General features: G+C 46.4%; 1 protein-coding gene across 7 annotated transcripts; it reads left to right on the top strand.

Annotated features, from left to right (window-relative positions):
* The first annotated feature begins 30,183 nt into the window (after positions 1-30,183).
* SLC16A5 (solute carrier family 16 member 5) lies at positions 30,184-139,425 on the top strand. Of its 7 annotated transcripts, none has more exons than XM_073663151.1 (6): positions 30,184-30,384; positions 46,495-46,682; positions 49,034-49,250; positions 129,586-129,729; positions 132,029-132,841; positions 133,534-139,425. In XM_073663151.1, exons 3-6 carry the CDS (start codon positions 49,064-49,066, stop codon positions 133,755-133,757), a joined length of 1,368 nt encoding a protein of 455 aa, XP_073519252.1. In that variant the 5' UTR covers positions 30,184-30,384; positions 46,495-46,682; positions 49,034-49,063; the 3' UTR covers positions 133,758-139,425. The 7 variants fall into 7 exon arrangements, 6 of the variants coding, with proteins under 6 accessions (XP_073519252.1, XP_073519248.1, XP_073519247.1 ...); XR_012270524.1 differs by lacking the exons at positions 30,184-30,384; positions 46,495-46,682 and adding an exon at positions 45,963-46,093 and having other exon boundaries at positions 133,534-135,860; positions 136,016-139,425; XM_073663148.1 differs by lacking the exon at positions 30,184-30,384 and adding an exon at positions 46,029-46,093.
* The last annotated feature ends 4,754 nt before the right edge of the window (positions 139,426-144,179 follow it).

Below are 144,179 nucleotides of genomic sequence, written 5' to 3'. Positions count from 1 at the left end.
GCGAAGCCCAGGAACCGCTGAATGGCCTTCAACCCCTCCGGTCGGGGCCATTTCTCGATGGCAGACAGTTTCTCTGGATCCATTCGAAGGCCGGTCTGAGAAATAATGTAGCCCAAAAACGGAAGCGAGGTCTGCTCAAAGAGGCACTTCTCATATTTAGCGAAGAGGTGATTCTGCCTGAGCTTGAACAGGACCTGACGAACGTCTCTCCGGTGAGTCTGGAGATCCGGAGAGAAGACCAAGATGTCGTCCAGGTACACCACTACGCAGGAGTAGAGAAGGTCCCGGAAGATGTCATTGACCAACTCTTGAAAGACGGCAGGAGCTTTACAGAGACCAAAGGGCATTACCAGATATTCATAGTGGCCGTCCCGGGTGTTGAATGCAGTCTTCCATTCATCCCCTTGACGGATACGGACCAGGTTGTACGCCCCACGGAGGTCCAGTTTGGTGAAGATTCTAGCCCCCCTCAGACGATCAAATAATTCTGGAATGAGCGGAAGGGGGTACTTATTCTTCACCGTGATCTGGTTAAGGCCTCTATAGTCTATACAGGGACGGAGAGAGCCGTCCTTCTTTTTTACGAAAAAGAAGCCTGCTCCCGCCGGGGAGGTAGATTTCCGGATGAATCCTCTGGCCAAATTCTCCTCAATATATTCGGACATCGACCGGGTCTCAGCAGCGGACAATGGGTAAATACGCCCACGGGGAGGCGTAGTACCGGGTAACAGGTCGATGGGACAGTTGTATGGTCTATGAGGGGGTAATGTCTCTGCCTCCTTTTTATTAAAGACATCAGCAAATGACCAATAGGGAATCGGAAGTCCAGGTAGATTAGTTGGGGAAGGAGAAGGACGGGCGGGATGAACAGGAACCAAACAAGTCTTATGACAGTCCTGTCCCCAGCGAAGGACTTCTCCGGTCTGCCAGTCAAGCACGGGTGCATGTCTCTGGAGCCAAGGTAGACCTAGTAAGAGGGCGTGAGAGAGTCCAGGCAGAACATGAAAAGAGATGCTGTCAGAATGCAGCATTCCCACCTGCAGAGTTACGGATTCGGTGATGAGTTGGATGGGACGTGGTAAGAGGCCCCCATCCACAGCAGCGACAGATAATGGTATAGCCAGAGGTTTGGTGGGAATGCGGTATTTTTCTACCAGGGCCTGTGAAATAAGATTCCCGGCCGCTCCAGAGTCAAGTTGGGCTAGTTCGAAATAGCGATTCTCCCCGCAGATAATTGAGACTGACAGCAGCAGAGATGGAGAGGATTTATTCTTGTCTAGGTCGACCTCTCTGAGCGAACCTAGACACAGGCGTTTCCCGACCTCTCCGGGCAGGTACGGATCCGGTGCTCCTTACTGCCACAGTAGAAGCAGCTTCCCTCGGCACGGCGTAAGTACTGACGGGTTTTGACCATCTTGGTCTGGTCGACCTGCATAGGCTCAGGAGAGTGTACCTGGGGAGAGACGGAGGGAGTGTCGGGTTTCTGAAGAGTAGGAGCTAGACGTGGAAACCTCCTCTCACGGGTGACCTCTTTGGCACGCTCCTGGAACCGTAGGTCAATCCGGGTGGCAAGAGTTATTAGGTCATCGAGAGTGGTAGGAATGTCCCGACCGGCAAGTTCATCTTTAATACGGCCGGACAGACCCTCCCAGAAGACGGATACCAGAGCGTCGTTATCCCAGGCCAGCTCCGAGGCAAGGGTACGGAACCGTATGGCATATTGGCCCACGGTGAGATTTCCCTGACGGAGGCATAGCAGAGATGATGCGGATGAGGTCTTCTGTCCGGGTTCGTCGAAGACTTTCCGGAAAGCCGTGAGAAAGGCAGGCAAGTCGGACACCAGGGGGTCTCCTCTCTCCCATAGAGGATTTAGCCAGGCCAGGGCCTCCCCGGTGAGATGGGACATGATGAAGGCAATTTTGGCCCGGTCGGAGTTAAACTGGTGGGACAATAGTTCAAAGTGCAGGGTGCACTGGTTTATGAAGCCCCTAGCTTGAGCGGGGTCGCCTCCGAAGTGTGGAGGTGTAGAAAGCCGGGGTCCGGGGCAGGATGCCATGGTATTGGTGGGCAGCGGCGCTGCCGGGCTGCGAGTCATGACACTAGCGGTGGTTGCTGGTGGAGCAGTCAGAGTGTCCAGGAAAGAGTTGACATTCCGCAGATGACTCAGGATGGACTCCTGTTGGGACCTCTGACGGGACAGTTCATGACATAGGTCCGAAAGCGAGGGAGCTTGGGTGCCACCGGGTTCCATGGCCCGAGCAAACTGTAACGAGTCTGGGAGGCGGAACCTCTGAGCTACTATACAAGGGGGCGGTCCTTGTAAGGGAGCGGGTGGCGACCAGGGAAGACGGGCAGGCAGTCACAGCAGGTGACCGGGACAGTCTCTGAGTGAACGGGCTGGAGGTCACGGCAAGTGACCGGGGCAGTCTCTGGATGAACGGGCAGGAGGTCACGGCAAGTGACCGGGGCAGTCTCTGAATGAACGGGCAGGAGGTCACGGCAAGTGACCGGGGCAGTCTCTGGGTAAAGGGTAGGTACGACCTGTGGCGGCTGATGGTAGACGTGAGCTCCCAGGTGAGCAGGCGAGAGTCTCTGGATAAACGGGTGGTCACAGCATGTGACGGCGGAGCCTCCAGGAAGACCAACAGACAGGCGGCAGATGAGCGCTCCCAGGAGAGCGGGCAGAAGTCACTGGACAGGCGGGTGGTCACAGCACGTGACGGCAGAGCCTCCAGGTAGGCTAGCAGACAGGCAGCAGATGAGCGCCACCAGGTGAGCGGGCAGGAGTCACTGGACAGGCAGGTGGTCACTGCACGTGACGGCGGAGCCTCCAGGTAGGCTAGCAGGCAGGTAGCAGATGTGCGCTCCCAGGTGAGCGAGCAAGCTGGTCCATAGACAGACTGACAGGAGTTGGAAGGCAGACCGTCGGACCTCAGGCAAGCAGGCAGGTAGCTGATGTGCGCTCCCAGGTGAGCGGGCAAGCTGGTCCTTAGACAGACTGACAGGAGTTGTAAGGCAGACCGTCGGACCTCAGGCTAGCAGGCAGGTAGCAGAATATCAGGCAGGAATAAGACAGCAAGCTGGCGGGAATCTGGCAGGTATCTGGCAGGTAACTGGCAACGGGACCTGAGGGCTGAAGCAGAGTAGTGAACAGTGCAACAACATTGCTCGGGCACCTCCATTTTGGAGGAGGTGCCTTATATATGGTGAAGTCCTCCGGCCATTGGCCGGGAACTCCTTAGGACGGCGCGCGCGGCCCCTTTAAGAGGGAGGGAGCGCGCGCGCGCCCTAAGCACAGTGGCCGGGAAGGAGCGCGCGCTGCCAGCAGAGCGGGAGGAGGACGCCGGGCTCGGAGCAGAGGGGTGAGGGGAACAGCGTCCCTGCCTAGCAGAGGGCAGGGACGCCGGCGCTACACAGAGGCATTTAATGGCAATCCCCCCCCCCCCACACAATGCTATTGCAGAGAGCCATTGAGTTGCCATGGTAGCCTGGGACCTGCTAAAGGCCTGTGTGACTGCTATCTTAGTCCTCCTGTGAAGTTCATAGAAAAACTGCAAATACACTGTATACTACAATACTTTGGTATTGCAGTATATGGTATAAACGATTAAACTATTGCAGGTTCAAGTCTCCTAAGGAAAGTAAATAAACTACCGTATTAGCCGGCGTATAAGATGACTGGGCGTATAAGACGACCCTCCAACATTTCTACTCAGAATATAGCATTTGTTATATACTCACCCCCTCCCATATAATGCCCCATACAGGATGTCACCCCCCATATTATGCCCCATGCAGGCTGTTACCCCCCCATATAATGCCCCATGCAGGCTGTTCCCCCCCCCCCCTTATAATGCCCCATGCAGGATGTCACCCCCCATATTACGCCCCATTTTCCATACATTAAAAAAAAAAGCCAATACTCACCTCACTCCTCCTCACCTGCTGCCGCTGCTCAGGTCCGGACTCCAGCGTCGCCGGCGTCTTCCAGCTCTGCGCCGCCTGTGATGGCTCAGGGGAGGGAGCGGTGGAAAGACGTCACTGCACCCTCTGACCTGAGACGTCACAGGGAGCACACAGCAGGAAGACAGCGGATCTGCGGAGACACGGGGAGAGAAGCAAGCGGGGGGAGAAGGGCGGGCGCTGACACCGCTCTCCTCCCCCCATAGCCTGGCGGGGTGCCTGACCGCAAGTGGGGCCCCCCCCCCCGCCTGCTCAGGGCCCCGGCATCTACCCAGCGCATCCCAACTGAAGAGCACCCGGCGTATAAGACGACCCCCCCCCACTTGGAGACATGTTTTTCAGGGCAAAAAAGTCGTCTTATACACCGGCAAATACGGTATTTAAAAAATAACAACAAAAAAAAAAGTTTAAAAATAGAAGAAAAAAATAAAAATACATAGAAAATTAAGTCACCTCCTCTTCCCAGTTCAAAATTTAAAAATAAACATATTTGTATCATTGTGTTCTTAAAAATGTAATCTATCAAAATATAAAATAATTTAAAACTCTATAAAGACAACAATTTTTAGAAACTCTAAAAAAGACAACAATTTTTAGAAACTCTAAAAAAGACAATAAAAAGTGATTAAAATATTGCATGTATCCTAAAACAGTATCAATAAAAAGTACAACTTGCCATGCAAAAAAGAGATCTCACATAGCTTCAGGACGGTAACATAAAAAAGTTATGGGTAATAGAAAATGGCAACATAAACAACTTTTTTTTCAAGGTTCTGTACTTTTTTAATCACTAAAATATATAAAAAACCTTATGTTTGATATCGCCTTAATTGTACTGACATGGAGAATCACATTGTCATGACATTTTTACCTTAAAATAAACCTTATAAAAACAAATCCTAAAATAGAAATGGCGGAATTGTGTTTCTTTCACCATTCCACCCCAATTGGAATTACAGGTGCTTCTCACAAAATTAGAATATCACCAAAAAGTTAATTTATTTTAGTTCTTCAATTCAGAAAGTGAAACTCATATATTATATAGAGTCATTACAAACAGAGTGATCTATTTCAAGTGTTTATTTCTGTTAACCACTTTACGATGTGGTAGGTAATAGTATGCACCATGTCGTAACCCCAGCTTCAGCGTGGGCTCCGGTGCTGAGCCTGCACTGAACCGGGCACATGTCAGCTGATTTATACAGCTGACATGTGCCCGCAACAGCTGCGGGTGGAATCGCGATCCACCCGCGACTATTAACTAGTTAAATGCCGCTGTCAATCTCTGACAGCGGCATTTAAAAGCGCCGCGCCGGAAGCGCATCACTTACCCGTCCATCGGTGACCCCGTCACGTGATCGCGGGTCACCATTGGATTGGCATGACAACCCGGGGTCAGCAGCAGACCCCTGTGGTTGTCATATGCAGATTGCTATTAGCGCTGCCCAGTGGTTGGCGCTCATAGCAAGTGAGCAAATCTGCTACATACAGGTGATCTGCTCATCGCTTGTGTGTAGCAGAGGGGATCAGGTAACTGCAGCTCCTAGTCTCCTATGGAGACTATTGAAGCAAGCAGAAACTGTAAAATAAATGTTTTTAAAAATATAAAAAAAATATAAAAGTTTAAATCACCCCCCTTTTGCCCCATTCAAAATAAAACAATAAAAAAAAACACACACATACACATATTTGGTATCGCCGCGTTCAGAAATGCCCGATCTATCAATATAAAAAAAGAATTAATCCAATCGGTAAACGGCATAACGAGAAAAAAATTCTAAACGCCAGAATTACTTTTTTTTGGTCGCCGCAACATTGCAATAAAATGCAATAACGGGCGATCAATAAAAATGTCAGCTCGGTGAGCAAAAAATAAGCCCTCACCCGGCCCCAGATCACGAAAAATGGAGATGCTAACCTTTTCACCATTTAAATAAAAAAGAACCTGTACATGTTTGGTGTCTACAAACTCGTAATGACCTTGAGAATAATAATGGAAGGTCGGTTTTAGCATTCAGTGCACGTGGTAAAAAACAAAACAAAAAACAACTGTGAAATTGCACTTTTTTTGCAATTTCACCGCACTTGGAATTTTTTTCCCATTTTAAGTACACGATATGGTAAAACCAGTGATGTCTTTCAAAAGTACAACTCGTCCCGCAAAAAATAAGCCCTCACATGGCCATTTTGACCTAAAAATAAAAAAGTTATGGCTCTGGGAACAAGGGGAGCAAAAAACGAAAACGCAAAATGCTCCGGCGATTAAGGGGTTAATTTTGATGATTATGGCTAACAGCCGATGAAAACACAAAAGTCATTATCTCAGTAAATTAGAATAATTTAAAAAAAAACACCTGCAAAGGCTTCCGAAGCATTTAAAAGGACCCTTAGTCTGTTTCAGTAGGCTCCACAATCATGGGGAAGACTGCTGACTTGACAGATGTCCAGGAGGCAGTCATTGACACACTCCACAAGGAGTTTCAAAGTTGCCATTTGAAATTACTTTAGTTTTGTGCCATGTCTGTGATCTGCTTTTTTTCAACAACATTAAACAACTGAATGAACATCCTCCGAGACTGGTGATTGCATAATTTTTGCCAGGGGTTGTATAACTGCATTCCAAAATCAGCCATTTCTTGTGAACGTGGAAAACATTGTCCTCCATTTAAAATGGGCAAGGTGCGTGTCAAGGGACGGGAAAGTGGACGTAATGGTGATGGTGCATGCAGAGGCAGAGGACGTGGCCGTGGGCAAGCTGACATTGTGACACAACAAACACCCTCATCTTGTCGCTCAACCTTCCAGTCCCAATTACTAGGGGACTGCAGAACACCACTATTGAACAAAGAGCAGTGTCAAAAGGTTGTTGGTTGGATAGCAGATAATGCTTCCAGTCACTATGCCACCACCACCACCTTGTCTTCCACACAGTCAAGTCTCAGTAGCCGTGAGTCTGGACCGCATATTCCTCAGCCTGATCTTACTTCCCCCCACCATGCCGAGTGCCCGAAGACAACTGATCCCACACTTGGACACTCAGAAGAGCTGTTCACTTTTCCATTTGTAGATTCGGGCCTCTCACCCGGCCAACTTCAAGCGAGTCAAGAGAAGCATGCATGCAGCGATGCCCAAATATTGGAGCAGCCACGGTCACATGAAGGCGACGGTAGGAAAGTGCAATTACTGTCGCAAGAGGTGGATGATGATGATGTTGAGACACAATTGCCAGAAAGTCAGGTGGAGGACCATTGTGCGGAAGTGGAAGACGAGGTAGTGGATGCTATAGTAACTGACCCAATCTGGCAGGGGGACATACAGAGAGATGACAGAAGCACACGGGGAGGGAGGCATAGCATCACAACAGACAGGAAGAAGCAGTGTGGTGGCCGCAGATACAAGGCGGGAAAGCATTCCTTGTAATGCCAACACGACGGAAGTTGCCAGTACAACTGTTAGGTCTTCCCGAGTCTGGTTATTTTTTAAAGACTCTGCAGATAACCCCAAAAAGACCATTTGCACAACCTGCCAGGCCAGCATCATCAGGGGTAGCAAAACTCGCAGCCTGACCACCACCAGCATAACCAGGCACATGGCAGCACAGCACCCGACTTTGTGGGCCGAACCCCAAGGTCCAGCAACAGTGTCTGCGGGTGACACCACTGCTTGTTCCGCTGTTGCGCATGCATGACAATCCCCTGTCCATGTAGCATGCCAAGATGCCTCCCGCCCTGCACCTGTTGTTGAGCACTCTCAACTAGCACCATCAGCAACACGTACACGTCCTTGTCCCAGTGTAGCGTTCAGTTGTCCCTACCCCAGTCCTTGGAACGCAAGCGCAAATACGCAGCCAACGCACCATAGACAACACTACTAAATTCACACATTTGGCGAATGCTTGTGCTCGAAATGTTGCATTTTAGGCTTGTAGAGACGGAAGCTTTCCACAACCTGATGGCAGCAGCCGTCCCTCGGTACTCGATCACTAGCCGCCACTATTTCTTCCGGTGTGCCATCCCCGCAGTACACAAGCACATGTCCCACAACATTAAACGTGCCCTCAACAACGCAGTTACTGGGAAAGTCCACCTAACCACGGACACATGGACAAGTGCTTGTGGGCAGGGATGGTACATCTCGCTGACACAGTGGGTTAATATAGTGGAAGCCGGGACCCAGTCGGACCTTGGGATGGAACACGTCCTCCCGATGCCAAGGATTGCGCTCCCTGGGTCAATCAGGGTTGCCCCCTCAGTCTACAGCTCCTGCACCGCCTCCTCTTCAGCCTCCATCTCCGAAATGACCACATCAGTCGCAAGCTGGAAGCAGTGCAGCACTGCCTCGGCCAAGGGGCAACAGGCTGTGCTGAAGCTAATATGCTTAGGTGACAAACCGTACAACGCTGAAGAGTTGTGGACAGCTCTGAAAGAGCAGGCAGGCAGATCTGTGGCTGACACCGCTGACCCTACAGCCAGGCATGGTCATGTGTGACAATGGCCGGAACCTGGTGGCGAATCTGAGGCGAGGCGAGCTCACACACGTACCATGCCTGGCCCATGTGCTTAACCTTGTGGTTCAGCGGTTTCTCAAAACCTACCCAGATCTGCCAGATCTGCTTGTCAAAGTACAACGCCTATGTGCCCATTTTAGAAAGTCAGCTACAGCTTCGGCCGCCCTTGTCGTGCTTCAGCAGCATTTGCAGCTTCCAGCTCATTGACTGATCTGCGATGTCCCCACGCATTGGAACTCTACATTGCCGATGTTGGGAAGGATTTGTGAGCAGTTGTTGACTACCAGCATCAACAAGGCCATCAGTATTCAGGTCAGACTCCACACATTAAACCTCAGGAGTGGACATGAATGTCAAACATATGTACCATCCTCCAAAACTTTGAGGACTCCACCAAAATGGTGAGTGGCGATGACGCCATAATTAGCGTCACCATCCCGCTTCTCTGTCTTCTGAAACGTTCTCTGCTCACAATTAAAGAGGATGCATTGCAGGCGGAGAACAATGAGATGGAGCAAGGAACCATACAGGGTGATTCCACACAGCCCAGCCTCATCACAATGAGGAGGAAGAACAGGAGCTAGTACTATCTGCACAACTGTCATACCTTCTGTTCAGCGTGGATGGCATGAGGACAGGGAGGAGGAGGATGAGGAGGAGAGTATGGTCAGTCGTCCTCTTGGTGAGGACACGGAAGTCTTGCCTCTTTGCTGTCTGGCACACTGAGTTTATGTTATGCTGCCTTTCCCGTGACCCGTATGTTGTCCAAATTTTGGATGACAGTCATTGTTAGTTGGTGACACTTCTAGACCCACGCTACAAGAAGAACTTTCTGTCTCTTATTCCCACACAGGACAGGCCTAATAAAATGGGGCAGTACGAGAGGGCCCTTGTTGCGGAATTATTAAAAAAATTCCCATCTGAAAACGCTGGCGGCAGAGGTCACAGTTCATTGGACAACCAAGGAGTACAGGCGAGAGAGACCCAAATGCAATCCAGCATAGGCAGAGGAACACTGTCAAAGTTCTGGGACATTTTTTCTCAGACCCTCCCATCGCGCAAGCCCTGATGCGCAGGGTACTCTCCCAAGGAGGGAAAAGTTGCGAAAGATGCCGACCGTACCAACGTCCTCCGTGATTCCTCTGTGCCTTATAATTATTGGGTATCCAAGCTGGACACGTGGCATGAATTGGCTCTCTACGCCTTGGAGGCCCAGGCCGGCCCTGCCGCTAGCGTTTTGTCACAGCAGGTTTTTAGTGCCGCTGGTGGAATTATAACCGATAGGCGCATCCGCCTGTCAACTGAAAATGCTGACAGGCTGACTCTTATAAAAATGAACAAGGGCTGGATTGGGCCAGACTTCTCAACACCAACGAATGATAACAGCGTAACAAACTCAAATCCAGTGTCTTTTTTGGGAGGTCTATTCCCATGCACCTCTTCACACCTACACATGGATATACGATTCCTGATTTTGTCTATTTGCTCTTGTCCTCCTCCTTCTCCTCATCCTCCATCACCATATCATTCACCACCATATCTACCATATCACCTCCTCTACATGTCTTGCAAGGAGCATTGGAGTTCCTCCAAATTTTTGGCAGCTTTTGCATTCACTGCATAGGCAAACACTATGGGAGACCCACTTCCTAATAATGGGAGCATTGTTTTTAGGAGGCTCTCCGACCTCTACGTCTCTTGCAAGGGGCATTGGAGTTCCTCCAAATTTTTGGCAGCTGTTGCTTCACTGATTAGGCAAACAGTATGGGAGACCCACTTCCTAATAACGGGAACATTGTTTTCAGGAGGCCCTCCAACCTCTACGTCTCTTGCAAGGGGCATTGGTGTTCCTCCAAATTTTTGGCAGCTGTTGCTTCACTGCATAGGCAAACAGTATGGGAGACCCACTTCCTAATAATGGGAACATTGTTTGCAGTAGGCCCTTCGACCTTTACGTCTCTTGCAAGGGGCATTGGAGTTCCTCCAAATTTTTGGCAGCCGATCCAGTCACTGCATAGGCAAAAAGTATGGGAGACCCTCTCCTTTCTAATGGGAATATGTTGTTACTGAGGCCCACCTCTATGTGTCTTTAAATTGTTAGTGGGGTTTTTCCTAAATTTTGGCAGCCGTTGGACTCACTGCATTCCCTATAGCTGAATAGCAGACCCTCTCCTTTCTAATGGGAACATGTCGTTACTGTGGTCCAGCTCTATGTGTCTTTAAATTGTTAGTAGGGTTTTTCCTAAATTTTGGCAGCCGTTGGACTCATTGCATACTCTATAATTGAATAGCAGACCCTCTCCTTTCTAATGGGAACATATGTGTGAGAACATTAATGCATGGATAGTGCTCCATCTCTCTTGCGGATGAGAAAGACAGAGCTTTTAATTTCACATGAGTCCTGCTTTTATTAGGACACAACTGTCTAAGAGGAACAGGAAGTTCACATGGTTGTACCCGCAGCAGAGGGCTGGGTCACTTGACTTTAGCAAAACAAAAAAAAAAATCAGACAGTCATGAGTCAGGTCATTAACAGCAGCAAGAAAATGGTTAAAGATTTCTAGAAGATGATGTGCATGATGAAAAATGTAAGTTTTAGAGGAGAAATTCAGCACTGGATTACTGGTATACTTCAGGCTGAAGAAGTGAGGTGTAGCACTGTAGCTATAGGCAGATAAGAAGGTAATCTTTCTTCATGCAAGCAGTAATATATAGATAATGGTCAACAGAAAGTCACAGACCTGAGCAAGAATCAGTGAGGCTATGTTCACACAGTTATTGTGTATCTACATACAGAACATACATCAGGAAATGCTTTCAATCTAAATGTATATTTTCCTCCACAAGGGGTTCCTATCTTCAGTTTCTAAGAAATATAAAGTAACCTACTGAAATGAACTTGACCAAAGAGCACATAAGAATTTTATTAGTCCGTAAAAAAAGATAAGGATTTACTGGTGAGATTGTACACTACATTATATGCAAAATAAAGACTTGTTTATACCACAACTAAGCCAAAATTATGTGCATTTAAAGGGTACTTGTCAAAGTTAGTCAGTTTTTGTTCTTATTTTTTCCCATTTTTTCCCTGAGTATATCAGCTTTTTTTATAGATCCAGAGACATAGGGGGCAATTCATCAAAACTTTTTAGACAGATTTCTGGCAAAAAAAAGCTTTGAAAAGTCTGAAATTTTTAGCACAACTTGAGACCCAGGCCTGACTGTTTAAACACTTGTCTGTACAAAGCTGCCTATTGAGGCCTGCTGGCACATAGAGTAGTGAAATACTAGAGTGAGGGAGCATCCTGATTGGGTACACCTTGTCGTGGTAAGATAGTTTTTACAATTGATTTTTTGATCAAAATAGTGTCAACAAGTAATCTAAATTATTTACTCGTACTATTACTGTTTACTTATTTACTTACTGCAGAGTATTTGCTCATTTTGTTTTATCCTAGGTTACCTATCATTACTATTGGAGTTGAAGAGTTTGTAGCTGCTGTATTCACTCACTGAGTGTTTCAGTAAGCCACATCAGTAATTCTGGACAACAGAATAAAGTTCTGGACTACAAACAGTGGAAAACTCAGGCTAGTTGAATACAGATTAGGGCCTAGTTTGTTCCCATTACAGGTAAAGCAGTAAACAGTATTTCAGTCAGTGTGTATGCAGCAGTTGTCAATTACATTCACTATAAAAAAAATATTAAGAATTACTATATGGGGGACAGAATACATAACTGTAGCAAAAAGTTATACAAATTGACTCCTTAAAGCAAATCTGTCACCAAGTTTTTGCTCCACTATCTGAAAGCAGCATGAGAAAGGGGCAGAGACCTTATTCCAGTGATGTGTCACTTATTGGGCTGCTTACTGCAGTTTTGATAAAAATCACAGTTTTATCTGCTGCAGATCTACCAGTTCTCTGAATGCTGAGCTCTGTATAACCCCGCCCACACCACTGATTGGCAGTGATTTTAGTGCTTTCATCAAAACTACAGCAAGCAGCCCAGTAAGCGACACATCGCTGGAAAAAGGTCTCGGTCTCTATATTATACTGCCCTCAGATTAAGTGGCAAAAACCTGGTGACAGATTCCCTAGATAGCTATGTAAATTATGCCTAAGAAACTTTTCCAAAACTTGGAAAAGGACAGATTACCCTCGCATCACAAAAAACCCATAAAGGGGCAGTTTATTGGTGTAAATCAACTTTTCCTACAAACGGAAATGTGTTAAAAAAAAGCAGATGGATCTTCACAGTTGCTCTTTGTACGGGTCATTTATTGTTGCTTGAACCCCCACGTCATATTCATTAGTGTGACTTAAAGTATTCAGACATACGTAAATATGCTTAGTCATGGAGCGTGAGATGAAACCTTTAATATTTATACTTCGTATGCCAAGTTTTTGGGTTGTTTTTCTTTTCAAATAATAAATTCTAGATAAATCCATGCTGTCAAGCCTGAAATGAAATGTTAATGTCTGCCCTTTTAGACTTACAGGGTTTAAGGTCACAAGCATTTTCAATACCGGTCAGCAGAAAACTTGTTTTGCTGACAGCTACATTTCCGAACACCACATCCACATGTACATTTTTTTTCAGCTGAACATTCAGTATACCCAGGGCCGCCATCAGTGCATTACTGCCCTTACTGCTGTATGGGGCCCATTGACCAGAAGCAAAGAGCAGGGGTCCGGGCCGGTCTGGAGCCACCCTCTTGTGCTACAGCTCACCAGGCCCCGGGGTATCGTGTTCATGTGTCGGGGCCCCGCCGGCAGCGTACATCTCCTCAGTGCAGGGACCCCTAGGAGTGCTCACAACCTTCAAAACTGAACAGCCGTGCATCTCCAAAGGAGTCCCTCCTCCCCTTCAGTGACGCGCTGGTGAAGGCACGTATGCGTTGACTCATCATGTACGTGCCTGCATAGAGCGCCAGGATGCCAGTACAGCTGCAGGGATCACATGAGAGGTAAGTATGAAAAGTTTATTTTTTTAAATAGAATTAATTAAATGTTCTTGGGGGAGAGCACATGATGAATTGGGAGTGGAGGGTGGGAAGAGCACATGGAGAATTGGGAGTGGAGTGTGGGAAGAGCACATGGAGAATTTGGAGTGGAAGGTGAGAAGAGCCCATGGAAAATTGGGAGCGGAGGGTGGGAAAAGGACATGGAGAATTGAGAGCAGAGGGTGGGAAGAGCACATGTAAAATTGGGAGCGGAGAGTGGGAAGAGCACATGTAAAATTGGGAGCGGAGAGTGGGAAGAGCACATGGAGAATTGGGAGTTGAGGCTGGGAAGAGCACATGGAAAATTGGGAGATGGGGGTGGGAAGAGCAAATGGAGAATTGGGAGTGGAGGGTGGGGAGAGTACATGGAGAATTGGGAGTGGAGGGTGGGGAGAGCACATGGAAAATTGAGAGTGGGGGTGGGAATAGCACATGGTGAATTGGGAGTGGGGGGGCACATGGAGAATTGGGAGTGGAGGGTGGGGAGAGCACATAGTGAATTGGGAGATGGGGGTGGGAAGAGCAAATGGTGAATTGGGAGATGGGGGTGGGGAGAGGAAATGGTGAATTGAGAGTGGGGGGTGGGGAGAACAAATGGTGAATTGGGAGTGGGGGGGTGGAGAGAGCAAATTATGTATTGGGAGTTGGGGGAGAGCAAATGATGAATTGGGAGTAGGGGAAAGTAAATGATGATGAATAGAGGGTGGGGGTGGGGAGAGCACGGACATGACATAATGAATTGGGGCGGAGGGTGCATGTAAATATAATGAATCGGGGGAGCAGGAGGTACAGAGTAGTGGGCGTTGAGGATACAGGAGTGTGACTGGTAATGAATTGGGGGAAAGAGTACAGGTTCAAATTTATATATTTATTAGGTGGGGAAGTGGCCATTTACAGTTAGCAGGGGGCGCAGGGGTGGATTACAATTTACATTTGGAATGGTGGGTTGCATAATAACTAATTATATATTAATGGTGGGTTCACGTCTGTATTCAGCTGTGTAGTGTAGAAGTTGGGGAATGTGCTCTAGATAACTGTGTGTTATTTTATGCAGAGATGATTCCTGGCTGAAAGAAGTGATGGCGGTCTGTGCTGGATGAAGGACTTCACCTAGAGACGTCCCCGGTGAGTCAGTGTGTTATCTGTACACTGACACTATACACTATATACTATGTACAGAGCTCCTGTGTACAATGTCACTAGTGATCACTGTATTACCTGTACACTGACACTATATACAGAGCTCCTGTGCATAATGTCACTGGTGATCATTGTATTACCTGTACACTTACACTATACACTGTATACCATGTACAGAGCTCCCGAGTATTATGGCACTTATGGTAATATTAGTATTGTGTTTTTTTTATTAATGATCAGTATTGTTGTATTCAGTCACTGCATGGTGGTAATATGTGGTCCAGTCATAGTGTGGCGATATTTGTCCCTTGTATGTGGTATTATTTGGTAACTATGTGGTCCGGCCATGGTGTGGTGGTATTTGTCCCTTGTATGTGGTATTATTCCGTGACAATGTGGTGGTAATATGTGGTCTGGTCATGGTGTGGCGGTTTTTGTCCCTTGTATGTGGTATTATTCGGTCACTATGTGGTGGTATGTGGTCTGGTGGTGTTGCGGTATTTGTTCCTTGTATGTGGTATTATTCGGTCACTATTTGGTTGTAATATGTGATCTGGTCATGGTGTGGAGGTATTTGTCCCTTGTAGGTGGTATTATTCAATCACTATGTGGTGGTAATATGTGGTCCAGTAATGGTGTGGGGGTATTTGTCCCTTGTATTTGGTATTATTCGGTGACAATGTGGTGGTAATATGTGGTCCGGTCATGGTGTGGCAGTTTTTGTCCCTTGTATGTGGTATTATTCAGTCACTATGTAGTGGTATGTGGTCTGGTCATGGTGTGGCGGTATTTGTTCCTTGTACAGTACAGACCAAAAGTTTGGACACACTTTCTCATTTAAAGATTTTTCTGTATTTTCATGACTATAAAAATTGTACATTCACACTGAAGGCATCAAAACTATGAATTAACACATGTGGAATTATATACTTAACAAAAAAGTGTGAAACAACTTGTAGTATCGGCGTCTCTGCCCCTGACAGGCAGAGACGCCGTCCCTCTTACCGCCGCGCTTCCCGCCCCAGCGTCCCACGGCGCTCCTGCTGCTGCAGCCGGTGCGCGCCGTCCTAAGGAGTCCCCGGCCAATGGCCGGAGGACCTCTCATATATTAGAGGCACCTCCTCCAAAATGGAGGTGCCCGTGCAAGCTTGTAGCTTTATGTCCTAAACTCTGCTTCAGCCCTCAGGTCCCGCTGCTAGTCTGACTACCAGTCCAGTCCGCCAGCCTGACTACCAGTCCAGTCTGCCAGCCTGACTACCAGTCCAGTCCGCCAGTCTGTCTACCAGTCCAGTCCGCCAGTCTGTCTACCAGTCCAGTCCGCCAGTCTGTCTACCAGTCCAGTCCGCCAGTCTGTCTACCAGTCCAGTCCGCCACCCTGACTACCCGTCCAGTCCGCCAGCCTAACTACCTGTCTCCGCCAGCCAAGTGTACTCTCCAGCCCGACGGTCTGCCTACGTTCCTAACCCGCCAGTCTGTCTATGGGCCTGGCTTGCCTGCCTACCCGGAGAACGTACAAGTTACCTGCCGTGCCTATCTGTCAGCCTACCTGGAGGTTCCTGCCAGTTACCTGCCGTGCCTATCTGTCAGTCTACCTGGAGGCTCCTGCCAGTTACCTTCCGTGCCTACCTGTCAGCCTACCTGGAGGCTCCTGCCAGTTACCTGCCGTGCCTACCTGTCAGCCTACCTGGAGGCTCCTGCCAGTTACCTGCCGTGCCTACCTGTCAGCCTACCTGGAGGCTCCTGCCAGTTACCTGCCGTGCCTATCTGTCAGCCTACCTGGAGGCTCCTGCCAGTTACCCGTGGGAGTCACCTGCTCTCATACAAGGACAGGCCAAGAGTAGCACCTGGTCCCTCTGCTCGGTCCTTCCCTGGTTCACGGAGTCGATTGAGCCGCCGTACGACCTTGGTCAGTCCGAGGTGATACCTAGTTACGCCCCTCTGGTCCCTCCTTGCACTGCAGCACAGAGGTTCCACCACCCGGATCCGTAACACAACTGAAAATATGTCTTATATTCTAGGTCCTTCCAAGTAGCCACCTTTTGCTTTGATGACTGCTTTGCACACTCTTGGCATTCTCTTGATGAGCTTCAAGAGGTAGTCACCGGAAATGGTTTTCACTTCACAGGTGTGCCCTGTCAGGTTTAATAAGTGGGATTTCTTGCCTTATAAATGGGGTTGGGACCATCAGTTGTGTTGTGCAGAAGTCTGGTGGATACACAGCTGATAGTCCTACTGAATAGACTGTTAGAATTTGTATTATGGCAAGAAAAAAGCAGCTAAGTAAAGAAAAACGAGTGGCCATCATTACTTTAAGAAATGAAGGTCAGTCAGTGCGAAAAATTGGGAAAACTTTGAAAGTGTCCCCAAGTGCAGTTGCAAAAACCATCAAGCACTACAAAGAAACTGGATCACATGAGGACCACCCCAGGAAAGGAAGACCAAGAGTCACCTCTGCTTCTGAGGATAAGTCTATCCGAGTCACCAGCCTCAGAAATCGCAGGTTAACAGCAGCTCAGATTAGAGACCAGGTCAATGCCACACAGAGTTCTAGCAGCAGACACATCTCTTCAACAACTGTTAAGAGGAGACTTTGTGCAGCAGGCCTTCATGGTAAAATAGCTGCTAGGAAACCACTGCTAAGGACTGGCAACAAGCAGAAGAGACTTGTTTGGGCTAAAGAACACAAGGAATGAACATTAGACCAGTGGAAATCTGTGCTTTGGTCTGATGAGTCCAAATTTGAGATCTTTGGTTCCAATCACCGTGTCTTTGTGCGACGCAGAAAAGGTGAACGGATGGACTCTACATGCTTGGTTCCCACCGTGAAGCATGGAGGTGGAGGTGTGATGGTGTGGGGGTGCTTTGCTGGTGACACTGTTGGGGATTTATTCAAAATTGAAGGCATACTGAACCAGCATGGCTACCACAGCATCTTGCAGAGGCATGCTATTCCATCCGGTTTGCGTTTAGTTGGACCATCATTTATTTTTCAACAGGACAATGACCCCAAACACACCTCCAGGCTGTGTAAGGGCTATTTGACAAAGAAGGAGAGTGATGGGGTGCTACGCCAGATGACCTGGCCTCCACAGTCACCAGACCTGAACCCAATCGAGAAGGTTGGGGTGAGCTGGACCGCAGAGTGAAGGCAAAAGGGCCAACAAGTGCTAAGTATCTTTGGGAACTCCTTCAAGATTGTTGGAAGACCATTTCCGGTGACTACCTCTTGAAGCTCATCAAGAGAATGCCAAGAGTGTGCAAAGCAGTCATCAAAGCAAAAGGTGGCTACTTTGAAGAACCTAGAATATAAGACATATTTTCAGTTGTTTCACACTTTTTTTGTGTTAATTCATAGTTTTGATGCCTTCAGTGTGAATGTACAATTTTCATAGTCAGGAAAATACAGAAAAATCTTTAAATGAGAAAGTGTGTCCAAACTTTTGGTCTGTACTGTACAAGGAACAAATACCGCCACACCATGACCAGACCACATACCACTACATAGTGACTGAATAATACCACATACAAGGGACAAAAACCGCCACACCATGACCGGACCACATATTACCACCACATTGTCACCGAATAATACCAAATACAAGGGACATTTGTATTTGTCCCTTGTATGTGGTATTATTCGGTCACTATGTGGTGGTAATATGTGATCCGGCCATGGTGTGACGGTATTTGTCTCTTGTATGTGGTATTATTCTGTCACTATGTGGTGGTAGTATATGGTCTGGTCATGGTGTGACGGTATTTGTCCCTTGTATGTGGTATTATTGGTCATTTTAAAATATGTATGTGACACATTCCTTTAAAGTAAACTAAATACAAATAAACCTAAAAAGAGTATTGGATATTTTAAGAAATGCTTAATAGGTTAGAGTAGAGTAGGGCCTGGCCAGAAGAGTCTACCTTGTCGTGGTGGCAGCTTAAAAAATCTTTTGGGAAAACAAAAGCTGCTGGCTGTGTATGTGATACGGTGTTCGATGGGAACTGGTAATGTGTGATTGGTGAGGACATGGTGCAAAAGTGGAGTTTTTCCAAGAGTGGGCGGTAGGACTGTGGAAGGTTCGAGGGGTGGAAGTGGAGCTGGGGTAGAGGCGGAGCTGGGATGGAGCCTGGGCGGAGTCTCAAGGGGGCCCAAAAATTTTGCCAGTATGGGGGCCTGAAATTTCTGGTGGCAGCCCTGCATACCAGAGCAAAGTCGAGTGGCCCGGACAATTTAGGAAGGTCTATATTGTTTACTCATTGTTTATATCCTAGGCGTCATCTGTTGTTGGCCACAGTAAGAATGTGCACCTACACATTGAACTTATACCCAGGGCCGGGACAAAGTATTTTAGTGCCCTAGGCAGATGAAGACAATGGTGCCACCCCCCACCCAAAAGCAAAGGGATGGGTCAGAGACTAAAGTAACAGGACCCCTAATGCACCTCCCCCTCTGATGTGTTAGGTAACAAGCTCTGATTACCACTTCAACTAGAATTGTTACAGTTTTCACGAAAAAAAATTCATCAAAGATGAAAAAAAAAGTGTTGTATTTTAGGGATGTGACTTAACAGGAAGTGCAATTTCAAAGTTAGATACAGAATCAATCATTTTCAGCTGACCATTTACACAATAAAGGGGAAAAATAGCGATATTCATCCCTGACGTCCTATATTTTAAATGTAGAACCCAAGGTTAATTACTAAAAAGCAACTATAAAACTATAAAATAAATAAATCTCTAATCGGGGCTGTTAAGTTTCAATTAAGGTGTCCAGTATTTGGCAGATATCTTAATGGAAAATAAACAAACTCCCATTATAAATGTTTTTTGTGTCTATCATGCGACAAATACAGTTTTCACAAAACTGATGGTGGTTCTGGTGATGTAATCATGTACAGGTGGTGGTTCTGGTGATGTATGGTGGTTCTGGTGATGTATTCCTATTCTGGTGACAAACTCATGTAGTGATGGTTGTTCTGGTGCTGTATTCATGTACTGATGATGATTCTGGTGATATATCCATCACCAACACCATCATCAGTACATGAATATGAAGCCAAAGTCCTCATGAGTACATAATTAGAGAACCAGAGCCATCGATAGTGCATGAATATGGCACCAGAAACATCATCAGTAAATAAATACGTCACACATGAATTTGTCACTGGAACCTCCATCTGTACATGAATACGTCACCAGAACCACCATCAGTACATGAAAACGTCACCGGAACCACCATAAATATATGAATACGCCACCAGAACCACCATTAGTACATGAATGCATCACTAGATCCACCATCAGTACATGAATACAGTGGCATGGAAAAGCTTGGGCACCCCTGGTCAAAATTACTGTTATTGTAAACAGATAAGCAAGTTAAAGATGAAATGATCTCTAAAAGGGCTAAAGTTAAAGATGACACATACAATACTATTTTTAAGTATATTTTTCTTTAAGGGTGTATGTGTCACATACATTTTTAAAAATGACCAAAAATACCACGTACAAGGGACAAATACTGCCACAACATTACCAGACCACATATTACCACCGCATAGTGACCGAATAATACCACATACAAGGAATACCGCCACTTCATAACCAGACCACATATTATGACCACATAGTGACCGAATAGTACCACATACAAGGAACAAATACCGCCACTCCATGGCCTGACCACATATTACCATGACCTAGTGACAGTCTATTACAATACTGATCATTAATTAAAAAAAACACAATACTAATATTACCATAAGTGCCATTATACACAGGAGCTCTGCACATAATATACAGTGTATAGTGTAAGTGTACAGGTAATAGAGTGATCACCAGTGACATTATACACAGGAGCTCTGTATATAGTGTCAGTGTACAGGTAATACAATGATCACTAGTGACATTATACACAGGATCCCTGTGTATATTATGTAGTGTATGGTGTCAGTGTACAGGTAAACACTGACTCACCGGTGACGTCTCTAGTGGAAGTACTTCATCTTAGCTTTTCTTGTTCATCCAGCACAGACCACCACCACTTCTTCCAGCCAGGACTCGTCGCTGCAGAAAATAACAGTTATCTAGAACAGATGAAGAAAAAAAAAGTGACATAGTGTCGTCCTGCACAGTAACAGGACCCCCTCCCCACTGAAAACAGTATCCTTAAAAATAAAATACATCACTGCAGTAATAGTATCCATAATTAGCCCATACAATAATAATGTCCCACATCCTGCTCCCATATGTACTCCATTCTGGACCCCATGTGACTTAATCATGCCCGCATGTCTCTCCGCTCTCCCCTCATGTCCCTCCACTCTCTCCTCATGTCCCTCCGCTCTCTCATGTCTCTCTGCTCTCCTCTCATGTCTCAGCTCTCCCCTCGTGACTCAGCTCTCCCCTCGTGTTTCAGCTCTCCCCTCGTGTTTCAGCTCTCCCCTCGTGTCTCAGCTCTCCCCTCATGTGTCTCCGCTCTCCCCTCATGTGTTTCCGCTCTCCCCTCATTTGTCTCATCTCTGCCCCATGTCACATCTCATCTCTGCCCCATGTCATGTCTCATCTCTGCCCCATGCCATGTCTCATCTCTGCCCCATGCCATGTCTCATCTCTGCCCCATGTCATGTCTCATCTCTGCCCCATGTCATGTCTCATCTCTGCCCCCATGTCATGTCTCATCTCTCCCCCCATGTCTCAGCTCTCCCCTCATGTCATGTCTCATCTCTGCCCCCCATGTTTCATCTCTGCCCCCCATGTCTCAAAAAAAAAAAAAAAGAAAGTTCCTCCTTACCTTACTGCCGCTCCAGCGGCGACGTCCCTTCCTTCATTTGAAGCGCAGGCGCCAGCCAGTAACAGGCCGGCACTGATGTCATACGCCAGAGATGTGCGCATGATTTCAGCTGCCAGCCTGTGATTGGCTGGCGGCCAGTAACTATTGCCGTGCGGGAAGACTCACGCACAACAATAGATTTAAAGTGAAACTGCATCCAAGCAAGGACGCAAGTTCAGTTCCCTGGGGCCCATTCAGCAGAGGGGTGGGCCCTCTGCTCACCAGGCCCCATACACAAGTAAGGGCAGTAATGCCCTGATGGTGGCCCATCTGGTATGTAAGTGGGTCTAGAACACAGGTACTACATGTAGGTTTTGCTCATTCTCAAACTTTACAATAATTTCTGATAAACTACATTACTGTAAGCAACTTATTGATGTCTTAAAAGTCTTCAGCTTAAATGTGTGTATGGTTCTGTTTACATTGAATACAGTGTACACACTGGGCATATATGCCAAGAAAATCCTATTCCCTATATGTATAGTCCAGATTTTATTCAACTGTGCTAAATACACACCAATGCCCCGACTGATTAAGCAATTTTGCCAAAATTCTGGTAAAAACTGCTTGTAAAAGTTTAGCAACTTTTGGCATTTTTATTCCAGTCCTGGCCAGCGCCACCTAATTTTTGGGCAAAGCTCTGGCTTGATGACATATGACCAAGCATGCGCAACAAGTCAATCAAAATTTAAGCCACAAAAGTGTAAATTATGACAAAAGCGTATAGCAGCCCCTTTCCCGCAATGGTGCATACCAGTGGAAATATTGCATCAAATTCTTTACAAAGAACCTATCATCAGGATTTTATACTCCAAACTAATAGCATTTATAGTATGTAAAGGTGCTTTAATGCTGATTAAATCTTTACCTTTCTTGTCACCAGGTTTTTGCCACTTAATCTGAGGGCAGCATAATGTAGAGACAGAGACCTTGATTCCAGTGATGTGTCGCTTACTGGGCTGCTTGCTGTAGTTTTGATAAAATCACTGTTTAATCAGTAGGAAATTTTCACTAGAGGACTAGTAAACCTACTGCCAGGTAGTCCTCCATATTCATGAGCTTTGTATAACCCAATCCTCAACACTGATTGGAAGCTTTCTGCCTATGCACAGTGTACATAGATAGCTGCAAATCTGTGGTATGGAAGGGGTTATACAGAGGTCAGCATTCAGCGAACTGGTAGATCTGCAGCAGAGAAAAGTGATTTTTATCAAAACTACAGTAAGCATCCCAGTAAGTGACACTTCGCTGAAATCAGGGTCTCTGCCACTTAATCACGATGCTGTCAAATAGAGTAGCAAAGTCACAGAGTCGCTTTAAGGAATCAATCTGAATAACTTTTTCTAACAGTTATGTTTTCTATCTCCCATATAGTAATTCTTAATACTTATTTTATACTTCATGTAATGGACAACTGCTGCATACACACCGACTGAAAAACTGGGAACTAGGCCCTACTAACCTGAGTTTTCCACTGTTTGTAGTCCAGCACTTTATACTGTAGTCCAGAATTACTGATGCAGTTTACTTAGACACTCATTGAGTGAATTCAGCAGCTCCAAACTCTTCAACTCCATTGTACCGCTCAGCCCAATGGCTTGGATACACTTGTTGGCAACTTATTTTGTATGTTTATTGTTCACAATATATACAGGTCCCGAGTCTACTAGTGCTGCAAGCACCAGTATTGTTTAATGCCCATAAGGTATTTCTGTTCCTATTACAGGGTAATGATATGTAACCTAGGATAAAAAGAAAATGAGCAAATACTCTGCAGTAGCTAAATAAGTAAACGGTAATAGTATATGTAAATGACTTAGGGTACTAAGTTTACACTATTTTGATCAAAAAAGCGTAAAAACCATCCTACCACGACAAGGTGTACCCAATCAGGATGGTCCTTAATGCTAGCATTTAATCTCTCCATATACCAGCAGGCCTCAATAGATAGCTTTCCATGGGCAAGTGTTTAAACAGTCAGGCCTGGGTCCTGCTCAGCCCCCCCCCCATCTATTGAGGCCTGCTGGCACATAGAGAGGTGGAATACTAGAGATAGGACCATCCGGATTGGGTACACCATGTCGCAGTGGGATAGCTTTTATGCTTTTTGATCAAAATCATGCTAACTAAGTAACTTATGTTATTCACATTAATACTATTAATATTTACTGTAGGGTATTTGCTCATTTTGTTTTTACCCTAGGTTATATTAGTTAATGACCACAATGTGTAAGGGCACCTACACATTGCACCTATACCTACATGTGCTCTAGCTCATTTCTTTGGTTTTGATAAGGTAGTGATATGCCATCACAGCAGCCATGCGTTGAAGGCTCCACAGGACTTTTTCTCATGAAAACTGTTGTATTCCAGTATTTATGAATGAATGGAGTGGGAAGGATATCAGATGAAGAAAGCTGGTTTCTTGTTTCTTTCAACAATTGTGGCTCTCTTATAATTATAATATTTAGAATGGTAATGCAAACTTAGACTAAAAAAAAGTATAGGAATGCATTCTCTCTAATTGAGGCAGGACTAACGTTACAATTTGAATTGACAATAATACATAAACAGTAATGCTATATAACAAATATAAATAGTATCAATATAGCAGTAGAGCACACTCATTCATAGTGCTGCCTTACTGTGCTAACATATTAGGGACTTGTATATGATACACACATATCCACACACTGGTTACATGTGCACATTACATGTGTAGCACCCTGAGGATTCGGCTGCTACAGGGGTATTGCACCTCAACCCAGAGGTGTGATATTCCACTCCCGAGTAAGGAAGGAGTGTGGAACTGAGCTCGGTAGGCTGCATGCACTACACACATCCCATTTCCGAGGAGCAGACCGACGGTACTCCCACTTAGAAATGTGCAGGTACGACCGAGTCTGTTCCTGGCTGGAGTGGGAGGGGGGTGGTACATCCCAAGTAGTGTAGGGGCAGATAGGGGGAGCAGCCTGGGTAAAGATAGGAGCTCATTGGGTGCTGGTCACCTGAGCTCACACATAGAGGGTGTATATAAGGTGGGCACCAACTAAGAACAGGGTCAGTTGCAGAGAGGAAGTCAGAGAGCAGAGAAGAAAGACCCAGAGTGAGAGAGGAGAAGAGAGAGAGAGACCCAGAGGGGGAAACAGCAGAAAAGGACTCCAAGATCCCAACTTAAATCCCCGGGTGAAGAGTCGGCACAGGGTACCGGAACCCAAGCTGGTGGGGGGCAAAACACACCCCAGCCAGAGACCGGAGACCGTGGGCAGCGTTTGTCACGGTCACCCACCACATCCACCACGAAGGCATACCACGTGGAGGGCCAGGGAACCCGAGGCCAAGGGTCTCCCAGCAGAAGGCCCGAGGGAGCTGGACCTGGGTGGATCAATAGTGGGGACGGCCAGAGAACGGACAGAAGGAGAGCTCAGGGTCACGCTCCGGACTTATTTGGGGGTTGGCTGGATCCAGAACCTGGTGGACGCAGCACGGCTCGGGAGGTCACTCGAAGCTGGAGTGACCAGAACATCAGCAGTGAGTAAACAACCTAAACTGCATAACCCGACTCTGTCTCTGATTGCCGTCTACACTGCATCACCACAACCCCCATCCTCTGCACCTGATCCCCCTGAGGCTATACCCCACCCGTTGGGGGTTATATCATCAAAGCTGCACCTACACCATCAGCCTCAGCGGACCCTGCTGCAGCGGCGGCCACAGTGACCGCAACACAACGGGTGGCGTAGTCGACATTAAGAACTTAGCAACATCTGTAGGACTGCCACATACAACTCAGTTTGACACCCTGGGCACGGACCGGGTCACAGCCACTCGGAGACTACAACCCCCATCTGATCCGGCTCCGGATATTCCCATAAAGAATATGGCCCAGGGGGCGCGTCAACTTTGGCGTAGTCGGCAGGATTACGTGCCCGCAACACCCGGGTACTGCGTGCCTGAAGGAAAGTGCAAGTTTACCTCAAGAAGAAGTCTCCTGCCGGTTCCGGAGGGTCCCCGCCATCGGACCCCATCACCAGTCGATTCCAGCCGGTTGTCCGCCATTAACAGCGTTTTCCCGCCATCTGCAGAGTTTCCCGCCACTGGGAAGCGATTCCCGCCATTTCCAAAGGTTTCCCGCCTTGGAAGAGCGGACGCCATTATGGGCGTGCCAGAGGGTGGCGAGAGGCCACCTCCCATCGTGGGCCAGGACCGAAAATGGCGCCAAAAGTGGAAACCGCCCCCACCAACAGAGACTGTGATGCTAGAGGTGTCTGTCAGCGTGAAAGAACCGCCCCTGGAGCTGACAGTCACCCAGTGGCCCCGGGACCGCCCTCGAAGGGGGAGGAGACGAAAGAAAAGAACGAAGATGGGTGCCGCCTGGAGCAGTCTGGAGCGAGCGCACCCGGAGGCAGGAAGCCTGGAAAGAAGTAGCAGAGGAGCTCACCCGGAGATGGCGAGAGAGCAGAGCAGCACCGGCCCGCTGGCCAGGAGCCTGCTAGAAGAAGAGCAGAGCAGCACCGACCCGTTGGTCAGGAGCCTGCTAGAAACCACGACCCCACTAGGCCTAGTGGAGGTCCTCGCACAGCTCCCCCAAGACCGGGAGTGTGCACAGACTGCCTTGGAGGGCCTCGCACGGAGGATGGCCCGGGTACAGCGAGAGACATTGGCGGAGTGGAGCCGAGAGATGGCCCAGCAAACCAAGACCCGGAGCACGCCAGCCAAGATGAGGAGACAGACCGCCTCTGAGGACGGCGCGGGAGGACCCAAGGCCGGAGACGGCGCCGAGAAGGGAGCCGAACGCATGGAGGCAGGTAAAGGGGACGTCTATACCCCAAATCAAGACACCGCTTGCCTGCCCCAACTCCCCGTCGCAGAGCCCGAAAGTCCCCCTGCTGTGCCCGAAAACGCCATGTCACCGACGCAGACTAGGCCCCAACCGGAAGCCGCCGCGACCCCTGTGACGTCACACGCACCGACCCCGAGCGTGACCAAGCAGGAAGTAACACCAGCCTGGTCGCAGGGCCTAGAATTCCCGGGCGTCGCATCACCAACAGCGCCCCCTACCTCCGCGGAGCCTCCGGCCTGGCCGCAAGGCCAGGTAGCCCAGGGCGCCGCCGTCCTAACGGTGCCCTTCACCTTCCAGGTGCCCCAGGCCTGGCCGCAAGGCCTGGGCAACCCGGGCGCCACCACCACCGCGCCCGCACCCGTAAAACCAAGGGTGCCGCGTCTGGGAGAGGACTTGTTTGCCCAGCACACGTGGCCGGACGGGCAGCCTTTCATCTGGCCCCAGAGGTATTATGAACTGGAGCACCAGAGGAGAGTTGGGGCCATGTGTGCACCCCTGATTCCGGCTCCGAAGCCCGTGATAAGGATCTCGCCCCCGCTTGAAGAGGCCCAATTTGAGTGGGACCCCACCGGAGAAGACCTAATGGGGTTCACTCAGGAAACCAGGGCAGCTGCAGCGGAGCGTGCTGAGTGTTGCCGACAGCAGCTCGAGGAGTTTGCGAGGGAGCGGAGAGAGAGGCGGGTCCGGGAACAACAGGCCCAAATAAGGAGCGCCGAGCAGAAGAGCCGAACCAGGAGGGACCCCCGTGCAGCGCACAGTCCCCGTACCACCGGGACTGTAATAAAGTTTAACCTGCAGCATGGGTGGGGCTTCATCAGAGACAACAACACCCCCGGCGACGTCTTTGTCACGCGCAGAGACGTGGAGTCCCATCTGCCGGAGGGGCACAGAGGTCGTGACCTTTACATCGGGGACGAGGTCACCTTTACCCGGCACAAGTGTGCCAAAGGACCTTACGCCCTCCATGTGCATCGCCTGACAGAGGAGGAGCTGCGATGTGAGGAGGAAGAGCAAGAGGATCCGGACGGGTCTGAAGCTGAGATCCCCAAAGAAGGAGCAGGAGGAAGACGTTGTTGGGTACAGCGGAGCAGGTGCTGTAAATAGTTACCCGATCGGGGTATAAAGAAACTGTTACTGCAAATATAGTCCCCGTTGGGACCAGCTGAGTGAACTGTTTACCCGTTTACCCTTAATTCCACAGGCTGAGGACTGTGAGCAGCCATTCCCTTTCCCTCCTTAACTGGCCGAGGACTGAGAGCGGCCATACCCTTGTATATAGTTGCGCGTCCTAAAGCGCCCCCTACCGGTTTTATAGGAAAACCAGTTTTCCAGAGAGACTGTCGCACTTTACCCGGTCACACGTTGCACAGTGACCGGAGGAGGAGCCAGAGGCGACGAGAAAGTTTTATATATATAATGTTTTATATATTTTATATGTTTATGAAAAATTTTGTATGTTTTTGGTGTTTTTGTCTTACAGCCCGAGGACGTGCTGTGATTTACCAGGGGGGAATGTAGCACCCTGAGGATTCGGCTGCTACAGGGGTACTGCACCTCAACCCAGAGGTGTGATATTCCACTCCCGAGTAAGGAAGGAGTGTGGAACTGAGCTCGGTAGGCTGCATGCACTACACACATCCCATTTCCGAGGAGCAGACCGACGGTACTCCCACTTAGAAATGTGCAGGTACGACTGAGTCTGTTCCTGGCTGGAGTGGGAGGGGGGTGGTACATCCCAAGTAGTGTAGGGGCAGATAGGGGGAGCAGCCTGGGTAAAGATAGGAGCTCATTGGGTGCTGGTCACCTGAGCTCACACATAGAGGGTGTATATAAGGTGGGCACCAACTAAGAACAGGGTCAGTTGCAGAGAGGAAGTCAGAGAGCAGAGAAGAAAGACCCAGAGTGAGAGAGGAGAAGAGAGAGAGAGACCCAGAGGGGGAAACAGCAGAAAAGGACTCCAAGATCCCAACTTAAATCCCCGGGTGAAGAGTCGGCACAGGGTACCGGAACCCAAGCTGGTGGGGGGCAAAACACACCCCAGCCAGAGACCGGAGACCGTGGGCAGCGTTTGTCACGGTCACCCACCACATCCACCACGAAGGCATACCACGTGGAGGGCCAGGGAACCCGAGGCCAAGGGTCTCCCAGCAGAAGGCCCGAGGGAGCTGGACCTGGGTGGATCAATAGTGGGGACGGCCAGAGAACGGACAGAAGGAGAGCTCAGGGTCACGCTCCGGACTTATTTGGGGGTTGGCTGGATCCAGAACCTGGTGGACGCAGCACGGCTCGGGAGGTCACTCGAAGCTGGAGTGACCAGAACATCAGCAGTGAGTAAACAACCTAAACTGCATAACCCGACTCTGTCTCTGATTGCCGTCTACACTGCATCACCACAACCCCCATCCTCTGCACCTGATCCCCCTGAGGCTATACCCCACCCGTTGGGGGTTATATCATCAAAGCTGCACCTACACCATCAGCCTCAGCGGACCCTGCTGCAGCGGCGGCCACAGTGACCGCAACACAACGGGTGGCGTAGTCGACATTAAGAACTTAGCAACATCTGTAGGACTGCCACATACAACTCAGTTTGACACCCTGGGCACGGACCGGGTCACAGCCACTCGGAGACTACAACCCCCATCTGATCCGGCTCCGGATATTCCCATAAAGAATATGGCCCAGGGGGCGCGTCACATGCACACACACACGCATATATACACACATTAAAAACACACATTGCTGCACACACACATAGGCCACGGCCCCAGTATCAGTATTTGGTCAGTATTCAGTCAGTATTTTGTCTCAGGAGTGGGAGCCAAAACCAGTTGTGGGTGATAAATGCAGAATTGGTGACTTGTTTCTATTATACCTTTTCTCTGATTGTTCCTCATCTGGTTTTGGCTCCCACTCCTGAGAAAAAATACTGACCGAATACTGACCGAATACTGATAGTGGGGCCGTGGCCTAATACTGATTACCACACATTCAATTACGCACATTTCACATACTTTCCTGCATGGCTGTCATATCCTAGCAAGTGTAAAGGGAACTGTGGCAGAGCCTGGTTCCTGCCAAAGTTGTTCTCTCCAGATTTCTTCCCTTTCTTCATTTGTCTGTCCCGAAAGAACAGTTTGAATTAAATTACAACAGCCAGCGATACGCTCTGACGGTTGAAACTTAAAGAAACAGGAGATGGATGAAGTCAGGATCTCCAGATAACCCCTCTCCACATCCCTATCACACTGCACCAGGTGTAAATGCCCAGCTTACCTGTACCTACTCTCACTGCACTCCTGGATTTTTTCTTATCACATATTAATTATATGTCAACCAAAGAAATCAATGGGGGTCTGACAGCAGTGATGCTCTGCAAGGTAAAACAATACTGATATAGAATACTGCACCAATTTTAAAGAATAATGAATATGCACGAATTAAAAATCCTTTCCATCAAAAGTCAATACTCTCAGTCATAACAGAATTGTCAATCATGGGGAAACCTCTCTCTAGTAATAAGATCAGATCACAAAATACAATGCAAAAGCTACAAAGAGCTTATGCAAACATAAGCAAAACAGTTACCTTGCTTCATTTGTGTGAAAAAGGAAATATTTAAGCTATGATATTTGCTTATGATGTACTTTGCTACTTTTTACAGAATAAAATAACATTGTGCCATGTGATGATCAGCATGTTGATCTGGTACCATTCGTCATACGGTTTTGCATGTTCATCCATATCTCTGCGCCTGCTTAGACTGTACTGAATTCCTGCATTTACTGTAAATTGCTTTCCTCTATCCATTCTCGTAGCCCTGCCTATATTCTTTCCCTCCTCCCTAACAAATCTTTCGCTTCCCTCCTTCGATCGCACTTTTCCTCCCTCCTTTTACTTTTTCCCTTCATGTCTCCTCCCTTTTCCTACTTATGCCTTTCTGCTGAATTGTGTTCTGCATCCCACACCTAACTCCTGACCCAGAAGCACCATGAAAAAAGAAATCAACTAAGTGGGTAAAGGGGGCAGGTGAGAAGCTCGGTGGACAAGTCAACACGTGAAAAGTAAAATGAGGCCCTGCAATTTAATAGAAATTGTAAGTTTATATCAGCGTTAAGTCGTCCTCTATAATAATGTACTAATCCTTTCATATGCAACATATCTGCTTTCCTCTTCCTAATACTTTGCACAACCTTGTCTCATGCTATTAGTTTACCGTGCGTAATGTGAGTCAATGTTCCTGCTGACTAAATACACATGCAATTAATGGAAAATATTTAACTAGATAAAGTGCTACTTCCACATCCTTAGCAATCAAATTGTATCATACATTTGCTTCTTGCTTTACTATGATTAAAATATATTTTTCCATATATTATATGTATCTGTGCATCCATGTACCCATAAATCTGTCAATGGGGCATTTTTTGAAACTGGATGTATGAATACTGATTGGGTAAAATACAAAAACGTACACACACTACAGTTAAACTCATGTGTACACTTTTACTAATTGATAATTACTAATTGAAATGTGTCACAATTTTACCCACACCCATAATCAAAGGGGCCATGAAATCTTTGTACACAAATATTAGTGATAAAAATAGTTTTTTCCACTAACAAAGTACATTTTAAAGAGAACCTTGCAGCCGATACTTGCTGCCTGATCCACGGGCAGCATATATTAAGCACTGGCCCGACCGAGCCGGGATGTAGACTAGTCGGACAGGTGGGTCCCCGGCAGCTTCCCCCTGCCCACTACCCTGGAGTCATAGGTCTCTGCCTATAAGCAGACAGGGCAGCGGACATGGAAACGTCGCCAGGGAACCCAACTGTCCGACTAGTCTAAAGCCCGGCTTGGTACCCGGTGGCTATTAAAGTTATTAAAGTATGTATTTCTCTGAAATGCCGCAGCATTTCACAATTAAATATATCTGGCTAGATTCCTGCAGCCACTGTCTAATACCTGCTGCCCATGTATTGGGCAGCAATACATGCTGTCATGTTCACTTTAATCAATAGATCTTAGAAGAAAAATAAGTTCCACAATAGGAGCTGTAAAAAAAAATGTTCCTGTGCTGAGATAATCTTATAAATGTTCCCCTGCTATGTACTGTGTAATGTCTGTGTCTGACTGTAAAGGAAAATGGTCTGATAATACCACAGCTCCTGGGCAGGGAGGAAGCAAAAGACAGGATACAGACAGGACAGCATGGGATCGCTGTGTGCTAAAACATTTCCCAGCCTGTTTTATCACAGGAATGAGTGCTGCAGCATGTATCAGACAGTGGCTGCAGGATTCCAGCCATGTATGTTTAACGCTGAAATGTTGCAGCATTTCAGAGAAAAACATACTTTAACTCCTTACCGACATATCACGTATTGGTACGTCATATGCCGGCTACCTGACTGTGATACGGGCCCGCACTCCGAACCCACATCTTTCCAGGCACATGACTGTTAAAATCACAGATTAAATTAACAGCCATGGGTGAAGTGGATCTCGGCCCTCACAGCTGTTAACCTGTTAAATCCTACTGTCAATCTGTGACAGCAGCATTTAACACGCGCCAGCTGAGGAGTATGTCATTCCACATGTCCATCGGCACACCCGTGACGTGATCGCAGGGCACCGGTGGGTTGGCATGTCAGCTGAGGATCTGCTGAAGTCCTACATGCTTGTCATGACGACCCTCCTGTGAAAGCCAGCGGATAGCTGGCGTTCATAGAAGATCGTGATTTTCTCTATATATAGCAGTGCTAATGCACTGCAATGTACAGTATAAGCGATCAGACCATCGCAGCTTCAAGTCCCCTAAGGGGACTACTAAATACATTAAAAAATGAAAAAAAAGTTTGAAAAAATACAAAAACACAAAAGTTCAAATCACCCCCCTTTTGCCTCATTAAAAAAACAAAACAAAGTAAAAAAAAAAAACACATATTTGGTATCGCTGTGCTTGTAAAAGTCTGATCTATCAAAATATAAAATAAATGAAGCCAATCAGTAAACAGCATAATGAGAAAAAAAATCAAAACACCAGAATTACGTTTATGGGCAGCCGCAACATTGCAATAAAATGCAATAAGAGGTGATCAAAACATTGTATCAACCCGAAAATATTAACAGTAAAAACGTCAGCTCAGGGCGCAAAAACTATGCCCTCACCCAGCCCCAGACCAAAAAACAATTGTGGAATTGTACTTTTTTTGCAATTTCAACGCACTTGGAATTTTTTTCCTCCTTTCCAGTGCATGACATGATAAAAATAAGCCCTCAAATGGTTATGTGGACGGAAAAATCAAAGAGTTATGGTTCTTGAAAAAAGGTGAGGAAAAAATGAAAAAAAACGGAAAATAGCTAGAGTGGCCTGTATTGGATATGCAAGGGCATTAAAAGGAGAGTATGCCTCTGTTCATTATTTTTCATCAATAAGTGGCCAAAAAAAATTCTGTTGAAAAACCACTGTAAGGAATTAAATTGATCTTGTTTGATTTGTTTATTGAAAACAGAAGTAAACTTGGGAATTTTGATAATAAACCTAATGTGCAACTGGTGTTGAATAATTTGCATTGCAACAGTAATGGTCTGGTGATGTTGTTTGTTAGAATTTGTGACAAGTTACTAATTGCTAAGAATCCCATTGTTGTGACCCCCACTGGTCTCAAAACGTTGACCCAGAGTCCCACGTTTGAATGGAGTGGCAGTTGAGCATGCATCCTCTGCAGCTCCATCCAAAGACTATGCTACTGATGGAGATAATCAAGCTCTGAACTCAGCTTGTCAGTCCCACAGACTTTAAGTGGAGCGGAAGAGTGCATGCTTTAGGCTGTGTGCCCACGATGCGTATTTGGTGCGTTTTTTGGTGCGTATTTGCAGCGCGTAAATGCTCCTGAAACGCATTGCATACCTTATCCCATGACTTCCTATGACATTCTGCAAGTTCTGTGCACATGGTCCGTATTTTTTCTGCGCAGATTTTACTCGCAGAAAAAATACGGACATGACCAATTCTTGTGCATTTCTGCATGCGTATTTGCCTATACAATGCATTGGAAAAACGCATGGCAAATATGCATGCAAATACGCGTCAAATACACGTCAAATACGCATGTAAAAATCGCATGCGTTTTTCTGCCAAGGAGATGCAGAAATGCTTAGGAAAATTTCTGCTTCATTTCTGCATTGTGGGCACTAAGCCTTACTGTCCTTCCATTCAATCAGGGGACTTGAGATTAGTGATGAGCGAGCATGCTCGCTAGTGCTCGGTGCTCGCCCAAGCATCTCACTGCTTGAGATGCTCGGCACTCGCTAAGTATTTCCGGGGTTGCTCGGCGTTAGATTGGGTCCCCTCCCTGCATGTTTGGCACTCTTTAGAGCGGCAATCAACATGCAGGGATTGTCTGCCACACATTGTAATGCCGCAGCCATGTTTGTGGTGGTATTACAGTGATTGGCTGGCCGCACAGCGTCATCAGGTCTACATCAGACCTGGCGCCGCCATGCTCGTCAGTCTCCTCCACAATAAGGCAGTGTAGGGAGAAGTGCTGCTGAGCTAGGGAGAGATTTGGTTGTTTATTAGTTAGTGTAGGTATTCTACAAGATTCTCTACATATCCATCTCAACTAACAGTCCTTCTGAGGACTAATCCAGCTGCAGAGATATCAGTGCTTGGCAGGCAGGCAGGATATATAGCAGACGGCAGAGCACATAGCAAGAGGGTCAATTCCAGTTCTGTCTGTTGGTGCTTTTCCAGATATTTGTATTTGTAGAAATAGGCCCAGGTATCAGGGGCCAGGAATAATTTTTTTTTATCTTAATCCTGATTATTTGATGAAAAAGCAATCTAGAGAACACCGTTTTTCTGCGCCATTTGCTTGTTGGCACTGCAGAATACAGCCAGGTCCTTTCCATATTACAGCGCTAAAAATCCAGCTATTTAAAACTGTGGTTTGTCCTTCACACGGATCACATATAATTGCCTGAAAATATTGCCATTTCTGGCCTCCATTAAAATTTTGTTGCAGTGTGTCAGCGAACTTATTGACACGAGGTCGGCGCTGTTAAAAATAGTTACCTACAGGCCAGCTATTTAAAACTGTGGTTTGTCCGTCACACATATCACATATAAGTTCACTCAAAATTCTGCCATTTCTGGCCTCTATTAAAATTTTGTTTCAGTGGGTCAGTGAAGTTATTGACACCAGTTTGCTGTTAAAAATAGTTACCTACAGGTCAGCTATTTAAAACTGTGGTTTGTCCATCACACGGATCACATAAGTTTGCTCCAAATTCAGCCATTTGTAGTGAGCGTGGAAGATATTGTCCTCCATTTAAACTGGGCAAGGCACGTGGCAAGGGACGGGAACTGGACGTGATGGTGATGGTGCATGCAGAGGTCGATGCCTTGGGCAAGCTGAAATTGTGCCACAACAAACACATACATTTTCTCGCTCAACCTTCCTGTCCCAATTAATAGGGGACCACACAACAACGCTATTGAACAGAGATCAGTGTGAAAAGGTTATTGGTTGGATAGCAGATAATGCTTCCAGTCTCTTAGCCACCACCACCACCCCGTCTTCCACACGGTAAAGTCTCAATCTGGACTGCATATTCCTCACCCTGATCCTCCTTCCTCCCACCATGCCAAGTGCCCAGAGACAACTGATCCCACACTTGGACACTCCGAAGAGCTGTTCACTTTTCCATTTATAGATTCGGGCCTCTCGCCTAGTCCACTTGAAGCGGGGCAAGAGGATATAGCATGTAGCGATGCCCAAATATTTGAGCAGCCACGGTCATACGAAGGGGATGGTGGGAAAGTGTCACAAGAGGTGGACGATGATGAGACACATTTGCCAGAAAGTCAGGAGGAGGACCAGGGTGCGGAAGTGGAAGACGAGGTGGTGGATGATATAGTAACTGACCCAACCTGGCAGGAGAACATACAGAGCGAGGACAGCAGCACACAGGGGGAGGGAGGCAGAGCACCCCAACAGGCAGGAAGAAGCAGTTTGGTGGCAGCAGACAGAAGGTGGGCAACCGTTCCCCGTAACACCAACACGACGGCAGTTGCCAGTACAACTGTTAGGTCTTCCCGAGTTTGGTTGTTTTTTAAAGACTCTGCCGATAACCCCAAAAAGGCCATTTGCACCACCTGCCAGGCCAGAATCAGCAGGGGTAGCAAAACTACCAGCCTGACCACCAGCAGCATGATCAGGCACATGGCAGCAAAGTGTGTCACCCAGGGGGATATAGGGGACTCGGTACCCGGGCCTTTTACCTTGCTTAGGATGTCACGGCAGTCGGCTCCCGGGCCCGTACTCTGGGGTCTCTCTTGAAAAAGGGTTTTTTGGTGTACAGTTTGTTTCGTGACGCCACCTGTGGTTTCCGGTAATGGTTACTGGAGCTGCTGCAGACCACCGGGGGTGATGGGATGGCAGCTGGGATGTTTCCGCTCCCCACAGGCGGAGCGAGCCCCCGGGGCAGTGTAGGTGCAGATGGTGGTGATGCTGGGGCTTGTGGTGCAGGAGAGATGGCGCAGCGGAAATAACTGACGAAGGCAGTGGAGTGCAGTCAACCGAGTTTTACTCACAGTTCTGTTCAAGTTCCTCAGGTACACTGTACGGGTGTCAGCCTCCCGCGTCGCACTGCATCTACCAGACAAGGGGTTCAGCACTTTCTCAAGTATATCAGGAGCGCTTGACGGAACCCCGCTTTTGTATATTCCTTTCTAGACCAACTTCCCGCGCTGGGTATTCTCCCTCCTGCCCTGCGCTTACCACACACAGTCCCGATCGGGTGCTCTGAAGTCCCTCTGGGCAACCTGGAGTTCCCGGACCTACTTGATGCCCCTCACTGTGACTAGGGTGAGACTGTGGCAACTGTACCATGGAAGTGCAGAAGCCTCCGGTTTTCCCGCCAAGACCTGGAGTAACACGGCTGGTTCAGGGACCGGTTCCCTTCTTGCGGCCTGATCCCTCTGACACTTGGCAGATTCGGGCGTACGGGTGCTGTCCTGCACTCACCGTACCCCCTGGGATCCCTTATGTTACCGGAGCCTTTCTCCTCTGCTCCCCTCCTGGGCCTCTATTACTAGGCCCCACTCATGGAGCAGAGCGCCTGAAGAGACTTTGCTCCCCTCCTCTTCTTTCACTGAGTCCACCCTGACTCACTGTCCTGCACAGTACTGCACTGCCAACCTAAGATGGCTTCCCTTTATATATAACTCCCATTATAGTGCTCCCTTATTCTACATCCTCCACCCACACCCACTACTGGTTCCCCCTCTCTTTGGTTCCCCCCACTCCAGCCAGGGACAGGGCTCAGCAGAACACAGTGCATCTTGCCCTTCCAGCCGGCCTGGAGCAGTGTAGTGTTGAATGTGGGTGTTGGGGTTCCGGGCAGCACTCCCTCCTTACCTGAGAGAAGGAGACACCACACCTCTGGGTGAGGTGCAGTACCTCTGTGGCGACTGAACCCTCAGGGGCGCCACAAAAGCACCCGACTTTGTGGGCCGAATCCCAGGGTCCAGGAACAGTGTCTGCGGGTGAAACCACGGCTTCTTCGGCTATTGGGCGTGCAAGCCAATCCCCTCTCCATAGTGCATGCGAAGATGCCTCCAGCCCTGCACCTGTCGTTGCACACCATCAGCAAGCACGTCTTGTCCCAGCGCAGCGTTCAGTTGTCCATACCCCAGTCCTTGGAACGCAAGCGCAAATACGCAGCCAACGCCCCACAGGCCACACTACTAAATTCCCACATTTCGCAACTGCTTTCGCTTGAAATGTTTCCTTTTAGGCTTGTGGAAACGGAAGCTTTCCGCAACCTGATGGCGGTGGCCGTCCCTGAGTACTCGGTCCCCAGCCGCCACTATTTCTCCCGGTGTGCCGTCCCTGAATTACACAAGCACGTGTCCCACAACATTAGCCGTGCCCTCAACAATGCAGTTACTGGGAAAGTTCACCTAACCACGGACACATGGACAAGTGCTTGTGGGCAGTGATGGTACATCTTGCTAACGGCACACTGGGTTAGCATAGTGGAAGTCGGGACTCAGTCGGACCTTGGGGCATCGTCCCGACGCTGAGGATTGCGCGCCCTAGGTCAATCAGGGTTGCCCCCACAGTCTACAGCTCCTGCACCTCAGCCTCCTCCTCCTCTTCAGGCTTCATCTCCAAAATGACCAAATCAGTCAAGCTGGAAGCACTGCAGCACTGCCTCAGCCAAGCGGCAATAGGCTGTGCTGAAGCTAATATGCTTAGGTGACAAACCGCACAATGCTGAAGAGTTGTGGACAGCTCTGAAAGAGCAGGCAGGCAGATCTGTGGCTGACACCGCTGATGTGCTTAACCTCGTGGTTCAGCGGTTTCTCAAAACCTACCCGGAGCTGCTGGATCTGCTTGTCAAAGTATGCCGCCTGTGTGCCCATTTTACAAAGTCAGCTACAGCTTCCGCCGCCCTTGCCGTGCTTCAGCAGCATTTGCAGCTTCCGGCTCACCGACTGGTGTGTGATGTCCCCACGCATTGGAACTCTACACTGCAGATGTTGGGAAGGATTTGTGAGCAGAAAAGGTCAGTTGTTGACTACCAGCATCTACAAGGCCTTCGGTATTCGGTTCAGACTCCACACATAAGACCTCAGGAGTGGATATGGATGTCAGACATCTGTACCATCCTCCAAAACTTTGAGGACTCCACCAAGATGGTGAGCGGCAATGACACCGGAATTAGCGTCACCATCCCACTTCTCTGTCTTCTGAAATGCTCTCTGCTCACAATCAAAAAGGATGCATTACAGGCGGAGCACGATGAGATGGAGCAATGAACCATGCAGGGTGATTACACACAGCCCAGCCTCATCTCATCCCAACGTGGATTTGGTGACAATGAAGAAGAGGAGGCAGAATAGGAAGAACAGGAGCTAGTTTCATGCGCTATAGACGGTACTACCTGCACAACTGTCATACCATCTGTTCAGCGTGGATGGCCTGAGGACAGGGAGGAGGAGAGCATGGTCTGTCGTCCTCTTGGTGAGGACACGGAAGTCTTTCCTGTTAGCAGTCTGGCACTCATGGCTGATTATATGTTACGCTGCCTTTCCTGTGACCCTCACGTTCTCAAAATTTTGTGTGACAGTCATTACTGGTTGGTGACACTTCTAGACCCACGCTACAAGGAGAACTTTATATCTCTTATTCCTGAGGCGGAGAAGTCTACAAAAATGTGGCAGTACCAGAGGGCCCTTGTTGCGGAACTATTAAAAAAATTCCCATCTGAAAACGCTGGCGGCAGAGGTCACAGTTCGTTGGACAAGCAAGGAGTACAGGCGAGAGAGACACAAATGCAATCCAGCAGAGGCAGGGGAACACTGTCAAAGTTCTGGGAGAGTTTTCTCAGTCCCTCCTATCGCACAGGCCCTGAGGCATGGGGTACTCTCTGTAGCATCGGCGTCTCTGCCTCCTGCCCGGCAGAGACGCCGTCCCCCTTACTGCCGCGGTCCTGCTCCGGCATCTTCTGGACCCCCTGCAGCTGCTGCTGGGCACGCAGCTTCCCTGGCCCTGTGCTTAGGGCGTGAGCGTGCTCCCTCCCTCTTAAAGGGGCCGCGCGCACCGTCCTTTAAAGTCCCCGGCCAATGGCCGGAGGACTTCCCCTATAAAAGACACCTCCTCCAATATGGAGGTGCCCGTGCAAGGTTGTAGCTTTGTGTTTGATACTCTGCTTCAGCCCTCAGGTCCCGCAGCTAGCCTGACTACAAGTCCAGCCTGCCAGCCTGGCTACAAGTCCAGCCCGCCATCCAGACTACAAGTCCAGCCCGCCAGCCAGACTACAAGTCCAGCCCGCCAGCCAGACTACAAGTCCAGCCCGCCAGCCAGACTACAAGTCCAGCCCGCCAGCCAGACTACAAGTCCAGCCCGCCAGCCAGACTACAAGTCCAGCCCGCCAGCCAGACTACAAGTCCAGTCCGCCATCCGGACTACTAGTTCAGTCCATCTGCTTGTCTACTCTCCAGGCTGACAGTCTGCCTACAGCCAGTCCGCCAGTCTGTCTATGGGCTCCGTCCGCCTGCTTACCTGGAAGCACCTGCCCGTTACCTGCCGTGCCTGCCAGCCCGCTTACCTAGAAGAACCTGCCTGTTACCTGCCGTGCCTACCAGCCAGCCTACCAGGAGGTTCCTGCCTGTTGCCTGCCGTGCCTACCAGCCAGCCTACCTGGAGGCTCCTGCCTGTTACCTGCCATGCCTGCCAGTCCGTCTGCCCGGATCACCCGTCAGCCTGCCTGCCGTGCTCATCTGCTGTACCAGTCAGTCCCTGCCTTCTGACCCGTGGGAGTCACCTGCTCTCATACAAGGTCGGTCCCCAGAGTAGCACCTGGTCCCTCTGCTCGGTCCCTCTCTGGTCACGGAGTCGATTGAGCCGCCCTACGACCTTGGTCGGTCAGAGTTGATACCTAGTTACGCCCCTCTGGTCCCTCCTTGCACCGCGGCACAGAGGTTCCACCACCTGGATCCGTAACAATCTCACAAGGAGTGCAAAGTTTGGGAAGATGCTGAGGGACCGTACCTTGCCAACCGTACCAACGTCCTCCGTGATTCCTCTTTGCCTTATAATTATTGGGCATCCAAGCTGGACACGTGGAATGAACTGGCTCTCTACGCCTTGAAGGTCCTGGCCTGCCCTGCTGCTAGCGTTTTATCAGAGCGGGTTTTTAGTGCCGCTGGTGGAATTATAACTGATAAGCACATCCGCCTGTCAAATGAAAATGCTGACAGGCTGACTCTTATAAAAATGAACAAGGGCTGGATTGGGCCAGACTTCTCAACAACACCCAATGATAGCAGCGTAACATAAACTCAAATACAGTGTCTTTTTTTGGGAGGTGTATACCCATGCACCTTTTCACACCCACACATGGGTATACGCTTCCTGATTTTGGCTATTTGCTCTTGTCCTCCTCCTTCTCCTCATGCTCCACCACCATATCAGCTAGGTGACTGGTCTGTGATGCAACACCCACATAATTTTTTTAAAGGGTGTTTATGATGCCCGTAAAAAATTTTTTGTTATACAGTATGTTCATATATACCCCCCCAGGGGTAAATGTTTGCCAGCCCATACACTTAGTGCATGGGCATTACAAGTATAGGAGACCCGCTCCTGTCTAATGAATGGGAACATTTTTTTATGAGGCCCTCCTCCATGTCTCTTTCAAGGGGCATTGGAGTGCCTCCAAATTTTTAGCAACCCTTGCATTCACTGCATAGGCCAACACTATGGAAGACCAACTTCCTAATAATGGGAACATTGTTTTCAGGAGGCCCTCTGATCTCCTCGTCTCTTCCATGGGGCATTGGAGTGCCTCCAAATTTTTGGCAACCCTTGCATTCACTGCATAGGCAAACAATGGGAGACCTACTTCCTAATAATGGGAACATTGTTTTCAGGAGGCCCTTCTCTAAGTCTCTTTAAAGGGGTATTGGGGTGCGTCCAGATTTTCAGAGGGGTATTGGGGTGCATTAAAATTTTGGGCAGACCTGCCACTCACTGCATACGCAATAACAGTATAGGAGACCCACTCTTTAGTAATGGGAACAACAAAGCATAACCGGCTGATGGCTCTCTTAGAATAGCGAGGGCCAACTGCTGGCCCTTTAAGAATAGTTAAGGCCGCCTGATGGCCCTATAAAAATAGTCTTTGTGACTTTCAGAGTCCCTCCTTCATAAATGAAACAGGATGTGTCTGATCATGTCTCACACACCACATGGTCAGATAAGGTCGTAAAATGTTAAAATGACATTTCCCAGTGAATGCATTTGTCACGGTTGAAAGCAATGCAAAAGTGCAAAAATGCATCAAACACGCTACTTGTGAACATAGCCCAAGGTGTGGAGGAGTATTTTTGGTTATTTATTTTGCCTTATATACAAGTCATTACAGTGGAAAGGATGTTCCTTAACATATTTCCCAGGAAAATCCATTTTGGTTTCGTTTTTGTATGTTTTATTGTGAGTCTGTAAAAGTGGTGTAATACCTCTGACAGCGTTGTTGACAGTAGTGATCTGGGAGTCAGAAATGCTTCCAGGGGTCTTCCCCATGCTGTTCCTATGTTATTTGAGCACTGTTCCCCTCGATTTGGGCAATTTTTAGGCCCTCTGCAGACCGCCGAGTGGAGCTGCCTGAAAAATGCTCGAGTTTCCCATAGACTTACATTGGGCTCGTTGCTCGGGTCAAACACCCGAGCATTCCAATTTGCTCGACCCGAGCATCGAGCACCCGAGCATTTTAGTGCTCGCCCGTCACTACTTGGGACCCCTGCTCTTATGATCTTCAAAGGAAACAGCAATGGGGATAGCTGGTAAGCCATAATATCAGCCCCTTTAGGCTTGCACTGAGCCCATTTTAAAGAAGATAGCCCATAGAGGTTTGTGCTGATTGTTGTAGAATTGTTTGGCTATTTTCTAATACAGAATTTCCCAAGCAGTACATTGGAAGCTTCATGTGGCTTCCCGGTAGTTCGCAGCTACAGATTTTATTGTGCACTAATGACTGCAGGAAGGTCACAATTAGAATTTGCAATTATGATTTACCATATCACCGGCACTTAATCTTTTACAGGATTTTAAAAGGGTTACTTAGCTATTATGTAATATTAACCCCTTAATGACTGGAGTATTTTCTGTTTTTGCGTTTTCGTGTTTTGCTCCCAATTCTTCCCACAGCCATAACTTTTTTATTTTTTGGTCAATATGGCTGTGTGAGGGCTTATTTTTGCGGGACAAGTTGTACTTTTGAATGACATCACTGGTTTTACCATATCGTGCCCTAGAAAACGAGAAAAAAATTCCAAGTGTGGTGAAATTGCAAAAAAAGTGCAATACCACAGTTGTTGTTTTTTTGTTGTTTTTTTTACCACGTTCACCGAATGCTAGAACTGACCAGACATTATTATTCTCCAGGTCATTACGAGTTCGTAGATACCAAACATGTATAAGGTTCTTTTTTATTTAAGTGGTGAAAAATAAATCCAAAGTTTTCAAAAAAAAAATGGCGCCATTTTCCGAGACCCATAGCGTCCCTATTTTTCATGATATGAGGCCGAGTGAAGGCTTATTTTTTGCACGTAGAGCTGACGGTTTTATTGATATCATTTTGGGATAGGTACGATGTTTTGATCGCCCGTTATTGCATTTTATTGCAATATTGTGGCAACAAAAAAAATGTAATTCTGGCGTTTCTAATTTTTTTCTAGTTACGCCGTTTACCGATCGGATTAATTATTTTTTTATATTGATATATCTGGCAATTCTGAACACGGCAATACCAAATATGAGTATGTGTGTGGGGGGGGGGGGGTTACGGTTTTTATTTTGAATGGAGTGAAAGGGGAGTGATTTAAACATTTATTTTTTTGAATTTTTTTATATTTTTAAAAACATTTTTTTACATTTTTTGCATGCTTCAAAAGTCTCCATGGGAGACTTGAAGCTGCAATTATCTGATTGCCTCTGTTACATAGAGGCGATGAGCAGATCGCTTGTGTGTAGCAGATTTGCTCACTTGCTATGAGCACAGACCGCTGGGTGCTCGGTGGCGCTCATAGCAATCTGGTAGTGACAACCACAGGGGTCTCCTGTAGACCCCGGGGTGTCATGCCAGTGGGCGGGGCATTTGACGCGCTTCCCGGAAGGGTGAGTTAAATGCCGCTGTCAGAGATTAACAGCGGCATTTAACTAGTTAACAGCCGGGGGTGGATCGCGACTCCACTCGCGGCTGTTGCGGGCACATGTCAGCTGTATAGATCAGCTGACTTGTGCCCGGAAAGGTGCGGGCTCAGCGCCGGAGCCTGCACCAAACAGGGGGTTATGATGTGTGGCGTATTATTAAGCCTCACGTCAGAAAGGGGTTAAATGGGCTGTAGGCTACAAGCCTGCTGTTACTCTATGTGACTATAGACAAATGAATACTGACATCACGCGCACTGTGTGCTGTGAGAATTCACCAGTACTGGCACAGGGAGCTGGCAGTCATGTGATCGCAAATATGCGATATGCATACTTTCGGCCACATTCCAACTAGTCTTATCCGGCCTTTCTCAATACATTTGTATTGAGCGAGGACGCACTCATCTAGTTGGCACATGACCGCATGTATGCAAATCATATACTTGCAGCCACATGACATCTCGCTCCCGTGCCAGCACCAGAGAATCATGCAGACTTGTAGCCTAAGGCCCTTTAATTTTGTAACACAGAATGCAAAATGTTTTGATTTTTGTTGTGTGGATTTCTATTTGGTCTAATGTTTCTGTTTTGTATAAGTTTTATTTTAAAAGACAACAAATTACAAATTTCTAATTACAAATTAAAGGTCCTACCAAGGACTCATTCAAACGTCCATGACTCACGTACATGTTCTAGGGTTTTTCACGGATAGAACATGTACCCATTATAATCTATGGGACTGTTGACATGTCTGTGTTTTTTTGTTAACCAGTGTTCCCCAAAAAATTAGGGAGACATGTCCGATCTTGTTCTGAATCAAAATGACCCAAAATTACCCAATGGGTCCATAAATATCGCAGACAGCTCACGGATGACATCAGTGTGCATTATGTGTGCTGTGATTATGATTGTAATGTATGCGATTTGAATAATTGTGTTGATCTTATGTCACTTCTATTGAAAGAAATGCAGGAGTCTAGTCAGCATTTGACTGCAAGTATGCAAATCACATACATGTGGTCACGTGACCGCCCACACGGGAAATACATGGGAATTGTGACAGTGTTGCGCGCTGCATTTATTTCAGCCCAATCACCAAGCTGCTGGTCATGGTAGCATGTATAGGCCGCGCAGCCTACACAAAGAAGCACGAGGCTCATAATCGATAGTGAATAAATCGAGATGTTTTGAAAATGTTGTTTCCATTTTTTCATTATTTGTATATCACTGACATGTCTATCGATACTGTGATTTCTATAATTCCATGACTTTTCCTTAATGGTGTTGCAATTCCAATATTGAGGTGTGTATGAACCGCAGATTATTTATCGTCAACAAGGCCCAGTGAATCCATAAGTCGCCCAAACATTATATTAGTTTGTAGATAGATATGTGATTCCATATCTGTTTGAGGTCTGTGTGCTGCAGGACAAATGTGTGATTAATGCAAATATTTGGGGCAAAGTACAAACCTCACAAAACTTTGGTAAAATGTATGTTGCTGTACATTACTTTATAACACCTCCTATGACTTGTCCGACACTCTAAGGCCTCGTTCACACGTTCAGTATTTGTTCAGTATTTTACCTCAGTATGTGTAAACCAAAACCAGGACAGGAACAATCAGAGGAAAAGTATAATAGAAACACGTCACCACTTCTGTATTTATCACCCACTCCTGGTTTTGGCTTATAAATACTGAGGTAAAATACTGACCAAATACTGAACGTGTGCATGTGGTCTAATAATTCAGACACCTGTCTATTAATATCAACTAGAAATGTCCTTCTAATTTAGTAATGTCACTTGTAACAGTATACGGTGTGTCTATGGTACGAGCGGCTATGAGTGTGGTAAACTTGGGTGTGGGGGAGGGTCACTGTCAGACGTTATAAGAATCTGACATCACTGAGACATCCAGTGTCCAATATTTGTGTTCCTTTTCGCTCTTCTCCTTTATATTCCTTAATGGTTCTCCTAAGAGGTTAATTCAAAGAGTGAGATGCGGTTACAACTAGTAAGAAGGTTATGTTATATATATCAATATGATGTGCTTAATGCATAAATCACCTATTAAGAAAAAAATACATTGTGCATAACAGAATTGTTTTCTAGAATGGTTGAGTTATCAGGTATGACATCTTAAAGGGGTATTCACACCTTGTACATGTTTGGCATATACCATACCAACAGATTATGCTATAAATGTATGGTAGGTGCGGATGCCACCGACGGGCTCTGCATTTATCACGTGCACGGGGCACTGATGTGTGCCGCTAATAGTGAACATATGTATGGAAATTCAACTTCTCTCTCCACTCAAAGCAGTGAGTGATGCCCCATTCTCGAGACAGATGTGATGTCGATTGATGGGACCCGCTTATACTATACATGTACAGGATGGTATTACCCCTTTAGGCCATGCCCCTACAATGAGCTATTGGGGAGTTTTGATGTTGCAGATTTTCTGCACCTATTAAGTAAACTTGCATTTTCCATTGCTTTTTTTACATGCGTTTTTCTCACATTTTTGACACACTTTTGCAGTTTTTGTCTCTTGGTTGACGTGCACACATTCAGTATTTGGTCAGTTTTTTACATCAGTATGTGTAAGCCAAAACCAGGAGTGGGTGATAAATCCAGAAGTGGTGACGTGTTTCTATTATACTTTTCTCTGATTGTTCCACTCCTGATTTTAACTTACAAATACTGATGGAAAATACTGACGAAATACTGAATGTGGCCCATGAATCACCAAAAACTCATCTTAAGGTTGTAGCCCTTCGAGTTAATTATGGTTTACTGTCCAGTTGATTGCAGTGGGTGAGAGGTGATGCCCAGGTTGCCCCACCCTATACCCCATACAACTCACTGCATGCCCGTGTACTGTGCAGATGCTGTGTCACGATTACCTGACGCCAGGTGTCCCTCTGATGCAGGTGAAAGGGGAGGGAATGTCAGGCTAGGCACTGCAGGTGTGTCCTGGTGAGGGAGGAGAGCAGCTAGATTACACCTGTCACAGGTAACAGAGAGGAGGAAGGCTGCAGACCTAAAGGTGACCTAGGATGACACGCCAGGTACCAATACTAAAGTAACTGCGCATATAGTGGCTCCAGAAAGGAGAGTTTTTGTGTTGGGCTGAAGGAGCAGATCCACTAGTAAGAACTTTTCTAAGTGGTCATGTGTGGCTTTTGAGAAGCTGTATGAAAGGTAACTGTGATATCTAGGAGGAAGTTAAGAAGGAACAGAAAATCCTATTTCATCTGTGGTTTGTCATGGCTGTGTGTCAGCTGTTAATCTGTACATGGAAACTATCAGTATGTCACATCTTAGGTTTTACGCATGTTCTACTCTGCATGTTTATCTATGTGATGCATTCAGGAGAGGTGGAATATGTCTTTGCGTGAATGGTTTGCTGTATCTGTAGGCACACAAGGATCAGACATTTTGTTAAAACCACCTATCTAACATTATGTAGGTCCTCCACACGCAGCTCACTGGTCGAGGTGTGGCATTCATTGGACCTTTGAAGGCAACCAGCACTTTTTGTTTTGTGCTATGTTAAATCTTCTGTGGGACCGGACCTTTGCACCCCATGCAAATAGCACTTGAGCAGCCATGACGCTGTTGCTAGTCTTCAGATTGCCATTCTTTGGACCGCTTTTGGTAGGTACTCACTATTGCATGCTCAGCTTCTTAGGCCATGTTCCCATAAAGTGTAGATGTGTTTTTATTTTTTTGTATTATTATAAAAACTTTGCTGCATTTAAGAGCAGGACCCCACTATCAGTATTTGGTCAGTATTTTTCTCAGGAGTGGGAGCCAAAACCAGATGAGGAACAATCAGAGAAAAGGTATAATAGAAACAAGTCACCAATTCTGCATTTATCACCCACTCCTGGTTTTGTCTCCAACTCCTGAGAAAAAATACTGACCGAATACTGATAGTGGGGCCGTGGCCTAAGAGTAGTAAGGTGTATGTGATTTCGTGAACTCACACCTATTGTGTATTAGTAATGTAACAGAGCTGGGCATCCCCCCCCCCGCTCATAGACTTCTATGGGGAGCTTGGGGGGGGGGGGGAGCAGTTGTGTTTTTAGTGCAGAATTGCAAAAATTCTGCAGCCAAAAAAGTCATTTAAAATCTGGGTTAAATGAATAAACGAAATCAATAAACAAAGCAGATTGCTATTGTATGTTTTGGTGTGGACACTCGTGGAAAATGCATGTCCGTTTTAAAAATGTCATTATCAAGTGCTGACTCACTTGCTGCCTAACCTCTCACCCTTGACAGGTGCCATTGTAGCAAGATAAATGCTATCTTCTTCACTTGTCGGTGGTTTTAACGTTCTGGCTCATCCCTGTGTGTACATATATATATATTGCTGTGTGAAGTTGTAAGTTATACGTATGTGCTTATTACAAAATATGTATGCGTGTAATAAATATATATATATACAGTATATATGTCTGATGCTTAGTCAATTGAATTGTTTTGAGATTCTATCCCAGGCAGAAGTAGTTTCTTTATTTTTTTTCCTAGGTTTTATGTTTTGTCAGTCGAGATTGATAAATTCTGTCCTGCAGTCAAGTGCTATAAATACAAACTGACATTATTCTAGCACATGATGACCTACAGCGCGGACAGGCACTGCTGCTATATGGATGTGATGTGGCTATGAGTTCCTGTGTTTGTAGACTGTTGTATATGCACCTAGGCTCACATCAGTTCTCTCGGTCCCAGAGATTATTGCCATACAGACAACACTGGAGAACATGGCTTTAAGCCACTATGTTTTAAGGCCACTGATATTAAAGCAAGTTGTACAGGGCCCCTATGAAAACCTGCACCATGATCATAGAGATGAGCTAAAACATCATATACTGTTGTACACGTCTTCAATCTCCCTGAGAAACATAATCCTGTATTAGAACATGGACCACAGTCTTAAGCATATTAGTAGAGATTAATGAATCTATGGAAATACACTCAACTAGAATTTTGCAATGGGAATATTTCCTATTAAATGGATTCAGATTTCCCTTAACATATTTTATATGTTAAAAATCAAATAAATGAATTTCCCTACACAAGAGGCTGAAATACTATCAGAGTAAAGCCTCATTCCGATGTCTGTGATTTTTCACCCATTCAATAAATGGTCCAAGCGTCATCAATGTTTTGTACTTATTTGCGTGACTTTAATCTGTGACTTGGGAGAAAATTGGATATACCTGTGTTTTGTTTGTTTTTTATTTTGGTTTTACTTTTAAAAAATCCAGACGTGACCAGACCCATAGATAATGGGTACATGTTCTATCCGTGAAAAAACGGATGTCTGATTGAGACATGCCTGTGTGTGTTAAAAAAATGGTCCTGGTGTCATCTGTATGTCTGTTTGTACCATCAGTGTCATCACTGTTTTTCACAGATGGCTAAAAGAAATACATTGCAAAGTTTCTCCTATACAGTGCTAAACATGGAGCGCACATAAATGCCATATCTCTTTTGTGTGTTATGGACCTATAGACTTTTATTGACCTTTTTCATCCGTGCTACCAGAAATAAATGGACTTGTCTCTGTGAGTTTTGCACAGAAACATGGTCTGTTAAAAAAAAAAAAAGAAAAACATGGACATGTGAACAGCCGTGTAGATTATAATGGAAAAAAAACAGGCCTTATCCAGACGTCCATATTGCACATGTTCTAACACTAGCAAAGCTCTTACTCACACATTTGCTCATCCTTACCTATCAGCATTCCTCACTTCATGAGGCTCATCTGTCTGGAGTTCTTTTCGTCTATGATAATTTGATTTATATTACTAGTTTTTCTATTACTCTTTGTACAGATACACTACTAATGGACATTACATTGTGCATGCCTAATATCTCTAAATGGCCAAAATTAGCAATTTTAGCCATTATGTTACTAAATATGTGTGTGATTCTGAAAATGGGAACTAAGTGGTTTCACAGCAAGTATGGATTTATACACAACTCCTCTCATTGTGCAGATTACACCATAGGAAGCCACCTGTGTCAAAATGGAGACCCCTGATGGACCATGGGCATGGGGGGTGCTTGTTGCTGCAATGTTAACCCATGGATTGACGCTCGGATTTCCTTCCTCCATTGGAGTGTTTTATACGGACCTCCAGAACTCCTTCCAGGCAACAAACACTGAGATATCCTGGTTCCCATCAATTATGATGGCTGTGCTGCATGCAGGAGGTTTGTATAAAAATAATCTTTCCATGTGTCATAATATTCATAGACTATATTAGCTTTATGTCATGATAATATATCTAGTTCTTATATGAGCAATACCTGTTTATCAGTCATTTAAAGGAGGGTTCTGATTTTAAGTAGTTTGTCCATGGGAATGCTGAAAATACTGCTTGCCCCAGCAGTCCTAAATATGAATTGATCAGGGATACTTTACTAACTTGGCAATTACCCTCTAATATACATTGTTTCAAATCCCATAATTTTCAAGATCTCTCTGGGGTACCTGAATGAAAACTCTTCTGTACATTCAGAGGCTGATACCCTGATCATTTGCTGCTCACGCAAATGAGCCATGTAGCTGTGAGAACAGGACAGGCTTTCAGCCTTTTGAGTGTATCAAACAATGGTGCTTTTCACAGACTGCAAGCTCCAATCTTGAAAATGATAAGCAAATGCAACCAAAATAAAATGAGTATTTTTTTTTTTCTAATTACTGTAGATACTATTTCTGCTTTACTTGCATAAGATAGACCTAGGTTTAGACCAGGGGTCTCAAACTGAGCTGGGTATATGGGCCGCATACGGAAAAAAATTTAATTTGGGGGGCCGCATTCTTTGCATGACAAAGTGACATTTTTAGTGATACCATTTTTTTTCTATACACGTTTTGAACTGGTCCCCATGTTGCAGTATTGCCCCATCCGGGTCCCCATGTTGCAGTATTGCCCCCATCCTGGTCCCCATATTGTAGGAATGTCCCCCATCCAGGTGCCCATAGTGCACATAACAACAGAGGGGAAAAAAAAAAGATTCTTCTCACCTGTCCTCCGTTCCCTCGGCATCCTGCACATGCAGCACCATAGACCCCTTGACAATCGCGGCCCGGTCCAGGAGCAACCGACATAAGCGCTGTAGTGACAGTGACGTCATACGCCGCTGCGCTGGGACGCAGATGTCAGCTGCTAGCCTCTGATAGGCCAGCGGCTGGCATTGGTATTGCTGTGCAGAGAGCCGGTCTCTGCACGGCAATACACTAAACTAAAGCGCCGATGTCGGTAGCTCCTGGACCAGGCCACGATCGGGGTCTATGGTGTCTGCGGGCCGCGTATTTGAGACCCCTGGTTTAGACTGTTATTGTCCCCATGTAAAAAAAAACAAGAAGTTGTCATGAGAATTACATAAGGTCTTGTTATGGTATTCCATTCCTAAACTCAACTAGTAAACATATATAATTACCGTCCTCTACCTTGTGTGAACACCGCAAAAACATTTAAGAGTCTTGTAAAGTTTTCTGTCACTTACAAATGATGGGCGTCATAGGCTTAGTAACATGAGCTAAATGCCTGCACCCATGTCTATGCCTTTCAACAACATGCTATGCACCTAAGAGCAGCTCAAATCTGCAATTATTATTTTTTTTCTTTTCTTTTCATGCCAATTCGGCATGAGAAAACTATACAAGTCTAGGAGTGTGTGTGAAACGTCGGACAGCACTCTGAGGACAAATGACTTCCTCCGTCTTCTCCAGGGAGAGAATGGGAGCACAGTGCACTGACACTCGGCTCAAACTCTGACAGAGTTTGATCTGAGAGTATTTTAGAATCAGCCCTAATATTGCTTGAGAGAATCGACGGCCGTGTGACTCCAGTCTAAGTATACAACTGGGAGGTAAAAATGTTTTATTTAGGCTTCCTTCATAAACACTTTCTTGGCAGTGTTTTTCCACTTTGTTCACACCTGTGTCTTGACATTCTGTTTGTTCTGTTTTACGTACAGATAAACAAATACAATTTATAACATGTATTTTTCTGGACTTTTCAGTGGCTTTTGCTGCATTTTTTTTTTTTTTTAAATGATTGGTCTTATTTAACAAAGACTGATATTGTAACCGCCAATGAAAGGGCGCTTTGAAGCAGGATGCACTGAATTCATTAGATAGAGTATGTCTTTTGTGCCTCACCAGAAATGCTACTCCAGCTAGGGGCTGGAGTAACATTTATGGATTAAAGAACACCACCAATATTGATGAATTTGACGGGTGGACGTTGCTAAGCCCTGTCCACCCCAGCTCCTCCCATTTTTGCCTAGCTGGCTGAAACTGATGTGACAATGCCAAAAGTTGATAAATTTGTGTGCAACTCCATGCTACGCAAGAAAATTTGTGACTTTCGAAGTGTTTTACGCCACTTTCCTTGCGTAAATACTTTGAATCGGGGCTATTCTGTTTTTAATACCTACTTTTTTTTTTTTTTTTTTTATCTTTAGTTTATTTTTTTGCATTCTTTAGTTGGTTAACAAATTCTGTGATTTAATTTAAAGATTCCATTTAGAATAAAATTATTTGTAATGACAAAAATGAAAGTGTCGTATTTTTAACCGAGGAAAAAAACAATGAGGCCAATGAATCAAAATTTTTGCGCAACGCGGAGGGGTAATTCACCGTCAAGTAATAAATTCAGTACCTTAATAATATCAAGAATTCACCATTGATCATTACGTATGCAGGTGTAGAATTAAAATATAACTTTTAATAAAATACAACAGACAAACCACCCAAGTGGAAAACCATATGTAGAAAAAAAAACAAAAAAAACCTATATGTCCCTATTAACCACTCAAACTCGCCCTTGCCTAACAGCGGAGGTTGGCACCCTTATTCCTACGCCAGTGGCGCCCCCGCTCCTCGGCGGCTCTCCCTGCTAGCCCTGTATGGCCCTGTTGCTAGATAGAAAAACAGTCAATATCACATATGCCAAGTGCAGTTGGAGAGAATGCTTATAGATGCAAGAGATGCTTGGGATGTAGATGCAAGCCCTAGTAGATGTATATACAAGTGTCGGCTTACTTGTTGAAGCATTGTCTCTCTGCTACACGTGACGCCATATGTGATGGCCTCTGACTAGCTAAGTGATTTATCTCTAATTAAATTAATTATTATTATTATAATTATCTCTGTTTTTTCTAATATTTACCTGTTACATCTACTCCTGATGAACCTCATGGAGCGGAGAAACGCATTGAGTTATATAACAGGTTATGTGGCTTTGATATTGAAACTGGATTGGAGGTGTTTGACACCCTTGCATTTTCTACTGAATTTTTTGCTATTGTCTATGCAAATTGTCTCCTCACCGTGACCTGCTTAACATGTCGCTCTCCGCAAGGAGAAATGTTACCCTTTAGATACCGGTCTGACGCTTCTCACCTACTCAAACCAGAACTCACACTTTGCACTGACTGGGGGCTGTACTCCGAAACACAGTGTCTGCAAATTGAGATTCTGGTTCTGGCGTATATCCTAAGTCATGTGATAAGGCTCATTAAGAGTCAATATTTTAGGATTGCTCCTTCCTGTATGTGGCACTACAGTTCTGGTCCTCTTCCTCTCTGAAGAGACAATTTGTACCTTTTTTGTAGAAACATATGTTTTGCTGTTTTTTGAGAAATCCATAGTTGAAATTGTATGGTATGAGTTTTAGGTGCATTGGGTGAACTTTCAAAATATGCAAGAGTTTTAAACTTTCTAGTGGATTTTTTTTTTTTTCTTAAGAGCGACTCTTTAGAACAGTAGATGTAGATCAGTTGTAGCCACTTTTGATCAATGGCACAATAATAAGTGCACACATGCATATCAAGATTATGAAATGCATAATATAAATATTGCAAAAACTCAGATATAATGGCAGATGTCATAAAGAACAAATAAAAATTTTATTGAGGCATCTAATGAACTAGGTATATACAGCAAATTTTAACCCTTGTTTAAAATAAAAACAACTTCTCGCCCTACAAGTCGCCTAAAATTTCCACCGAAAGCCAGTCTGGGCAGTAATAATTCCTTGACGTACATATCAAGGAGTTGCCAAAACAAATGTCATAATATCTGAGGACATAATCAAACAACCTATGATTGTCATTAATTGCATCATGATTTGACATTGGGATCCCTAACACATAACAAGAATTAGACTCTGCTCATGGAATACTGTCAACCACGGTTGCCGTGTGACTTAATTTTTTCCTTATTTATGAAGCAAATGTTGCTATCATGAGTAGTGTTGAGCGATACCTTCCGATATCAGGAAATATCGGATCGGATTGGATCGGGCCGATACCCAAAAAGTATCGGATATCGCCGATTCCGATACCGGAAACCAATGCAAGTCAATGGGACACAAATATCGGAATGAAAATAAACCCTTTCTTTCCTTGTAGGTTAATTCTACATGAAGGAAAACAACTAACAATAATGTAGAAAGTATTGGGGGAGGTGGTTGCCCAAATCGATGGGAACAGTGCTCACAGTGAAACATGAAAAGCCGGCAATTCAGCAGCGGCATACACCGGTACCCGACAATTTAGAACAGAAAGAATGGAGCTTCACACATAGATTAGATAAACATGTCCGTCACATATATATATGAAGTACAGTGACAGTGTTGCTTACTGTACTTGTCATTTAGTGTAAAGGATATATTTAAAAAAATATTAGTGTTTTCATGCACCGTCTCTTTAAAAATGCCGGCCGGCAATTCAGCAGCGGTACTTGGCATTTAGTGTTAAAATAAAGGATTTATTAAAAAAAAAACTGGCGTGGGGTTCCCCGTAATTTTAGTCTGTAGCGGAGGTTAAGCAGACGGCTGGGGCAGATGTTTGAAGCCTGGGAAGAGGGTAATACCCACGGAGCTTCCCAGGCTTCTAATATCAGCCCCCAGCTAAATACCTAGCCTTTACTAGCTAATAAAATGGGGGACCCCCCCCCCAAAAAAAAAATGACGTGGGGTCCCCCCTATTTTAATAGCTAGCAAAGGCTAGGCAGACAGCTGGGGGCTGATATTAATAGCCCAGGAAGGGTGCCATGAATATTGGCCCCCTCCCAGGCTAGAAACACCAGCCGTCAGCCACCCCAGAAATGGCGCATCCATGGGATGCGCCAGTTCTGGCACTTAGCTTCGCTCTTCCCACTGCCCTGTAGCGGTGGCAGTGGGGTAATAGGGTTGGGGTTGATGTCAGGTTATAATGCCAGCTGACATCAAGCCCAGGTTAGTAATGGAGAGGCGTCTATAAGACACCCCCGTTACTAACCCCATAGTCAAAGTTAAAAAAAACACAAACACCCAGAATAAAATCCTTTAATTGAAATAAACACACAATTCTTTATTGTTCTAAATTAAACCATACTTACCGTCACGCCCATTCCAGCTGAAGCCAATGATCTCCTGCAATAAAAGAAAAATAATAAAGCAACATCATCCTTACCTTTCGATGGTTCCCAGGACAGCTCCAGCTCTGCTACATCGAGATGACAGGCTGGATCGCAGCCGAAAGCTGCCATCCAGCCTGTCATCCCGCGGACACTGAGAAGCGCAGGCATGATTGCGCTCCTCAGTGTCTGGCTGTGACTGCATCCAGATGAGCCGACAATGAACTCGGCTCACCTCATGCTCGTCACTGACAGCGTGGGAGAATTCTCCTGCGCATGCGGTGAGCGTGAGAGACTCGGCTCATCTGGATGCCGTCACAGCCTAACACTGAGGAGCACAAGCATGCCTGCGCTTCTCAGTGTCTGCGGGATGACAGGCTGGATGGCAGCTTTCGGCTGCCATCCAGCCTGTCATCTCGATGTAGCAGAGCTGGAGCTGTCCTGGGAATCATCGAAAGGTAAGGGTGATGTTGCTTTATTATTTTTCTTTTATTGCACGAGATCGTTGGCTTCAGCTGGAATGGGCGTGATGGTAAGTATGGTTTAATTTAGAACAATAAAGAATTGTGTGTTTATTTCAATTAAAGGACTTTATTCTGGGTGTTGTGTTTTTTTGTAAATACTTTACTAGAAATTCATGGCGGTCATGTATAATATTGGTGTGACCCCATGAATTTCAGGCTTAGGGACAGCTGATAATGCAAAGCTGGCCCTAACCCCTTTATTACCCAGTGAGCCACTGCACCAGGGCCCTGGATGAGCTGGATACAGCGCCAGAAGATGGCGCTTCTATGAACGCAACATTTTCTGGGGTGGCTGCGGACTGCAGTTCGCAGCAGGGGGGGGCCCACAAAGCTTGGGCCACCCTGCGCTGTGGATTCCAGCCCCCAGCTGCTTAGTTGTACCTGGCTGGACACAAAAATAGGGCGAAGCCCCACGTATTTTTTTTTTTTTTTTAAACTTATTTCATGAAATTCATGAAATAATAAAAAAAAAAAAAAATGGCTTCCCTATATTGTTGTGTCCGGCCAGGTACATATAGGCATCTAGGAGTTGGGGGCAGCCCGTTCCTGGATGCTGTACCTGGCTGGCATACAAAAATATGGCAAAGCCCACGTCAACATTTTTGGGAAAAATTAATTAAAAAATAAATAATAATTTAGGGACTGCATCTTTATTAACCCCTCAAGTGTCATTTAGTGTTAAAATAAAGTATTTATTAAAAAAAAAAATTGGCGTGGGATCCCCCATCATTTTAGTCTCTAGCGGAGGTTAAGCAGACAGCTGGGGCAGATGTTTGAAGCCTGGGAAGGGGGTAATACCCACGGAGCTTCCCAGGCTACTAATATCAGCCCCCAGCTGAATACCTAGCCTTTACTAGCTATTAAAATGGGAGACCCCCTAAAAAAATGACGTGGGGTCCCCCCTATTTTAAAGGCTAGCAAAGGCTAGGCAGACAGCTGGGGGCTGATATTAATAGCCCAGGAAGGGTGCCATGAATATTGGCCCCCTCCCAGGCTAGAAACACCAGCCATCAGCCGCCCCAGAAATGGCGCATCCATAGGATGCGCCAATTCTGGCACTTACCCCCTGCCACCGCAGCGTGGAAGAGCGAGGCTAATAGGGTTGGGGTTCATGTCAGTACCAGCTGCCATGAAGCCCAGGTTAGTAATGATGGGCGTCTATAAGACACCCCCATTACTAACCTACAAAGTGTTAAAAAGAAAAAACACACACTACACCCAGAAAAAAAAAAATTATTTGAAATAAAACACACCATTTTATTTAATTCTTAGTTTACTAAAAAAAAATAGTTACCTGTCCACGTTCCTGCGCTGATCTCCCATGCACAGCTGTCACATCTGGAGATGGTGACAGCTGTGCATGGCTGCTGTAAGCTCACGCTGCCGGGAACACGTCCGCTCCCAGCAGCGGGAGCCACTGACTGAGGTCACCGGAGTGCATTCAGTCAGCGCAGCTCCGGAGACCTCCTTTACGGCACTGCTGTACCGTGGGAATTTCTCACGGTACAGCAGGGCCGTAAAGGAGCTGACCGGAGCAGCGCTGCCTGAATTCCGGCAAACCCGCTTATGCAATGACGGGGCTGCTTTACGGCCCCGTCATTCTAGCGGCGGCAGCGGTTCAGAGCGGTCACATTCTATGTGGCTGCTCTAAATTGGAGATCTTCGTGGGACACTCGTGGACTACTACGGAGGGGTAAGGATAAGGTTGTGGTTTATTATTTTATATTTTATTGCAGGAGATCGATGGCTTCAGGGAATTAGGTGTCTAGGTGAGTATAGGTGTAGTTTTTTATTTTTTACTTTATTTTAGGTGGCGATCGGTGGGGACAGGTAATGTATAAACTAATTTATTTTAGGTAACCACTGGTCACCAATGAAATGTATTTAAAATTTATTGGGGACCAAAAACAAAAAAAATATATGGGGGCCTAAAAGAATAAAACATGTGTATAGGGGCAAAAAGAACATATGGGGCAGTTTAAATAGCAGGATCAGGCTGATGGGAACTACTGCTCCCATCGAGCTGATCCTGCTGGCACGAGTGGACGGGGGACAGACATAGGCCGATGGGAGTAGTAGTGTCACATCGGCCAATGTCTGCCTGCACGCACACACCCGCAGACATCGCACAGACACCCGCACACACCAATCATGATGGGTCTGATGGTCTGCGAGGTGTGGCTGACCTGTGTGGCCGTGGGAAAGTTCATGTGACTTCATGCAATGCAGTCAAGCATGAACTCACATGAACCTTCTGAGGGCACCGCTGCAACTTCAAATGAACAGCTGATCAGCATCACCTGATACCTCAGCTGTTCATTTGAAATAACCGGCGGGAAAGCGCAGCACAGAACGGGAAAGCCGGCGGTGAAGTCTTTTCACTGCCGGCTTCCCCGCCCGGGTCCTTCGCTCCCCGCTCCCTGCTGCTGCGCTCCCCGCCCGGCCCTAACTTACGATCGGGATGGGAGGTGGCGAGGGGAGTGGAGGATTGGGGTGGGAGGCTGCGGGGAAGCAGTATGGCGCTGTGTGATTGTTTAAAAGCCAGCGGCTTTTTACCGCCCGCCGACTTTTAAACAATCAGGAGAATTCTCTCACGCTGAGATGGCATTCTGATGACAGGCTGGATCGCAGCTGAGCGCTGCCATCCAGCTTGTCATCCTTCAGAGACACTGCAGAGCGCAGGCATTATAGGAACTTCCGATTCCGGTATTCGATATTGTAAAAGTATCGGAACTCCGATACCGCGAATATCGGCCGATACCCGATATTACAGTATCTGAATGCTCAACACCAATCATGAGACTTCTGACACAGAAACTGATACTTCACTAGTTTTGAACCAGTTTGAGTAGGAAATTGATTCCCATCTTTGGACTCGTACAAATGTCCGTGGATTTCAGTCCAAGCATGGACTGCTAATGCACGCGTAATGCAGGTGCCAGAATGCATCGCACAGAGACACAAGGCAAGGTCAGGGATGGATATAAACACTATGTGTAATATATATAAACACACACACTGCTCAAAAAAATAAAGGGAACACTTAGTAAGCAACACTGACAATCAATTTCACATGCTGTTGTGCAAATGGAATAGACAATAGATGGAAATTATTGGCAATTATCAAGATACCCTCAATAAAGGAGTGGTTCTGCAGGTGGGGACCACAGACCACATCTCAGTACCAATGCTTTCTGGCTGATGTTTTGGTCACTTTGGAATGTTGGTTGATGTTTCACACTCGTGGTAGCATGAGACGGACTCTACAATCCACAGAAGTTGCTCAGTAGTGCAGCTCATCCAGGATGGCACATCAATGCGAGCTGTGGCAAGAAGGTTTGCTGTGTCTGTCAGCTTAGTGTCTAGAGGCTGGAGGCGCTACCAGGAGACAAGCCAGTACACCAGGAGACGTGGAGGGGACCGTAGGAGGGCAACAACCCAGCAGCAGGACCGCTACCTCCTCCTTTGTGCAAGGAGGAACAGGAGGAGCACTGCCAGAGCCCGCAAAATGACCTCCAGCAGGCCACAAATGTGCATGTGTCTGCACAAACAGTTAGAAACCCACTCCATGAGGGTGGTATGAGGGCCTGACGTCCACGGATGGGGGTTGTGCTCACAGCCCAACACCGTGCAGGACGCTTGCCATTTGCCACAGAACACCAGGATTGGCAAAGTCACCACTGGCGCCCTGTGCTCTTCACAGATGAAAGCAGGTTTACACTGAGCACATGTGACAGACGTGACAGATTCTGGAGACGCCGTGGAGAGCGATCTGCTGCCTGCAACATCCTTCAGCATGACCCTTTTGGCAGTGGGTCAGTAATGGTGTGGGGTGGCATTTCTTTGGAGGGCCGCACAGCCCTCCATGTCCTCGCCAGAGGTAGCCTGACTGCCATTATTTTATTTTCAATGTTTTATTTATTGAGAATCAAATACAAAGTAGGGACAAATAGATGATTACTGTTTTGATCAAGAATCTTTGCAGGTGTATAACAAGTAAACATAAAATATAGATATTTATACATTCAAGTGAGTTATTCTTGTTACATAACAATAGGGTAAGTTTGTCATATATAAACTTTAAGAATAAAATATATGATTCCGCAAAGAAGAATTTTTTTTCTTAGATTCATAAACTAGTGTCATAATGTATAACAAATAAACTAGATTGTCTCAGGTGTATATATAGGAACAGAATAAGAAAAGGAGGGAAGGGAGGGTTGAGACAAACTTTGGTATAGGAGAAGGAAAAGGGAAGAAGGGAGTGGGTGAGAGGGGGGGAGGGGTGTTCCAGTATATTCTAAGTCAGATCTTCAAAATATGAATAAAACATTAAATGGTTGAGGACAGAAAATTAGTAGAATTCCTGTAAATCTGCCAAGGATTCCAGACATAATGAAAGGGGTTGAGGTTTTGTATTGAGAGAGCAGCCAGTTCTTCAGTATGGTATAGTTGATCAATTTTGAGGATTAATTGTTTCTTGTTTGCGATATTTGAAGTGCGCGAAAGTAGGGGTATGAGAAGTTTGCCGGCAGTAAACACGAAGGAGGCCAATTTAGACAAGAACTTTTTATTTGGATCAATTGGAAAGTTTAGAAAAATATGTTTAGGGGTTAGGGCTATGTTGGTGTGGAGCAATTTGGATAAGATTTGGGAAACTATTTTCCAAAATTCTTGTAAGATTTGACATGACCACCAAAGGTGGAGGTAGGAGCCCGTATGTTTTTCACATCTCCAGCATATATTTGGAGTGGTAATAAATAGTGTTGAGCGAGCAATAAAATGCTCGGGTGCTCGAAGCTCGGGCCGAGCTCGCCGTGATACTCGGGTGCTCGACCCGAGCAACGAGCCCAAAGTTAGTCTATGGGAGACTCGAGCATTTTTGCGGTGGCACCCCCGGCAGTCTTTTAAAAGCCTAACAAGTGCCCAAAACGATAGTGACAGTGCTCAAATGACATGGGGACAGCATGGGGATCGCCCCAGGAAGCATTTCTGACCCCCAGGTCACTGCTGTCAACAACGTGGTCAGAGGTATTAAGCCACTTTTACGGGCTCACAATAAAACGTTCAAAAACGAAAGTGAAACTTTTTTCCTGTGAAATATGTTAAGGTACATCCTTTCCAGGGAAAAGACTTGTGTATAAGTTAAAATAAATGACCAAAAAACAAAAATACACCTCCACACCTTGGGCTATGTTCACAAGTAGCATTTTTTATGCGTTTTTGCACTTTTGTATTGCTTTCAACCGTGACAAATGCATTCACCGGGAAATGTCATTTTAACATTTTACAACCTTATCTGGCCATGTGCTGTGTGACACATGCATAAAGTGCTGAAAAGACATGGGAACAGCATGGGGAAGACCCCTGGAAGCATCTCTGACACCCAGGTCACTGCCTAAAAGTGTGCCCATCAGAAGTGATCCTTGCAGCATCAGAAGATGCAGACTTGCAACTATCCCCATGCAAGTACTTGTCCCAGGGCAGTGTTCAATTGTACCTCCCCATTCCTTGCAATACAAGCGCAAGTATGCAGCCTGCCACCCACCCACCCCCAGGCTGCAATACCATACTGCTTGCTTGCTTGAACTTGAAATTGGGCCTTTTAGGCATGTGGAGGCGGAATCTGGCCACCACGTCATGGCTGTGTTGGCGGCCTGGAATCCATACTCAGTCCCCAGCCACCCGGCGGCCGGGTGTCCATGCTTGGTCCCCAGCCGCCCCTATTTCTCCTTGGAACATCCCCCCACACACTTTTCTTATCCCGGCCTGCTTTAGGCAGCATTGGACGAGCCCACCAGAGAACCAGACTCCACCGGTGGGCCCTGACTTCTCCATCGGTGGAGTTGAGAGTGCCAAGGTGAGAAGCATGATGATGATGACAGAAGTTAGCATCTGCTATGTTTTCTTTTAATGCAAGTGTAAGTGTGCAGCCTGCCACCCACCCACCCCCAGACAGCAATTTCATACTGCTAGCTTGCACTTGAAATGGGGCCTTTTAGTTTGGAGGAGGCCGAAGCTGGCCACTACCTCATGGCTGCTTCGGCAGCGAGGTATCCATACTCAGTCCCCAGCCGCCCCTATTTGTCCTGGTGTGCCTTTATACATAAGATTAAGCGCGTATACCAAAACATTACCTGTGCCCTCCCCAGTGCATTTAGTGGGAAGGAGAGCCTATTCCGCTGTAGTGTGTGCATGCCAAACCCCTGTTCATGGTACATGCGACGATGCCTCCCACCTTGCACCTGTTGTTGCAGACTTGCAACTATCCCCATTCAAGTCCTTGTCCCAGGGCGGTGTTCAATTGTACCTCTCCCATTCCTTGCAATGCAAGCGCAAGTATGCAGCCTGCCACCCACCCACCCCCAGGCTGCAATACCATACTGCTTGCTTGCTTGCACTTTAAATTGGGCCTTTTAGGCATGTGGAGGCGGAATCTGGCCACCACGCCATGGATGTGTCGGCGGCCTGGTATCCATACTCAGTCCCCAGCCGCCTGGTGGCCGGGTGTCCTCGCTTGCTCCCCAGCCTCCAGGGGGTGGCCGGGTGTCCATACTCAGTCCCCAGCCACCCCTATTTGTCCCTGTAACCTTTCCCACACTTTTCTTAGCCTGGCCTGCTTTAGGGCAGCATTGGCCGAGCCCACCGGACTATCAGACTCCTCCGATGGGCCCTGGCTTCTCCATCAGGGGAGTTGAGAGTGCCAAGGTGAGGAGCATTATGAGGATGATAGAAGTTAGCATCTGCTTTGTTTTGTTGTAATGCAAGCGCATGTATGTAGTAGCGGCTAGGCCTGAGGTGGTCAGCGTTTTGGCACATATCCTACCTCCTCCGAGGATTGCTGGATGTTTTCCTGCTACTATCCAAGTTCTATGACTCCCGTTAAAACAAAGCTTCAGGTGATAAATGATGGATGAGGTAGTGGCAAAGGAGAAAGAGCAGGAGGAACAGGGACCATTCACATCAATATCAGGCTAGTCAACCAGATATGTCTTGTAGGATATGTTTCTGTAACAAAAGGAGCGGTTCGGCTACACAGTTATAGGGCATACAGTGAGTGCAATGCCTACCAAAAATTTCGAGGCACTCCAATGCCCCTTGGAAATGACATGGAGGTCAGAGGGCATTAACTAAACCTTTTTTTTCCATTTATAGAAACTGGGTCTCCTGTGAACTGTTGGCCTAAGCAGTGAATGGAAGGCTTTCCAAAAATTATGAGGAACTGCAATGCCCCTTACAAGAGCTATGTGTGGCACCCCAGGGGTCTGGTCACTACAGTAATAGAGATATTACGTCGGAGAGCAAGTGGGAGGTTTCCTGGTCAGGATCCCTTAAACATGCAACATCCTCCTGCCCCAGTCCTGGGAGGGGAGAATTCTGCCCTTATAAACTAGATCTCGGGTGGGGTTGAGTGAGTCAGAGAACAGAGAACAGTCAGTCAGAGTGAGAGCAAGGGAAAGTAACAGCAAGGAGCTCTGTAGGAGCTAGGAGCTAAAGATGAGGGGCTGGAAGCTGAGCAGAGCTCGCCCTGGCAGAAGACAATAGGAACCGGACACAGGAGTCCGAAGCTGTGAGGACTTATATATCCAGCAGCAGAAACCAGCCGGCAGGGGATTTCAGGTCCTCTGGCCATAGAAGCCTGGAGGCTCAGTCACAAGCAAGGGACCAGCACCGCCGTCGTGGAGCGGAGGCTAACAGAAGGCCCCAAGTCACCAGCCATACGGGTGAGCACTACACGGTACACTCAGGGACGTGTGCTACTTCTACCCGCTTACAGCAAGGTAGCCAGGAAGAGTGCAGACAGACGGGGAGGCCTACAACTCCACCTGGCCAGGGGAACTCCTGCTTGCTCACAGACTGACCAGGCCTCTTATACTAGCCAGTACTCCCGGGAGGGTCTACCTTATAATCATCAGTAAAGACCCTGAACTGCACTGCAAAGACTCTGAGTCGTTCCTGCTGCGCTCGTGCACCATCACCCCCATCATCCACACTCACTGCCCTGAGGCTATACTCCTCCCGTGGGGAGTTATCACATTCTCTGCTGCGCACACAACACCAGCCTCAGCGGTCTGCCTCGCAGCGGTGGTACTCCCTGACCGCAATCCACGGGTGGCGCAGTCGGACAATTAACCTCAAAACCTAAGAAAGACTGCCACTGGTTTGACCAGACTGAGCCACTGGACCGGGTCCCCGCCACGGAGACTACAGACCCCAGAGACCCGGCACCGGGTATCCCACACACGTGTACACACGGCCCAGGGGGCGCGTCACATGCAGTACAGCATATTACAAACATAAGTCCCATTATTGGGGAGTGGGTGTCCCATAGTATTTGCTTATGCCTTGCAAGCAAAAGCTGCCAAAAATAAGGACGGAGGAACTTGCAATGCTGGCACCCTGGTGGTATAGTGGTGGTGGAGGCTGAGGATAAGGAGAAGAAGATAAAACAGCCGAAACGAGGAAGCGTATACCGATGTGTGGGTGTGAAGCGGTGCATGTGAATACACCTCCCGAAATAACACAGTGGATTTGACTTTGTTACTCTGTTGTCATTTGGTGGTGATGAGAAGTCTGGCCCAATCCAGCCCTTGTTCATTTTGATAAGGGTCAGCTTGTCAGCATTGTCAGTTGACAGGCGAGTGCGCTTATCAGTTATAATTCCCCCAGCGGCACTAAAAACACGCTCCGATAACACGCTAGCGGCAGGGCAGGCCAGGACCTCCAAGGTGTACAGAACGAGTTCATTCCAAGTGTCCAGCTTGGATACCCAATAATTAAAAGGCACAGAGGAATCACGGAGGACGCTGGTACGGTCGGCAAGGTACTCCCTCACCATCTTTTGAAACTTTCCACTCCTTGTGAGAGTACCCCGCGCCTCAGGGCCTGTAAGCTGGGTGGGTGTCAGAAAACTGTCCCAGAACGTTGACAGTGTTCCCCTGCCTCTGCTGGATTGGAGTTGCATCTCTCTCGCCTGTACGCCTTGGTTGGGCAACGAACTGTGACCTCTGCCGCTAGCGTGTTCAGATGGGAATTTTTTTAAGAGTTCTGCAGCAAGGGCCTTCTGGTATTGCCCCATTTTTGTAGACCTCTCCACCTCAGGAATAAGAGAGTGAAAGTTCTCCTTGTAGCGGGGGTCTACAAGTGTCACCAACCAGTAATGACTGTCACACAACATTTTGACAACGCAAGGGTCACGGTTAAGGCAGCGTAACAAAGTCAGCCATGCGTGCCAGACTGGTAACGGGCAAGATTTCCATGTCCTCACCAAGATGACGACTGACCATGCTCTCCTCTTCCTCTTCCTCCTCCTCCTCTCCCCTGTCCTCAGGCCACCCACGCTGAACCGACGGTATGACACTTGTACTGGTAGTACCGTCTACAACGCATGATAGCAGCTCCTGTTCTTCCTCCTCCTCCTCCTCCTCCCTCATTGTCCCCCAATGCACGTTGGGATCAGATGAGGCTGGGCTGTGTGTAATCGCCCGCTATGGCTTCTTGATCCATCTCATCATACTCTGGCTGCAATGCCTCCTCTTTAATTCTCTGCAGAGAGCGTTGCAAAAGACAGACAAGTGGGATGCTGACACTAATGATGGTGTCATCGCCACTCACCATCTTGGTGGCCTCCTCAAAGTTTGTCAGGATGGTACATATGTCAGACATCCAGGTCCACTCCTGAGGTCTTATGTGTGGAGTCTGACCTGAATATCGACGGCCTTGTTGCAGCTGGTACTCCACAACTGCTCTCTTCTGCTCACAAATCCTTTGCAACATGTGGAGGGTAGAGTTCCAACATGTGGGGACATCACACACCAGTCGGTGTGAAGGAAGCTGCAAACGCTGCTGCAACACAGCAAGGGCGGCGGAAGCTGTAGCCGACTTGCGAAAATGAGCTGACAGGCGGCGTACTTTCACGAGCAGATTTGGCAACTCGGGGTACGATTTAAGAAACCGCTGAACCACGAGGTTAAGCACATGAGCCAGGCATGGTACGTGTGTGATCTCACCTCGCCTCAGAGCCGCCACCAGGTTACGGCCATTGTCACACACGACCATGCCGGGATGTAGGTTCAGCGGTCTCAGCCACAGATCTGCCTGCTCTTTCACAGCTGTCCACAACTCACAAGCAGTGTGAGGTTTATCACCTAAGCTTATGAGTTTCAGCACAGCCTGTTGCCGCTTGGCGGAGGCAGTACTGCAGTGCTTCCAGCTTGTAACTGATGTGGTGATATCTGAGATGGAGGCTGAACATGAGAAGGAGGAGGAGGAGGAGGATGATGCGCAGGAGCTATACACTGTGGGGACAACTATGACTGACATAGGGCCCTGTGATGAACCTGTAGCCGCCATCTTGGTAATGATAAATCATATCCAGGGATGGCCACACTTCAGCAGCCCCCACCCTTGGGACCTTCTGTTAAAACGTCAACTAGATAGTTTCCCCCCATCCAGGCTCCTGTAAGATAAGAAGCCTACTTAACACTTGAATGCTAGGAGCTTCAAAGACTTCGAGAGGAAACACAGCCAGCAGGGGGGGGTGCTTCGTCTATCTGTACCTGACCATTTGTCCCATAGGACTAGTTTCTTTGTCTGTCACAAGCATGGAGGCATAAGATATAGAAACATGAAAAGTACACGCATGTTGCATGGGATGGGCCAATAAAAAAATATCACGGCGTCCCGGAGCCATTGCGCACACAAGCCTCCGCGGTAGACGTTTGTACGTGCTCTGGAAGCCAAGATATAGCGCGGAGCCATTCCTGAGGACCGTATGGTATCATAATTGATATCAAAAGGTCGGTTACGGCGGCCCGAATCCATGGGAACCCCTGGGGGTATCATGAGACCATCCCAGAAGAAGTTATTGGGTTCCATAGAATTTGGGCTTCTGATCGAAGTTAGACCTGAGGGTGGAGACTGAGCCAGCTGACCTCACCAGCAGTGGGCGGGACGGGGCAGGTAAGATAGCAGGACAGACAAGAGACAAGTCAGTCTTGACCCAAGAGTGGTGTGCTGAACATCTGAGCACCAGCTGAGGCCACCAAGGGGAGGAGCAGTTTGACCATGCGGTGGTAGGCCTCAGCCTGTAACAAAGAACCGTGCCTGCGATCGCAGAATCCTCTCCCTGCGTCACAAGAAAATCAAGAAACCGGTAACTGATATGCTGTGGTGATTCTGTGTGTTGTATTCCATTGTTGTATAGTTTAGCCTGACCTTATACCTGTGTATATTTAGTTGTATATCGTGTATCTAGTGTATTATTATAATCAATTACCTCAAGTAATTGTGGGCCTGCCTTTTATTCTGCATAACGAACGCACGTCCGTGTGAGCTCGGCTCAAGCCAAAAACGCTACCCAGGGTTGGTTCCTGACCCGATATAGGCCCATTCACGGACTGGGCGTATATCTAAAATAGGGACTGGTGGCAGCATACCAACTGGGGATTGGGGAAGGCTGGTAGTGACGGTCGGAGGTTCAGATATATATATTCCTGGCGCGGCCAAGGAAGATATATATACCGCCCTCACTACAGAGGGCCCCGATACCCAGTAGGTTACAGGACAGTCTCCCTGGCGACCGCTTATCCTAGGTGCAGTTCCTTGACTGACCTGAGGCTAAGAGGGCGCTAGCGAGTTGTGCTGTATAGTGACGTTACGGTTTAGTGACGTTGAAGGGATAACACACTACCGTGTTCCCTGCGCTGGTTGCAGCTTCCTGGCACTACTTTCTCTAGGTGCAGTACCTTGACTGACCTGAGAGGTAAGGGGGCGCCAGAGAGCTGCACCCACCGGCCGGCTTTCGTCACATTGGTGGCAGAGCGGTGGGATTGCAGAATAATAGTGTTGTGGGACCCCTACTCCCAGGCACTAAAGACTGCCAGTGGTAACTTCCACTGCTGGAGTCTTAAGGTCAGCCCAACGTTAGACGGTCAGGCTAAAAGTATAACAAGGTGTGTGCAAACTCAGGGTTGCAGCGGTGTCGGTTACCAAGATGGCAGACGGCACCAGGAGCAAGACCCTGCAGGAGGCTAATGCTACGGTCCGTGTGGCAGGAGGGGAGGACATTGTTACTCATGGCGAGGAGGAGTCCAGCCCGGGCACCTCAGGGAGCCAGTCCCCAGTATACGGTCCCGCAGTGGGCTGCCCACCACCTACCCAGCCCAGCCTGTCCAGATCACAAGCCCTTTTACAAGCGGCTATGGCAAGTCTCCAGTCTCATGGCGATGCCGTCTACAAAACCCTCCTGGCAGCATCAGAGAAGGCAGCGGAGGAGGAGCGCGAAGCTGCAGAGCGCCGGGAGGCTGCGGAGCGTGAAGCTGCAGAGCGCCGGGAGGCTGCGGAGCGTGCAGAGCGAGCTGCGGAGCGCCAGCACCAACTGGACCTGGCCCAGCGGGGGCTTCCGCTAGAGCAACCAACCCATCAGGAGACCAAGTCGTCCAAAGTCCGAGCTGAGGACTTCCCTCTACTGGAGAAGGATGGGGACCTGGACTCCTTTCTGGTGGCATTTGAACGGACCTGTCTTCAGCACCATCTGGCCCGGGATCAGTGGGCCAGATACCTGACCCCCCGTTTGAGGGGTAAGTCCCTGGATGCCTTGGGGGACTTACCTGCCGGGGAGGTACAGAACTACGACTGCATCAAGCGGGCCCTGATCCGGCAGTACAACCTCACTCCCGAGTCGTACCGCCAGAAGTTCCGGAGCCTGCTGCGTGGCCCCAAGGACACCTGGACCGATCATATGCGGGCGCTGTTGAGAGCCGCAGAGCACTGGACCTCGGGTCTAGCGCTTACTACCCGCCAGGAGGTCCAGGAACTGTTCGTCACGGAGCAGTTTTTGTGGAACTGCCCAGAGGACCTCCGACAGTTCCTCCGTGACCGAAAACCAACAGGGGCTTCTGCTACAGCCGCCCTGGCAGACGAGTATGCCAATAACAGGGCGCCTGAGCTGAAGAAGTCTGCCAGCAGCACCTGGAGAGGGGGTAAGCCCAGTCATGCCCCTGTTTCCCCGGCCCCTAGAACACAAGGGGTGTATCCCCCTGTTGCCCTCTCCAGGCAAGGACCAGACGTAAGACGTTGTCATCTATGCAACAAACCAGGACACTTTAGGGCTGAGTGTCCCCAGCGCCAAAAGACCCCATCCCAGTCCCAGAGAGCGCCCAATGTTTTGTGTGTGGGAGGGGGTGGTGGTAGGTCCCTGGACAACATCCAACCCGTCACCATAGGCCGTTCTGCGGTCATGGGACTGCGGGACACTGGCGCTGAACGAACACTGGTACGGCCTGAGGTGGTGTCCCCCCAGGACTTGGTACCAGGAAAGACTCTTTCCGTCTCCGGGGTTGGAGGCGTGGAGCCGGCACTTCCCGTTGCCATGGTGTATTTGGACTGGGGTGCCGGAAGGGGGATGCGGGAGGTGGGAGTAACGCCAAATATTCCCGCAAATGTTTTATTAGGGACCGACTTGGGGCGTCTAGTATCGCAGTATGTACCCTCTGAACCCCCAAGTTCGGCCCCCCAAGAGTGTATTGATTTGTCTGCTGCTAATGCCAACCATGTTGTATGTAGTGTGTGTCCTGCTGAGGAGGAGGGAGTGAAACCTGAGGGTAACACCTGCACAGACACAACACAAACAGGGTTAGTGAAAGCAGGTGGGGAGTGTGGGGATGCCCGCAGAGGTGCTCAGCCGGCGTGCCGTGACCTCTTGTCCTCCGGTGAGGGAGGGGGCGGGCAGGATTCTGTAGAGGGAAGCTCAGGGATGGAGAGGGGGGCAGCTACCGGCAGTGTAGGGCTCCCAGGGGTATCCAGGCTGCTGAGTATAGGCCCACTGCAGGGGGAGGAACAGGCCATGGGAGGTGGGGGTGTCCCAAGAGAGGAGCCGCCAGGTAAGACCCCAGGGCAGGAGTTCCCCACATCCGAGATGTCCAAAGGCCTAGGAAGCCTGCCTGATCGGGCGGCTTGGTCAGAAACAGAGGGGAAGCAGGCACTACCCACGGTCACAGCGGTCATAGCCGCTGTCACCAGGAGTGGGAGCGCCGGAGCCCAAGGAGCCTTGCAGAGGTCCGACGGCTTCCCCACTTCTGACCAAGTGTCTGCCGGGTCAGACAGCGGCCAGGTGACATGCCCGGAGGGGCTGACGGAGGATGTGGCAGTTTCGTCGATTCTGGCCACATCAAGTCAGGAATTTCAGGCTGCGTTGGAAGCAGACGACAGCCTGAAAGCTCTCAAGGAACAGGCGGCACAGCCTCCCATGGAGTCAGACTGCGAGCGGGTGGTCTGGGACCAGGGACGGCTGTACCGGGTAACGGTCCAGCAGGGTTCACCGGAGGCGTGGCCCAGGGACCGACAGTTAGTGGTACCCTATCCGTTCAGGGCGGAATTGTTGCGGATCGCACACGAGATTCCGATGGCCGGACACCTAGGGATCGCTAAAACCAAGGCCAGGATAGCTCAGCATTTCTACTGGCCTGGGATGGGAGCCGCGGTGGGTGCCTACTGCCGTTCGTGTGACACCTGTCAGAGGGTGGGGAAGGCGGGGCCGCGCCCCAAAGCCCCACTGGTAACTCTGCCAATCATCGAAGAGCCTTTCTCGAGGGTCGCTGTGGATCTTATTGGACCTCTGTCCACTCCCAGCCACTCCGGGAAATGCTTCATACTCACGGTAGTGGACTATGCCACCCGGTACCCGGAAGCGGTAGCTTTGTCGTCCATTCGGGCCGACAAGGTGGCTACCGCCTTACTGGAGATCTTCTCCAGAGTGGGTTTCCCCCAAGAAATGCTCACCGACCGAGGGACCCAGTTCATGTCGCGGCTGATGGAGTCCCTCTGTAAGCAAATGCAGGTGCAACATCTGGTGGCCAGCCCGTATCACCCACAGACTAATGGCCTGTGTGAGCGGTTCAATGGCACCTTAAAGCAGATGCTTAAGATGTTGGTCGACTCCCACGGGAGAGACTGGGAGCGTTACCTCCCACACCTCCTATTTGCTTACCGGGAGGTTCCGCAGGCCTCAACGGGGTTCTCCCCCTTTGAGCTCCTGTACGGGCGACGGGTACGGGGCCCCCTGGCTCTGGTGAAGGAAGCATGGGAAGGGGATTTGGCCACCCCCGAGGTGTCGGTCATCGAGTATGTCGTGCGCCACCGGGACAGGATGATGGCCTTGGCAAAGCTGGTGCAGGACAATATGGCCCAGGCCCAGGCCGACCAGAAGCGGTGGTACGACCAGAATGCTTGTGAGAGGACCTACCAGGTGGGTCAAAAGGTGTGGGTACTGGTCCCCGTACCACAGAACAAGCTTCAGGCAGCCTGGGAAGGTCCCTACTTCGTGCACCAGAAACTCAATGCCGTCACCTATCTGGTCACCCTGGATCACGCCCGTGGAAGGAGGAAGGCCTTCCACGTGAACATGATGAAGGCTCATCATGAGCGGGAAGCGACTGCCCACCCAGTGTGCAACCTTCCCGAGGAAGGAGAGGTAGAAACCCTCCTGGATCTGCTCACCCAAGCCAAGGCGGGTGGGTCCATCGAGGATGTGGGGGTTGGCCACCAGCTCACAGAGGACCAACGGTCCCAGCTGGGGACCACCCTGCACCCCTTCCGGGGGCTGTTCAGCAGCCTGCCCGGAAGGACTGAGATGGCTGTCCACGACGTGGACACTGGCGATCACCCGCCGATCCGGCGTTCAGCATATCGGGTCTCTTTCGAGGTGCAGGGAAACATGCGCCAAGAGATAGACGAGATGCTGAAGCTGGGGGTGATCCAGGCATCCAGCAGCGCGTGGGCCTCGCCTGTAGTCCTCGTACCAAAGAAGGACCGAACTACACGGTTCTGCGTGGACTACCGGGGGCTCAACGCTGTAACGGCCACCGATGCGTTCCCCATACCACGCATCGATGACCTGCTCGATCGGATGGCCGGGGCTAAGTACCTGACCATCATGGATCTGAGCCGGGGGTACTGGCAGATTCCTCTGACCCCCGCGGCAAGGGAACGCTCTGCCTTTATCACCCCTTTTGGACTGTACGAGTCCACAGTGATGCCATTCGGCATGAAGAATGCCCCTGCCACTTTTCAGCGGATGGTCAATACGCTGCTTGAGGGACTTGAAGGGTACGCGGCTGCGTACTTGGACGATATTGCAGTCTTCAGTCCCACTTGGGAGGATCACCTAGAGCACCTGCGGCAGGTGCTCGGTCGGATCCACCGGGCAGGCTTGACCATCAAGCCGGAAAAGTGCCAGCTGGGCATGAGTGAGGTCCTCTACCTGGGTCACCGGGTAGGCGGGGGGGTTCTGAAGCCAGAACCGGGGAAAGTGGATGCCATCGCATCCTGGCCCACTCCTAGGACCAAAAAGCAGGTGATGTCCTTCTTGGGGACCGCCGGGTACTATAGGAGGTTCGTCCCACACTATAGCATCCTGGCCAAGCCCCTGACGGACCTCACCAAGAAGAAGCTGCCCGTCGCAGTCGACTGGACAGTCGCCTGCGAGACAGCTTTCGGGGCACTCAAGGCCGCCCTAAGTAGCTCCCCTGTACTGCAAGCTGCCGACTTCGACCGGCCGTTTGTGGTACAGACCGACGCCAGTGACTTTGGCCTCGGTGCTGTGCTAAGTCAGGTCAACACGACAGGCCAGGAACATCCTGTCTTGTACCTGAGCAGGAAGCTACTGCCCCGGGAGGTGGCTTACTCCACGGTGGAAAAAGAATGCCTGGCAATTGTATGGGCCCTGCAGCGTCTGCAGCCCTACTTGTACGGGAGCCATTTCACCGTGGAGACGGACCACAACCCCCTCAGCTGGTTACACACGGTCTCTGGGTCGAATGGCAGGTTGCTACGCTGGAGCCTCGCTCTCCAGCAGTACCACTTCTCCATTCGCCACAGAAGAGGCCGTGACCACGGTAACGCTGACGGGTTATCCCGGCAAGGGGAGGGTGCAGAAGGACGCACGGGGGAACACAGGAATGTGCTACCCCCTCGCGCCCTCGTATAGGGGGAGGTGTGATGAACCTGTAGCCGCCATCTTGGTAATGATAAATCATATCCAGGGATGGCCACACTTCAGCAGCCCCCACCCTTGGGACCTTCTGTTAAAACGTCAACTAGATAGTTTCCCCCCATCCAGGCTCCTGTAAGATAAGAAGCCTACTTAACACTTGAATGCTAGGAGCTTCAAAGACTTCGAGAGGAAACACAGCCAGCAGGGGGGGGTGCTTCGTCTATCTGTACCTGACCATTTGTCCCATAGGACTAGTTTCTTTGTCTGTCACAAGCATGGAGGCATAAGATATAGAAACATGAAAAGTACACGCATGTTGCATGGGATGGGCCAATAAAAAAATATCACGGCGTCCCGGAGCCATTGCGCACACAAGCCTCCGCGGTAGACGTTTGTACGTGCTCTGGAAGCCAAGATATAGCGCGGAGCCATTCCTGAGGACCGTATGGTATCATAATTGATATCAAAAGGTCGGTTACGGCGGCCCGAATCCATGGGAACCCCTGGGGGTATCATGAGACCATCCCAGAAGAAGTTATTGGGTTCCATAGAATTTGGGCTTCTGATCGAAGTTAGACCTGAGGGTGGAGACTGAGCCAGCTGACCTCACCAGCAGTGGGCGGGACGGGGCAGGTAAGATAGCAGGACAGACAAGAGACAAGTCAGTCTTGACCCAAGAGTGGTGTGCTGAACATCTGAGCACCAGCTGAGGCCACCAAGGGGAGGAGCAGTTTGACCATGCGGTGGTAGGCCTCAGCCTGTAACAAAGAACCGTGCCTGCGATCGCAGAATCCTCTCCCTGCGTCACAAGAAAATCAAGAAACCGGTAACTGATATGCTGTGGTGATTCTGTGTGTTGTATTCCATTGTTGTATAGTTTAGCCTGACCTTATACCTGTGTATATTTAGTTGTATATCGTGTATCTAGTGTATTATTATAATCAATTACCTCAAGTAATTGTGGGCCTGCCTTTTATTCTGCATAACGAACGCACGTCCGTGTGAGCTCGGCTCAAGCCAAAAACGCTACCCAGGGTTGGTTCCTGACCCGATATAGGCCCATTCACGGACTGGGCGTATATCTAAAATAGGGACTGGTGGCAGCATACCAACTGGGGATTGGGGAAGGCTGGTAGTGACGGTCGGAGGTTCAGATATATATATTCCTGGCGCGGCCAAGGAAGATATATATACCGCCCTCACTACAGAGGGCCCCGATACCCAGTAGGTTACAGGACAGTCTCCCTGGCGACCGCTTATCCTAGGTGCAGTTCCTTGACTGACCTGAGGCTAAGAGGGCGCTAGCGAGTTGTGCTGTATAGTGACGTTACGGTTTAGTGACGTTGAAGGGATAACACACTACCGTGTTCCCTGCGCTGGTTGCAGCTTCCTGGCACTACTTTCTCTAGGTGCAGTACCTTGACTGACCTGAGAGGTAAGGGGGCGCCAGAGAGCTGCACCCACCGGCCGGCTTTCATCACAGGCCCGCAATCCTCGGTGTGGGGAGGACGTGTTCTGTCCCAAGGTCCGACTGGGTCCCGACTTCCACTATGTTTACCCAGTGTGCCGTCAGAGATGTACAGTCCCTGGCCACAAGCACTTGTCCACGTGTCCGTTTTCAGGTGGACTCTCCCAGTAACTGCGTTGTTGAGGGCACGGCAGATGCTTTGGGACACATGCTTGTGTAGTGCGGGGATGGCACACCGGGCAAAATAGTGTTGGCTGGGGACCGAGTACCGAGGGACAGCCACCGCCATAAGATTGCGGAAGGATTCCGTCTCCACCAGCCTAAAAGGCAGCATTTCCAACGCAAGCAGTCGTGAAATGTGCGAATTTAGGACTGTGGCCTGTGGGGCGTTAGCTGCGAATTTCTACTTTCGTTCAAAGGTCTGGGATATGGACAATTGAACGCTGCGGTGGGACGTGGACGTTGATGCTGTTTCTTGAGAAACTGCCATAACAAGTGAAAACTGAGAGGAGGGGGCATCTTTACATGCAGTATGGACAGGGGATTGCCTTGCACACACAACAGGGGGTTCTATTGCATGCACAACAGTGGAAGAAGCAGTGGTGACACCCGCTGACACTGGTCATGGACCCTGGGTTTCGCCCCACAAAGTCGGGTGCTTTGCTGCCATGTGCCTGATCATGCTGGTGGTGGTCAGGCTGGTAGTTTTGTCACCCCTGCTGATGCTGGCATGGCAGGTGGAACATATGGCCTTTTTGGGGTTATCAGCAGAGTCTTTAAAAAATTCCAAACTCTAGAAGACCTACCGCTTGTACTGGCAACGTCCCTCGTGTTGGTGTTACGGGGAACGGTTGCCTGCCTTCTGTCTGCGGCCACCACCCTGCTTCTTCCTGCCTGTTGGGGTACTCTGCCTCCCTCCCCCTGTGTGCTGCTGGCCTCACTCTGCATGTCCTCCTTCCACGTTGGGTCAGTTACTAGATCATCCACCACCTCCTCCTCTTCCACTTGCGCACCACGATCCTCCTCCTCACTTCCTGGCAATTGTGTCTCGTCATCGTCCACCTCTTGTGACAGATTGCCAACGTCGACTTCCTGTGGCCGTGGCTGTTTAAATATTTGGGCATTGCAACATGGGATCTCCTCTTCCACCACTTCAAGCGTATCAGGCGAGGGGCCCAAATATGGAAATAGACCAGTGAACAGCTCTTCAGAGTGTCCAAGTGTGGGATCACTTGCTGTCTGACAACATTCTGCATGGTGGGAGGAAGGAGCATCAGGATGAGGAGGAGTATGCGGTCGAGACTCACGGCTACTAAGAGTTGACCGTGTGGTTGTGGCACATTTTCACCTTGGCCACGGCCCCGTCCTCTGCACGAACCATCACCAGAACGTCCACTTCCACGTCCCTTGCCACACGCCTTGCCCATTGTAAAGGAAGTAAAATAGCTTACACTTGCACTATCAATGGAAAAAGGGTAACAAAAAGTAGATTAGAACCGTGGAAGAGGAAAACAACATTTCTATTTCTCTGGCCTACACCCGACTCTTTTAAACAATCTGAACAATCAGGGAGAAACTATTACGGTTTTTCTTTACGGAAAATATACCAAAACCTGAATAAGGGTATGTGAACACGATGCAGAAATGAAGCAGAACATTTCTGCATCATTTCTGCATCTCCCTGGCAGAAAAAACGCATGCGGATTGTACATGCGTTTTTCCTGCGGAATACATGCGGATTCACATGCGTTTTCGCATGTGGATTGACAAGTGCTTTCCAGGCGATTTTTAGCATCACTTGGAAAGTGCTTGTTTACTAGGTCACACTATATAAATCCATGCAACCGGCATGGATTTATATAGTGTGACCGTATAAGAATGTTTAAAAATAAAAAAATAAAGCTATACTTACCCTCTGATGCCCCGGTGCGTGCTGCCGCGCTTGTTCCTGGCTGCCGGGATATCGCGAGACACTGCGCTGAAGGGCCTGCGGTCACATGACTGTGACGTCACCAAAGGTCCTTCAGTCTTGCACGCGAGCAGAGGGAAGGAGACCGGGGGCCGTCAGGTGAATATATCTTTATTTTTTATTTTATTCTTGTTTTACAGCTTTTTAAATGGTACCGGGTACCATCCGCACATTAGAACGCGCCAATAGCGCAAGTACAAATGCAGTCTTGCTGAATTGGCGCGTTCTAATGCAAGTCAGTGGCGGCGAAAACGCCACGTTTACGCCAAATTAATTTACATGCTGCGGATTTTTGAGCGCAGCGTTTACGCTGCGGAAAAATCCGCATCATGGGCACAGCACATGCGGATTTCAATTGGGGAACATTGCTGCCCTTCTACCATGCGTTTTTAATGCTTTTCCGCGGCGTTTACGCAGCTGCAAAAACGCCGCGGAAACGCATTAAAAACGCATCGTGTGAACTCAGCCTAATAGAGATTTTTTACCATGGGATGGCAAAACCACAGTTATTGTTTACTGGGGTATACCAGACTTTTTTAAATAGATCTAATTGCGGCTAAACAGTGAGCGACACACTCAAACTGTGTTTTTTTAGAAACCAAATGGCCCAAAAGTGGATAATACAGAGGTTTGAACCGTGGAAGTGCAAAACAACACTTCTGTTTCTCTGGCCTACACCTGACTATTTTCAACAGATATATTTGTGTCTGAAAAATCAGAGACACGCTTTTTTTTGGGGGGGGGGGGGGGGTGAGACACCAAAAGGTTAATAAGATGGGTATTTGTACAGTGTGAAGGAGGAAAAAAAAAAAGAGGATTTAGATAACAAAAAAAAGGATTTTTCCTGGCCCCCGGGACCTGGAGCTAAGTCCAGCAATTTCAGCAACAGGAGCAGCACACAGGACTGTAATGCAGCGTTTGCTGGTATAACCACTCCGTCTCCTATACAGACTGCCTGCCTGATATCTGGGATGGATATTAGTCCTGAGAAGGACTGTTTGTTTGATCTGGCAGCCTTTACAGACCCTACACTAACTATTTCGCAGTTTATATCTCTCCCTAAATCAGCAGCGCTGTCCCTACACTGTCTGATCCGGAGCGACTGTGTCCAAGATGGCGGCGCCCGGTTTTAAATACTCGAGGTGACGCTGTGCGGCCAGCCAATTACTGTAATGCCCACAACCAACATGGCTGCGGCATTACAGTGACTGGCTGGCAATCCCTGCATGTCCATTGGCTCTGTAAAGAGCGCCAAACATGCAGGGCAGAGACCCGAGCTCCCGCCCGAGTAACCCGAAAATGCTCGGTGCTCGCCGAACATCCCGAGTAGCGTGATGCTCGGGCGAGTACCGAGCAGTGTCGAGCATGTTCGCTCAACACTAGTCTTCAGTAAAATGGCGCCGGATAGCGCTATGCGCATGCGCCGATCCAACGCCTCACTCCTGCCCCGGTCTCCGGTGAAGAGAGGCGCCGCGGCAACGCTCCTCCCGGTCAGCTAAGTATCTAAGTATGGCGCCGGAGATCGCGGTATGCGTTCAGTGTCTACGCATACTGCGATCTCCGGCTCCATACACTCCTCTTACCTGTAACGGCTGGATGTGTGCTTCTGTCTGGATCCAGACTGCGCATTGCGCATGCGCTGTCTATAAAGGCTTCAGACAGACACGCATCCCCGGTTTTATATATATACACTGCTCAAAAAAATAAAGGGAACACTCATATAACACATCCTAGATCTGAATGAATTAAATATTCTCATTGAATACTTTGTTCTGTATAAAGTTGAATGTGCTGACAACAAAATCACACAAAAATCATCAATGGAAATCAAATTTATTAACCAATGGAGGCCTGGATTTGGAGTCACCCCCAAAATTCAAGAGGAAAAACACACTACAGGCTGATCCAACTTTGATGTAATGTCCTTAAAACAAGTCAAAATGAGGCTCAGTATTGAGTGTGGCCTCCACGTGCCTGCATGACCTCCCTGCAACGCCTGGGCATGCTCTTGATGAGGTTGCGGATGGTCTCCTGTGGGATCTCCTCCCAGACCTGGACTAAAGCATCTGCCAACTCCTGGATAGTCTGTGGTGCAACGTCACGTTGGTGGATGGAGCGAGACATGATGTCCCAGATGTGCGCAATCGGGTTCAGGTCTGGATAAAGGGTGGGCCAGTCCATAGCTTCAATGCCTTCATCTTGCAGGACCTGCTGACACACTCCAGCCACATGAGGTCTGGCATTGTCCTGCATTAGGAGGAACCCAGGGCCAACCGCACCAGCATATGGTCTCACAAGGGGTCTGAGGATCTCATCTCGGTACCTAATGGCAGTCAGGGGCTTTTAAACCCCCTAAAGTATTATAATAAAGGAGAAACCATGGCCCTCGGTTCCTCCGCTACCCGCTGGACGTGATTGTGGTCATCACATCTGCCCGAAGTACCGAAGAAAAGTAACGAAATCGGTGCCAGTGTGGTCTGTGGACTACTTTTCCACCTTCTCCTCGTTCCCGCTTTCCTCCCTTCAACTCCCTCCTCCCCCTCTGATCCCACCAAACATACCATCTGCGGTGCCCGTGGACTGGGAGATCGCGGTGGCTGAGCCGGGTGAGTCCTGGGTGAGTGGCGTGTGCGGCAGCTGCGGATGTGAGGAGGGATACTGCTGCAACCGCGGAGATCTCGCTGCCTTCCTCGCTCCTGCCTCAGGTCCTCCGAACGGCCGGTGACCAGGGAAGCTTCAGGAGAGAGGAAACCGCGAGACAACCGGGACCGGAGGACCCACTGTTAAGGAAAGACTCCGGAGGACCGGTGAGTGTAGAGAGAGCACGCAATGACTGGGCGGAGGGATACTGTCACAGACACAGCGGCCATCTTTTCTCTCCCCACACGCTGCTGAGTGACCTTCGCCACCCGACTGGTCAGCCTGCCATCAGCGGTGCCGTGGTTGGAGAAGCTTTGAGTGGCCCCCGGGATTTGGGAGAGTGTGGGGACAACTGAAGCCGGAGGACCCCGGGTGAGTGGCACGCATACCTGATTCAGACCGACGGAGGGATCCGACCGCTGTTACTCCACCGCTGCGCAACCACTACATCATAGCTTCGTGCCCCTGCTCCGGCACAGACCCGCTGGGAGCCCTATGCCTGAAGGTGCAGGTGTGAGAGGGGACCGCTGGACAGCCGAATCTGTGAGGTACGCTGGCACGTTCAAAACCTGGTGAACCGGTGAGTGAGAAAGCCTATTGTGGTTAGGGATTCAGCAACAAACGCGGTGACCATCATATATCCCCTGCTACACACTTGAACAGCCCTGCACACCTCAGGCCCAGCACTGCATTCTACAGACTTTGCTTTACCCACAGATTAAACTGGGTCTGTTCCAGTGTATTGGACTCTGATCCCCGCTGCTGTCGGGACCTCTCAACACCTTGCTATATCTGTGCAGTCCATCTGGGATAAAAAGAGAAGCCCGCTACTTTTATGATTTTTTTGCTTCATTATAAGTTAGGAGAGAGAGATTCTGACTATTAACATACACTATCCTCCCTCTGCTGCATCCAGAATTAACCCTTCAATACACAGAGACCTCCCATCTCTCCTAAATAGACCAAGGGAGATATCTAGTGGTCATTCCACGATCTTTACAAAAATCTATTTTTCTGAGCGAAACACAAAAACCCCTGCCTTGCAAAGGTAGGGGGAATCTTATCATATGATATCAAACTAAAAGATGTAACAATCCCCCCCTTTTATTATCTACACGTTGGGGAGCGTGGCTGGTGTCATGTTATTATTTTTCTTTTTTCAAAACTAAAATTGAATATTTCATAATGGTCAAAATTGGCAATAAGGCCTCCAGAGCATCCTCTGGGTCAATTACTTCTCTCACTCAAATTGACATGAACAAATACCTCAAAAAACAACAAGCTAAGTCTACTACATCTAAACCTAAGTCCCAGCCACCTTCAAATTTGCATTCTCAATATGACTCTGATTCTGAACCGGAAAGTTACGCAGATGACTGCGGATCTACAAATGATCATCCAGCATCTCACTCCTTCATTAAAAGGATACTTGCTAAATCATTAGAACCTATTGTGAAGGACCTCACCGATATAAAACAAGAAATCACACAAATAGGTCAGAGAGTAGATTCTCTAGAAACTACCCATTCTACTCTAATATAGCAATCTAATGCTTCATTAACCTGCATTCAAAATCAAGAAGGCCAAATTAATCAAATACATTCCATCCTAGAAGATCACAAAAATAGAGAAAGATGAAACAATCTTCGCATAAAAGGCCTACCTGAATCTGTAGCAACTGAAGCAATAACTCCAACACTCATAGAAATATTTCTCAAGATTTTTAATTCTGACAATCCTTCCCAACATTGAAATAGTGAGAGCGCATAGAGCCCTGAGACCCAGACCCAAGCCAGGAGATCCACCACGTGACGTCTTTTGTCGATTCTTGGTCTTTCAAAGATCTATTATTAAAAAGAGCTAGAGAAACAGAAACTCTCATTTCAAGACATGCCGATATCAATTTTTCAAGACTTAGCCTCTTCTACACTCAACAGGAGACGCCTACTGAAACCATTCACCGATGCTCTTCGCCTTAAGCAGTATCAATATCGCTGGCTCTACCCCTTCAGTATTGCAATATCCACTAACGACAAGCGAATCCAAGCTAGGACCTCGACTGAGATCCAAGATGCTTGTAAAGAACTCGGAATCACTCTTGAAAAATACCCGGATCTGGAAGCATCCAACTCTGCATCTTCTACCCACACCTTGGAGTGTCTTCTCGCCTACCAAGTCGCAACGATCCAAACGTAAACTAACAAAGCACTCTTCTATCTCTAGGGACAGCGAAGCCGGCTGAACCAAAGTTCTTCTTGCCAGACTTAATTAGTCCTCAGTCATTATAACTTCTGTTTTGGATTCCTATAATTGGTTGACTGTTCAAACTTATGAACCTTTTACTTATTTAACCATTAATCTAATGCTGAATAGGGTGCAACTTGGTGATGTTTCCCTGCACCCTGGCATTACGAGTCAAAAGACTGTTATACTAATTCTCAGTAATGAACTGCTTCTTTAAGTCCAAGGATTATTCTTTTTTTATTTTCTCTATTTTTCTGCCTCCCTGTTGAGTGAGGCGCAATTGGTGAGATTTTCTTTGCCAATTGACATCTTACGCTAAAAGAACCGCCTTACTTGTTCCTTAAGCTCTGTGTGTTGGCTCCAATTGGAGTCCTCTGCAACCGGTCTGTCCCTGCATCTTTTATGTTACCCTTAACTTTAGTTGCAGCGACAGGCTCGCCTTTACGAGATCATATGTAAATGATCATACACAGAGCTTATTGCACTGACACAATCACACCCCCCTTCCTACTGTTCGTAATACAATACTATATTTTATAGTACTGTTATTTGTATTTACAAATACTTTTTGTACCTGTCTTGTTGATACTGTTCCTACTGTTCTAATGACACTATATCTCTACAGTTTTCCATCTCTCCTATCCCTTTTCCTTCCCAGGTCCATCTCTAATACTTCTAAGGATAAACTTCCACGTTCCAACACCCCCCCCCCTCCCCATGGATTCCAGACAAGGTAATATCAAACTAGCAAACTTTAATTCTCATGCCTCAATTCACCTATACCAAGATCCCAAACTTTAGACAGATTTAGAAAGGAAAACTTCAATATTCTGCTCATACAAGAAACATTTTCAATCAGAGAAACTCCCCACCTTTGAAAAAGCTTATTATAACCAATGGCATCACGCCACCACACCTCCAAAAGAGATCTCGAGGAATAGCTTTTGCCAAGGACACACCCTTTCTTCTGAACAATTCTTTAATCGATTCAGAGGGGAGATTTATTTTTGTGAAAGGCCTTTTGGCTGGCACCCTGGTAACAAATCGGTAATTTATACGCTCCAAATAAAAAACAAATCAAATGGTTTATTTCCAAACTGAATAAATTCTGCTCTTTTATGGAGGGTATTCCAATCATCGGAGGAGACCTTAATATACCCATGGATCCCTCTTTAGATTCTTCCTCAAAAAAATGCCAAGTTTCCTACCGAGATCTAGCCAGAATAAAAAAAATCACTCCATACCCTATCACTTATAGATATTTGGCGATACCTCCACCCTTCTGATTTAGACTATACATACTTTTCTCATTCTCACAATTCCTACCATAGGATTGACTATGTCTTCCTTCCAAGGCTCTTACTACCAAGAGCTTTAAAGGCAGAAATACTTCCATCGGTTCACTCGGACCACTCAATAGTCTGTTTGTTTTTCAATCTCCAAACCCCATTCTATTTATCGCACATGGAGATTAAATGAATCAATCCTGTCTTCAGATTCCAATAAACAACGTATTTAAACTACACTAACCAATTTCTTTGAAATTAACGCAAACCAGAAATAAGTTATCCAATCCTTTGGGAAACATATAAAATCGGTGGTCAGAGGTGAGCTGATTTCCATTTCTTCCTTTCTAAATAAACAGAGAAAAAAAATTTCACAAGACCTTTATGAAGAAATAGCCAAACTAGAACTAGAGCATAAAAGAACTCTTCTACATCAAAGTTTGGAGGCTTTAACAGCCAAACGCCTACGATTAAAAGACCTGCTAAACAAGCAGTCTGCAAAAATGTACCTTAACTGGAAAAATCGCATGTTTGTGCATGGCGATAAGACTTCTAAACTTATGATGTCGTTAATCAAAATCAAGACAAGCTAAAACCTATATCCACTCTTTAAAAACCCCTAATGGCCAAAGTACAACAGACTACAATAAGATTTCCTCAGAATTCTTAAAATATTACTCTAACCTGTACAATCTCCACCCAGACAAACCTCTTCCAAACAGAGAAAAAACGCTCAGACATTCAATCCTTTTTAGCTACACTTAATTTGCCTAAACTATCCCCGGAACAACAGGCATTTCTATCCAAACCATTCGACATTAAAGAAGTCCGCTCCGTTCTGTCAAATAGCTCCAAGGGAAAAGCTCCTGGCCCAGATGGCCTTCATATCTTATACTACAAAACCTTCTCCAAGATCTTAGAACCTCATTTCACAAAAATGTGTAACAAGGTACTCCAGGGTGAACCTTTCCCTCCCCAATCTTTGGAAGCCCATATATCCCTTATTCATAAGGAAGGCAAGGATCCAGAAATCTTGAAAACCTACAAAAAAGCTCCTAAACAATGTCCCGACACCCAAAAAGGGAAGAGGTAGAGAGGTATAACCAATTCACCAAAGTATGTGTGGAGGGCACCGCTCTCTACCAGAAAACAGCCAAAATAACAGCTATTAATGCAAAAATCAATCAAATTTTATTGTACATAATATAATATGCAGTTACATAGGACAATACGTAAATGACTAAAAGTGAGAGGAGGGATGGGGGGGTAAGATAACAAAATACCCAAAAAGAAGAAAAGGAAAAACCCTGAGCCTAGCTGCAGAAGTATCCTAACTGAGATGTATAACCATATATATATGATCATGCCATAGAATATCCATTGAATTCATTATAAGATATATATGTAATGGATATGCTACACTCTATAAACAATGCTGTCAGGAGATAGGCATGATATTCAGAACATACATAAGTAAATGCAGTATACAAAAATATAGAAATGTCCAGTATTACCTTGAGACATTATGGTCACAGAATAAGGAGAGTCTGCAGCAGGGGCAATGAGAGCGCGCCTCGACACGCGTTTCACCTGCGTGGCTTCGTCAGGAGGCGTGGCTAGGGTTGTATAGGAGGGTGTATTTATATGAGTGACATATAAGTCAGGACCAATAGGTAAAGCGCTGGACCGGGCGCCACTCCCACTCCAGCACCGAAGCAATCCCAGAGCTGCCGGGCATAGCGGGGAGGAGAGACTCTTTCCCCCCCCCCCCCCTGTCGTCCAGGCAACCCCGAGGACGCCCACGACGCCGGAGATGCAGTGGGCACCCGAATCAAAGCGCTGAGGAGCGACGGTATGAGTCGGGGTGTTGGATACATAATAGCAGGTACTGAGCGCACCGCATGGCATCCGGCGGGTGGCCGGTCCACCTACAACCACCAGGACGTCCAGATCCCGCTAAACATGAGGCACCGAACACGGCGGGAGAAACAAAAGCTCCTCCCCCCGTCGTCCAGGTGACCATGGACGCTTCCACAACACCCCAGTCGTAATAACAGTTCCCCAGGTGACAGCTGAAGCTGAGCAGCGAGGTGGAGTGTAACAATAGGCAAGAGTAATCCTAAATGAATCGTCTGATGCACTTTTAGTCATTTACGTATTGTCCTATGTAACTGCATATTATATTATGTACAATAAAATTTGATTGATTTTTGCATTAATAGCTGTTATTTTGGCTGTTTTCTGGTAGAGAGCGGTGCCCTCCACACATACTTTGGTGAATTGGTTATACCTCTCTACCTCTTCCCTTTTTGGGTGTCGGGACAAAGGATCCAGAAATCTGTAGCAATTACAGACCGATTTCTCTACTACACGTAGATCTTAAAACTTATGCAAGCATGCTTGCAAAACGCATTGCAGAATTCCTACCTAACTTAATCTCATCGGATCAGGCAGGCTTCATTAAAGGTAGGGAGGGTAAGGACAATGCTTGGCGGATCCTTCACCTGACACAATACTCTATTTACCACAAGCTCCCCTTAGTACTTTTAGGTACTGATGCAGAGAAAGCTTATGACAGAGTGGATTTGAACTTTCTACAAGAAACTCTTAATTGCTTTAATTTCCCTCCATTAGTAACATCAGCCATTCTCCAAATGTATTCTCATCCCCTCAGCCAAAATTAAACTAAATAACTCCCTGACTAAGCCATTTTCTATACATAATGTAACCAGGCAAGGCTGCCCTCTTTCACCATTGTTGTTCATTATGGTAATGGAACCCTTGATCAAATCTATTAATCTCTGTGATGACATAATTGGTGTTAAACTTCAGGGACTACGTCACAAAACCATGGCCTTTGCAAACGATCTCCTAATCACCATGACACAGCCACACAAAGGCATACCAGCCCTTATGCAAATCCTAGAGAGATATGGCTCCCTGTCTAATTTTAAAATAAATTTAACCAAATCTGAGGCTTTAGGCATAAACATACCCATATACACTCTAACTCACCTGAAATCACGATACCCTTTCCGCTGGCCAGACAAATACATTACCTATTTGGGCATTAAGATAAGTGCATCCCAAAAAAAAATCTACAATCTAAATTATAAACCACTTCTCTCATTAATAACAGAACATACCAAAAAATGGAAAGCCCCCTACCTCTCCTGGATGGGCAGAAAAATTTTAAGAAAAAACATCCTCTTACCCAAATTCATCTACCATTTCCTAATGCTACCCATTACGCTTTCAAAAACATTTCTAACTAAAATTAACTCTTCCTTCTTTAACTACATTTGGAATAAACACCGTTCAAGACTTAACTCGCGTACTCTTTCAATGCCTAAAACTTTAGGTGGCATGGGAGCCCCCAACATCCATAGCTACTACTTAGCGGCCGTACTTTCTAGAACTATTGAGTGGATCAGGAACCCAAAAGAGAAACCCTGGCTCTCTGTAGAAGAACACATGTCCCCCATACCTCTACGCTCAGTTATTTTTTCACACTCTACTTTAATACATGAAAACACTTTTCACAACCTCCTCACTCGTACGGTGGTTAAATGTTGGAAATCAGTAGTAGACTTTTTAGCCCCTCCCCTTTCTCCATTAGCTCGAGTATCAGATTTTCTCCCTCTAATCTTTAAAAAATTCACATTACATTGCACAAAAAGGAACTTAGACACCTCTCCCCTTATAGACCAATTATTCAATGAAGGCACCTTTATTTCCTTTCAAGACATGAAGACATTACCTACAATGTCCAATTATACCTACATCAATTACAAGTCTTTAAAGAAGACACTACATCAGATCATGATTAAAGGGGATCTCTCCAGATCACTTACTTCTTATGAAACTATCTGTTCTCAGAAAGGACCTCCGAAGAAAACGCTTTCAACCCTTTACAACATCTTACTCTCGAGACGTCCCACTGAAAAGAGCCTTCATATTAAAATGGGAAAAATATCTTGACTGCTCCTTTACAGAACCTCAAATCAAACACATTTACAAGTCCTCACATGGCCCCTCACAATGCGTTAAAGCCCAAGAAAATTCATACAAAATAATCACCCATTGGTACACCACTCCACTCCAGACCCACAAATGGTTTATTACTAGCATCACGCTACTCGGGATGTTCGGCGAGCACCGAGCATTTCCGGGTTACTCGGGCGGGAGCTCGGGTCTCCGCCCTGCATGTTTGGCGCTCTTTACAGAGCCAATGGACATGCAGGGATTGCCAGCCAGTCACTGTAATGCCGCAGCCATGTTGGTTGTGGGCATTACAGTGATTGGCTGGCCGCACAGCGTCACCTCGAGTATTTAAAACCGGTGGTTATACCAGCAAACGCTGCATTACAGTCCTGTGTGCTGCTCCTGTTGCTGAAATTGCTGGACTTAGCACCAGGTGTCGGGGGCCAGGAAAAATCCTTTTTTTTTTCATCTAAATCCTCCTTTTTTTTTCCTCCTTCACGCTGTACAAATACCCATCTTATTAACCTTTTGGTGTGTCCCCCCCCCCCCCCCCCCCCCCCAAAAAAAAAAAAAAGCGTGTCTCTGATTTTTCAGACACAAATATAACTGTTGAAAATAGTCTGGTGTAGGCTAGAGAAAGCCTTAGTTACTTACCGGTAACGGGATTTTTCGGAGCCCATGACAGCACCACGTGAGAGAGAGGATCCGCCCATCAAGGACAGGAAACCTACAGGTTAAAAAGGGCGGCCCTCTCTTTCCGCCTCAGTTTAGTTAACAGAGCATGAGAGTACCGCCAAGGTTAGTTATAACAAAACATAATCACATTAAGTACATTACTTTTCATCAATTTCCCACAAGGGTGCACAAAAAGAAATCAAATCTACAGGAGTGCACAACACCAGTGAAGGGAGGGAATATACGGGTGCTGTCATGGGCTCCGAAAAATCCCGTTACCGGTAAGTAACTAAGGCTTTATTCGGTCGTCCATGACAGCACTACGTGAGAGAATTACAGAGACGAAGGAAATTAGGGAGGGACCACAGCTTGAAGCACCCTTCTCCCGAAAGTGAGATCTGCAGAGCCACCCAGATCCAATCTATAGTGCCTATAGAAAGTAGAGGGAGAAGACCAAGTGGCAGCCTTACAAATCTCCTCAATGGAAAGCCCTGTCTTCTCCGCCCAGGAGGTTGACACCGCTCTGGTAGAATGCGCCCTCAATCCCTCCGGTATCTCTTTATCCCCTGAGGAGTATGCGAGGGAAATGGCCTCCTTGATCCATCTAGCGATTGTAGCCTTTGAGGCCTTACAACCCTTCCTAGCCCCCTGATAGCAAATAAATAGGGACTTATCCTTTCTAAAGCCATGTGATACTTCTAAGTACCTTAGTACGCACCTCCTAACGTCTAAAGTGTGAAGTCTCTCCTCTTTTTGATTTTTGGGCGGAAAGCAAAAAGTTGGGAGAACTATTTCCTGGGTTCTATGGAATCGAGTGGCCACTTTAGGAAGAAAGGCTGGATCAGGTTTTAATATAATCCTATCGTCCAGAATTTGCGTGAATGGAGGGCATATTGAAAGGGCCTGTAGGTCACTGACTCTCCTGGCTGAAGTTAGGGCTACTAACCGGACCGTCTTTAGGAAAATAATTTTGGGGGAGACTAAATCTAGTGGCTCAAAAGGAGGACTGGTCAAGGCATCTAAGACCTAATTCAAATCCCAGGGAGACATCTTTGCTTTGGTAATGGGTCTACACCTAAAGGAAGCTTTTATAAAACGGCCTATCCAATAGTTATCTGCAATATTGGAAGAAAATAAAGCTCCCAATGCCGACACCTGTACTTTCAAGGTACTGGTAGTGAGACCTAATTCTAAGCCTCGCTGCAGAAATTCCAGAATTTTCCCAATAGGGGGCCCCTCCTCCACCTTAACTTCTGCAAAGGACAGAAACTTCCTCCAGGTCCTGGCATAAATACGGGTGGTAACAGGTTTTCTGCTAGCCAGGAGAGTATTCACTACATTTGCGGGGAATCCTTTGTTGGTCAATAACACCTTCTCAAATTCCACGCCGTCAAATGTAGACTCGGGGTTGGAGGATGGGAAAGTGGCCCTTGAGTGAGGAGGTCCGGAATCTCCGGAAGAACCCAGGGATCTGATATGGACATCTTCCGGAGACAAGGGAACCACGGTCTTTTGGGCCAAAAGGGACATACGAGTATCACTCTGGCCCGGTCTGCCCTGATCTTTTTTATCACCGCTGGGAGCAGGATCATGGGAGGGAAGGCATATGCCAGAGGAAACCTCCAGGGAACCATAAAGGCGTCCACTGTCAGGGGTCCTTCTCTGGGGTCTAAGGAACAAAAATTTTCCACTTTCCGATTGGCTCTTGTTGCGAATAAGTCCACAGTCGGAAGGCCACACATTTCTACGATTCTGGAGAATATTTGTGTATTTAGGGACCACTCTCCTTCTTTTACAGAAGTACGGCTGAGGAAATCCGCTGTGATGTTTTCCTTGCCTTTTAGATGAGTAGCCGAAAGAAAGAGACAGTGATCTTCGGCTTTCAGCAGAAGTGCGTTCGCTACCCTCATCAAGTTTCTTGAGCGGGTTCCCCCTTGGTGGTTTATGTAAGCTACCGTGACTTGATTGTCCGAGAGTACACGGACATGCTGGTCCTGAAAATATATAAGGAACTCGTTGAACGCATGCTGCACCGCCAGAAGCTCCTTAACATTTGATGACAACTGTTGCTCACTGCTTGACCAGGTTCCCTGCACTAATTTCCCTTCAAAGTGAGCTCCCCAACCTGTAGCACTTGCATCAGTGGACAAGACTGCAGTTGGACTACATTCCCAGGGAACCCCTTTAGCAAGATTGTCTTGTCGTAACCACCAACGAAGGGACCATATGGCACGAGGACCTAGCGTAGACTCACGGTCTAGATGCCCCTCTAAAGCTGCGTTATTGTACAACACATCCCACTGAAAGGCTCTTGAATGTAATTGTGACCAACGAACCGCAGGAAAAGTGGAGGTGAAGGTTCCCAATAGTGACATGGCCTTACGGAGTGACATAGAAGGTTTACGTATATATTGTTCTACCAACTCCCGGATTCTATCAATTTTCTCTTCTGGAAGACAACATAGCTGTTTCCTGGAATCTAATATGACCCCCAGATATTGTTGTACCTTGAGTGGAGATAGTCTAGATTTTTCTAAATTTAGAAACCACCCCAAACTCTTTAAGACCGACATGGTCTCCTGCAGGTGGGTCTCGCATTAAACCAACGAATTCCCCACTATCAGGAGATCATCCAGGTAAGGGATAATTAGAATGTCCCTTTCTCTTATATGGGCCATAACTTCCGCCATTACTTTAGTAAAAACCCGTGGGGCTATAGCTAAACCGAAGGGGAGTGCAGTGTATTGGAAGTGTTTAACCACCCCGTCTATTTCAATGGCCAGCCTCAAGTATTTCTGGTAATCACTATGAATTGGGATATGGTAATACGCATCTTTGAGATCGAGCACTACCATATAGCAGTGGGGAAAAAGTAACTTTATTACGGATTTTAAAGACTCCATGTTAAAGGTGTGTATTTTAAGGAAATTATTCAGGGATTTCAGATTTATAATTGTCCTGAAACTTCCATCCGGTTTCGGAATCAAGAAGAGCGGGGAGTAGAAACCAAGACCCTTTTCAGCTTCCGGAACCTCAATCAGGACGTGCTTTCTTATTAGGGTTTGTACTTCCGAAACGAGGGCAGCCTGGCGTTCTGGGGAAGAACTGGAGGGAACAACCATGAACCTTTTGTGAGGCAATGCTTTAAATTGAAATTTAAGACCATACTTAATCAGGCTCAAAATCCAATTACTATCAGAAATCTGTTCCCAAGCTGGGACAAAAAAATGACAATCTCCCTCCCACCTGGGCTGATTGTGTATCCCCTGTCTTCTGCTCATTTTTTGGAGACGGACCAAAGAGTAGACCTCTACCTTTTCGACCTCTTTCATCAGACTTGTCTTGCTCCCTGAAATATCTCTTCCGGAAAAATTTCCTCTTCCGGAACGATCTCTTAAAGGAGGGTAGAGGTACTGATGGAAACCCCTTCTTAGGGTCCCCCGCTTTCTCCAATAAGTCGTCCATGGTCTGACCAAAGAGGTATTCCCCTTCACACGGGATTGTACACAGTCTGGACTTAGTCTGTAAATCCCCTGGCCAGCTTTTAATCCACAAGGCTCGCCGAGCCGCATTTGACAGTGCTGCTGACTTTGCTGCCAACCTCACCGAGTCCACAGATTCATCAGCAAGAAAAGCTGCCGCCCCCTGAACCAGTGGAAGGGAAGAAATAATGTCTTTCCTAGAAGTCACATCCTTCAACTGACTGTCTAGCTGTTCAAGCCACACCATCAGGGCTCTGGACGTACAGGTAGCTCCTACTGTTGGTCTCAGTGCTCCCGCAGCTGTCTCCCATGCCCCTTTCAGGAAAGTATCAGCCCGTCTGTCTAGGGCAGAGGTCCCCAACCGCCGGTCTGCGGACCAGGACCGGGCCGTTGGGGTTTTTCAGCCGGTCCGCGGGGAGAGGGGGCCCCTCCAGCCTCCAGCAGGGCCGCCGTCAGGGCATGACTGCCCTGACTCCAGTATGGGGCCCGGCCGGTAGGAGCCCCCTCGGAGCCCACCTCTTGTGCGTCTCTCTCCTCATGGGGCCCCCGGCCGCATGCTAAGCGCCGGGTCCGGGACATCTTAGCGCTGCGCTGCTGCGGCAGCACCTTCATGATTCCCCTGACTTCCGGTCATGTGACGGCGCCGTCACATGGCCGGAAGTCAGGAGAACCTGGTGTCAGCGATTTGGACGAGCGCCAGGATTCTGCAGGGATCGCATGGGGGTAAGTATAACAAGTTTTATTTTTTTTTAAATACAATTCACTAGGAGTGGGGGGAATGGGAGATCCACATGGGGGGGGAGGGGAGAGATGAGAGATCCACATGGGGGGGAGGGGAGAGATGAGAGATGCACATGGGGGGAGGGGAGAGATGAGAGATGCACATGGGAGGGAGGGGAGAGATGAGAGATGCACGGGGGGTGAGAGATGCATGGGGGGGTGAGAGATGCATGGGGGGGTGAGAGATGCATGGGGGGGATGAGAGATGCACGGGGGGGATGAGAGATGCACGGGGGGGTGAGAGATGCACGGGGGGGTGAGAGATGCACGGGGGGGTGAGAGATGCACGGGGGGGATGAGAGATGCACGGAGGGGATGAGAGATGCACGGAGGGGATGAGAGATGCACGGGGGGTGGATGAGAGCTGCACGGAGGGGGATGAGAGATGCACGGAGGGGGATGAGAGATGCACGGGGGTGAGCTGCACATGGGGGGGTGAGAGATGCACATGGGGGGGGTTATGTTTACATAACTTTGTTGCCTTATGAAGGGCGGGGGGGCCCCCAAAAATTTCTTGCACAGGGGCCCACTACAGTCTGTGTCCGCCCCTGGGATGAAGTAAATGCAGCTGAACAGCAGCTGTCAGGACAGCTGCCCTGTCCTGCTGCAGGGTGTGATGGGGCCTCAGTGATGCGGCTCCTGGCACAGCACATTATGTGGGGCTCCTGGCATAGCTCCTGGCGGGGACCTGGTCTACACTATATGATAAGTATGCACTAAACTCCAAATCCCTCCATTACCCCGCCCCCATATGACAAAAGCCCCGCCCACCCCACCCCCTCCTTGCTGGGCCATGGAAAAATGATCTTGCTTCAAGCCGGTCCCTGGTGCAAAAAAGGTTGGGGACCACTGGTCTAGGGGGTCTCTCAATGCACCCATATCATCGAACGGGAGGGAAGTTCTTTTCGCTGCTTTAGTAACAGCAACATCCAGCTTGGGTGCTTTTAACCAGGAGGAACACATAGCATCCTCAAACGGATATTTCCTTTTAAAGGATGGAGGAACACTACCCTTCTTGTCAGGCTTTCTCCACTCCTTATCATTGAGGTCTTTCACCTTTGAATTTACTGGAAAGACCCTTCTCTTCTTTAGCCCCAGACCACCAAACATAACATCCTCAGCTGACTTCTCTACCCTCGAGTCCACTATCCCCATTGTAGATCGGACGGCTTTTACTAGGGCATCGAACTCCTTCAGGGGGAAGCACTGTCTGTCTGGCTCACTATCAGAGGAAGAGAAGGCGGAGGAGGAAGCGACCGATAGCTCAGAGTCTGAACCCGGCTGGGTTTCTTGAGGAATATGCCCAGACTCTGAACCTTGCAATGCTTTGCCTATTTCTTCCCTTATTAAAGTTCTTAGGCCTAGGGAAAAATCTGGGGTCTCCTCCGATATCATTTTGCTGATACAAAGCTGACACAACCTTTTGCTATATGAATCAGGGAGTGGACAGCTGCATAAGGGCACACTCTCTGTGCTTGGACTTCGAGGAACATTTCTTGCTCTAAAAGAAAGTCATAGATAGAAAGAAGGAGGAACCATTAGTAGAACTTTCACGAAGATTCCACTCACCCCACAGAACCTTCGGTACTGTAGAAGCAGAAGAATCCAGCATGCATAGCGAGGAATCACGCCGCACCGGACCGTCCTTCCTGCTCTTAGTGGTAGCTCTTCTAGTTGTACGACCAGACCCTAGCCGGGAATGACGCTGCGCCACTAGTTGTGAGGGCTCCCCAGAGGGCTGCTCCTGCAGCAGATGTTGTTGCCTAGGTGACAGCTCCTGTGAATCTTCCATAGCTTACAATGTAAGAATGGGCTGGGAAGCACCTCTGTATGTTACCAGACCCTTTTTATACTGGCCATACCGGTACCATGTGTGGGTGTGTGTGTTTCCTTTTTTTTTTTTTTTTTTTTTCTACCCAGGAGGGCGTTACCTGCTCCTTGGTCTTCCTCCCCAGGTCCAGGTGGGATCCAGGTGGGCTACTCGCCGCCAGGTCCTCAATCCCCCGGCGTTCAGCTGCTCGCGCCAAAAAATTCAAACGAGCCCCGCCCCTTCCGGTAACGTCACAGGGCCCGGCGCACCGGAAGTCGCGTCAGAAGGTCGCGCCCGTCACGTGCGCCGCCGGCGCGACCTGGATCTCCTGCAAGCGGTAGCGGGGGGAGGGGGGGGGGAAGCCCGCTAGCGGCCCCACACCTGGCGGACATCTACCTCCCGTGAGGCGATGTCGCGCCTGCCACAACGCTCACGGAGGCGCCCCCATGAGCCCTGCCGTGGCGTCTCCAGAGGACCGGGACGGACCGGCTCCCACCACCTGCTGTGGCCCTCTCTGGGACAGGAGTCCATCTAATGCAGGTAAGCCTGCAAGGTCGCCCATCATGGACAGGAAACCTAAACTGAGGTGGAAAGAGAGGGCCGCCCTTTTTAACCTGTAGGTTTCCTGTCCTTGATGGGCGGATCCTCTCTCTCACGTGGTGCTGTCATGGACGACCGAATAAACAGAAGTGTTGTTTTGCACTTCCACGGTTCAAACCTCTGTATTATCCATTTTGGGCCATTTGTATCTAAAAAAAAAAAAAAAAAAAAAAAAAAAAAAAAAAAGCAGTTTGAGTGTGTCGCTCACTGTTCAGCCGCAAATATCTCTATTTAAAAAAGTGTGGTATACCCCAGTAAACAATAACTGGTTTTCCTCTTCCACGGTTCTAATCTACTCTATTACCCTTTTTCCATTGATAGTGCAAGTGTAAGCTATTTTACTTCCTTTACAATGGGCAAGGCGCGTGGCAAGGGACGTGGAAGTGGACGTTCTGGTGATGGTTCATGCAGAGGACGGGGCCGTGGCCAAGGTGAAAATGTGCCACAACCAACAGCCACATCTTCTCGCTCCCACTTCTTGATCGAATTACTAGGGAAGCACAGAACAACACCAGTATTGAGAACTGATCAGTGTGAACAGGTTATTAATCGGATAGCAGATAATACTTCCTGTTACCTGGGCACCACCACCTCCGGTCTGTCTTCCACACGGTCAACTCTTAGTTGCCGTGAGTCTCGACCGCATACTCCTCCTCACCCTGATGCTCCTTCCTCCCACCATGCCGAGTGTTGTCAGACAGCAAGTGATCCCACACTTGGACACTCTGAAGAGCTGTTCACTGGTCTATTTCCATATTTGGGCCCCTCGCCTGATACGCTTGAAGTGGTGGAAGAGGAGATCCCATGTTGCGATGCCCAAATATTTAAACAGCCACGGCCACAGGAAGTCGACGTTGGCAATCTGTCACAAGAGGTGGACGATGATGAGACACAATTGCCAGGAAGTGAGGAGGAGGATCGTGGTGCGCAAGTGGAAGAGGAGGAGGTGGTGGATGATCTAGTAACTGACCCAACGTGGAAGGAGGACATGCAGAGTGAGGCCAGCAGCACACAGGGGGAGGGAGGCAGAGTACCCCAACAGGCAGGAAGAAGCAGTGTGGTGGCTGCAGACAGAAGGCAGGCAACCGTTCCCCGTAACACCAACACGAGGGACGTTGCCAGTACAAGCGGTAGGTCTTCCAGAGTCTGGAATTTTTTTAAAGACTCTGCTTATAACCCCAAAAAGGCCATATGTTCCACCTGCCATGCCAGCATCAGCAGGGGTGACAAAACTACCAGCCTGACCACCACCAGCATGATCAGGCACATGGCAGCAAAGCACCCGACTTTGTGGGGCGAAACCCAGGGTCCACGACCAGTGTCAGCGGGTGTCACCACTGCTTCTTCCACTGTTGTGCATGCAATAGAACCCCCTGTTGTGTGTGCAAGGCAATCCCCTGTCCATACTGCATGTAAAGATGCCCCCTCCTCTCAGTCTTCACTTGTTATGGCAGTTTCTCAAGAAACAGCATCAACGTCCCACCGCAGCGTTCAATTGTCCATATCCCAGACCTTTGAACGAAAGCAGAAATTCGCAGCTAACACCCCACAGGCCACAGTCCTAAATTCGCACATTTCACGACTGCTTGCGTTGGAAATGCTGCCTTTTAGGCTGGTGGAGACGGAATCCTTCCGCAATCTTATGGCGGTGGCCGTCCCTCGGTACTCGGTCCCCAGCCGACACTATTTTGCCCGGTGTGCCATCCCCGCACTACACAAGCACGTGTCCCAAAGCATCTGCCGTGCCCTCAACAACGCAGTTACTGGGAGAGTCCACCTGACAACGGACACGTGGACAAGTGCTTGTGGCCAGGGACGGTACATCTCTGACGGCACATTGGGTAAACATAGTGGAAGCCGGGACCCAGTCGGACCTTGGGACGGAACACATCCTCCCCACACCGAGGATTGCGGGCCCTATGTCAGTCAGAGTTGCCCCCACAGTGTACAGCTCCTGCGCATCCTCCTCCTCCTCCTCATGTTCAGCCTCCGTCTCAGATATCACCACATCAGTTACAAGCTGGAAGCATTGCAGTACTGCCTCCGCCAAGCGGCAACAGGCTGTGCTGAAACTCATAAGCTTAGGTGATAAACCTCACACTGCTTGTGAGTTGTGGACAGCTGTGAAAGAGCAGGCAGATCTGTGGCTGAGACCGCTGAACCTACATCCCGGCATGGTCGTGTGTGACAATGGCCGTAACCTGGTGGCGGCTCTGAGGCGAGGTGAGATCACACACGTACCATGCCTGGCTCATGTGCTTAACCTCGTGGTTCAGCGGTTTCTTAAATCGTACCCCGAGTTGCCAGATCTGCTCGTCAAAGTACGCCGCCTGTCAGCTCATTTTCGCAAGTCGGCTACAGCTTCCGCCGCCCTTGCTGTGTTGCAGCAGCGTTTGCAGCTTCCGGCACACCGACTGGTGTGTGATGTCCCCACACGTTGGAACTCTACCCTCCACATGTTGCAAAGGATTTGTGAGCAGAAGAGAGCAGTTGTGGAGTACCAGCTGCAACAAGGCCGTCGATATTCAGGTCAGACTCCACACATAAGACCTCAGGAGTGGACCTGGATGTCTGACTTATGTACCATCCTGACAAACTTTGAGGAGGCCACTAAGATGGTGAGTGGCGATGACGCCATCCTTAGTGTCAGCATCCCACTTGTCAGTCTTTTGCAACGCTCTCTGCAGAGAATTAAAGAGGAGGCATTGCAGCCAGAGTATGATTAGTTGGATCAAGATGCCGTAGTGGGCGATTACACACAGCCCAGCCTCATCTCATCCCAATGTGCATTGGGGGACAATGAGGGGGAGGAGGAGGAGGAGGAGCAGGAGGAACAGGAGCTGCTATCATGTGCTGTAGACGGTAGTACCTGTACAATTGTCATACCATCGGTTCAGCGTGGGTGGCCTGAGGACGGGGGAGGAGGAGGAGAAGGAGAGCATGGTCAGTCGTCATCTTGGTGAGGACACGGAAATCTTGCCCGTTACCAGTCTGGCACGCATGGCTGACTTTGTTACGCTGCCTTAACCGTGACCCTCGCGTTGTCAAAATGTTGTGTGACCGTCATTACTGGTTGGTGACACTTTTAGACCCCCGCTACAAGGAGAACTTTCACTCTCTTATTCCTGAGGTGGAGAGATCTACAAAAATGGGGCAGTACCAGAAGGCCCTTGCTGCAGAACTCTTAAAAAAAATTCCTATCTGAACACGCTAGCGGCAGAGGTCACAGTTCGTTGCCCAACCAAGGCGTACAGGCGAGAGAGATGCAACTCCAATCCAGCAGAGGCAGGGGAACACTGTCAACGTTCTGGGACAGTTTTCTGACACCCGCCCAGCTTACAGGCCCTGAGGCGCGGGGTACTCTCACAAGGAGTGGAAAGTTTCAAAAGATGGTGAGGGAGTACCTTGCCGACCGTACCAGCGTCCTCTGTGATTCCTCTGTGCCTTTTAATTATTGGGTATCCAAGCTGGACACTTGGAATGAACTCGCTCTGTACGACTTGGAGGTCCTGGCCTGCCCTGCCGCTAGCGTGTTATCGGAGCGTGTTTTTAGTGCCGCTGGGGGAATTATAACTGATAAGCGCACTCGCCTGTCAACTGACAATGCTGACAAGCTGACCCTTATCAAAATGAACAAGGGCTGGATTGGGCCAGACTTCTCATCACCACCAAATGACAGCAGAGTAACAAAGTCAAATCCACTGTGTTATTTCGGGAGGTGTATTCACATGCACCGCTTCACATCCACACATGGGTATACGCTGTAACGGGTCTGGGAGGTGGAACCTCTGAGCAACTATACAAAGGGGCAGTCCTTGTAAGGAAGCGGGTGGCTCCCAGGGAAGGCGGGCAGGTAGTCACGGCAAGCGACAGGGACAGTCTCTGGGTTGAAGGGCAGGAGGTCACGGCAAGTGACGGGGACAGTCTCTTGACAGGCGGGTGGTCACGGCAAGTGACTGCAGGGTAAGAGTCTCTAGACAGGCAGGTGGTCACGGCAAGTGACAGCAGGATAAGCGTCTCTAGACAGGCAGGTGGTCATGGCAAGTGACGGCTAAGCCTCCAGGTAGGCTAGCAGGCAGGTAGCAGGTGAGCGCTCCCAGGTGAGCGAGTAAGAGTCTCTGGACAGGCAGGTGGTCACAGCTAGTGACGGCTGAGCCTCCAGGTAGGCTAGCAGGCAGGTAGCTGGTGAGAGCTCCCAGGTGAGCGAGTAAGAGTCTCTGGACAGGCAGGTGGTCACAGCAAGTGACGGCTGAGCCTCCAGGTAAGCTAGCAGGCAGGTAGCTGGTGAGCGCTCCCAGGTGAGCGAGTAAGAGTCTCTGGACAGGCAGGTGGTCACAGCAAGTGATGGCTGAGCCTCCAGGTAGGCTAGCAGGCAGGCAGCAGGTGAGCGCTCCCAGGTGAGCGAGTAAGAGTCTCTAGACAAGCAGGCAGGTATCAGGTAGGTATCTGGCAGGTACTTCCTGGTCCGCAGGCGGACTGATCCATAGACAGACTGGCAGGTGCTGGAAGGCAGACTGTCGGACCACAGGGTATCAGGCAGGTATCAGGCAGGAATCTGGCAGGTAACTGGTAACGGGACCTGAGGGCTGAAGCAGAGTTGATAGGCTTTGCAACAACATTGCTCGGGCACCACCATTTTGGAGGTGGTGCCTTATATATGGTGAGATCCTCCGGCCATTGGCCGGGGACTCCTTAGGACGGCGCGTGCGGCCCCTTTAAGAGAGGGGGAGAGCGCGCGCCCTAAGCACAGTGGCCGGGAAGCAGCGCGCGCTGCCAGCAGAGCGGGAGGAAGACGCCGGGCACGGAGCGGAGAGGTGAGGGGAACGGCGTCCCTGCCTAACAGGAGGCAGGGACGCCGACGCTACATACGCTTCCTCATTTCTGCTGTTTTATGTTCTTCTCCTTATCCTCAGCCTCCACCACCACTATACCACCAGGGTGCCAGCATTGCAAGTTCCTCCATCCTTATTTTTGTCAGCTTTTGCTTGGAAGGCATAAGCAAATCCTATGGGAGACCCACTCCGCAATAATGGGACTTATGTTTGTAATATGCTGTACTGCATGGTTCTTGTAATGGGCATTGCAAGTTGCTCCGTCCTAATTTTTGGAAGCTTTTGCTTGGAAGGCATAAGCAAATCCTATGGGAGACCCACTCCCCAATAATGGGACTTATGTTTGTAATATGCTGTACTGCATGGCTCTTGTAAGGGGCATTGCAGTTCCTCATAATTTTTGGAAAGCCTTCCATTCACTGCTTAGGCCAACAGTGCACAGGAGACCCAGTTGCTATAAATGGAAAAAAAGGTTTAGTTAACGCCCTCTGACCTCCATGTCATTTCCAAGGGGCATTGGAGTGCCTCGAAATTTTTGGTAGGCATTGCACTAACTGTATGTCCTATAAATGTGTAGCCGAACCGCTCCTTTTGTTACAGAAACATATCCTACAAGACATATCTGGTTGACTAGCCTGATATTGATGTGAATGGTCCCTGTTCCTCCTGCTCTTTCTCCTTTGCCACTACCTCATCCATCATTTATCACCTGAAGCTTTGTTTTAATGGGAGTCCTAGAACTTGGATAGTAGCAGGAAAACATCCAGCAATCCTCGGAGGAGGTAGGATATGCGCCAAAACGCTGACCACCTCAGGCCTAGCCGCTACTACATACATGCGCTTGCATTACAACAAAACAAAGCAGATGCTAACTTCTATCATCCTCATCATGCTCCTCACCTTGGCACTCTCAACTCCCCTGATGGAGAAGCTAGGGCCCACCGGAGGAGTCTGGTTGTCTGGTGGGCTCGGCCAATGCTGCCCTAAAGCAGGCCAGGCTAAGAAAAGTGTGGGAAAGGTTACCGAGACAAATAGGGGTGGCTGGGGACCGAGTATGGACACCCGGCCACCCCCTGGAGGCTGGGGAGCAAGCGGGGACATCCGGCCACCGGGCGGCTGGGGACTGAGTATGGATACCAGGCCGCCGACGCAGCCATGGCGTGGTGGCCAGATTCCGCCTCCACATGCCTAACAGGCCCAATTTAAAGTGCAAGCAAGCAGTATGGTTTTGCAGCCTGGGGGTGGGTGGGTGGCAGGCTGCATACTTGTGCTTGCATTGCAAAGAATGGGAGAGGTACAATTGAACACTGCCCTGGGACAAGGACTTGAACGGGGATAGTTGCAAGTCTGCAACGACAGGTGCAGGGTGGGAGGCATCTTCGCATGTACCATGAACAGGGGTTTGGCATGCACACACTACAGCGAAATAGGCTCTCCTTCCCACTAAATGCACTGGGGAGGGCACAGGTAATGTTTTGGTATACGCGCTTAATCATATGTATAAGGCACACCAGGACAAATAGGGGCGGCTGGGGACTGAGTATGGATACCTCGCTGCCGAAGCAGCCATGAGGTAGTGGCCAGCTTCGGCCTCCTCCAAACTAAAAGGCCCCATTTCAAGAGCAAGCTAGCAGTATGGCATTGCAGTCTGGGGGTGGGTGGGTGGCAGGCTGCACACTTACACTTGCATTAAAAGAAAACAAAGCAGATGCTAACTTCTGTCATCATCATCATGCTCCTCACCTTGGCACTCTCAACTCCCCTGATGGAGAAGCCAGGGCCCACCGGAGGAGTCTGGTTCTCTGGGGGGCTCGTCCAATGCTGCCCTAAAGCAGGCCGGGCTAAGAAAAGTGTGTGGGGGCATGTTCCAAGGAGAAATAGGGGCGGCTGGGGACCGTGTGTGGACACCCGGCCGCAGGGCAGCTGGGGACCGAGCATGGACACCCGGCCGCCGGGCGCCCGGGGGCTGGGTATGGATTCCAGGCCGCCAACGCAGCCATGACGTGGTGGCCAGATTCCGCCTCCACATGCCTAAAAGGCCCAATTTCAAGTGCAAGCAAGCAGTATAGTATTGCAGCCTGGGGGTGGGTGGGTGGCAGGCTGCATACTTGTGCTTGTATTGCAAGGAATGGGGGAGGTACAATTGAACACTGCCCTGGGACTACAACTTGCACGGGGATAGTTGCAAGTCTGCATCTTCTGATGCGGCAAGGATCAATTATGATGGGCACACTTTTAGACAGTGACCTGGGAGTCAGAGATGCTTCCAGGGGTCTTCCCCATGCTGTTCCCATGTCTTTTCAGCACTTTATGCATGTGTCACACAGCACATGGCCAGATAAGGTTGTAAAATGTTAAAATGACATTTCCCGGTGAATGCATTTGTCACGGTTGAAAGCAATACAAAAGTGCAAAAACGCATAAAAAATGCTACTTGTGAACATAGCCCAAGGTGTGGAGGAGTATTTTTGTTTTTGGTTATTTATTTTACCTTATACACAAGTCTTTACCCTGGAAAAGAAATTCCTTAACATATTTCACAGGAAAAAAGTTTGTTTCGTTTTTGAACGTTTTATTTTGAGCCCGTAAAAGTGGCTTAATACCTCTGACCACGTTGTTGACAGCAGTGACCTAGGGGTCAGAAATGATTCCTGGGGTGATCCCCATGCTGTCCCCATGTCATTTGAGCACTGTCACTATCGTTTTGGGCACTTGTTAGGCTTTTAAAAGACTGCCGGGGGTGCCACCGCAAAAATGCTCGGGTCTCCCATAGACTAACATTGGGCTCGTTGCTCGGGTCGAGCACCCGAGTATCACGGTGAGCTCGGCCCGAGCTTCGAGCACCCGAGCATTTTAGTGCTCGATCAACACTACTGAAGACACATTTGCAGTGTGTCTTCAGCAAAATGGTGCTGGACAGCCCGGTGCTCCGGCGCCGCACTCCTCCCCCGGCCTCCGGCAGAACAGGACACAGCAGCGCTGGAGCACATGGAAGAAAGGTGAGTATAAGTGTTTATTTTTTTTGTATGTGTGTGCAGCATGAAAGGGATGAGGGGGCCACACATACCAGGATTGGGGGGTGAGGGGTACCACGTATACCAAGATTGGGGGGTGAGGGGTACCACGCATACCAAGATTGGGGGTGAGGGGTGCCACGCATACCGGGATTGGGGGTGAGCGGTGCCATGCATACCAGGACAGGAGGGGGGCAGCACATACCAGCATGGGAGACCATATACCAATAAAAATGCATATATATATATATATATATATATATATATATATATATTTTTTTTTTTTTATTGGTATGTGTTCCTAATTATTATGCAAATAATATTTTCTCAGATTTTCCCAAATTACCTATATGAATTGCAGTCATTGTAATTTTCCAGTCAAATAACTATTAGAGTACAATTGAAAGGTTTTTGTACAAACTGCCTATGATAACAGTATATTTTTAAAAAAATAAAAAACTCAAACTGCACTCAAAATGCATGTTCCAAATTATTATGCACAGCAGAGTTTTCAACCTTTTCATTTTAATAAAGAACAAAACAATGGTCATTTTTGAAATTATAAGCATTAGCAGGTTATTACAAACTGAAATCAAACAGTTTTCAACTCATAACTTTATTCTAGGTGATGTTACATTTGCACATAGGACCCCTTGTTCGAAAGGAGCTTCTGAACTCTCTCGTCCATTGAATGTCAGGTTTTGGATGGTTTCTGCTTCAATTGTTTTGCATGAGGACAGAATACCCTCCCAGAGCTGTTGCTTAGATGTGAACTGCCTCCCGCCATCATAGACACTCCTTTTGATGATGCTCCAGAGGTTCTCAATGGGGTTGAGGTCAGGGGAGCTTGGGTGCCACACCATAAGTTTGTCCCCTTTTATGCATGAAAATGATCTTGCTGCGGAATGCACGATTCTTCTTCTTGAACCATGGAAGGAAGTGCTGTTTGAGAAACTCAACATACATTATGGAGTTCATCTTTACCCCTTCAGGGATCCTAAAAGGGCCGACAATCTCTCTCCCCATGATTCCAGCCCAAAACATTACTCCACCTCCTCCTTGTTAGCGCCGTAGCCGTGTTTGCATGGGGTGTCCATCAACCAGCCATCCTCCACTCCATCCATCTGGACCATCGAGATCATTTCATGCATGATGATGCCCCGTCTCATGCTGCACATAACACATCTGCATCTCTGGCTGCTATGGGCATAAAAGGGGACAAACTTATGGTGTGGCACCCATGCTCCCCTGACCTCAACCCCATTGAGAACCTCTGGAGCATCATCAAAAGGAGTGTCTATGATGGCGGGAGGCAGTTCACATCTAAGCAACAACTCTGGGAGGGTATTCTGTCCTCATGCAAAACAATTAAAGCAGAAACCATCCAAAACCTGACAAATTCAATGGACGAGAGAGTTCAGAAGCTCCTTTCGAACAAGGGGTCCTATGTGCAAATGTAACATCACCTAGAATAAAGTTTTGAGTTGAAAACTGTTTGATTTCAGTTTCTAATAACCTGCTAATGCTTATAATTTCAAAAATGACCATTGTTTTGTTCTTTATTAAAATGAAAAGGTTGAAAACTCTGCTGTGCATAATAATTTGGAACATGCATTTTGAGCGCAGTTTGAGTGTTTTATTTTTTTTTAAATATACTGTTATCATAGGCAGTTTGTACAAAAACCTTTCAATTGTACTCTAATAGTTATTTGACTGTAAAATTATAATGACTGCAATTCATATAGGTAATCTGGGAAAACTCTGAGAAAATATTATTTGCATAATAATTAGGAACACAGTGTGTGTATATATGTGTGTGTATGTATGTGTGTATGTGTGTGTGTGTGTATATATATATATATATATATATATATATATATATATATATATATATATATATATATATATATATAATACACACATAATAAATATATATATATATATAATACACACATAATAAATATATATATATATAATACACACATAATAAATATATATATATATATATATAATACACACATAATAAATATATATATATATAATACACACATATAAAATATATATATACACACATATAATATATATATACACACGTAACAGGTGTCAAGGGAATAGTAACAGGGAAACAAACGGTAAGTTGACGTAATAATGCAAAGTCTCTCAAGCTAGTGTGAAGCACCCAATCGTGGGGAGTCACCACGTTAATTCTTTAACTCTGTATATGGTCATAGCGGGGGTCACTGATTATTCCCGCTAGGCCGCAAGTCTTTTCCAGACAAAGTCAATCAAATCAAGTTTAGCTTCTCCCACCCCAACCGGTCCCCTCCCAACCTGAGATCCTACACCCAGCTGCCCCTGGTACCGTAGGGGAACAGTGGAAGTGTCGGCCCTGTTCACTCGTGCAGCTCCTCTGCTTCCGCTGGCGTGACTCTCCTGGCACAGCACTCTCCCAGCTCCTCTCTGCTTGGCCGTTGGAGGCAGTCTCTCAAGCCTTGGGTAGTGGGATCCAGACCTCGTCTGTTGGCGGGTGACGTCAGGTCCTACGAACTCACTCAGCACCGCAAACAGGTCCCAACTCCCCTCAGCAGGCACAGTACTCGAGGTACCCCGTGGGGAATCCGCAGTTCATCCACCGGCATCCGGCTGTTGTGTCGCAAGCCTCCAGCTCAGGCCTGCCACACTGGGCTTCTCAGCACTTCGGGAGTGCGTCTGCAGCTTGGTGCCAAGGCTTGGCACGCTGGACTTTTATATTCAGAAAATCCTTCCTGGAAGTCATCTGACCGGGTCCAGTGTCTTAATCTGCTCCCCCTTCAACTTTCCTAACACATCTTGGTTCCATTTGATTATGTCTGACCAGCAGATGGCAATCTCTCCTCATCTTTGACACATCCTGCAAGAATTCTCCTCAAGGCTTTTTTGCTTCTACTACACACGGACTGACCATGGCTCTCCTGACAGACACAAGTATGACAGCTTCATATATTTCCATGATGCTGTCACGCTTGGGCTCAGAGACCCAGAGCCAATCGGTGCATTGCAGTTCAATATCCGATAGAAATTCACAGACGTCTGATGAGCGCTAACTTTTAGAATATTCTTATAGATACCTTGCAGTTGTATATGAATACTACAATATACAAATATGACAGTTTATTATAGTGAAAAAAAAAAGTTAAAAGTACAGTGATCCCTCACTTATCGTGGGTATTACGTTCTCGACCTCTCCGCGATAAGTGAAAATCCGCAAAGTAGGAATCTTACATTTATTTTAGTATTTTATTTATATTTTAAGGCTCTATAAACCCTTCCCACGTACTTATAAACCGTTCCCAGTACCTTATTAATCGGTCCCAGGATACACCCAACGCAAGACCATGCTCTGGTTGGTCGCCCTCCATCAATCCGCCAATTGTGTGCCATGTACAGTACCGAAAAATCTGCGATAAATAAAATTCTGCGATACAGTGAGGCCGCAATAAGTGAACCGCGATAGAGAGGGACTACTGTAAATATTAATAAATAAAGTTTGTTACCCCAAAAAGTAAAAAAGACTATTTATTAAAAATTAATTTTGAGCTACTAAACTGTAAAAAACAAACTAAAAAATGAAAAAAAGCATTGGAAATACTTACCAAGTTAACAACTTGTTATTGATTCCATCATATACCATCATAACACTTGTTAGCACAACTTGTATGTACTCTGAAACAATGTCTAAGAAATACACAACCTCAGGATCCAAGTGCTTACCGTAAATAGTTATAGTTGACCTACAGTAAGTCAGTCCTTAAGGCTGTGTGCCCACAGTGAGTTTTTGATGAGTTTTTAACGCTGAGTATTTTTTCTGGATCAAAAATGCAGCGTCTTACATCTTCAGCAAAGTGGATGGCATTTATAGCAATCACCTGCCCTCGGTGCTTCTTTGTGAGTTTCTGCAGTGGAAACACAAGAAAAACGCATGTAATCCACTGATAACTGTATCAGTAAGGTTTTGTCAAAGTCAAGTATCAGGAAGTATTAAGCTTTGTTTAAAACGTGACATACCAACAAGAGACAAAAAAACGCAGTGCCAAAAACGCAATGAAAAAAAAACACAAGTAATTAATAGGTGCAGGAAAAAAAGGAGTTTACTTAATAGGTGCAGAAAATTAGCAATATTAAAAGCTAACCAAAAGTTCATTGTGGGAACGTAGCCTAAAGAAGTTTTATACATTTATGGCATGTCCTTGAATGGAGTTGGTCAACAAATTTATGTGAACGATCTGAGAGCAGCTTAAACTATAGTAAGTGCTGTGCAGGGAGCCATCGGTTCTCTGCCTGGCAATAGATTTCAACTTGAGGTACAGTACTTCAAAGGATGCATACCAAGTTGAAAATGGCTTTTGCCCCCTTTTTCACAGGCCTGATCAGTCACACCCCATGTCACCGCCATCTTTACTCCACTGGGGGTGGGGCTGGCTGGACCTCATGAGAAATGAAGACCATCAGAGCTGCAGCAGAGAAAACAATGTTTTACTGAAGCTACATGCAAAACTCCAGTAACTGACCCAGTATTAGAATCAGCACATCTACCTCTATTATCATGGTTCTCTCTAAGCCAGGGTTGGGGAACCTTTTTTTTTTTTTCTGCCGGGGACCATTTGGATATTTATACCATCCTTCAAGGGCTGTACAAAATTATCAACTGGAAAACTGTCCTGCTATATTTGGTGACATATTTAATTAACTCATCCTTAATGTGATGGCTGGAGCTGCTTCTCTTTGATGTGCCTGTGATGTAAGGTGATATGGATGATGATGCTACTCGTAACTTGTTTTCCAGATTTGCATTGGTCTGGAGTGCAGATAAGTTTTGTAAAGAACTTGCAGCAGTAAGTCGTACAGAAATGTATATTACACTGCAGATCTCCTCGCAGAGGGAGATTCACCACTGCTCACATTACATTTATAGAAACTAAACCGTTGGAGATCTGCAGTATACATAACATGGTAGATACGGAGACTGCTATATATACATCAAATAATGGATATGGAGACTGCTGTATAAACATCACAGGAGACATAGGGCTGCAGCATAGGCATCACAGGAGACACTTTGGGGCTGGCACTGGCCAGTCTCACAACATAATCTCTCATTGTACGTACCGCAATGTTCAGTAGTGAACGCTGTATGCACGTACTCGCAGAGTGAGAAGAAATTAAACGGCTGACAGCCATTAAAACACAGCTGCCGGCACAAGTACTGCAGTCCCTGGGGAATCTGCCCAGGTGGGAGAAAAGGTCATCCCTGAGATTCCTCACCCCTGCACTAAGCTTTGCACTTTGGAAATTAAAGAGTTAAAGTTATCACATTCTGCAGACAGGTAAATTTCTAATTGGGCTTGTCCACCTCATTACTAACCTGTTTTTAACTCTCCATATTGCTCAGCTTACATGGAACTCTAACTAATTTATGCTGCCCTATAGTCGGGCAAATGACAAACCAACTCAAAGGGAGTCTGACAAGTATATGGGAAGTCGTTCATTATTGATCCAGAAAAACAACAGATGATTTTTTTTTTCCTATACATGCTATTTGTGTGTCATCCGTATGTCCATTTTCTTACATCTGTATGGCATGTTTTTATACTTCAACAGTTAAAAAAAAAAATACAAGGCCAAATACATGCAATTATTAACATATAAAAACAACAAAACAAAAAAACTGATGCAATACAGATGACCTGTACAGAATTTGTTTTTTTTTGCACACCCATAGACTTGACTGGACGAGTCACATCTGAAATCTGGAAAAGGATAGTGCATGCTATAATTTTTTTTTCTCCTTTCCACATAGACACTTGGCCACAGACAGTCTGTGTGACATAATTTCTAATCTGAACAGCCCAATTCAATGCTATTCAATGGCATTGGTCCATGTACTGTCCTTGTGATATCTGATGTTTACCCGAACAGTGCATATACATAAAATATGCATATGTGAACCTGGCCCAGACAGACATGCCAATGTGACCAGAAAAATATAGAAGAGGCCACAGGTCCAGAGGTTCAGATTCTGACAAGTCACCAATTAGGATGGTCAATTATTGTGTCTCCTGAGAAAACCCCTAAGACCAAGATTAGCTTGGCCGTTAAAGGGTTTGTGGTAAAGCGACTTGCTCGGCTCTCCAGAGGCAGACACAGGACACATGGTTTGGGTTAACTTCCTGCTGATTTATTCTGTGGCATAAACTCCAGCAGTGTCCCATAAAAATAAACAGACCCTCTCGGGGTTAATGGGAGAAACAAAAAGATAAGGTATGGCAGAGTCGAATATTAAGCGAGGCTTGGCCTACTGCAGGTAGCACAGTGAAGTCTTCAGGAACACCAAACACAGCCTGGAAACTTCACTCTCCAGACCACACACTCCAGAGAAACAAAGCTGACTGACCATTTAACCCTGCTCAGCCACACCTTGAGAGTAGGTAGGGGGAATGACTTCCCTCCCATCTCTATGTCATTCCCATAAACCACACCCTTTACAAGAGTAAACCCCACATATAACATGTTGGCAGAAAGTTTATTGTTTTTAGTTCACACAGGCTAGCAACCTGTGTGACACCTACTTCCCCTCATATATTATACCAGTGACTCCATCACAAGTTTAAAAAAGAACAAACGTTTTGTAGCTTTCTTAATCCTGTTGCTAATTAAAGGGTTATTCCCCAAATGGCAAGGCATCCCCTATTTGCGGGATAGGGGAAAACTAGCCGATCACTGGAGGTCTGTTCACTGGGACCCCCAGCAATACCATGAATGGGGTGCTACAGAACCCACTGTCAGGTTTGCTTGGGATCTCAGCGGTTGTACCCACAGTGATCAGCAAGTTATCTATTAATCCCAAGAAAAGGGGATTATTTGCTATTTTGGGAGTAATCCTTTTAATAGGAGGGGTGGCCAGGAGCAAGGCATTTATCTTACCAGACTGACTGAATAAATTTGCTTATGCTATAGCCTGATGGGGCAGGAGTCCTAACCTACTTTATTAATAATCACTTTTGCTGCTAGAGAAACAGTGGAAAGGTTTACCAGAAACAAAGATATTTAAGATAAATGTGTTTTTTCCTATACACAATCTGCGGTAAAGGTTGTTGAAGGACAAACTGTTGAGCAAATACAAAGGAGAAAAACTACATGCACCTTACATAGTAAGACCTTTTAAGAGAGGGACAGAAAGTCAACAGAAGAGAAAGTCCACAAACCTAATCAATCTAAGCATAAACAATGCTATTTAAAACAGAAAAGATTACAAAGTGTTCTCCTGTTATGGCATGTTGCTAGCATATATCATTATCTAATTATTTACCCCAGGTATCAAGGATCCTCATAGTTCCAATAATGGAAGGTATAAAGTATGCTTTGGTGATGTGGCCTCTTAACCAGTTCAAGACTGGTCCATTTACCCCCTTTCCTGACCAGGCAAATTTTTGGATTTTTTTCGTACATGCGGTTTACATTTCTCTTCAGATATAGATATATATATATATATATATATATATATATATATATATATATATATATATATATAGATAGATAGATAGATAGATATATACTGTATATATACTGTATATATAGATATATAAAATTTAAGACCACAAAGGGAGCAGAGGGAAGGTGAGTAGAATTGTTGTTTTTTTTGTTTTGTTTTTGTTTATTTGTGTGTGCAGCGTGATGGAGGCCATACATACCAGGATGGGGGACCATGTATACCAGGATGAGGATTGGTTTGGGGGGGGCATGTATACCAGGAAGGGGGGAGCCATGAATACCTGGATGGGGATTATGTATATCAGGATGGGGGACAAATATACACCGTGATGGGGGATATTAGACCGCATTGGGGGACATTACCCCATTATCTTCCTCCTCTAAACCCTAGGTGTGTCTTATGGTCTGGTGCGTCTTTCAGTCCATCGCGAACTGCCGGCATGCGAGGAGGAGCGCATTGGGGGCCGCCAGAAGGTAAGTATATATTTATTATTTTATTCTTTTTTTTTTTTTTTTTTTTTTTTTTTTTTTTTACAGTTTTCTATGGTACCCAAGTCCGGAGGAGAGTCTCCTCTTCTCTAGACCCGGGTACCATCCGCACATTAGAACGCATGGAATGCGCATCTACATATACAGTGATGCGTAATCCATGCGATCTAATGCAAGTCAATGGCGGCGAAAATGCAGCACTTCCGCAAAATAATCGGCAGTGCTGCGTTTTTTTCCGCAATGATAATCCGCAGCGGAAATTTCCGCAGCATGTGCACACCACATGCGGATTATCATTGGGGAACATGGCAGGCCTTCTACCATGCATTTTTTAAGCGTTTTTGCCGCTGCGGAAACTCTTAAAAAAACGAATCGTGGGCACAGCCTAATGAGAGAGAATGTTTTAGGCTACGTGCCCACTATGCGTTTTTCAAGCGTTTTTGCTGCGGAATTTCCGCAGCGAAAATGCTTGGTAATACGCATTGTGCTGTGCACATGCTGTGGAAACTTCCGCTGCGGATTATCATTGCAGAAAAATACGCAGCATGTCCATTAATTTTGCAGACACGCAACGTAATTGCCGCCATTGACTTGCATTGAATCGCTTAATATCCACATGACTACATGTTAACATGCGGATATTAACCCCTGCGCAACCCTGGGATTTTCCGTTTTTGCATTTTCGTTTTTTGCTCTCCTTGTTCCCATAGCGTTTTTATTTTTTGGTCAATATGGCCGTGTGAGGGCTTATTTTTTGCGGGATGAGTTGTACTTTTCAATGTCATTACTAGTTTTACCATATTGTGTACGGGAAAACGGGAAAAAAATTTCAAGTGCGGTGAAGTTGCAAAAAAAGTGCAATACCACACATGTGGTTTTTTTTTTTAGTTTTTTTACCACGTTCACTGAATGCTAAAACTGACCTGCCATTATTATTCTGCAGGTCATTACGAGTTCGTAGACACCAAACATGTATAGGTTCTTTTTTTCTTTAAGTGGTGAAAAAAAATTCCAAAATTTGCTTTAAAAAAAAAAAAATAAAATAAATGGCGCCATTTTCCAAAACCCGTAGCGTCTCCTTTTTTTGGGATCTGGGGCTGGGTGAGGGCTTATTTTTTGCGCGCCGAGCTGAAGTTTTTATTGATACCATTTTGGGGTAGATCCGATGTTTTGAACGGCCGTTATTGCATTTTATTGCAATGTTGTGGCGACCAAAAAACTACCAAAAAACGTAATTCTTACGTTTAGAATTTTTTTCTCATTACGCCGTTTACCGATTGGATTAATTCTTTTTTTATATTGATCGGGCGATTCTGAACGCGGTGATACCAAATATGTGTATGTGGGTTTTTTTTTATTATTTTATTTTGAATGGGGCGAAAGGGGGGTGATTTAAACTTTTATATTTTTTTTATATTTAATATTTTTAAAAACATTTTTTCTTTCACTTTTTTGCTTGCTTCTATAGTCTCCATAGGAGACTAGAAGCCGCACTTGTCTGATCGCCTCTGCTACAAAGAGGTGATCAGCAGATCACCTCTGTGTAGCAGAAATGGTCCTGTGCTATGAGAGCCGACCACTAGGTAGCGCCCATAGCGATCAGCTCATGACATCTACTGGAGTCTGCTGCAGACCCACGGTTGCCATGCCCACCCATCAGTGACCCGCGATCACGTGAAGGGGTCACCGATGGGCGGGGTAAGTGATGCGCTTCCGGCGCGGCGATGTTAAATGTCGCTGTCAGAGATTGACAGCGGCATTTAACATGTTAACAGCCGTGAGTGGATCGCGATTCCACCTGCGGCTGTTGCGGACACATGTCAGCTGTAAGAATCAGCTGACATGTGCCTGGTTCAGTGAGGGCTCAGTGCCAGAGCCCTCACTGAACCGGGGGTTACAGCCTTGTGCGTACAAATACGGCACAGGCTGTAAAGTGGTTAAGCGATTCAATGTGCGGACGGTACCCGGGTCTGGAGAAGAGGAGACTCATCCAGACTTGGGTACCATAGAACCTGTTAAAAATAGAATTTAAAATAAAAAATAAAGATTATACTTGCCTTCCGATGGCCCCCGGTCTCCTCAGCGATGCGTCCGGTGTGTTGGGTGGCTCGCGATGGTCTAAAAGGACCTTCCATGACATCATTTAGTCATGTGACAGGTCACGCGACCGCTGACGTCAGCAGTCGCGTGACCTGTCACATGACTAAATGACGTCATGAAAGGTCCTTTCACACTACCGTGGGCCGTACAAGAGACAATGCTGTGATTGGCTGTTCAATTCTGGACAGCCAATCACAGCAATCATTGTTGTGGGGGATGGGCTGGAGAGACCCCCTGAGATGATGATACCATCTACCCTAAGGTAAGATGGCGCCGTAAATTTCATGTGATCACCGTGACTTCAGTCGCGGGACCGCATTAAAGATCACATGTAATAGTACATACTTGGTCCAATAGGCCCAGGGCACAGGGAAATACGATTACTGACCGTGTCAGAAAGGGGTTAAACAACTCTGGACTGCCCATATGACAATGTCATGTGTTTGGAAGCTTCTGATAGTTTTTTTTTTTGGCAACATCTGAGTTAATTTGAGACACACATGTGGATGTATTTTAATGCACACCTGAAACACACTGCTTCTTTGTGTAGCATCATGGGAAAGTCTAAAGAAATCAGCCAAGATATCCGGAAGAGAATTGTGGACTTGCACAAGTATGGCTCATCCTTGGATACAATTTCAAGATACCTGAAGGTGCCTCGTTCACCTGTACAAACAATTATACGCAGTACAAACAAGATGGGAATGTCCAGCCATCATACCGTTTAGGAAGGAGACTGGTTCTGTGTTCCAGAGATGAACATGCTTTGGTCCGACATGTGCATATCAACCCAAGGACAAAAGCAAAAGACCTTGTGAAGATGTTGACGGAAGCTGGTAAGATTGTGTCAATATCCACAGTGAAACGAGTACTGTATCAACATGGGCTGAAAGGCCACTCTGCTAGGAAGAAGCCATTACTCCAAAAGAAACAAAGCCAAATTAATGCTTGCAAATGCACACCGGAACATAGATCTTAATTTTTGGAGACATGTCCTGTGGTCTGATGAAACTAAAATTGAACTTTTTGGGGATAATGACCATGATTACATTTGGAGGAAAAAGGGAGAAGCTTGGAAGCCTAAGGACACCATCCCAACTGTGAAACACGGGGGTGGCAGCATCATGTTGTGGGGTTGTTTTTCTGCAGGAGGGACTGGTGCACTTCACAAAATAGATGGCATCATGAGAAAAGAAGATTATGTAGCAATACTGAAGCAACATCTCAAGACATCAGCTAGGAAGTTAAAGCTTAGGCAGAAATGGGTCTTCCAAATGGGCAATGACCTCTGAAGCATACTGCCAAAATAGTAACAAAGTGGCTTAAGGATAACAAAGTCAATGTTTTGGAGTGGCCATCACAAAGCCCTGATCTCCATCCTATTGAAAATTTATGGGCAAGGCTGAAAAGGCAGGTGCGAGAAAGGTGACCTACAAACCTGGATCAGTTACACCAGTTTTGTCAGGAGGAAAGGGCTCAAATTCCAACCAACTATTGTGAGAAGCTTGTGGAAGGCTATCCCAAAAGTTTGACACGTCATTCAGTTTAAGGGCAATGGTACCAAAAACTAATGAAATGTATGTAAACTTTTGACTTTGCAGTAAGTAATAAAAATACCTTCAAACATTCTCTCTCTCTCTCATTATTCTGGCATTTGGCAAACATTACAAATTATGGTAATCTAAGTGACCTAAAACGGGAAAGGTTTCTTCTGATTTTACGTCACATATTGAGAAAAACATGCATATGTGTCTTTTTATACAACCCCGGGCAAGAATTATGGAATCGCCAGACATGGAGGATGTTCATTCAGTTGTTTAATGTTGTTGAAAAAAAGCAGAACACAGACACAGACTGAGGAAAAAATTATGGAATCATGAAAAACAAACACACAAAAGAACACTCCAATACATCACTAGTATTTTGTTGCACCGCCTCTGGCTTTAATAACAGCTTGCAGTCTCTGAGGCATGGACTTAATGAGTGACAAACAGTACTCTTCATCAATCTGGTTCCAACTTTCTCTGATTGCTGTTGCCAGATCAGCTTTGCAGGTTGGAGCCTTGTCATGGACCATTTTCTTCAACTTCCACCAAAGATTTTCAATTGCATTGAGATCTGGATTATTTGCAGGCCATGACATTGACCTTATGTGTCTTCTTTCAAGGAATGTTTTCACCGTTTTTGCTCTATGGCAGGATGCATTATCATCTTGAAAAATGATGTAATCATCCCCAAACATCCTTTCAGTTGATGGGATAAGAAAACTGTCCAAAATATCAATGTAAACTTGGGCATTTATTGAAGATGTAATGACAGCCATCTCCCCAGTGCCTTTACCTGACATGCAGCCCCATATCATCAATGACTGTGGAAATTTGCATGTTCTCTTCATACAGTCATCTTTATAAATCTCATTGGAATGGCACCAAACAAAATTTCCAGCATCATCACCTTGCCCAATGCAGATTCGCAATTCATCACTGAATATGACTTTCATCCAGTCATCCACAGTCCATGATTGCTTTTCCTTAGCCCATTGTAACCTTGTTTTTTTTCTGTTTAGGTGTTAATGATGGCTTATGTTTAGCTTTTCTGTATGTAAATCCCATTTCCTTTAGGCGGTTTCTTATAGTTTGATCAGACATTGACTCCAGTTTCCTGCTATTCGTTTGTTTTGTTGTGCATTTCCTGTTTTGGAGACATATTGCTTTAAGTTTCCGGTCTTGACGCTTTGATGTCTTCCTTGCTCTACCAGTATGTTTGCCTTTAACAACCTTCCAATGTTATTTGTATTTGGTCCAGATTTTAGACACAGCTGACTGTGAACAACCAACATCTTTTGCAACATTGCGTGATAATTTACCTTCTTTTAAGAGTTTGATAATCCTCTCCTTTGTTTCAATTGACATCTCTCGTGTTGGAGCCATGATTCATGTCAGTCCATTTGGTGCAACAGCTCTCCATGGTGTGATCACTCCTTTTTAGATGCAGACTAACAACAGATCTAATTTGATGCAGGTGTTAGTTTTGGAAATGAAAATTTACAGGGTGATTCCATAATTGTTTCCTCAGAATTGAGTGGTTCCATAATTTTTTTTCCCTCTGCTTGGTCTGAAATAAATTACCCTTACTGAGTACCACATTTTTAATCTTGATTTTCTTTTAGTGTTTCTTAAAGCCCTAAAGTTGCCATTTGAAATGACTTTAGTTTTGTGCCATGTCTGTGATCTGTTTTTTTTCAACCACATTAAACAACTGAATGAACATCCTCGGAGCCCGGTGATTCTATAATTTTTGCCAGGGGTTGTATAGTGTATGTAAACTTCTGATTTCAACTGTATATAATCTATATGTAGCCATCTGTATCTTTTTCAACCACAAAAGAAGGGGGGGCCCACAGGCCTTCTTGCACGAGGACCCCAAGCTGTCAGTGTCCGCCTCACATAGTGCTCCATACAGTATAATAGGCCCCAAATAAAAATAAATAAATACAGCGGACGCATTCTAATGATGTCATCACGCCCACTGCACTGAGACATCAGACGCAGAGGGAGTGTCAGCTGACATCATTGCTTTCAATTGCATCGGCATCTAGGATGCTGATCTAGTTAAATTGCGATGCCGGACAGGACACTCATCTGGCGTTTTGGGCCAAATATACTCGGGGGACCTGCCTGGCGTTGTGTGCCAAATATACTCACCCTGCGAGCCAGATTTGGCCCACGGGCCAGAGTTTGACATATATGATCTAGATAGAAGGGGGAGGAGCTCAGTCTCTAGCTCATCCCATCTACATAGGAGAGGACAGAAGCTCCGCATACAATTCTATCTCAGTAATGGCAAAGTCTGTCTTCTCTGAATACAGATTTCACCTCAGAATTTAGAATTTTGATAATGACTGATCCATTTTCACAGAGAAAGAAGCTGATTTTTCTGATTTAAGATATATTACAAAGTTACTTATATTCATGTGTACTAGTAGTTTATGAAATCAAAATGAAAACGCCAGTTACTCTTTTTTTAAATATTTTTATTTTCATCTGATTTCCCTTGTAACTCGGGCTGGCGTATTAGCTCACGTTACAAGGGAAATGCAGCCTGCTGGATGATAGCGGAGCTGTCTTGGTCTCCTATGACCTAGCAGCTCCTGCTCCCTCCCTATACACAACCATCACATGACTGCTGTGCATAAAGGAGGAAGTGCCAACAGCCCTTCCTATTGCTGTACACGCAGCGCATGTTTAACGATGTGTATACAGTGATAGAGCAGAGACACACAGGATTAAACAATCTGTGCCTTCTCTATGGGGACTCCAGCTGTCCCTGACAGCAAGAACTCTATTGCTGCAGGTACATGAAGTTGTGTAGCTGCACTGCTATGCGGTGACGTTTTAGAACAACACTGCGAAGCAGGAGCAGGACCGCCCTGACAAATAGTCTATGGGTGGTCCAGAAGAAATTAAAGAGGCCCTTTTACCAAATTTAGCATGTTAAACTGCATCATGGAATAGTGGCTGCAAAGATGGGTAAAACTAATTTCTCATCTCCATTAAGAATAACGTGAAAAGTTTTTTTGATTCTAATTTATGTGAAGTTCATGACTGTGGTACTGTCGATTCGCCGGTGTTTGTCATCACCCTTATACTCCTTATTAAATTACCACCTATCGAACTCCAACCTTATTATTCCTATAAAAAATGACACACCATAGGTTGGATAATATTGGCCACAACGGCCTTTTATGATAAACATACAACAATTAATTAACAATACTTTTTTAAATGTGCTAAGGTCCTTGAAGCTACAAAGAATCTGGTGACCCAAAATTAACCAACCACATTTACTCCCAGCCGTGACCCTCAGGCGCAGGAGCACCAAAAACCCAAAGGATTCAAAAATGGATAACCGCCACACCCGGGACTCGACATTCCTTAGCCGTAAGCTCCACCAATCACTAGACCCAAACCAACTTATCGAGGGATCCATGTCCTGATGACTCCCCTGTACCAATTTAGAACCAACTTCAAGGACCCTAATACATGCCTCAAGCCTCTATGACCCGAATATAAGCCAGGCACACAAAACAGTGTGGACGGGACTTGCACTGTGCCCTGGGAAGCGGGTAAGTGACCAAAACCCCTCCCAGGGTCACCTTATAAATGACCCCACCCATTAAAACTAGCCCATGACCCACCTACTCCAAACCCCTGTCATGCCGGCTTCCGCCCACTGTACTAACCCAGTGCTCCAGCCTCTCCCCACAGGGGTTACATTTGCATCAAGAATTTGTTGAAATTCATTGATTCTATTCTTCCCTCTACTTGTGAAATGTTCCCCGTGCCATTGGCTGCAACACAACCCCAAAGCATGATTGATCCACCCCCATACTTAACCCCTTTCTGGCCCAGGGCATACTAATACGTATCTGTGCCCTAGGCCTTATGGGCCACATAAGTATTAGAATGCCTTGGAGATTTTGCCCGCACACAAGCGGTGCAGGCGAAATCGCCGCCGGGTGTCAGCTGATTGTCACAGCTGACACCCGGAGCTATGTGCAGGGAGCGGTCCCGCACGTAGCTCCGGGTGTCAGCTGCAATCGAAATCAATCGCAGCATTCTGGTGGCAAGAGGAGGTAAGCACGATACTTACCTTCTCTTCCGGCGTCCCGTAGCGTCTGAGTCCGGTCCCGGATGTTGTCATGGTGACCCGATGTCATCATGACAACATCTGGGTCACCAGGAGGCTGGAAGTTTGGTCGCAGTGCACGACTAAAGTAACTTCTCCCTGTTCAGGATGCATAGCACAGGGATGGTGCTGCATTCCTGTGCTATGCAGCTGATCAGGCTGCAAAAAGTGAAAGTCCCATAGTGGGACAATGTGCAAAAGTAGTGAAAAAAAAGTAAAAAAAAAATTGTAAAAATATTAAAACAAATGAAAAAAATAATAAAAAAAAGATATATATTGTACCCATAAATAAATAATATTTATGGAAAAAAACAAAACAATAATAGTACACATATTTGGTATCACCGCGTCCAGAACGACCTGACCTATAAAACTGTCCCACTAGTTTAACCCCTTTAGTGAACAAGGTAAAAAATAAAAATAAAAAACAAAACTTAAAACTATGGTTTAACATCATACCGCCAAACAAAAAATGGCATAAAACGCGATCAAAAAGACAAATGTAAATAAAAATGGTACCTCTGAAAACGTCATCTTGTCCCATAAAACAGCAAGCCGCCATACAGCTCCAATGGCCGAAAAACAAAAAAGTTATAGCTTTCAGAATAAAGCGATGCAAAAAAAAATTTTTTTTCAATAAAAGTTTTTAATTGTGTAAAAGCGCCAAAACATAAAAAAAAATATAAATGTGGTACCGCTGTAAACATACTGACCCGAAGAATAAAGCTGCCAGAAGCAGAAAGGCTTTAAAAAAAAAAACAATTCCTGAATTGTTGGTTTTTGTTTATTCTACCTCCCAAAAATCTGAATACAAAGCGATCAAAAAATGTCACGTGCCCAAAAATGGTACCAATAAAAACATCAACTTGTCCCGCAAAAAACAAGCCATCACATGACTCTGTAGGTTGAAATATGGAAAAATTATAGCTCTCAAAACTCTGGGGTTGGGGTTGGGGTTGGGGTTGGGGTTGGGGTTAGGGTAGGGCTAGGGTTGGGGTTGGGCTAGGGTTGGGGTTGGGTTAGGGTTGGCCTAGGGTTAGGGTTGGGGTTGGCCTAGGGTTAGGGTTGGGGTTGCGCTAGGGTTAGTGACTCCATTTTGGAAACTATACCCCTCAAGGATTTTATTAAGGGGTATAGTGAACATTTTGAACCCAGAGGTACGACACAGAATTTGATAACATTAGGTCATCATATTGAATAAGTTGTCATTAGTCTTGAGCGCAAGTGATCGCTACTTGAGTTTGCATCGGGTACTCAGGTATGCACCATGTACTGCGTGTGCTCGAGTGACATGCTCGAGTCCCTGCCCCGCATGTTTCACGGTTATTAGACACCCAAAAAAAAAAACATGCGGGGATCGCTCGTGCATGGCAGGCAATCCCCACAAAGTTCTTTTGGCCGCGAAGCATATGGGGCGGAGACTCGAGCATGTCAATGCGTACCAGAGCACCCGATGCAAACTCAAGTAGCGAGCACTTGCGCTCAACACTAGTCGCCATATCGTCATCTTTTTTTCTTACTTTTGAAAAAAATCCCAACCCCATCACAACCCTAACCCCAAACCCAGCCCTAACCCTAGCCCAACCCTAACCCGAGAGTTTATTTTTTACGCCGTTCCTCGTGCGGTATAAGTGATTAGACGACCTTATTCTTCGGGTCGGTGAGACTACAGCGATACCAGAATCATATGGGGTTTTTATGACTGACAGCTGTCACACACTAAAAGACGCATTTTTTGTAAAATCTAGTTTTTGCATCGCCATATTTTGAGAGCTATAATTTTTCCAGATTTTGGCAGACAGTCATGTGACGGCTTGTTTTTTGCGGGATGACTTGACGTTGTTATTGGTGCCATTTTCAGGCACGTGACATTTTTTGATCGCTTTCTAATTCGAACAATTCAGGAATTGTTTTTTTTTTTTTTTTTTTTATTCTGTTCCGCGTGTGGTAAAATTGATAAGGCAGCTTTATTCTTCGGGTCAGTACGTTTACAGCGGTACCACATTTATATCGTTTTTCTATGTTTTGCACTTTTACATAATAAAAGCAATTTTCTAGAAAAAAAAATTTCGCATCGCTTTATTCTGAGAGCTATAACTTTATTTTTCGGCTGATGGAGCTGTATGGCGGCTTGTTTTTTGCGGGACGAGATGACGTTTTCAGCGGTACCATTTTTATTTATATTCGTCTTTTTGATCGCGTGTTATTCCATTTTTTGTTTGGCGGTATGGTGATAAAGCATTGTTTTTTGCTTCGTTTTTTTTTTTTTTTTTTATACAGTGTTCACTGAAGGGGTTAACTAGTGGGACAGTTTTATAGGTCAGGTCGTTCCGGACGTGGCGATACCAAATATGTGTACTTTTTATTGTTTTTTTTTATAATATTTATTGATGGGTACATTATATTTTTATTTTTGGTGGATTATTTTTTTTTTATATATTTTTACAATTTTTTTTTTTTTTTTTTTCACTTTCTGACAGTTTTTATACTTTTTTACTTTGTCCCACTATGGGACTTTCACTTTTTTTATTCTGATCACATGCATGGCATAGGAATGGAGCACCATCTCTGTGCCATGCAGGCTGTCAGCGCTGGACAGGGAGAAGATAGTTTGGAGATGCACTGCGCATGTCCAAAAAATCTTCCTGCTGTCTGGTGACCCGGATGTTGTCATGACTACATCGGGTCGTCATGGCAACATCCTGGAAGCCACGGCAGACAGCGCTGGAGGCCGAAAGAGGAGGTGAGTATCTGCGATCACCTCCCCTTGCCACCGCAATGCTGCGATCGACTGCAATCGACTTCGATCGCAGCATTGCACATAGCCCTGGGTGTCAGCTGTGACAATCAGCTGACACCAGGCGGCGATCGCGCCCGCACAGCCTGTGTGCGCGCGCGATCGCGATGACTTACTAATACGGGTCTGGCTCTTAAGTCCCAGGGCACAGACGCGTATTAGTACGTCTAATGTTAAGGGGTTAAATGATAAGGTGTGTCCAAACTTTTGGTCTGTAATGTATATTTATCATATGCAACAGCAAAAACATGGCAATGGCACAAGGCAAGAAACTGTTGTCTTTCTCTTTAGTACCAGAACACCTTGACCTGGCACCTTGTCTTTCCTTTCTTCTTGTCCATAGACAACAGAACATTGCACCCATCCATCCATTTTATTCACAGTAGTGATCATCTGAAGGGTTTTCATTGTAAAAGATCATTTACCTACTTGTAATACAATTTCTTAATATCTTTATTTCAAGCTGAGTGTAAAAGTAGGAATACATTGCAATGCCCTCATAATTAAATAATGACTAGTGCTGAGCGAGCACTAAAATGATCGGGTGCTCGAAGCTCGGGCTGAGCTCACCGTGATACTGGGGTGCTCGACCCGAGCAATGAGCCCAATGTTAGTCTATGGGAGACAAGAGCATTTTTACGGCGGTACCCCCGGCAGTCTGTAGAAAGCCTAAAAAGTGCCAAAAACGATAGTGACAGTGCTCAAATGACAAGGGGACAGCATGGGGATCGCCCCAGGAAGCATTTCTGACCCCCAGGTCACTGCTGTCAACAACGTGGTCAGAGGTATTAAGCCACTTTTACGGGCTCACAATAAAACGTTCAAAAACGAAATTGAAACTGTTTTCCTGTGAAATATGTTAAGGAACATCCTTTCCAGGGTAAAGACTTGTGTATAAGGTAAAATAAATAACCAAAAACAAAAATACTCCTCCACACCTTGGGCTATGTTCACAAGTAGCATTTTTTATGCGTTTTTGCACTTTTGTATTGCTTTCAACCGTGACAAATGCATTCACCGGGAAATGTCATTTTAACATTTTACAACCTTATCTGGCGATGTGCTGTGTGACACATGCATACAGTGCTGAAAAGACATGGGAACAGCATGGGGAAGACCCCTGGAAGCATCTCTGAGACCCAGGTCACTGCCTAAAAGTGTGCCCATCAGACGTGATCCTTGCCGCATCAGAAGATGCAGACTTGCAACTATCCCCATGCAAGTACTTGTCCCAGGGCAGTGTTCAATTGTACCTCCCCCATTCCTTGCAATGCAAGCGCAAATATGCAGCCTGCCACCCACCCACCCGCAGGCTGCAATACTATACTGCTAGCTTGCACTTGAAATGGGGCCTTTTAGTTTCGAGGAGGCCAAAGCTGGCCACTACCTCATGGCTGCGTCAGCAGCGAGGTCTCCATACTCAGTGCCCAGCCGCCACTATTTGTCCAGGTAACCTACCCTACACTTTTCTTAGCCTGGCCTGCTTTAGGGCAGCATTGGACGAGCCCACCAGACAACCAGACTCCTCCAGGGGGCCCTGGCTTCTCCATCAGGGTAGTTGAGAGTGCCAAGGTGAGGAGCATGATGATGATGATGATAGAAATTAGCATCTGCTTTGTTTTCTTGGAATGCAAGCGTAAGTGTGCAGCCTGCCACCCACCCACCCCCAGGCTGCAATACTATACTGCTAGCTAGCTTGCACTTGAAATGAGGCCTTTTAGGCTTGTGGAGGCAGATGTGGCCACCATGTCATGGCTGCGTCGGCTGCCTGGTATCCACACTCGGTCCCCAGCCCCCCTATTTGTCCCAGTGCGCCTTATACACAAGCGCGCATACCAAAACATTACTTGTGCCCTCCCCAGTGCATTTAGTGGGAAGGACCGCCTATTCCGCTGTAGTGTGTGCACGCCAACCCCCTGTAAATGGCACATGCGAAGATGCCTCCCGCCCTGCACCTGTCGTTGCAGACTTGCAACTATCCCCGTTCAAGTCCTTGTCCCAGGGCAGTGTTCAATTGTACCTCCCCCATTCCTTGCAATGCAAACGCAAGTATGCAGCCTGCCACCCACCCACCCCCAGGCTGCAATACCATACTGCTTGCTTGCTTGCACTTGAAATTGGGCCTTTTAGGCATGTGGAGGCGGAATCTGGCCACCACGTCATGGCTGCGCCGGCGGCTTGGTATCCATACTCGGTCCCCAGCCTCCCGGCGGCCGGGTGTCCACGCTTGGTCCCCAGCCACCAGGGGGCGGCCGGGTGTCCATACTCGGTCCCCAGTCGCCCCGCGGCCGGGTGCTCACACACGGGCCCCAGCCACCTGGGGGCGGCCGGGTGTCCATACTCTGTCCCCAGCCGCCCCTATTTGTCCCGGTGTGCCTTATACACAAGCGTGCATACCAAAACATTACCTGTGCCCTCCCCAGTGCATTTAGTGGGAAGGACAGCCTAACCACAAACACGTGGACAAGTGAATGTGGCCAGGGATGGTCCCTCTCACTGACTCCTTCACACTGAGTTAATATTGTGGAAGCCGGGACACAGTTGGACACTGGGATGCAACACGTCCTCCAGACATAGAGGATTGCGGGTACTGGGTCAATCAGGCTTCAACACAAAGTTCAGAAGGTAGACCGCAGCAGTGGTCGGCCTCCTACACAAAGAGTAAATTCTTCATGATCATGAGGCCATCCATCTCCTTAGCTTTCTGTTCCTTGGAATGCAAGCGCATGCATGTAGTAGAGGCTAGGCCTGAGGTGGTCAGAGTTTTGGCGCATATCCTACCTCCTCCGAGGATTGCTGGATATTTTCCTGCTACTATCCCAGTTCTATGACTCCCATTAAAACAAAGCTTCAGGTGATGAATGATGGATGAGGTAGTGGCAAAGGGCAGGAGGTACAGGGACCATTCACATCAATATCAGGCCAGTCAGCCACACATGTCTTGTAGGATATGTTTCTGTACCAAAAGGAGTGTTTCGGCTACACAGTTATAGGGCATACAGGGAGTGCAATGCCTACCAAAAATTTCGAGGCACTCCAATGCCCCTTGGAAGTGACATGGAGGTCAGAGGGCCTCAACTAAACCGTTTTTTCCATTTATAGCAACTGGGTCTCCTGTACACTGTTGGCCTAAGCAGTGAATGGAAGGCTTTGCAAAAATTATGAGGAACTGCAATGCCCCTTGAAACAAACGTGGATTACAGCGTACTAAAAACCTTCTACCCATTATTGAGGAGTGGGTCTCCCTTAGTGTTCGCCTATGCATTGAAAAGCAAAAGCTGACTAAAATTTGGAGGAAATGCAATGCCCGTTGGAAGAGTCGTGGAGGTTAGAGGTAATTAAAAACAACATTTCAATGCCCCTTGGAAGAGCTGTGGAGGTCCCAGTGGAATAAAAAGACAATATCAATGCCCCTTGGAAGAGACATGGAGGTCACCAGTAGCTTAACAAGACTATTTTAATGCCCCTTACAAGAGTCATGCAGTACAGCATCTTAAAAACATTATTCCCATTATTGAGGAGTGGGTCTCCCATAGTCTTTGTCTATGCCTTCCAAGCAAAAGCTGCCAAAAATTAGGACGGAGGAACTTGCAAAGCTGGCAACACGGACCACGGTCACCCTGGTGGTATAGTGGTGGTGGAGGCTGAGGATATGGAGAAGAGCAAAAAACAGCCGAAATGAGGAAGCGTATACCCATGTGTGGGTGTGAAGCGGTGCATGGGAATACACCTCCCGAAATAACACAGTGGATTTGACTTTATGTTACTCTGCTGTCATTTGGTGGTGATGAGAAGTCTGGCCCAATCCAGCCCTTGTTCATTTTGATAAGGGTCAGCTTGTCAGCATTGTCAGTTGACAGGCGAGTGCGCTTATCAGTTATAATTCCCCCAGCGGCACTAAAAACACGCTCCGATAACACGCTAGCGGCAGGGCAGGCCAGGACCTCCAAGGCGTACAGAGCAAGTTCATTCCAAGTGTCCAGCTTGGATAACCAATAATTAAAAGGCACAGAGGAATCACGGAGGACTCTGGAACGGTCGGCAAGGTACTCCCTCACCATCTTTTGAAACTTTCCACTCCTTGTGAGAGTACCCTGCGCCTCAGGGCCTGTAAGCTGGGCGGGTCTCAGAAAACTATTCCAGAATGTTGACAGTGTTCCCCTGCCTCTGCTGGATTGGAGTTGCATCTCTCTCGCCTGTACGCCTTGGTTGGGCAACGTACTGTGACCTCTGCCGCTAGCGTGTTCCGATGGTAATTTTTTTAACAGTTCTGCAGCAAGGGCCTTCTGGTACTGCCCCATTTTTGTAGACCTCTCTACCTCAGGAATAAGAGAGTGAAAGTTCTCCTTGTAGCGGGGGTCTAAAAGTGTCACCAACCAGCAATGACTGTCACTCAACATTTTGACAACGCGAGGGTCACGGTTAAGGCAGCGTAACAAAGTCAGCCATGCGTGCCAGACTGGTAACGGGCAAGACTTCCGTGTCCTCACCAAGATGACGACTGACCATGCTCTCCTCCTCCTCCTCCTCCTCCTCCTCCTCCTCCTCCCCCCTGTCCTCAGGCCACCCACGCTGAACCGACGGTATGACAGTTGTACAGGTACTACCGTCTACAGCGCATGATACCAGCTCCTGTTCCTCCTCCTCCTCCTCTTCTCCCACATTGTCCCCCAATGCACGTTGGGATGAGATGAGGCTGGGCTGTGTGTAATCGCCCGCTACGTCGTCTTGATCCATCTCATCATACTCTGGCAGCAATGCCTCCTCTTTAATTCTCTGCAGAGAGCGTTGCAAAAGACAGACAAGTGGGATGCTGACGCTAATGATGGCGTCATCGCCACTCACCATCTTGGTGGACTCCTCAAAGTTTGTCAAGATGGTACATATGTCAGACATCCAGGTCCACTCCTGAGGTCTTGTGTGGAGTCTGACCTGAATATCGACAGCCTTGTTGCAGCTGGTACTCCACAACTGCTCTCTTCTGCTCACAAATCCTTTGCAACATGTGGTGGGTAGAGTTCCAACGTGTGGGGACATCACACACTAGTCGGTGTGACGGAAGCTAAAAACGCTGCTGCAACACAGCAAGGGTGGCGGAAGCTGTAGCCGACCTCCGAAAATGAGCTGACAGGCGGCGTACTTTGACGAGCAGATCTGGCAACTCGGGGTACGATTTAAGAAACCGCTGAACCACGAGGTTAAGCACATGAGCCAGGCATGATACGTGTGTGATCTCGCCTCGCCTCAGAGCCGCCACCAGGTTACGGCCATTGTCACACACAACCATGCCTGGATGTAGGTTCAGCGGTCTCAGCCACAGATCTGCATGCTCTTTCACAGCTGCCCACAACTCACAAGCAGTGTGAGGTTTATCACCTAAGCTTATGAGTTTCAGCACAGCCTGTTGCCGCTTGGCGGAGGCAGTACTGCAGTGCTTCCAGCTTGTAACTGATGTGGTGATATCTGAGATGGAGGCTGAACATGAGGAGGAGGATGATGCGCAGGAGCTGTACACTGTGGGGGCAACTCTGACTGACAGGGCCCACAATCCTCGGTGTGGGGAGGATGTGTTCCGTCCCAAGGTCCGACTGGGTCCCGGCTTCCACTATGTTTACCCAGTGTGCCGTCAGGGAGATGTACCATCCCTGGCCACAAGCACTTGTCCATTGGCAGGTGGACTCTCCCAGTAACTGCATTGTTGAGGGCACGGCAGATGTTTTGGGACACGTGCTTGTGTAGTGCGGGGATGGCACACCGGGCAAAATAGTGTCGGATGGGGACCGAGTACCGAGGGACAGCCACCGCCATAAGGTTGCGGAAGGATTCCGTCTCCACCAGCCTAAAAGGCAACATTTCCAACGCAAGCAGTCGTGAAATGTGCCTGTGGGGCGTTTGGCTGTGAATTTGCGCTTTCGTTCAAAGGTCTGGGATATGGACAATTGAACGCAGCGGTGGGACGTGGACATGGACGTTGATGCTGTTTCTTGAGAAACTGCCATAACAAGTGAAGACTGAGAGGAGGGGGCATCTTTGCATGCAGTATGGACAGGGGATTGCCTTGCACGCACAACAGGGGGTTCTCTTACACGCACAACAGCGGAAGAAGCAGTGGTGACACCCGCTGACACTGGTCGTGGACCTTGGGATTCGCCCCACAAAGTCGGGTGCTTTGCTGACGTACCTGATCATGCTGGTGGTGGTCAGGCTGGTAGTGTTGTCACCCCTGCTGATGCTGGCATGGCAGGTGGAACATATGGCCTTTTTGGGGTTATCAGCAGAGTCTTTAAAAAAATTCCAGACTCTGGAAGACCTACCGGTTGTACTGGCAACGTGCCTCGTGTTGGTGTTACGGGGAACGGTTGCCCGCCTTCTGTCTGCAGCCACCACACTGCTTCTTCCTGCCTGTTGGGGTACTCTGCATCCCTCCCCTTGTGTGCTGCTGGCCTCGCTCTGTGTGTCCTCCTGCCACGTTGGGTCAGTTACTAGATCATCCACCACCTCCTCCTCTTCCACTTCCGCACCAGGGTCCTCCTCCTCACTTTGTGGCAATTGTGTCTCGTCATCGTCCACCTCTTGTCACAAATTGCCAGCGTCGCCTTCCTGTAGCCGTGCCTGTTCAAATATTTGGCTATCGCTACATGGGATCTCCTCTTCCACCACTTCAAGCGGAGCAGGCGAGGGGCCCAAATATGAAAATGGACCAGTGAACAGCTCTTCAGAGTGTCCAACTGTGGGATCAGTTGCTGTCTGACAACACTCGGCATGGTGGGAGGAAGGAGCATCAGGATGAGGAGGAGTATGCGGTCGAGACTCACGGCTACTAAGACTTGACCGTGTGGAAGACAGACCGGAGGTGGTGGTGCCCAAGTGACTGGAAGTATTATCTGCTATACAATTAATAACCTGTTCACACTGATCAGTTCGCAATAGTGGTGGTGTTGTGTGCTTCCCTAGTAATTCGGTCAAGAACTGGAAGCGAGAAGATGTGGCTGTTGGTTGTGGCACATTTTCACCTTGGCTACGGCCCCGTCCTCTGAACGCACCATCACCAGAACGTCCAGTTCCACGTCCCTTGCCACGCGCCTTGCCCATTGTAAATGAAGTAAAATAGCTTACACTCGCACTATCAATGGTTAAAGGGTAATAAAAAGGAGATTAGAACCGTGGAAGAGGAAAGCCACAGTTCTATTTCTCTGGCCTACATCAGAATTTTTTAAATAGATATATTTGTGTCTGAACAGTCAGCTAGACACTCAAACTTTTTTTTATGGAAAAAATGCAAAAAAGTAGATAATACAGAGATTTGAACCATGGAACTGCAAAACCACAGTTCTACTTATCTGGCCGAAACCAGACTCTTTTAAACAGATATATTGGTGTCTGAACACTCAGACGCACTCAATTTTTTTTTTTTTTGGGGGGTGGGGAAATATCAAAATGTTAATAAGACGGGTATTTGTACAGTCTGACTGAGGAGAAAAAAAAAGAGGATTTAGATGGAAAAAAAAAAAGGATTTTTCCTGGCCCCTGAGACCTGGGGCTAACTCTAGCAATTTGAGCAGCAGCAGCACACAGGACTGTAATGCAGTGTTAGTTGGTATAACCACTGCGTCTCCTATACAGCCTGCCTGCCTGATATCTGGGATGGATATTAGTCCTCAGAAGTACTGTTTTGTTTTTTTGCAGGCTTCAGAGACCCTACACTACCTATTTCGCAGTATAAATCTCTCCCTAGCTCAGCAGCACTCTCCCTACACTGTCTGATCGGGAGCGACTGTGTCCAAGATGGCGGCGCCCGGTTTTAAATACTCGAGGTGACTCTGTGCGGTCAGCCAATCCCTGTAATGCCCACAACCAACATGGCTGCGGCATTACAGTGACTGGCGGGCAATCCCTGCATGTTCATTGGCTCTGTAAAGAATGCCAAACATGCAGGGCGAAGACCTGAGCACCCACCTGAGTAACCCAAAAATGCTCGGTGCTCACTGAACATCCCGAGTAGTGAGATGCTCAGGCGAGTACCGAGTGGTGTCGAGCATGCTCGCTCAACACTAATGACATTTCTGGCTATTACATTAAAGGGGTGGTCAGAAACTAAAACGTATTTTAATTCTAAATGCCAGTCTATTTACTGTCATAATCTAATCTATATTCTAATATTACTTTAAAAAGTCTCTAATTCCCTCATTATCCGAACTGCTTTATTATTTTTGACACTTCATTTGAGAATCCCCAGTGCATGCTGGGATAGACAAACAAGTCGTCATCAGGGAGCAGAGGCTGAGGTCACTGCCACAGCCTCTGTCCCCACCCTGAAATGAAGTGTCTTCAGTGACATCCATTTCAGGGGCTGAGCTAGTCCCTGCTCTGAGCATTAGTCTATTATCAATTCCGACGTATGCTCAGTAGATTCCCGTCACTGTGCAATATGCACAGTGACAGTGCGCTTGCTCGCCGGCTCTGATCAGAAGTAACGAGTCAGCTAAAGAGCGCACAGTCAGTGCACATTGTAAGAAGATTATCTGCCGTGCATGAAAAGCCGGGCCTACGACCCCCCCCCCCCCCGCAAGTGATGTCACTTGACACTTACCTTTTTTTTCAAATTATTTTCACAAATATATTTTAATGCCTTAATGACCATTGTATAGTATTTAGAACTTGACAACACCTTTACCATCCACAATAAAGTATCCAATACATAGCCCTTTAATCAGTCGCAGCTCTGATCTCAACTGGTTTCTCCTTACTTTTGGGCTGCTGATCACGTGTCATCCAACCACCTGTGCACATGTACCGCTTAATATGTGACCTCCGTGGCAAATCGCTGGCCTCAGTGATGATGCCAAAGAGGACGCTGATTGACCTCACCAGTTATGTGCTAAGACAATATGTCTGGTATTAAATGATGACTGGAGTGGCAGCGGTTCAAAGGATTATCTGGACAACTCCTTCTGATATTTCTTTGAATGCATTTTTTTTTTCTTTTGTACAAAGATTCTTCTGATCTGGGGCTATGTTATGGTGGTGCTTCAGAAGATCAATCAATCCAATCTACAATCCCAATGCCAAGGCTAAATCTTCTAACTCTGGGCATTAGTCACTGATTGGAGATGTAGTTTATTGGTCTTCAATCGTTTAACCCTGTTAAATGATGCAGTCAATAGTGACTGTAGCAAAAGATTCCCTCTGCGTCACGACCACAATGCGATTTCAAGGGTCCAGTATTTTTACTATAGCAAACGTGAACCTTACAAATGCCCCTAGGTCTGGTATAAAGTATTAAAGGGGTTGCCCAGGCTTGGGGTACAAGTCTGCAGCCACTCTGTGGCAGTGCATGAGCTGTCAGGATTCTCCTGTGCTGGCACAGGGAGCAGGCGGACATGTGACCGCAAGTATGCGATTTGGATACATGTGGTTACATGCCAACTAGTCACTGACACGTCCAGTCGGAATATGGCTGGAAGTGACTGCAGACTTGTACCCCAAGCCTAGACAACGCCTTTAAGTTTTAAAGGTATAAAAAAATATATATCTCTCCAACACATTTTTTAATTGCTCACAAAAAAAAATGTAAAAATGTAATAAAAAGTTTATTGCAATATGGGTATTGTGGAAAGAGGAAACGCATGGACGGAGGAACACCTCAAGAACCTTATAGGTAATGTTGCCAATACTTTAATGGTTTTCAAACCATGCTTTGATCTGCATACCGATCTATAAGGTTAACGGTCTCACTACCCTGATCACACTCTGATGCAGCCGGCATACCGACAACGCTCAAGAAGGCTCTGACCAATATGGATCCTTACCTGATCCTTTATATTTGATTCTCCATTATTTGTAATTTATATTTCTTTCCTCTCCAGTGTGTGTGCATATAGATTACATCACTGCCTCTATTACATTAAGTTGTACTTTTATATTACTGCATTCTTTTTATTAGTTATGGTTCTTGAAATATGATGAAAACAACTGCTTAATCCTTAGGATCAAAAACAATGCATGCAGTATTAAGGGCCAGGGTTAATGCACATTCCTTGGGGGATTATACCTGGTGGAACAAGGATGAGGAAAAATTTAAAGAGGCACCTACATAATTACAAATAAAAATTTATACTTTTATACTATTATTATTTTTAGCTAGAAACTTTTATCCACTTTACAAATGAGTTGTGTTGAAGTCTCGATCACCAATACAATATCTTATTTTCTTTATATTTTCCTATCATACAGGTCCATTATGCAGCATTATGGTAGAAAGATTTGGCTGCAGAGTGTCGGTAATGGTTGGCAGCCTATTATGTGGCATTGGGATGGTCACCTGCTCCTTCTCTCAGACTATAGTTCACCTTTACTTAAGTGGTGGACTTATTGGAGGTGAGTTCTTCATTCTACTACAAGATTTATTTATTTTTTCTTCATACAATACAAACTGTCACCATACATTAACTGATAGTTTAACTTTTTTCATAGATCATAAAACTTTCTACCATATTGTGAACTACATTTTACTCTAGGTCCAATAATTAATGCCATAGTATCTGTTTATATAAGGGAAGCTGCAGTTGAGATTATGAAAATAATTAGTACAAATATTTTGAATTTATTAAGATAAAAGGAAAACTTGTGTTCAAAAAGCAGACATTTAGTTTACAGTGTTTTTCCAACATAATACTGGCTTACCAACTAGCGATGTAGGTTGCACTCAAGAAACAGCGCTCTTCCATCTGTAAGAAAGAGATTTGCATATTTTTCGAGGAAACAATATTCCCAACCGGACGCTGTTTTCCTTTAAGGAAAAGAAATATTCCAGTGAGGCTGTATTCATGGCACTTCACTACACTGTAAGGACTTGTTCACACGCTGCGTTTTTTTGAGCGTATATGCCTTAGAAAAACAGCATCTTACACTATCAGCAAAGTAAATGAGATTTCTGCTTATTTTTTTCCTTACAGATTTGAATCACCAAAGCATTTTTCAAAACTGCAGGATGTCAATTCTTTCAGCGTTTTTGCAGCGCTTTTCACCCACTCCAATGGGCGAGGGGTGGGAACGCATGCAAAAACATGTAAAAAAAAAACAAACCATACATATTTTATTCAGTTCTTTTCCTTTCAACACTCGAGTATTTTCAGATTTTTCTGCAGCAAAAACCAAACTTGTGCACATACCTTAAAGCTGTATGATGAGGTTGCAGTCACTCCGGGCTCTGGTGCCTCTGCCAAATAAAGGTGTCCATACATCTCAGATGTCAGTTGGTCGACGGCTATTTTTCCTAATCCCCCTCATACACGTGTACACACAACTCAATGGAGACAGTGGAGTATGCCACTGCCAGACTCCACAGGGACGACATTTCTCCATCAATTCAATAGGTCTGATCCTTCTATCACTGGACACCATCTGTAGGGAAGTGCGACAACTCTATAAACATTAGCTGGTCTTCAGCCCTATCAAAACAGCGCATTTGGATGACATTAAATATGATGTCCACTATCTAGATAATCCCTTTTTAAATTAAGAAGTCCCCTTTGTAAAATTACAAATATATGCACACCTCCTTCACGGGTGTCTTTCCAGCTATAGCAGTGCCTGTGATATCACCATGCCACTTTGTCTATATGATGTATAAGGTTCATGTTGTATGTCCCACAGTATCTTTCAGCAAATTACTTATATTTATAACTTGCTACTATATTCCTCTGCAGACTTAAGTAGAGGAAGTTCTAAGTCGTAAAACTCCTTGACATGTTGCCAAATTTTTGCGCAACTTGATAGTGCACTTTTTCTTTTTTTTTCATGACTTTGTTTTCTTGCCTGTCCGAGCGCCCACGGCATCCTCTTCTTGCTCCATATGCATTGCAGAAGACGCCGGCAGCTGACGTAGGCTGCTTTCTACACTGCACACTAAAACCGGCGAGCTACCGGATTGAGGCACCGTTCCTTGTCGGTTCAGGGAACCAGCGGTAATTTTAGTAACAGATTCCACCGAACTGGTGAGAGCCGGCTGAATCCTACCACTGAGTTTAGGGTCTTAAAACCTGCTGAGAGATTCCTTTTAACATTGCATTGAGCACGAGAAGCTTTTTAATTAATTTATTTATCCATACATGGAAATCACTGATGAAACACTCATTGGAAAAGGAACCCAATGACCAAACCCTAACACTCAGACTGTTATTGCATATGTGTAAAATCTGACGTCTGAATGAGGCTTTAATTTATAGAACAATGAATGCTTTTGGGTACATGACACATTGACCAAAACATTAATGAAAATTAGAGAAAAAAAAATGACACTAAAAATTTTTTTGCATACATGAAAAATCACAGATGTCTAAATGAGGCCTTACTGCATTTCTCAGTTTAGAAAAAAGAATGTAATTACATGTACACAAAAACATATAAACAGCAATTAACAATCTGACAAATTAACGTTTCAGGTTTCACAGAACACATTTGGTTTTCTTCTACAGTTTTATGGTTTTGGTTTATTTGGGCTTTTGAAAAATCTTCTGCACTTTTCATATTTTTTTATTTTCATCACCCTCTATTATTTTTACACTTTTATATTTACTTTCACATTTGAAAATGGCCAAAATAATTTCAATATTTTCCATACTTTTTGTAATTAAAGGAAATAATGAGGTATTCTGTTTTGTGTTTTTTTTCACAGGTTTAGGACTTTGTTTTTGTTTCCAAGCAGCAGTCACAGTACTTGGATACTACTTTATCAAGCGTAGGACTTTGGCCAATGCTTTGGCATCCTCGGGGGCCTCAATAGGCATGGCTCTCTGGCCCATTGCATCCCAGCACCTTTTGGAGTCCATGGGATGGAGAGGTTCCTTTATGATCTTTGGTGGAGTGCTGCTAAACTGTTGCGTTTGTGGTGCAATGATGAGGCCAGTTAAAGCTCCACCAGCTGTCCCTAGTAAGGATGGATCCTCATCAACAGCCAATGGAGTAAACCATGACCCGGCAGAATTGGAACGTGGTAGAGGCCTACAAAGATACATGGCTTTTGATCTACTACTTCGCCATAGACGATACCAGATTTACACAATAGGGGTCACCTGGCTGGTTTTAGGCTTTGTCTTGCCACTTTTCTACTTCGTTCCATATGCCACCAGCAGTGGCATAGATGATTCAACAGCTGCACTTTTGCTCTCTTTAATTGGGTTTATTAATATTTTTGCACGTCCAGTGTCCGGACTTGTGTCCCAGCAGCAGATATTTTCTGGCAAGCTGATTTACCTATTTAGTGGAGCAGTAATTGCAAATGGACTTTGCAACCTAGTGTGCGCAACGTTTATGTCCTTTTCAGCCCTCATTGTTTATTGCGTTCTGTATGGCATCTCTATGAGTGTAATTGGATCACTTATATTCCAAGTACTGATGGATATAGTCGGCATGAAACGATTTCCTGCAGCTTTTGGACTTTTTACAATACTGGAAAGTGTTACAATCCTGGTGGGACCACCGCTGGCAGGTAGGAAAAAATGAAAAGGCAATTTTATGTTCATTTTATTTGGGGATTCAGGAAACCCATAGGGTAAAATGGCGTAATACTTTTCTATTCTAGGACAGAGGATCCTAATCTATTCCTTTGTAGAAAATAGATAATATATCACTATGGCTATTAATCTGTTTTTTGCTTTTTGTATAGAGGAGCAAAATCTTGTATCCCTCACCATACTCTCAACTTTTCTGATAATTTTTTTCACTCTCCTATCTGAAATCCTGCGGGGAGCACCTGGTCATGGCCGGTTTATGGTGAAGTTATGTTCTTTTCACCTCCAGATTATGGCCCCAACAATGCTCACTGGAACCTTCAATAGTTTAGAAATTCTTCTGCAACCAATGCCATCAGTATGTTTTGCAACAATAAGGTTGCAAAGGTCTTGAAACCGCTGACTGGTTTAACCCACCATGAGATGTTTCTTGTGTGGCACCTTGGTTATGAGACACATTTTTACAGGCCATCAGTTGAACCAGCTGATATTATTTTTCAATAAGTGGCAGGATTGCTTTCTAATTACCGACATGCTGTTACTGTCACCTGGTGAGAATTTCATGTCAATAGCACCTTTTAGAAATATATTTACTTGTTCAATACTTATTTCATCCGTTGTATATACATTAGTATCTGAATTAATGCTCATGTCTGTTTATATCCCACAGGTTTGCTGGTTGACATCACTGGTCAATATAATCTAGTATTCTACTTCACGTGTATTGCTGTCACCTCATCTGGAATTTTTATGTTTTTGGCATCTTACATACTTGATAAAAAAGAAAGAAAGACTAAAAAAAAAATCTATAACCCAAGTGATACTGTCGAGACTACTAATCACCAAAATATTATTTATCGTCCAGCAACGAAACAAGAGGATTTTGTAATATGAGTGACAATTTCTGAAGAGTGACCCAGCAATCCTCTCACCAATAGAACTTTATCAGGGCAAATGAAGGACAGAAGTATCCATTAAATCTATGCACCGCGCCTTGGTTCACAAGTCTGAGAGGTGAAACGCCTTGGAGAAAAGGCTGTTCTCTCAGGGAGCTGATCTGTTTGGGGATGAATGCCATGTGGCTCAAAAAAAGGTGACACAAGTATTGGATAAAGTCCATATAGTGCAATAGACTGAGGTACAATACTATATAAAGTAAAACAAAGTGAATAGGTGTTACCATTGGAAAGGGCTCATCCGCAAACATGTAGCAATTTTACTTCATGTTACAAATATCCATGACAAGACAGTGTTAAATTTTTATTATTTTAACAAGAAAGTGCTGTCAAGATGAAGACTATTCGGCTTGTTTTGTCTTGAACAACTGATGTCTGGAATGTTCTTGTTAAAGAGGTAGTCTCAAGTTTGGAAGTTATCTGCTATCCAGTTGATAGGGGATAACGTCCAGATCACTGGGGTCTGACCACTGGGACCCCCACCAGTCTCTTGAACTAGGGTTCTGAAGCTTTGCATTTGGTTGGTTTTCAGCATTCCAATCAAGAATGAATGGATTGCCAGTGTGCACGATTGACTACACTCTCCAGTTCTTAGGATCGGTGGGGGTCTCCGTGGTCCCACCCCTAGCCAAAGGTCATAGTGAATAGCTTCCAAACTTGAAACAACCCCTTTAAGTCGGAAGTAAATGCATAGCTTTGTACTACAAAATGTCAATGAAAATGATAAACAAATGTAAAGGTAGAAAATATATGTATGTTATATAATACATTATACATGCAGTATATTTTCAAAACTTAAGGGGTATCTCCATGTTATGAAATTGGAATAGTTAGATAAATCAAGTAAATTGCAAACTTGCTTATTTTCATGCTGTCTAACTATCTGCTTTCTTTTATCTTTTAGAAGAGCTTTTAGCTTTAACACTGTACAGCTTATTGCCAAGAAGCTCAACCACCAGGGCTTGGCCAAGTGTGCGCAGTAGTTACATTCCAGGCTGAGGGGTCAATGCCTAATTACTGCTTTCACTTTCTTGAGCTGTGTACTTATTTCAAAGGTCCTGTTATCCATATATGCAAATATTGTGATAACGGTGTAGACTTCAGAACAAGCTCTGCAGACTTGTACATGTCAGAGCAGCATATAGGATGAAGCTACTGAATCAAAACGGTCACTCAAGGAGGAGTGTTAACCAGCCCTCCCCCTCATGGCAACAAAGTGAGATAGATTGGAAAGCTTTTTCTATTTCTCTGTTTGCCAATGTCAAATTGTCCCTAAACTTTCCATGTCTTGATGTGGTGAAGTTTAACAATTCTGGAAAAGTAGTAAATCTGCTATTGCCGAGATTAAAAAAAAAATGCTTGATCTTACTGCAGAGACTTCTCTGTTATACTGACAAGAGATTCTGAATAAAAGCACATAACCTAAAGCCAAAAGACCTGACATGAACTTAATTTTTTAAGTCAGTGCCTATGGTATGTCACTACTGGAGGCATGTACCCTTCTATGTTTTTATATAGGAATAAGTGGAGTGCCTCACACATTTGTAGAACTCGTCAATAGCAAATCTACTACAATGTGCTCTGTAACAATTGACATACTCTATCCCATCAAGTTCTAGGGGGTTCAGTTAGCTGCAGTTTAATTGCTTAGATGCCAAGGTCACCTCTCTGCCACGTCATTTACCCTGCTACGTCAGGATAGGTTAATATTACCCTAAAACAGAAATAAGCATCTTATTATGACAAAGTACTCTGCGGAATGCGTTAGAATATACTGTATGTTATATAATCTGACTTAAAGGAATATTTTCATGTTATTAAATTGCTTTAATAGTCAAACAGCATGAAAATAAGAATGTTTGCATTTAACTTGATTTTTTTTTATCTGCTGTCATTCTCCTGCAATGAGAGCTTTTATCTTACATGATGTACAGCTTTCTTCCAGCTTGAGATCAACCAACAAAGTCTGGCCAAGTATGAGTAATAGTTAAAGGGAATCTATAAGCACAGAATAACTGTTCAAACCAAGTAGAGGTGCTCGGTGCACCCTTTACATGGCCAAACATTTAAGTGCACCTTCCCACCTACTTATTTTACACTTGTCTTCACTCCCTTCCCCACCCTACTCTTTTATTTGACAGCTCTGGAATCCTAGAGCAAAAGAAGGGCAGAGATGGATGGAAAGTAGGTGGGAAGGTGCACTTAAATGAAACCAGAACTGTCACCGGAGAGCCTGCCATGCCAGAAACCAGGATGTAATGAGACTGCAGTTATGAGCTGCTTAAGATACAACTTGAGAATACCCCTTTTAACTAGCTAGAAGCTAGTGATTTACACAGAAAGGCACTGAAAAGGAATGTCATCAAAAATTACCTATCATTAAAAATGAGTTTTTAAATAAATATTTTTTATTTATTTATTTTTAAAATTTCTTTTTCACAGTGGCCACAAGGCCTAACTCGTACTTTCAGGAAAGTCTTGTGGATATTAGCAGCAATAGATCAGTAGACTAACTCAGATCCTACATAGTTTTATTGGAGTATGCAAAGAGCATGCTCTGATTAGGGCAAAGGTGATTGTTCAGGGAGGGGGAAGAGGTGCACTGTAACATCACCTATTGCAAATAGTGGATCCTGTGATATCTACTGTTCATAGAAGAAAAACCTTCCAGTGTAATCCTGTCTGTGATGGTAATGAGGCTGCAGAAAAGTCTTCTGCACAAATCAGTAAGTGTGAGTCTAAACTAGGCTGATTGGCAGGTGTGAAATTTGCAAGGTTTCTGCTGCTTGTTTTGTTTCTTGTTTTTTTTTAAATACTATAGATAGGGGTACCTAAACTTTAAAATAAACTTTATCAAACATTTTTAAAAATCCATTTACCATAAAATTATGATGTAAACAATAGATAATTTTCTGAGGACAACTAACTTTCCTTTAACAAAACTGAGTCTTTTCTTAGTTTAGGCCATCAATATTGGTTTGTGGGGGTCTAACTCCCATGGCCCAATGGTTATTATTTGTAAGGGCTTGGAGAAGTTGACCGCCGTGGCTTTTTTAATAAGCTGATTTGCAGGATAAACTTTTTATCACATAAAAGCTCTATCCCAAGTAGATTTGAAATTAATTGCATTCTTGAATATAATGTAGTGAGAATGTGATCAGTAATATACAGTACATACAACAACACCTATATTCATACATGTTAATTTATTCTCCTTTATTACTGAGAAACAGGATGTGCTTATGTAACTAAACAAACATTTTAATGGCTGTTTTGAAGGGTCAAACTGAGAATGGAAACATTTTTATTGCTATGCAATAAGAAACTCTATAGTTACATGGAGTGCAATACTGATCAAAGAAAGCAAAATGACACTAAATTCTGGGTCATACAAAGAAGTGATGGGGTCTAATAACGCTAATCACAATAGACCTCTCTTCTGGATGTATTTCCACCTTCACAGCCCAATGCACTAATTTGTAGCAATAGGTATTTATGGTGGGCATTTAGATCAGTATTTCTGCTAGGAATGATCTTGTATTACAATTCTAAAGTATCATAGGTTGGGTTAGATTACCGTATATACTCATTTACGTCCTTTAATATACTTTCTATGACCTACCAATAGGACAACAGTTTTAAGTACCATCCTGGTAACAATAATAGTTGTCACAAGTCCATTTTCTTCATGAGTAAGAATGTGAAATATATTAAAGGGAATCTGCCACCTTATTGGAGAGCAGTATAAAATAGGAGCAGAGACCCTGATTCAAGCAATATGTCCATTACTGAAATAAAATCACAGTTTTCTCTGCTGCAAATCCACCAGTTCTCTGAATGCTGAACTATTTATAACCCGCCCACACCACTGATTGGCAGCTTTCTGCCTATGAACAGTATACACCGAAAGCTGCCAATCAGTGGTTGAGTTGGTGTCATACAGAGCATTGAAGCAGTTTTATTAGTCCTAATCTCATGCTGACAAAACAGTGATGTTATCTAAACTACAGCAAGAATTCTAGTAAGTGACATCGCTGGAATCAGTGTCTCTACATTTTGCTGCTCAGGTTAGGTGGCAAAAACCTGGTGACAGATTCCCTCTACCAACTTATCTTTATCGCAAATGATAATGCACCCCAAGGACAAGAACATGAAGATTTTTATCCTTGGCTTAAATTAGCCTTTTAAAAACATTTTTGCAACTGAAGTATAAAGGAGTAAACGAAATTAGGGAGTATGCATTAAAAATATGAATGTTCGGTATTTGTGGAGGAAAACGTGATAATAGTCCATGTGGTGGGTTGAACCACAACCTATTTTTTTTTAAACTGCTTAGAATGCTAGAAAATGCCAAAATCAAGCTATGCTCTCCTTACCAATCCACGCACCCATGCCAAGGCTTTCCCATATTCTCCCACTGGTCCAGTGATGCAGCATTAACACATGTCCCAGCTGCGGCTAACTACTCACTGTAGTGGGGAAGGGGCAAAACAGCTGCAGCCATAGCTGTGGCCAGTGATTGACTGCAGCAGTCTTTTATGTTGACATGTCCTGACTCCTTGCTGAAGCAGAAGGAACAGGGGACAGCGAAAGCATTGGTATTGGAAAGGTGAGTTTCACTATTTATAGCATTCTACAATTTTTTTTTTATTTTTTTTTTAAATTCTATGTGGTTGGACAATAACTTTAGCAGTCATACTGCACTGTACCGTGGGCAGGAGCACACCTAAAAAAAAAATTGCCTGTGACTTGAAGGGGTGTTCAGGATTATTTTATTTCATAGATCTAAGATAATAAACACCAGTGTTACTCTCCATTCGCAGGTCCAGTGATGCCGATCCACCGCTGCCTCCAGTCTTTATTTGCAGGCTGCAGTGGTGATGTTACAGCTGAAGATAAACAGAGAGCTCAGTGGCTCGTGTGACTACTTCGGCAGAGCCGCTAAACTCTGTGACTGGCTGCAGCTGTTGCGTGTACTGTAACCATGACTTAACCACTGCAGCCTGTCAACAAAGACCAAGGAAGTGGCAGAAGAGCATCACCAGACCGGTAGAGGGAGAGCAACAGCTGAGTTTGTTATTTTAGACTTCAGTGAGCCTATAATGGAAAAATATTATCCTGGACAACTCCTCTGAGTACTATCCAACAGTAACAACATGTATATGACATGATTATTTTTTGAAAGGGGGCTTGCATTTTATGAGATGTGAGCATAGGTGTCATTATTTATCTGCCAAGTTTGATGGCGTTTCAAAGTAGAATATTTAATGATCTGTAAATTTGCTTGATTGTTCTCAGTTAGGGATAGCACTTATGTGGAAAGATGTTAATTTAAAATCACATAGTCTTGGTATTTGTTAGAATACTACAGTGTGTTATATATATTGCTGCCTTATATTATTTTGTATATCTTATTTAATTTCCAAAGATATTGTAATGCAGGGCGCTCGACTTAGACAATGAATGTTATATCTGATAATGTAATGACCAATGAATATAATTTCAATACAATGCACTTTAATTTGTCATCTTCATAATGGGGAAAAGCTGTAACGACAAACATTAAAAATATGGTATTAAACAGAAAATGAGGCTTTAAAGTTCCACTGATGATTGTACTATCTGTTTTTTGTTGTGTTTCTTTGTTTTGTTTTTGGTAGCCTTTTCTACTACTGGAGGCTAATTAAATATTTTTCGATGTTGACCAAAGAAATTGGCTGTATTTCAGATGATCATAACATGTCCGCACTATAAAATCTTTTTTGTGTCTGCAAGGTCTGGGAGCACTGCGGTTCTACTGAACCAAACTCTAATCTCTACAAAGCCATAGGAGGATTGAGCCTAACTTGTGTTCAGTAGAGCCAAACAGGTCTGTGTTCAGCAGTCTTGCTTCTCTGCTTGTCCTCCTAGAAATTTATGCCTAACTTGACAGCTGGATTATAGCATTCCCCTTGACCAAGGGGCTTGTCCCTGCACAGTCTAAGGCCTCTTCCACATGTCAGTGTCTCTAGTACGTCTCGTGACAGTTTCCACACGTACCGGAGACACTGACACACAGAGACCCATTCAAATGAATGGATATACACTGACATGTGCGCAGAACCACGGACCGTGTGTCCGTGGGCAAAACCTGCTGACATGTCCGTTTTTTGCACACAGCATGGACCGGAAAATGTCCAACACATGTGCACACTGATGACATCCAAGTGTCAGTAGTGTGATACGTACCGGCGCCTGGGAAACAGCGGTACAGTTTGCGCTGTTCCCCGATGCTGGAGGTTGCTCTCATCATTGTCCCCTGCTTGATCACACTGATCTCAAAGGAAAATTTTGAGAGTTGTATTCAGCCCCCAATGTCCACAACAAGTGTAAAATTAAGAATAAAATAAAAAAACACATTATACTCCCCTTTAGGACTCGCTCTCACTTGCGATTAAATCAGACGAATGCAATTCGATAAAAAATGGATTGCATTCGTACCAATTTAATCCTATGATGGTGTGCTCAGTGGCGTGTTTTAGTCCAGCTCCAATTGGATCGCAATTGGATTGATAAAAAATCGCAGCATGCTGGATTCTGATCGCACGCACCAATGTAAGACTATGGGTGAATGTGAAACATCGCACTGCACTCGGATATCAGCCTCCGGCAACATAGGAGATAGAGAAATTACTTTATCCATCCCCTCCACAGCTGTGCTGTGATCCTCTCTGTGCGAGAGGATCAGAGCACACAGCACTGACACTCGGCTCAAGCTTGCAGCAGTGCTGGAGCCGAGTGTCATTAGCATATCGCATCCGATGCCATACGCTAGTGGGACCCCTGCCTTACACCTAGTTCCCTGACCAGTTCAAAGTTGAAATAATCCAGTGTCTCACTCCGTAATCAATCTGTGCGACATTTGTTCATCAGCGTGAGCGGTGGATTGAGGCGACCAGTGATGCTTGGGAGCAGGGGAGAGTGACCTACTGCAGCCAGCAGGCCCCTGAACTGCGGTGACCTCAGTGAGCTCAGCACAGTTCAAGGGCCCGCTCGCTGCATTGAGTCATTCTCCCCTGCTCCTCAGTGTGTGCGGTCGCCTCAATCCACCGCTCATGCTGATGAAGAAATGTATAATGTGTTTTTTATTTTATTCTTAATTTTACCTTGTTGAAGACAGTGGGGGCTCAATACAACGCTCAACATTATCCCCTGCTCATAGCACCAGCAGGGGACAATGATGAGAGCTGGCTCCAGCACCCGCCGCTTGGGAACAGCGCTAACTGTACCGCTGATTCCCAGGTGCCGGGTCGTGTGATACTGATACGGCACACGGTTGCCACACCTATGCCACACACAGACACTGATATTTCCGGTACGGGTTTTTCCAGTACCAGAAATATCAGGACATGTGAAAGAGGCCTGAGACTGTCAGCAGTGACTGAACAGTGATAAATTGTGTAGGTATACCCACCCCCAACAGGCAACACCCAGTTGTCAATTTTTTTCATAGATTTCTGGAAGCGATAACAGAGAAATGGCACATAGGATTTCTAAAAAAGATTCTTTTGAACTGTTCAATTATTTCACTCCAAGTTTTCATAATATAGACTTCTTCAGATGCATTCAAAATGAAGGGACTGATGCATCAAAATGTTTTTCGCCAGAAAACTGGTGTAAAACACATTATGCACAAATTTCCCTACTTTTCAATGTGGAATTGCTCAAAAATTTAGCAACCTTTGATGTTTGAAACAGCCCTGCCAAAATAGGCGGAGCTGGGGAGGAGTCAAATTCAACAAACATACCAGTGTCTCTTACACTAGAAATGCTACTCAAGTCTCTGACTGGAGCAGCAGTTTTGGCAAGCCCACAGAGAAGATGCACCCAATTCATTAAGGGTATGCGCCTCTTAATAGACTTGGAACATCGTATTTGACCGAGCCCTTCATTAATGATGTTGTGCGCAACACCAGTCTTAATGAATCCGCCCCAAAGGCTATTAAAGTAGCATGATCCCTACAATTAGCCATTTTTGCTAAGGACACTGTAGCAGTAAGATTTTCCCATCAGAAAATAGCACAGTAAGACACCAAGAAGAGGAATGATGAAACACATTCAAATTTAATAGTCTGTAATAAAACAAAATTTAGGGAACATCAACACATGACCATTCCATTGCAGACTTTCGCACCAATTCCAATTTGTGTTTTGTTTTTAATTTGTTTGGGTTTACATTCACGTCAAATTTGTGCGACTTTTTAGCAGGTTGCAGTTGATAAAGGTCGCAGTTGCGACCCCCAAACCCCACCCACATTAGCTAACATAAAAAAATAGGTAGACACATATAAAATAGATTTTAAAAAGGCATAAATTAAAACTGAATCTGTTAGCAGGGTTTTGCTATACATCGCAGAGCAGCATAACATAGGGCAAAAGAACCTGATTACAGGGATGTCTCACTTATTAGGAGGCTGTGTGTTGTAGTTTCAATACAGTGTTTTATCACCAGGAGATTATCACTTTAAGGGCTCGATCACGCCAGAATCTGCAGTGAAAAAAAAAATTGCATCATGCTGCGATTTCAGTTTGAAATCCGATGCTATTCACCCGTTCAAGTCTATGGGTGCGTGGAAAACATCGGACCGCACTTCGATGACATCTGAGTGCAGTACGATTTCCGAGGGCTTACAAAATGGCGTTTTCTCCTCAGTGTGCATTGATTCTCTCATCCGAGCGAATCGGAACACACTAAGCTGACACTCAGATCAAACTCTGATCAGTGTTTGGTCAGTGTCATTTGCGTAATAGGCCCGATTCTCTCAGGTGACAGAATCTACGGTCATCTGACCATAGCCTAGGACTAGGTCTCATCTGTATGCCAGGCCAGCTAATCTGTGTAACCCCGCCCCCCAAATATTTGGCAGCCAAGGGGTGTGGGCAGGGTTATACAGTTTCGTAATATGACCATTGCTACATCTATAACAGAGAAAACATGGATTCTAGCAAAACTGCACAGAGCAGTCCAGTAAGTGATACATCCCTGGAATTGGACTCTCAGACACTATATTATGCTGCTCTCATATAAAATAGAAAAAATCTGCTGACAGATGCCCCAAAAAACTAGACCAAAAAAAGGCACAAATGCAACAATGAATTGGGCCCTTAACAGTTTGCATCATGAGAGATGAAATCTGCAGTGATAATTTTCAGCATAAAGTGACCGGTTGGTACAATATTACAATATTATGTAGCAGAGTTCCTGTTCAGAAAATCTGGATGGAAAAATTTGCAGCATATCCAACCCATGTGCACATACCCTTATGGATGTGAAAGCCAGAAAAATGTTGTCACTTTAAGATGAAGGAGAAAAAGAAGACTCAGTCACAGGATTTTCTTCAACAAAGGCGCTGCGTGTGAAAATCTAGTGTATTCATCATAGAAATCGGTGAGAAATTGGTATGAAGTGTCAGCGGTGCTTGGAAAGAATAGTACTTTGTCTTCTTGCGCTCTACACAGCAGCATTGCGTGCCACCGTATTGATAGGGATGTCCATGTGGACCCCTAGAAAAAGATGACAGGGAGCTGGCAGGAGGCCCGTCTGCCACGTCTTTCTAGCACGTAGTAGGATACAAAGGATGAATCCCTACTGATTAGACTTTGGTGGAATAACCCAGCTACATGACAGCAATATCATTGATGAGACCACTCCTAGAAAATGATCTAGACAAAAGCTGTAATAGACATTTGTGTCTAGCTCCATGTGCGGAATGTGCGTATGATCCCTGCTATGTGATCTCCTGTAGGTTGCAGTAATCCTTTTTGCAGCAGACCGAAAGTAGATTAAAAGGTCTGCAGGGCAAAGTACATAAGACTATTCAATTTCATTCCTTATATAATAGGATATTAGGTATTGCACAATGAATTTCTGCCAGTAAATAAAGAATATATTTTATATTGCCAACGTCTCACAGGTTGTCTTTTGTCCTTCTCACTGTGTAATGAATATACTTGTATTGGGCCTTTTGTTTCCTTCTCACAAAATGTATACTGTAAGCATGCAATGGATAATCCCATGCCAGGCCAGTCTAGGCAAACCAGTAATGTGACATGATAATTAGCTTTTATAGTGAGTATTATGCCCCTTCTCCACTAGTCAACCCAGGCCATTAAATGATTGCTGATGGGCTATATGGATTCCAGTTCTTTACTAGCCTGTTTAAACAGGTCAGCGAACAGTCAATGGGCATATAATTATAATTAATACGAACCTTCTGTGCCCATAAAAATACCATGCTCTTGGCAGCACATAACCTCTTTACATGGGGTGATGTGCAGACGATGATGATTTTTAAAGGGAGTCTGTCACCCCCTAGATGTA

This window comes from Phyllobates terribilis, unplaced genomic scaffold (assembly GCF_046119375.1).
Source record: "Phyllobates terribilis strain yellow unplaced genomic scaffold, ASM4611937v1 Scaffold_100__1_contigs__length_5926523, whole genome shotgun sequence".
NCBI lineage: Eukaryota > Metazoa > Chordata > Amphibia > Anura > Dendrobatidae > Phyllobates > Phyllobates terribilis.
This window is presented reverse-complemented; position numbering and strand designations above follow the sequence as displayed.

Bases quoted from the DNA above. Each gene is read 5' to 3' on its own strand.
- SLC16A5 (XM_073663147.1), top strand. From the start codon at position 49,064: ATGGAGACCCCTGATGGACCATGGGCATGGGGGGTGCTTGTTGCTGCA. The intron at 49,251-129,585 runs GTTTGTATAAAA...CCTATCATACAG, and splicing joins GGCTGTGCTGCATGCAGGAG to GTCCATTATGCAGCATTATG. The intron at 129,730-132,028 runs GTGAGTTCTTCA...TTTTTTTCACAG, and splicing joins AAGTGGTGGACTTATTGGAG to GTTTAGGACTTTGTTTTTGT.